The 124,655-nt window shown below is 46.3% G+C and overlaps 2 protein-coding genes and 1 long non-coding RNA gene across 3 annotated transcripts; 1 reads left to right on the top strand and 2 right to left on the bottom strand.

Annotated features, from left to right (window-relative positions):
* Window positions 1–12,926: 12,926 nt before the first annotated feature.
* LOC144114015 (uncharacterized) lies at window positions 12,927–25,668 on the top strand. The gene is made up of 4 exons (XR_013310938.1): window positions 12,927–13,009; window positions 21,168–21,218; window positions 23,365–23,480; window positions 25,429–25,668. It is a non-coding gene; the product is annotated as an uncharacterized LOC144114015 (long non-coding RNA).
* Window positions 25,669–39,811: 14,143 nt separating this feature from the next.
* LOC144114014 (luciferin 4-monooxygenase-like) lies at window positions 39,812–65,445 on the bottom strand. The gene is made up of 10 exons (XM_077647450.1): window positions 64,887–65,445; window positions 60,292–60,499; window positions 50,560–50,666; window positions 49,567–49,760; window positions 48,912–49,083; window positions 46,125–46,296; window positions 43,522–43,622; window positions 43,081–43,225; window positions 41,866–42,123; window positions 39,812–40,139 (listed from the first exon to the last, which is right to left on the bottom strand). The coding sequence occupies exons 1-10, from the start codon at window positions 65,025–65,027 to the stop codon at window positions 40,003–40,005; spliced, it is 1,635 nt and encodes a 544-aa protein (XP_077503576.1). The 5' UTR covers window positions 65,028–65,445; the 3' UTR covers window positions 39,812–40,002.
* A 25,767-nt stretch (window positions 65,446–91,212) lies between these two features.
* LOC144114398 (uncharacterized) lies at window positions 91,213–92,049 on the bottom strand. Its single transcript, XM_077648126.1, has one exon. The coding sequence runs from the start codon at window positions 92,047–92,049 to the stop codon at window positions 91,213–91,215; it is 837 nt and encodes a 278-aa protein (XP_077504252.1).
* Window positions 92,050–124,655: the final 32,606 nt, after the last annotated feature.

The raw sequence follows: 124,655 nt of genomic DNA, 5'->3' as shown, positions 1-124,655 counted from the left end.
GAGGGAGTACGCAGTAAGAAGTCCGTATCTTAACTCGATGTCCATCATGTTACATGAACAGCAAAATTTCCGTTTGTTGTTGATGACGGCAAAGAACAATACAGCGCCACGTCTCTTCAGATAAAAAGGGCGAGAAAAACGTTGAGCCATGACTTCACAGATGAGGCATAAAAGCAGTGTTCGCTGATTCTGTCTGAACAAGTGCTTTTAAATATAGTTAAAAACGTTGCTATGAGCCTTGCCGCGTCGCCCAAACTCAAGTGCTATGAATGAGCATTGTAACCGATAGATTCAAATGGATTCTATCACGGCACTGAACCCTGTATCCCCGGCTGACCGATTGTGGTAGCATGCTGCACGGTGTTGGATTGGGCCCACTGATAATGTGTTAGCATTACACCCAGAAGTAGCCGTCGAAGAAAACTGCGGCGGGCAGTAATCAAAATTCGTGCCAAATAATTGAAAAGTGCTCGCAACATTGAGAACATGCTCAGATTAACAATCAGCCTTCATCAGTAACCGGCCATCCACCTTTTCGGTGACAACTGTATACTGTACCGCCACGACCCATGCATATTCGCTTTAAAATTGCCTGGTTCACATGCAGCGGTGATGCGCTTTGTGGATTATTTGTCTGAATACTATTAAGAATGTGCGAATTTATTTAAACGTCGCCGGAACAATAAACCCGCTACTTACGAAATAAGCCATAGTACTATTGTTTCCATCAACTCGTTTAAGTACCTCGGTATTCACCTCAGTAATGATTTATCATTATCTCGCCCAATAAACTATATAAATACATTAAAGATGACACAGGCTGGAGAATTCCGCACTTATATCGAAGTTCTGGATTTGAATAAAGTAGGCAAAGTCTAGATCATTAGGCTTAAAAGGCGAAACAGTCGTGTCAAGACGACCAGAAAACAAAAAAAAGTCGAGTATTTATAGGCACCATGCCGGTGAGGTGGAGCATACACGGAATCCATAACATATGTCTTCGTTCTTGAGAGTTTGTAGACGAGGCGATGTTCAGCCTCAAGCAGAGGGTCGCACAACCAGTGTCGCTGGACGCATGAGTCGATCGCATGTTCGTTTCACATAGTTCGCATGTCGGCATGCTTGATACTCCGTCCACTCGTTCACCCGGTTGAATGAGAGCATTAGGCAAGCGCTGGCGTCCGACCTCCTCCTCCTTGTGGGCGTCGTTTTTGCTGCCTCTAAGGGGCACCGAAGTCATACTGGCCTCGAGCTGCGCCGGCCGTCACGTGCTAAACAGCGCCAGCCTGATGCGCCCGATCTTCACCGATGACATGAACACCGGGCAGCACAAGCGCAGCATGCGCCCCGTCAACAGGGTCTATGGCGACATGAAGGGGTTGATTGCTTTTCTGGTCGAAAACATGGGACGGGGTGCCAAGGTCTCCCGCTTTACCGATAACCTGGTGGGAAGATGAAGTAAGTGCAATGTGTTCATCAACAGAGGAGTCGGTTGCAAGACTGGAGACCCGAGCGGCAGTGTCGCCGAAAATCAGGAGCACAATTCCTTTGCCGAGTGACTGTGCACACCGCGCGGACGACGACAATGGCCAAGCTGCGGCAGGCGTCTACTCCCGCAACGACCAAATTTGTGTTCATGTTGTCCAGCATGCTCTTCTCGGACCTCAGGTGCACACACGTCAAACCGATGGAGTGTGGAGAGGTGGTGAGAGTCTGCAAAAAAGCGCAGGTGCTTCGCGAACTAGACGATTTACTTCGCGTGATCAGGAACGCGGCACCCCTAGCACGGGGAGAGTGCACTTACCTGCACCGACAAGAAGGAACTCGCTTCTGAGCAGCCACGCATTGCACGCTAAGAACAGGTTCCACGGTAGCTGTGCGTGTTGCAGCATAAGCTTGCAGGGCCGGTGCGACGTCACCGGAGCAGGCTCCAGAACAGCAGCCCCTGCTTGAACAACGGTAGCCCCTTGCACCCGGGCTCCAAACGGAGGATAGTAGTAGAAGTAGTAGTAGTAGTAGTAGTAGTAGTAGTAGTAGTAGTAGTAGTAGTAGTAGTAGTCATAACAGTTGCAGTCGTAGTAGTAATAACAACACCAGTAGTAAGTAGTAGTGTTGGAATTAGTAATTAGTAGCATTTGCAATTATAGTAGTTGTGGTGGTTGTTGTAGTAGTAACAGCAGCATTAGTAGTAGCAGTAGTGGCGGTGGTACTAGCGGTTGTTGTAGCAGTAGTAGTAGTAGTGTTAACACCATATTGTAGTGGTGGTATTGGTAGCAGAAACATTAGCAATTGTAGTAGTGGTGGTAGTAATAGTAGCCAGTAGTAGTGGTACTGGCGGTGGCAGTAGTAGTAGTATAATTATTACTGGTGATGGTAGTAGTGGCAGTAGCTAGTGGTTGTGGCAGTGGCGGTGATAGTAGCAGTGGTAATAGTAGTAGGGGTGGTGGTAGTAATAGGGGCGGTGGTAGTAGTAGTGGTTCATGAAGGAGTTGTAGTAGTATTGATTGCAGTAGCGGTTGTGGTAGTCGTATTAGCAGGGATGTAACACCGGCGTTAAGTATTAGTGGTTGTAGTACTATGGGCAGTAGTATCAGTACTAGTGGCAGTAGCGGTGGCAGTAGTAGCAGTAGCATTATCATTACCAATTGTAGTAGGGTTGTGATAGTAGTAGTGGTTATTGCAGCATTGCAGCAGTACTAGTTTGGTTTATACAATATAACGCACCAAACGGACTCTGGCTATGTGGGACGCCGTAGTGGAGAAATCCGGATAATTTCGACCAACTGGGGTTCTTTAACGGGCACTGACAACGGACAGTACACGAGAATCTAGCATTTCACCTCTACCAATAGTAGCAGCTGTAGCAGTTATTGTAGTTGTATTGGTGGTAGTCGTCGGAGTAATGGTTGCAGTAGCAACAGAATTAGCACTTGTAGTAGTGGCGGTGGTAGTTGTGGCTGTAGGAGTAGTAGTAGTGGTAACACCAGTAGTACTAGTAGTAATAGCAGCGATTGCAGTAGTAGGGGTGGTGCTAGTACTCGTGGTAGTATCACTAATAGTGGGACAACGGCACAGCGGAAACTCCACCCATAATTAGCTAAACGCAAGGCCATATGGGTTAGCAATTGCATTGCCATTAGACTAAAATATACCAGGTGTTCAGGCATGGCCCTCGACTAATTTTTAACAATGGTATATTTTGTTTTTTGTTTTCTGAAAACAAAAACCGGCGGCTGAGGGCAAAGACTGAAAAACATGAGGAGGCCTTTGTACCCTAACAAAATTTTACAGAACATTCAATTAACATGATAACCGACCAAAAAACATATACATCTCAACGCAGTTCAAAGCCCTCAAATGTTACAGCGATTCTCGAGCACGCAAAAGCTACAAGAACACACAAACAAATCATTATATTTTTACATATGAGCATCATCATTGCACACACAAATAGTTATCAATTGCTACGTGGACAATTGCTATCCAACCCTCATTCGCAAGCAAATTCAACCCTTTAGGGAGAAAATAATTCTATATTGTTCTCAATTAGGTATTGTTTAAGGTTTCGTTTGAACACTATTTTGCTAACGCAGTATACAAACGTTCAGATTGATCCTGTTAAGAGCAGAGGAGACCTGGTAAATTTGCGTTTGTATGTCATAATTTGTACGCACTCTGGCACTTTTCCACGTTTCAGGTAGAGAAGCTCTTTCCCGTATAGTAGTACCAACGTTGGCAGACGTCACAAAACTTGGCGAATCATGTTAACTAGTAAAGTGAAAAACTAAATTAGAATAGTTAGTTCTTTAATTATTACATCCATTTCTCCCGCCTTAAAAAAGCAGTGCGCCAGCGGAGAGCGTACAGCGACATCCATCAAATCATCTCACATCGTGGCGGGCGTGCCACGTGACATGTTGCCCGTCCGCGCTGCGGTGCTCCCCCTTACTTCCTCGCTACTCTGATGCTCCAGCAAGGGCGGAGCAGAGAAAGTCCTGTGGCACGTGCGTCATGGAGTCACGCGATTTGATAGAGTAGTCTGATATGTAAGATGTAATTTGTCTGAAATGTAATAAATGTGACGAAAGAACGTTCTTAATCAAATTAAAAGTTTGAGTATACGGCACAAGCGTGTCATCAGGATGTACAAATTCCGAGATACATTTCCTGTAAGCAAAGGTTATCCTACAAAGTTAGAGTTGAGTTATATCACGTTCTGTTGCAATGTACTGAAAGAGAATAAATTTTTGCTGCTTTGGCGTAGTCGGCCTGCAATGCGCATGCTGGTGCCTCAGGGATGCTAACTTGATAAGTGCAGTGTTCTTGAAGCGTGAAACGAAACGAAGGCGCCTGGATTGTAAAAATAAATTACATTGCCCCGCACTGCTGCTTTCTTCCTCCCTTTCAAAGAATCAACTATAACTGGTTGCTTCAGAAATGTGACTTGCTTCGCACAGTGTTCAATCACAAGAGATTACCAAGTGTCTTGCAACAGCCACCGCTTCACATTCCGAGCTATTTATGGTGCTACCTCCTTGCTGTTTACGCGATCGCATTAAATTCCGTTTAAAGTACAGAGTCGTCCGTGTTGGCATTGTAATTGAAAGAATTGATGGGTGGTTTAGCATGGTTAAGCCGAGTGAATTAGGCGCTCCCGAGCGTCGGCTTCGGTTTCGGTTCGAGCCTCGATTTTCAAGGTTGTCTACATTCACAGATCGCTGGGAGTCCTCTCAACGCTTCAGGTGCAATGCTTCAGCGGTTAAGCGCTGCGCCATTGCCCTTCCGCGGCAAGTGTTGGCCCAGGTGGGGCTTCTGAAACGAAGGTTGCTCTTCCGGCACAACTTCTCCCGAGCAACTATATTATTTGATCTGCCACCTGCCACGGTGGTCAGTTTGCTCAAAATCCGCTGATCAGGGTGTGATTACGTCACAAGGTTGCGCGACGGTTACCTACGCTGCTTCAAGTTCAAGCAGGCTTCACACAAACATCACCGAAATGGCTCTAAGTGCTAAGGCACTTTGGATAGTTGGCTATAATGTCTGCCGGCAGGTTGGTCGCCCACGACCAGGTGGGCAGGTGACAAGGCAGGTTGTCACCTGCCCACGCTTCTGAGAGACAACGGTGAAATCGGTGAGTGCGGGCTACAGTACCAACGCACTTGAAGCAACTGGTTCAACTGCTACCTAGCTCATACTTTGTGACGTGTAGCACAACCTGCCCACCGGATTGTGAGCAAACTGCTTAGCTGGCAGGAGAGAGTCAAACTAATTATTGGTCGCGAAAGGTTGTTGGGACTCCCAAGCGCCACCGATGGCTTCGTTTGGAACGGCCAACTGCCGGGGCAGTGGCGTATCGCTTAACCGCTGCGCCACAACGCCAGGAGTGGTGTGAGGACTTCTAGCGATCTATGAATGTCAAGTAGAGAATGACCAATTCCGCATATATCGACACTTACATGTTAATGCTTGCGCGTCATACCCTTAGGGTGAGCTTAAACGTCCCTTCAATTTTCCTTTTGTCTCTAAAAAGGCGCTGAGGTTCTACGGCAGCATTGAAGATTGAGGCCCCGAAAGTGCGCCATTTGTGTCCTTACATTAGTAAAAACATTTTCCAGGAATGATTGCATCACTAATTGCTTCGTTCAAAAAGCAGAGTGATCATATAATAAAATATTATGCCTTCCTCTACAGCTACATTTCACCGCGTGGGGACGATTAGTCGCTGCATGTTCACAGATCTCCTTGAGCCATTCCTTCCGCAGGGACCACGGCTGTGTCTAAAGGTGGATGTCAAAGCTTTATTCGCGTGTTCATGGCGCGGTAATTCAGGATTATTGGTTTAGGTTTATAGTTTATGGGATTTAACGTCCCAAAGCAACTCAAGCTATGAATGATGCCGCAGTGCAGGGCTCCGGATAATCCCCCCCCCCCCCCCCGGGGTTCCTTTACGTACACTGGAATCCCAGAGTTAACAGATCTCCAGAATTTTGCCTCAATCAAAATGCGACCGTCGTTACCTGTATTGAACTCGCGTCTTTCGGGTCAGCAGCCGACACCATACGCATTGAGCCACCGCGCCGACACAAGTTTGGACCCATCACTATTCCTTCCGGTGTTTTAGCGAATAAAATTTTCTGCGTACAAACAAGAATAGCCTTAGAGTTTCTTCAAAGTGTGGAACTTTGACACCTCTGCAGTGCGAGGGTTCATTTCCCTCAGGATTGAAATCTCTTTATAACATTTCCGATTTTACTATTACTCAGAATTCCCGTTATAATTAGCTCTTTTTTTAGAACCACAACGCCTGTTCTAGAAAAGAAAATGAGTAAGAAATATCACCAACTCAAAGCTCCTTCTACTTAAAAAAAGACAACACTTGGTTAAAGTCACTGGATGTAGCATTTTGCCATTCTAGGGGAAGTACGCATCTGGAAGACACTGACATGTTTAGCCTTAAATAGTGAAGAGTCGACTGCACAGAACTGAAAGAAATGTCCCATCTATATCAACAGCCGCCGCGATGCCTCAGTGCTTATGGCACTCGGCTGCTGGCCCGAAAGACGCGGGTTCGATCCCTGCCTCGGCGGTCGAATTTCCGTTAAGGCGAAATTCTAGAGGTCCGTGTACTTTGCGGTGTTAGTGCGCGTTAAAGAACTCCAGGCGGTCGAAATTTTGGGAGCCCTGCACCACGCCGTAGCTTATAGCATGAGTCACCTTGGATGTTAAACCCCTGTAAACCAAACCATTTATATCAACTACCTCGTGTCACCCAGATCTTGTAGGCGTGAAATTAATCACACGTTTAAGCATCTTTTTTGCGCTAAGCGAGCGTTTGGCCCAAACAATCGTCGGCTTCAGCTACATTCTTGCACAGACGATGCGGCTGGACGCCAAACCAGCAGCTGCACCTTGACTTAATTTAGTTGCCCTCACGCAAGCTTTTGCTTCACCTTCGTTCTTGCCGCGTGTCATTCCAGGCAACAGGCTCTATTCGTGGTTCCCCGTGACGACAGCGAAAATGAGGCGAGCGCTGATGTTCGGTCTCCGTCACATGCAGCGCGTCCGTTGCAACCACGACGTCGTACAGTCCGTCAGCTGCGCCGACCTTCGCGTGCTCTGATCTTGCGGCGCAACATCGACTTTCTCCCGTACCGAGAGGGAGGCAAGCTTGCACTTGCGGAGAAGCTGCAGCAGCCAGGTCTACTGCGACAGGAGGGGTCGCGCGCCAGCCTGGGCGGGAACCAGCGACAGGACGGCGAGATCTCCTGCTCTGCCGATGAGGTGGTGGCCAGATGGAGCAGACGCATAGAGGCTCATAAGGAGAGCGGTCTGCCGCATGTGAAAAGAACCGAGCGGCAGCGTGCTCGATAGCCAGGAGCACGAGACATGGGTCGCCTCAGTGACAGCGCGTTCCGTGCGACTGCGGACGACGACCACGGGGGCTGTGCCCGACGTCGGCTCCAGCCGCCTGGTCGTGCTGGCCAGCATGCTATTCTCTGTCGTCAGATGTAAAGAAAAAAATTATTGTGGATTACCTCAGTTCATCAAGGATATACAAAGCGAAAGCGAGACTGGGGTCTCCACTGACGCACGGAGCCGGTTGTGCGCCTTTCATTTCGTGAAAATGAACGGCCTTTGCAAAGTTGTACACGCCAATGAACTCTATGAACGCCGTCGGCTCACTTTTTTGTTTGTTTTTTGAGGAAAGGAAATCGCACACTAACTGTATCACATATCTGGGTTGACACCCGAACGGCGCTATAAAAGATGGGATAAAGAAGGGAGGTAAAGAAGAAAGAGAAAACTGAAAGTTGGATTTTAGATGAAAGGCGCCCCGCTGAGAAGCGGGGGAACATCACTACCTAGGGGCTACTAGCGGCGGATGCGCAGTAGTGACTAGGGAGCGAGAGAGAGAGAAATGAAAGGTCAGGCGGCGGAGTTGCAGGCACCCACCTTCGCCATGCGTGACGTCACTCGGGATCCGACATACGGCGGCTCGCGCGAAGCGCGGAGTTGACTAGCGTAGTGAAGCTTTTGGCTTCAGAACGCAAAGACAGAGCATGGCAAGAAGGCAGGCCTGTGAAAAATCGCCGCGATGCTTTAACGACTGAACCTAGTGGAGGACGTTCTCCGGGTGAAAATATTCGCTGCTGCCGAAAGGAGAGCGCATGTATTTACCTCCAATTACAAGTTTATAATCGGTAGCTAGCACTCACTTATGCGGTGCCAAAGAAAGCTTCCGAGGCAGATGCAGCTGCTGCAGATCCACATTGAAGTTGCATGTGGCGTCATCGAAGCAGAGCTAGAGAATACAGCTCCCAGCAGCCCAAGATCCTTAGTGCTATGGTGCCACCATGGACTTGTCCGCCGGGTCTGGCTTCGAGCAGAGGGGCCCCGAAACTGTGCCATCCGTCGTCGTTGCTTTCTGAGAGGGCTTCCGGCTCCGTCGAAAGTACTTCCTTCAGCACAGCGCTGCAACGCGGTCGCTCTGCGCGTGGCCGTGGTAGAAAAGGGCCGTTGTCTTCGAAGAGCATACTGGAGGAAGCGTGATCCGGAACCTTCGAAAAGCGGTTCGCGGCCACCTCGGCATGTTCGTCGCTTCGAACGTAATGCGATTATGCGTGTGCTTGTTGTAGTACTAAGAGAGACATTGGTGCGTAGGCACTACATGAGATTGCAAGGAGGGTTCAAATAAAGATGAAATAATAATAGTAAAGGAATGCAGATTGGGAGGTCGAAATTAAATGCAAATCGATTGCCGTGAAACGGATGTCTGCAGAGATACATGCAGGGATTTCGATAATATTATTACAGATGAATTTGAAAATGAGTAGTCAGACGAAGAAATTCAGGAAGATTTTAGGATGGGAGCCGTTTCGTGTCTAAAAGGAGGCTTTGAAAGACGGAGAGCCCATTTCTGTTGAGCCAAAGGGTAGAAGCACAAAGATAAAAAGCAACCCCAGAAGGCAAACTCAGACGGAGCTGCAGAAAGGGGGTTCTAGGAGGCGCCTCCATAAAGACAAGTTCCTCCAGGACAACAAGAAATGATGTCCCGTTTAGGGTTCAGCACAGAACGTGAACAAAGGGGTGACTGACACACCTGATCAATGGAGGTAAAAGTTTAACGGAGATACGAGACAATCCAGACGCGTGAAAGAAACCTCAAGCTTGCTCGATCGGCATTCTGTACTGCACCGGGGGAGCAGAAGTTGCTGGTAATCGAGGGAGGAAGCAAGTGCCGAGGCTGCTAATGCTTTCAATAGCGTATATATACCTGCGAAATTTTGTTGCTTTAATATATGCGCAGGGCGGCAAGAGCGGAATAACTGGGCTTCGAAAAGATACCTTCGCTAGAGAAGGCATCTGCAACCTTATTTAAATGGATTTCTTGTGCACAGCCACTCAAACTATACGTAATGAACACACTTAGTAGTATAAAAAATTTGATTATGCGGAGTGCCTGTGATTCCGCTGAAGTGGTTAGAGACGAACACAGGGATATTGAATTCATCATAATTATCGCAGAATAAAAAGAGATGCCCAACTTGACAGCGCACTGCTAAAATTTTGACCAAATAAATGGCGGTGTAATCGGGAAGGGGGAGTGAGAACGACCAATCTAGGGACAGAGAGAAAATACCAACACCAGCTTTTTGTTCACAATGTGATGCGTCTGTCACGATAAAAAGAGAGTGAAATGCCATCAGATAATCTTGTATTAAACTGTTGAGCATGCGGAAAGGAAAAATTTTGCACGGTTTACAAAGACGTTGTCAAAGACAATCTGAAAAGATATAGAGTTGGCGGACACCGGAAGCTTATGCGAAACGCGGATGCTTAAGGTGTCGGGGAGATGTTTAGCAAAACAGATATGTAGGGTATGAAAACGGACCAACCTTCATTAAAAAAATGTCTCAGGCTGAAGAAGGAATAACTTTTAGGCATGAAGCGACGAATAACGCCATTTTACAAACGATTAGACACTTAAGAGCCTAAATCTGGCGGGCAATTATGGAATCAGCGCCTGTGAGTAGAAAACACAATTAGCCGAAAATATTGGAATGCCCAGGCAGAGTCGCCACTCTTCCCGCACAACAGGGTGATGAAGGGGACGAAGTTTATACGAAGGTGCTCCAAAGAACAATGCACAGCCGAACTCTAATACTGGACGGACATAAATTCTATAAATCATCAGAAGCGAGTACCTTCTCATGCCGGAACGGATGTTGCTCAGTCTGCGCAGCATGCCGACGGCTCGGACTCTTCGCGATGACCTACTATGTATGGGCCCGCCAGGAAAGTGAAGCGTCATAAATTACTCCGATGTATTTGATGATCTGCGCTGGAGGAAATACATAGTGTCAATAGACAATACAGATATCAACTGGGCGAGAGAGCAGCAAAAGCAACAAAGCGCAGTTATTTACTTTGTGAGAGAGCTTAATTCAGCCTCAGCATTGTTCCAAGGCATTTAGGTAAGACTGTTATGACTGGCACAGCGAGTATATGTCATTCTAGGAAGCAAAAAAGGCGATGTCATCTGCATAGACATACGGTCTAATTATGATGCTGCTGGGAATAGAGCTAAACAAGTTGTTGGAAAGGAAAGGGGAGAGGACAGCATCTGAGACCCTCCTCTCGAATCTTGAAACCTGCCAGAGAAAACGCTGTTCTGGAAAGAATCGAATTCTCTGTCAGCCAGAACCCCAAAAATCTATGTCACAATGTGGCTTGGAAGTCCTACATCCTGTAACCTTTGCAAAAGAGATCAGTGCTCAACGCTGTCTTAAGCTTTAGGTACATCTAAAGTAACAAGTGCGGTGTATTGCCCTCGGAGACCAGGATGCGGGTCTCGAGGTCAGTATGAGCGCACCATTCAGAAAACTTTGGTTCGAAACGTATTTGGCATGTATTCAACAACCCATTCTCTGAAATGACTGACATTATTCGCCCATGCAACACACTATAATTTAAATTTACGAGATTCGAATTGAGTGAAATCGGCTTTATATTGTCTAAAACGGAACCTTAACCCAGTTTTTTAAGCGAAGGCACAACCTTCGCTAGACGCCACTCATTTTGAATCCATGAATATTTAAGTGAGTAGTTAACAAGCGCCAATAAGTCGTCTGGAGACTCCTTCAAAAAAATTCCAACCATAATAGAAATGACATCATCAGGGCCAGGGGCCGCAAAGGGGAATGCTGAAGACAATTCAAGAGAGCCCAGGGCGGGTGACCTCCTCGAAGCCGTCTATTGTGCTGACCATTGCCGGACGAGAAGGGAGAAGAGCCGTAAAATGACGATCTAGACCTCTAGTTTTCTCTGCTAAAGACTAAGAAATTTCGGCAGGAGTGTGAACAAGGGAGACTGTGTTCATTGCGGTTGGGATAATTTTCTTCGTCTTCAGATAACTGATTAAAGATCGCCGATTCCCTTATTTAGAGAGATATTCGTGGTGTCGAGTATCGTACTGTCTTTTGCACGAGATATAATGTGTTTAAATGTAACCGCCATAAACTTATAATCCATCCAGTTTTGGGGCACTAACTGTGTAGAAGTTTCTTCCACGCTGCTTTCCGGCGACCGTTATCCCGTGTGCACTCCGCATTCCACCAAAGTCATGGCGATGCTCCTTTATTTACCTGAACCAAAAAATTTATTTCGACCTCCGTTCAAAATTGAGCAAATGTGTATGTTGCCCACTGTGCCCACTGTCTCAATTAGACAAAGCTCCAAGATCTGATTGAGGGTGCCTTTGGAGCTTTTGTAATTTATGACGGTGCCCCGATGGCCGTTGGGCACGGTCAACTGGCACGCAACCTGGGGAATGATCGGGAGATGATCGCTGATCATGGAACAGTCAACAGGTGCCCTATAGGAAATAGTCACTCCACGGGAAGAAAATGTGAGGTGCAATTCAGAGCTAGACGGGCCTCAGTCAAAGGTGAGGAGATGTGAATTTAGACAGTGTGTATTATTGTCACAGGCCCAGTCCCACAAGTGTGAGTGACAGCGATCTGTTCTACACCTCACGAAACAGGATATGATCCAACTGAAAATTCCCTGAAATTAAAACTCAAGTCCTGACACCAGACAACAGTGAGTCTCTTCGTCCAATGTTTGCGCTGTTCCCTTTTAAACAATGTTAAACAAACTAGCCGGCAACAACGCCCCCCTGAAGGAGGACTTTTCATCAAAGTCATTCGAGCAATATGGGAAACAATGAGGAGCTTTGATTGGGAAACTTTGCAATGATAGACATGAATCCACCAAAAAAAAAGGCCGTCACTTCCCCATTCGCACTTTTCCACTGCATTCCTCTGGTGTCCTGCTTCCAAAAAGCAGAGATTGAAACACTTCGTTGGGCAGTAGAGATTTTATTCTCATTGCCGTCTATATTAACGAGACGAAAATGCATTGGCACTATTGGACTCTGTCTATTTTCCCCCTGTGCTTTGCCCGGGCAGTGAGTCTTTACAATAACGAGGCTTAAATATGTTCATAAACTTCAGTCCCCAGACAAGCTGCCCATATAATTCGAGCGGCTCATTTTAACGGAGGTTGTATTAACTATGCAAGACTGTATATTGAAATGATACACTTAACCTGCTGCAAAATGTGGAGGATACGAACAATAGCAACCCACCACGCCTTGAGGAACGGTCCAGCCTGAAAGAGCGATAATTTCTTAGATTATGCCTTGAATCTTTAGTGAGAAACTTTTCCTGAAGTGCAATAACTTCAGGGGTTTGTTGATTACATGGAAAAATTCAATCAGTTGGAGCACAAAGAATTCACCGGCAGTTCTACTGCAATACCTTAAGCGACCACATTATGCCGATAGTGCGGCAGCGGTGACCGCGTTTTCCAGAATACTGCCTTTATGTTCTCAATTAGGGTCATTTTTTGTTTTTCAGAGCGCAAGGCGGACCAGCAACATGTAATGAAGAACCGCTTCGCTTTTGAGCTCGCATCTCAGAGTCAATGTCAGCGCACTCTACTGAAGGTATTTCCGCCGCATTCTGTTTTGCATATCCCAGAGAGAGGCTCTGATTCCATTTGACGTAGTGGATTGGTATACGTGAGCACAGAGGTGCAACCAAAGCTAATGAAGACGCAAGAGGAGCAGCGCAGGCTTGCAGAAAATAGGAAATCTAAGACGGCATGGCTTGCGAAATGTACGCGGTTTGATACTCTACTAGCCCGTCCATGGCACTCGCCGCTGAGCTTTCAACCGCGGCAGCTATCAATTGCGACAAGGAGGAACACACAACAGTTGCATGTAGCGCTGCCACACTAGAATAGCCTGATGCTTTGTCCTTTACCACTGCAAGTGCATCTCGTCTTGTACACCTGCGGTTATCTCCAGCACATGAACTTCTTCAGCCCGCGCTTTGCAGTCAGAATCGCTGGCAGGGCGGCCACCGCCACACAAGAACGCTCCTCGTGCCCACCTTAACACTCAGCTCGGTCGTGGCACTCTCAGGACGCACAGCAACGAGGACGCGACTTTTATGACTCAGCACTAGGGCCAACCTTCAGCCATCTCGGCATTGTAGAGGCCAAGTTACAAATTCATATGCACGTAGGATCAAAGGGAACACATTTACTTCAAGTAGGAATTATATCCCTGCAAACGTGGCCATCATCAAATCAAATCGTTTTTATTCACCAGATATTCACTGGTCTCAGTGGGTCTCAGAGTAAATGGGTCTCAGTGTAAATGGGTCTCACTCTCAGTGGGTACTGTAGAGGGCGCTGCTCCGCTCTATAAATAAGGATGCTGAATGAAATAAAGGTTATTTTGGTTCCGGTGTTGACCGCGTGTTTTTTACTGCGATTTTGTCCGCTAGCCTCAGTCCGGGCTAGGCCTAGCAGCCGTCCCGACTCTCTCACACGGCCATCTCCACAGGTACTTCCACCATATCCACTATACTCGACAGCAGCTGCGAATGGAGGCCACGCCAGTAAAGGGAAGCTTATCTAGCATCTATGACGCACTCAGTCGATAGCCTAAACCTGAGACTAACCTTTTTAACCACATAAAATCAGGTGAATAGCGAAGGAGGTGCGCCTGAGGATGTCTCCACACATGCCTGCTCTTGCGATCTGCAAACGATACCTCCAAGACCGGTGACATAGGTGAACTTCATGAAGTGCTGAATCGTGGCTTGTAGCGCGCCTGGACAGGCTCAGGGTTATTTACTCGGATGGCCCCACATCCGCGGGCACAAAAGTAACCAGGATGCTGCTTACTCCACCTCGGGCGGATCACTCTAGCTAAAACTCCCAGGGGAAACTACTTGGGGCAGAGACAGGACGACCGAGAGGAGTTCGCCCAGCCATGACAGCTTGGGGACATCAGGCCATGCTCCCGCGGTCAGTCACCCTGGAAAACAAAAACGAAGGAAACAAAGCAGTAATAGTAAAGGTAACGCAGCACCGCCCAGTACTTAGCAGCAACCCCCAGCGGGCCAGCGGTCAGCCCAAGCGACGGCCCTGTAGATATCGAGGAGTATTGACCTAGCTCACCTCAGGCTGTAGCTACTAGTCAGGCAGTGTCCCATTGTTGTGGTTGTTGTTGTTGTCCTCTGCTGGAGTGTTCTGTTGTTTGAAGAACTCGATAATGATATGAGGTCGCTTCTTCCTTCTCTTTGTCAAGATGAGTCGGAATGGTGTTGTATGCGGGCTGATTTTTTTATTTTTTTTATTTCGCACACTAGCCATAAAGGCATAATTTGGGTCTGCTAACACTATAGGTAATCCTTTTTAAACCAGCCAGAAGACGCGACACAAAGGAAGAAGCAAACAAGACGAGGCTGGACTAACAACTGAAGTTTTATTGAAAGGAAGAAAACAACGAAGACTCGCACTGAGATGCGCGCGCACATAAGCCGTATCAGTGAAAGGGCACACAAAAAAATTTTTCAATTTCAGGGTCTTACTAACAAGTTATCTAAAAAGGCAAATTCCTTTGCGTGAAGGTTTACCGACGGATTAGCCACACACGTGTCCTTAGCCTTAGCAATGTAGAAGGCTTCAACTATCTCGCGACAGATTTGTTTTTCATTTCTATAAACTAGAGTAGTGTCGCTGAAGTCAGGCGTGCAAAGAGACAGATCATCGTCCGATTTGCATTCCCGAGATTGCACGTGCAACGCCAGATTAGAGTTCGCCTTCCCACCCAGAGAGTTAGAATGCTCCGTCAGGCGCACATTTAGACATCTGCCCGTCTGCCCGTTGTAGCATCGACCACAAGGCAGCTGAACGCGATACACCACATTCTTTCTGCAAGGGGTGAGCCGTGTCTTATGTGACACTGTGCATCGGGAACGATCACTTGATGTTTTATCAAGCCTCCTTTTTTATCAAGCTGTCTTTTACGTCTGAATTTCCTAAAGATAACCATTTGCAGTTTCTTGATTTAGACCTGTGTTTTGGGGACGATCACGTATGTTGGGGCTACAGCCCCAGGTCAGGGAAGCCTCTGCTTAGCTATCAGTCTGACCACTCGAGGTTGGTAAAGGATGGCTTGGCAGTCGCATGCATCAAGTCCGCTTTACGTAAGTCTTGCCATCACCGCGTTGAGGACTCATTCTCGCAGCAGGTTTCAAAGTTAATGGCAGCTGGGTTTCCAACTGCCCACCTTGCCCGCTTGTCTGAACGTGTTTTGACTCGCTTGAGGAAGAGCAACGCGGGGCCGGAAGATGCTGACGTGGAGGTGCGGCGAAAAAAGGTGGCCGCCTTTCCCTACCTCCATGGTGTTTCACACCGACTCAAGAAACTTGCGGCGAAGTATGACGTTGGCGTTGTCTTCACAGCTAAAAACAAGATAGGCGGCTTGTGCGCCAGCGTAAAAAGGAGGCTTGATAAAACATCAAGTGATCGTTCCCGATGCACAGTGTCACATAAGACACGGCTCACCCCTTGCAGAAAGAATGTGGTGTATCGCGTTCCGCTGCCTTGTGGTCGATGCTACTACGGGCAGACGGGCAGATGTCTAAATGTGCGCCTGACAGAGCATTCTAACTCTCTGGGTGGGAAGGCGAACTCTAATCTGGCGTTGCACGTGCAATCTCGAGAATGCAAATCGGACGATGATCTGTCTCTTTGCACGCCTGACTTCAGCGACACTACTGTAGTTTATAGAAATGAAAAACAAATCTGTCGCGAGATAGTTGAAGCCTTCTACATTGCTAAGGCTAAGGACACGTGTGTGGCTAATCCGTCGGTAAACCTTCACGCTAAGGAATTTGCCTTTTTAGATAACTTGTTAGTAAGACCCTGAAATTGAAAAATTTTTTTGTGTGCCCTTTCACTGATACGGCTTATGTGCGCGCGCATCTCAGTGCGTGTCTTCGTTGTTTTCTTCCTTTCAATAAAACTTCAGTTGTTAGTCCAGCCTCGTCTTGTTTGCTTCTTCCTTTGTGTCGCGTGTTCTGGCTGGTTTAAAATGAATACTTACCAACTCGCCCAGTCCTCAACCTTGTTGACTATAGGTAATGATGTAAAGTATTTTTGCGGGGATACCGGAGAAGTCTCCTTCTCTTATTGTTATCAGTCAGCAACTTGGATAAATCCCCCTCCCATGTTTCCGTTAGCCCCTCTGGGCTATGTTTGTGCTCTTTTAGTTTTTGCTGCCTCTGTTTTGCTCTTTGTTAGCTGAAGCTTTTCTTCTTTTTCTGCAGAATTTGTTTTTTCCTCGAAATGCAATCTTTCATCTGCACGAAACCCTGGCCAATTCCACACCGTGGGTATGCCTCATCGCAAGGAGAGAAAGTTCGGCCATTAAGAAGAGACGGTTATTCAGGAAAAGCCAGCGAACAAGCGCAAAAAGAAAGCGAAGATGTAATGACGTCCTGTCGGCTTTTTCTTGTTCTGTACACATATCTTCACCTCTTTTCTTCGTGCTTTTGTGGTCCAGCACATATACCAGCCTCAGCCGAGCAATGGAACTGTCTTCCGCTTGAAGATCTATTTAGCAAAGCAGTCTCCTTTGGGAAATACTTTTCAACGCTCCTCATTGTTCAATCTTCGGATCGATACCCGATCCTCGTTCGAGCGAGGGCCGGCTCTAAAAACTCCGTGCAACAGGAACGCAGCTCATGCATAGGAGCGTCCTGGAGTGTTTTCAAATCTTCGCCGCTCTGGAATATGCGATGATCGGCGAAGGCATGGAAGAGAGTGCGGCGAGTCTGAAGAGGCAACTGAACATATTATGCTGGAATGTCTCAGTATACATCTCGAAGTCGATGCCACCCAGATAAGCATCTGTGGGGCTAATCTGTTCAGGGAAAACGAAGGTAACGCGCTTGCGTCCAGGACAGAAAACGGTTGGAAAATTTGTATTTTAAAAGCATGGAAAGAATCTAGGAACCCGGTTTTCAGGAGTCGCAATAGATATAGTCGAAAGTTAATTGAAATCGTACTTTAAGGAAGAGTTAACAGCAAGGATAATGATTGCCAAATTTAAGAAAACAGGTTAAAAAGGAAATAAATTCTTAGTCTGGTGGCAGCTGTCCATCGCCCGTTTCAAATTAGACGCTCACGCCATATATCCTTCGATGCCCTGCTAAAGACGATGGTAAAAGGAAAGCCTGCTTCTCCCGCATGCCAGCTATCATGGTGTGCGCTGCCAGCCAACGGCAGTGCTTTGTGTTTTGCAATAGGCTTGATACAATAAGCTTTTAATGTTATCGGCTACCAGCGCGGTGGCTCAGTGTATATGGCGCTCGACTGCTTACCCGAAAGACGCGGGGTCGATCCCACCCGCGGGGGTCGAATTCCAAGTGAGGTGATATTCTAGAGGCTCCTGTACTGTGCGATGTCAGAGCATGTGAAATTAGCTCTGAAAGTATCCTAATAAAGTTGCGGAATGCCTGCGATGGTCAAGCACGCTGCTTCTCAAATGTTGTCCAGCAAGGATCTCTTTTAATGCACTTTGTAGAATCTGCGGTATCTGTTGTCAGAATTCGAATGTCAGGGCCTTCGCGCCTTCCCTTCCCCTCTCGTCTTTTTTTGCACGATGGAAGGTCAGCGCTCCTCCGCCGGCGCATGCTTTAAAGCCTGGTATTCGCCTACGAATAATGATTGGTAAATAATTTATAATTGAATTTCTTCTGAGTGCTCTTTCGGTTTTATCAACCGAACGATGTCTGTGACGCATTAGGAGTGTTTACGTCACGTAAGGCATGAAAAAAACTGCAATACATAACCGCTGATGCTGCGTTTCTTGTCATTCCATTACTTGAAGAAAGCTGGCCTAAGCGTTGTCGTGAAATAAACTACCTATCAGCAATTATGTTACAGCTTATTTCCGTGCGTCACGTGGCCTAAACACGTCTTGCACGCGGCAGCCATCATTCGGTTGATGAAACAGAAACAGCAGCCGGAAGAATTCCTGTTATAAATTATTTAGTGATCGCACGTGCAGACCACGTGGTAAGCCATATATCCAAATGCCTGACACCGCATTTGAAAGAAGAAAACACACACCTAAAATGAGGTGTCTCGTGCCCTTTAGGAGTCCTTTTCACCGAGTCTACGCCTAGGAATTTGTTAGTCATCTGCACGATGGACTGACTTTGTTGCTTAACTAGTTGTATGGTGTTGGCTGCCTTCGCATGTTTGTATACGTGAAAGCCAAATACTCAGATTCTCTCTTTGGCCTTCACATACAAAGAGATGCGAAGGTAGCCACCACTATGCAACTAGATAAGCAATAAACCCAGTCTATTGCGCAGATGATTATTTGGCGATATTATTGTGTACCGAGGTGTTTCTACTCGGTTTCTTCACTGCGAGCAGTTCTATAATTTCGGTGGAGCCGCCTAAACCCTTTCCTCGAACACTGGCTGTAGTCGCAACTGAAGCCCTCCGTAGGATTTGCTAGATTTTTTCATTCGAGTTCTTAATTGACCGGATGTCAATCGTCAACTTATGTCGCATGTTTAACGCTAAAGATTGCATCAAGAATTGTGGTTAGTTCTGCCTTGCCCGTGTTGAAAACACTGGATAAAGTACCTAACGTTGTGAGGTGCCATTAAGTGGGATGCTGTCGTAATGTCATGCTTATCAGCCTAATAGCGGCAATGCAATTTATAGCGTCTGTCGTTGTACATTCCGGCTCCGCAATTTGTGTATGCGATGTTTTCAAGTATGAGATCATGAGATGTACGTTATGAAAAGTACTTTTATGTCGGCCGAAAGTACGAATTTTGCTTAGGCTGTGCTGGGATTCTCTGCGGCCTTTTCCTTGACCTGTCCTGTTCTCTCCGCCTTTCTTTCATTAAAATTCCCTCTCTTCTCTCTCTCTCTGTGAGGAGAGGCAATGCGCACTCTGCACTTCAGGACGCTTGGATATCGAAAGTGGCTCCCGTGAAGGAAGAGCTTAAGTCGTTTGAGTATGATGTGTTCCATTTTGTTTTCTGCCCAAGAGGTTAGCGATTTTGGTCTAAGATTTTCTAAGGTGAAGACTATTCCTGGCTTGTCTATAAGGGGATCTTTTCTGTGGTTTCAATCCCCTGGTGGCGAGGCGAGCCCACAGTCCATATCTTGTTGAAGCAACGCGCGAATTTCTGTAAATATTGGTCTTCACGGTTGTGCAGTAGTATGTATTGCTCATTATCTGAACCTGGTGTAGTCTTTCGCTGACAGCAGCCTAACTTCTCCAAACGTGATCTGCGACTGGAGATATTTTAGGTGTAACCTTCTATATCTGTGTAACCTTCTATATCTCCGTGTAACCTTCTATATCTGCGCTACACGGTGTGGAAGGAAATCTGTGTTGCAGTTTCACTACGGGCATTTCTAGGCCGGACATGCACAACTTCTCCATTTCCTTCTTTTTGGCTTCTTTGCTATAGTTGTATTGTGGCGACAAATGAAGTGAAGCCGAAGATTAGGCCGAAATGCACGTTCCGTGTTGTCTTTTACAAGCGTCCTACCAGTTTGCGCAAGTGATCGCGATCTTTTGTAGGCACACCATGGGCTCATCATAGTGCTTCTAGCTCATTTATTTTCTATATGTGTTCACGTCAGGTTCTTATTGTATAGCCTTGGGCCTTCTGGAGTCTTTTGTAAGCCGACTTTGTACACGCGATGTCCAGGCACTGAGATGTGGCTGATTTGCATAGTTCAGAAAAGAGTGCCAGTCGGTGTTGTGCAACGCGCGTCCAGGCATCCTGCAAGGGGTTTTTGTGTTTTCTGTTCGTAACATGCAGATGTCCCTTCCCAGTGCATCCTGCATTTTGCTGTAGACACAGGGAAGCGGCTCCTGAGAATCGCGACGGCAGGCGGAGTGTCTCTTGTTGCGGTGTTCCCTATCCTGGTAGTCTGAGCTGCACAGTGAGCAGAGAGAGTTGTGCTCCTGCTGTCTTCCATGATCTTTCTGCTTATGGAAGTGGTATAAAGGTCACATTAGTGTGGATGGCGAGCATTGAAGTCTATCGTTACTGTGGCGAGCATCCCTTTCATTTAGGCTTCAGAGAACAGGTCTGCAAAACGTCCATGTGTCTGCGACGGGTTGCTGTACATGTAGAGCAGCTATTGTTTGCGTATCTTCAGTTCTCGGTAGTATTTACAATAGGAACAGTGACTTGCCCTGACCTGTGAGTATTAGTTCTGTTGCATTTCGATCTTTTCAGACCAGTGCAGCGGTTAATACCTGTTCATGATGGACACGTTCGCTGGTATAGGTTGTGTAACCCAAGAGAGTGATTGAGATGGCGCCTGAATTGCTATGATGCCGGAAGGCTTTCTAAAGCTGCTGTGCTCTGGGTAGCACTACCCTATTTTTGTTTATAACCTCGATAGTTCAAATGCCAGATTTTCAGTCCAGACGTGGCCTCCGTTAATTCCATAGTTTTCATTATTTCAGTAGTCGGTGCAATCACTATGCGCCGAAAGTGGGGAGGTTGATACCGTTCCTGGGGAGCCACTGTCGGGTGAGTGGGGTCTATGTTGGCGTCTGCAGCAAGCGTTTATCTTGGTTAGCTTAATATATTCGTTTTTATTCTTGAGTGTGCCGACGTTAACTCTGGAGCTGGTCTAGCCGAGTCATGAAGAATAAAACGTTTTAGTTTTTGTCGGTTAATTTCCACAAAATGATTTGCAGTTAGATACAGCAGTCTAGTTTAATGTTTACTTCTGGTTTCTCCCATTAGGTTTGCTATGAGCGCCCCGGACACGCCTCGTCTTGTGTGATCATTTCCTGGGTGAGCGGTGTGGACCCACATGGTTGATTACATTTTTTGGCACGTTTTTTGCTTGATGTTCTGTGGTTTACTTGCTAGTTAACGTGTTTCGGTAGGGGGCGTTGCTGTGAAGGGCTGTTGTGCTGGTTGAGCTGTTTTCTGCCTCTCGGGACCATTATGAAAATGGTCTATAGACTGTCTATAGACTTTTTATAGACTCTATAGACGCCCTTTAGACTTTGATTTATTTCAATAGACAGTCTATAGAGAATCTACAGACTAAAGTCTATAACCGTCCTAATTTCCTTTTGTCTATAGATGGTCTATAGACTACCTACAGACTAAAGTCTATAACAGCCTTAATTTTCTTCCGTCTATAGGTGGTCCATAGACTATCTATAGACTAAAGTCTATAACCGCCTTAATTTTGTTCTGTCTATAGATGGTCCATAGAATATCTGTAGACTAGTCTGTAACAGACAAGTTTTCTTTGTCTATAGACGGTCAATAGATTATCTATAGACTGAAGTCTATAACTGCCTCATTTCCTTCTGTGCATAGAAAGTCTATAGACCATCTATAGGCCATCTATAGACCAAAGTCTATAGCAAACATAATCTTCCTTTGGCTATAGGCGGTCAATAGATTTTCTATAGACTAAAGTCTATACCTGCCTTATTTCCTTTTGTTCATAGACAATCTATAGACCATCTATAGACTAAAGCCTATAACCGCCATAACTTCCTTTTGTCTATAGACAATCAATAAACCATCTATAGACTAGTCTATAACCGGCTTAGCAGCCATTTGTCTATAGACGACCTATAGACAATTTATAGACCAAAATCTCTAACCGCCTTAATTTCCTATCGTCTATAGACAATCTTTAGACCTATTGTCTATTGTTTATAACAATCATATATTTATCTAACAATGTATACACTGCCTTTCGACTAAGTCCATAAAATATCTATTTCTTTTCGTGCTGCATGCTGAGTAGAACTGCACCGGGCCGCCGCGGTGGTTAAGTGGTTATGGCGCTCGATCGGCTGCTGACACGAAAGACGCGGGTTCGTTGCCAGCCGCGGCGGTCGAATTTCGATGGAGGCGAAATTCTTGAGGCCCGTGTAGTGTGCGATGTCAGTGCACGTTAAAGAACCCCAGGCGGTCGAAATTTCCGGAGCCCTTCACTACGGCATCCCTCATTCCCTGAGTTGGCTTGGGACGTTAAACCCCCATGAACCAAACTGCATCGGGTGACCGCAACTATTGTCAGAGTCCTCTGCTTCCTTTGCTATTTCAGGGATAAAAAATATTGTCCAACGGCAATGCAATACCTTCCTGTGTATTGTTTTTAGAAGCTTTAAAGAGCTCATTTTCCTTAAACCGCGACGCATATTGAGAATATAATTCAATAATCTTTAATGCTGACAGGTAGAGCGAGGAAAGGCACCTATTTCTGAAGGGCGCTGCAAACTGTACTACATCAAACGAACACACTCTCCCTTAAAGGAATCGCTCGAGAATATACCATTACATCGTTCTATCGTTACTGTCCAACGCGCATAAATTAAGAAGCATTTCATCAGTGACTGTACATTTATTTCTCCTTAAAATCTCCTGTAAAATAAGGGGGAATAACGGGGGTGATAATTCAAGGATGTGCCCATCTCTCAGAAACGTGATTGGAAGAGTCTCAAAGATCATGGTTCTCTGCGGAATTAAGATATGCCATTTATACCTTTGCAGTTAGCATTCACGTGAAAAAGTGCTGCAACTCAACAATCAGAAACCCAGTATATTTTCGTTCTTCGCCGTACACCTGCTGCATCGGAGGCGATATCATGCTGTTGTCCATACCGGTTTTCCAAACACGAGCACACGCCAAAAAGACGTTATGCTATGCAGCATTATAATTATTTGAAAAGGGCGCCACATACTATTCGATGGGAGATGCGGCGCGCATGGACAAAGTAGTAAGGTTTCGGTTTTGGTTTTCGAGAAAGCAATAAGGTTTTTAAAACGCGAGTGGAAAATCTATGCTTTAAACCAATGGCCCTTTGTGTTCTTGGATGCTAGAGCAAGCTACACTTGGCAAGAGTGCATCCAATATAGGCATGACCGTGAAATTGGTTTCTGTTTCACTTTTTACCCATTTTGCCCGGAGGCGGCGGAAAATCAACCCGGCAGCAAACGACTGTGGGCGCCGGTGTGGCGGCGTCTGCGGCGTTTTCTCTCGTGGATTACGTTTCGATTGAAATTCAACTTAATCGTCCACTTACGGTAAGTCTACACGATTATTTTTATTCATTTGGTCTCCTTAGCCACTCTAAGCAGTGCTGTGTGTGCAGAGCAGATTATGTGCGCAGCGACAAACTTCCTATCCACGTTTGTAAGCGGCGTTTGTAAGCACGTTTATGTGAGCAGCGGCAGCCGCCATGTTCTCGAATAATGTGCTTACGTCTGTGCCGCTATGTCTTTCCTGACGCGCGGAAAGGCACTCGGTGCGAAACCCGGGACGGTAAGCCCTCCTCGCGAGCTCTCTACTGGCTTTTCCGTGTTGAAAGGTAGGTGCACAGCCAGAAATATCGCTTAGCCCGTGAGTGAAGGCCGAAATGAAACTATGCGTTAGAGGCGTTTGTCAAAGATTTAGTGAAGCGGCGGTGGAGGAATGCTAATGGAGTGATGGTTGAAAAAAATGTGGTTGCCGGTGCAAATGGAAGCCCTCCTCGCGAGCTCTCTACTGGCTTTTCCGTGTTGAAAGGTAGGTGCACAGCCAGAAATATCGCTTAGCCCGTGAGTGAAGGCCGAAATGAAAGTATGCGTTAGAGGCGTTTGTCAAAGTTTTAGTGAAGCGGCGGTGGAGGAATGCTAATGGAGTGATGGTTGAAAAAAATGTCGTTGCCGGTGCAAATGGCGAGCATGTACAAACACCGCGAAGAACCTACGAGCTGCATCCCGTCTTCCCTTTCGTTGCAGACGTATGGATTCGTCCATCCCTGTTATCCGAGCGGTTGGCCGCCCCCGCTTGCCTGCGGGCAATTCATTTCGAAAGCTGAGTAAAGGTCGCCTCGACAAGAGATGGCTTACATTTCGTTCCGAGAGGCTCGTTCATGAACCCCGCTTACGCGTGCACAAATTTATCCAGTACCAATTAATTGTGCGAGAGGCAGAGTATGCGTTTCTGATTTCAGACTGCTACATTACAAAAACGCCAATGTAACTTGGCGCTTATTTGCGCCACGAATGCAATTCTGCTCGCGCTATTTTTTTATGGCTGCGCCTTTTGATGAACACGTTAATATTTTCAATGAAATAATTCTTACTTTGAGCGTGTTCGTTGCTTTCGTTGATTTTTCTATCAGCGTTAGGTTAGGGTACCTGCATGCAAGTGTCTCCTTTTTACTGCTCTGTCCGGGCTGCGCTTGAAGTAAAAACTTGACTGAATTTGGGATGTTATTTCATCTTTATAATAATGAGCTTGTCTGAAGTTCACGTATGGTTCTGAAATGGCGCTGCTGCAGCCACTATGTGCTGTTTGAGTTTTTATGGATAATGGGCACGGCATGAAAGCGCTGTAACCCGCTTGTTCCAAAGAGCGCACTCTAGTGTATGAGTATGCTGTTTCGTCTTAGTGTTTCAAGTTGTGGGCGCAAAACCGTGGCGAACTGGTTCGCAGTCTGCCTGGTAGGTTTTTCATGGCTTGTGCCCGTTTCAGTATCGGCGTACGTACCAGGCTTCATGCAGGGTATTTTGGTATTTTGGAGCACTTGTTCAATAGCGTGTATAAGAATAAATGCTTGAATATTCTCCAGTTGGGATTCGTTTGCAAGGAGCAGTGAATGTACGTTTTATGGAGCAGCATTCTCAACAGCTCGTAGCGAGTCAGTGATAAGTGGCACACGTTTTCTAAGTATTCTATTCCAATTAATGTAAACGAAATGCATACAGAGGTCAATATTCGCAGTAGGTATTTAGTGTAGAGGTAGAGTGTTGCACGGAATGTGGATATTAGTTACAATGTTTTATGACAGCCACATAGAATTTGTGATGCATATTTACTGAAATGATGATTCCGGCGCAATGGCTCAGTGGTTATTGTGTTCTTCAGGTGCTCAAGTTATGCCAAGTCGCCAGTTATGTTATGAAAAGCTACGTCAAGTTATCTTCACCACTGCAAAGTAGCGACGATAACGGCGAGCATCACATAACCGTCTCTGCCTTTTTGCAGATTACCCACTGTGCAGCCGTACATCTGACTGGTCATCGCACGTGCCCTGAAGACGGATGGTAGTCTCGAGCAGCGGAGCAGGAAGGCGTGGTCGTCGGTGTCACACCGAAATCCGGCACAGCATCAACGGTTCACTGTGGGCTATAAAAGAAGATTCCTTCCACTGGGACCTCACTTGGCAGTGGTGACCGTAACTGCGAGCATCATGTAACCGTCTCTGCTTTTGTGCAGGTTTGGGCATAATTATGCCTCACTGAATGTGATTTTGTTTTCCTTTTATGTCGGCGCTGCTCCTAAGTGGATGGGTTCTTTGTAAAAGATCTGAGCGTACTATAGCTCGTTGTTGTGCTTGCCGTCTTCCACTCACTGATAGCATCTTTGCAACAGGCTCAGAGTGCAAATTTAATTTTCATCGTGGTGCATGTGCGGGAATAACAGAAGAATCTTTCAGTGCTAAGCGCGAAGCCAGAAAGAAAGCATGGAAATGTGACTTGTCGAGGCAACCACAAGGGCACAAGCACCACAGAAAATCTGCAGCATGATTCCGACGTGATACTCAGATTACTGCAGACTGAAACGAAGCTTGATGCTCTTTTGCCTTTGTCAAAAAAGTTTGATGCATTTGAGACGCAAATGCAGTTGCTCTTTGATAAGTTTGACGACTTTCAGAACCACCTGACTGTTCAAGAAAAAAAACTACAAAACAACTAACGAAATGAGTTGAAGGGCTGGAATCTAACAATGTAGGTAGTGATATAACTCAGCTGAAGCAGGACCTAGATGATTTGGAGTGGCGTAGTCGCTTTCTAACCCTAGAGCTTCATATATTGACTGAAACCCAGGATGTGGACTTGTTAAGCAAAGTAAATGAGATTGTAGAAAAGCTGCAAGTTAAGGCTATTACACAAGACGACATTACCGCTGTGCATTACCTACACAAGGCTGAACTGACGACAACATTGCAAACCTTTTCAACATGCACTTTGTGGAAGTTGGTGCCTGAAATGATATTCATGGTACATTATCATGTGAACAGTACATGAATGTTCATTGTCCTCAAGCTGTATTTCTCACTCCAACTTGCGCCGGAGAAGTCCTCAACATAATCATGACGCTGAAGGACAACTGTGCATCAGCCTACGATGATGTGAAAGTTTCCCCCATGAAAGCTGTAGCCGCACTGATAACTCCAGTCCTTACGCATATATGCAACTGCATACTTCAAGTAGGGATATTTCCCAACCAAATGTAGCTTGCTCGTGTTCCAGCTATTCATAAAGGTGGTGCTTTTGAAGACTTGAACAACTATAGACTAATGTCAGTGCTTTCAGTCTTTTCAAAAGTTGCTGAATACATAATGAACAAAAGAATTGTCGATTTCCTCACTCTGCATAACATGATAGTAAACAAGCAGTTTGGATTCAGAAAGAATAAGGCAACTGAAACTGCTTTACTTTATATTAAACAGAAAATTCTTGACAACATTAAGAAATGAAAGCTTACTTTGGGTTTATTTCTAGATTTCAGGAAAGCCTTTGATTCTGTCCATCGTGATATATTATTAATAAAGCTACCGTTCTATGGAATCCAAGGTACAGCACATTCTCTGATGGAAAGCTGTTTAATTTGCAGGGAGCAATACACCACAATAAAGAGCACCGAATCTGATTGAGGCACTATCAAATACGGAGTTCCTTAGGGATCCATTCTAGGCCCCATATTATTCTTGATATATATGAGTGATATTGTAAACACCCCAGGCTGCTCTGAAATGGTATTACATGCAGATGACACTAATGTATTTTTTTTTCAGGTTGCAATAAAAGCTTCGTTTACAGGGAAGCAAATGAATGGCTTCACTATTTAGACTTTTGGTTAACCTTTAATAAACTAGACGTAAAGATAAACAAGATGGAATACCTGATTTTCAAGCCTAAAGGTAGCAAAAAAGATAGTGAGTTCGAATTAAAGTTCAGGAATAACATTATCAACCAGTGTAAGAGGATTTGCTTTCTAGGTGTTATCTTTCATGAAACGCTTCTCTGGAATTCGCACACAGAAGCTCTCCGAATTGAACTTAACGTGTTTTTGGCATATTAAACAGGTTGCCAGTGAAGCAACAAACTTGCTATGCTCTCTTTCATTCACGTTTAACATACTGCTCCCTGGTATCGTCAGACACAACACAAAGAAACCTTGATTAGCTGCACCCTCTGCAAAAGCGCTCAATGTGTGGTATTCGAAAATTCCAAAAATAGAACATTGCTTGCCATACTTTAAGATCTATGACATAGGACCTATCTACTTTCAGTAGACATTTGTCTATGGACTGTCTATAGACAAAAGTCTACTAAAAGTGTATGGTCATAAATCTATAGATTGTCTATAGACTGGTCTAAAGGATTTGTCTATAGACAGTCTATAGACTTCTTAGACTAAAGTCTATAGACAGTCTATGAACTGTCTAAAGAAATTTTTATAAGGGGAGGAACAAAAGGCCAACTCACTTTTGCTGACGCTCTCCCTTGCCGGCTCGATGCAAGTAATGGACCTGTCCTTGTCGCTGTATCGGGTTGGTTCCCTGTCGCTGGCATCCACAGTTTTCTGCAGGGGGTGACCCACTTCCACCCCCGTTGAGTGCAGCACGATGTTCACTGAATTCGCAAAATTAGCTGAAAATTCTGAAGACGATGAGCAAGCATTGCTGTTATTGCTGCTGCTTTGCCCACGAAGAATGGCGCGTTCGCAAGCAGAGACTCACCATACAGGGAAGAATTCTAAGCTCAACAATCGCTCACTGCAATGCCCTGCAGGGATTTTACTAAGACGGAAATTCATTCTAAAGAATACATTTCAAGGGAGGGGGATCAATGAAAACAACGGCATGTTTCAACAGTGCTATCAAGAAAGAAAAGCGCAATAAAACTTGTCCTGACAAAAACCTAATGCAAACCTTCAGATGACATTTAAACAATTTCAAGGATGACTGAAGAACTTCTGCCCAGAGAGTCGCTGACCTCTCACTGTGTTGAAGCTTACATAGTAAGCTTGTTTGTCAGAAGATTAGGTGATATTTTTTGTATTTTTCCTGCGTACCCGCCCAACTGAGATACGCCTTCTTTCTTGTGGTCAGAATACGGCTGCGTAATATTATACAGTGGCTGGCTGGGAATTTCGCATTGTGGTGTCTCTTTTCGTACGGCTCACCTTCTTCCTTCTTGCTCCGTTCGTTCAGAATCGAAATTGTGCGCAGCCTTTATTCCTTGGAAAACGTAACTATGCTTTAGAGACAATGCAATTGCAAGGAGCTACTCAATGTAATTCTAAACGTCACCTTTCATTTTATTTATGGCGCTTATTAGGGCACAATAAGAGCTGGTTTTCCCAGCACTCCTTAAAAAAAAGATACTGTGCTTCATTTCCTGTATAGCTGACGATTGGTGCTACGATATCAGCGTATAGTTCGTTGGTTACACTCAAGGTGACACAGCAGATCATCATGTTGCTTGTGGTGTTCCTCAGGGAGGAGTGCTCAGTCCAACGTTGTTCAATCTCGTGCTCATTGGCCTTTTCAAACAACTACCGAAGACTGTTTCAATATCCGCCTACGCAGACGATATTTGCATCTGGACATCAAGTGTCACGCGTCCCCAAGTGCAAGCAAGATTGCAGCGTTCGGTGTCCATTACGTCTGCGTACTTGCGCCGTCAGGGGCTTGAACTTTCGCCAACTAAAAGCGTAACATTGGCTTTCACACGCAAGATAATGGCGTGGTATCCGGTCACAATCGACGGGCAAATTGTTCCATACGTAACACATCACAAATTCTTAGGTGTTACGATAGACCGTGAACTGTCCTGGACGAAGCACATTTCTGTGCTCAAGAAAAAGCTCGACAGCTTTGCAAGCATTGTGCGGTGTATGGCAGGAAAATGTTGGGGTCCCTCTGAGCGATCTTTACTACACGTGTACCAGGCGCTGGTAGTCGGCCTTCTCAGATACAGTGCACCCGTTCTCTCGGGGGTCAGACTATCAGGCCTGCGTGTGCTTGAAAGCGCGCAGGCTCGTGCTTTAAGAGTATGCTTGGGTTTGCCATGTAAAACTTCTACATGGGGCACATTTTATGAGGCCCGCGCCTGCCCAGCACGAATTTATTTTCAACAGGAGCCACTTCGTGTGCATTTGCGGCATCTGACCAGGCATCGTCATCACCCCCTGACTAACATTAGTGCGGTGCGTCCAGATGCAGCCTTTTCCAGAGCCCTTTGGATGCAGCGCAATGCGCTGCCTTCGAACTACGCGCCACACCAGATTGCGGAGGTGCCACTTTGGGCAGTACCAAAACCATCTATACGGACAACAATCCCAGGGATAACAAAGAAAACGCACATTCCAACAGTCGGACTGAAACAGCTGGCGCTGTCATACATTACATCTATGTATAATAACACCCAGCATGTTTTCGTGGACGGATCCGTTACGACCACTTCTTCAGCTGCAGCGGTGATAGTGCCAGGAAATGCCTCATGCCACCGTTTCAGGCTCATGCACAAAACGTCCACTACGGCAACCGAATTGGCAGCCATACGAGAAGCCGTCCTTTATATTGGTCACCAGCCAGCGCAGCAATGGACTATATTCTCGACTCGAGATCGGCATTACAGGTCGTACAAACTTATCTAAAACCAAGAGCATGCGAGCAGCTGGTTCAACAGATTGTGCTTTTGTTAGCCGAGGCTTTCCAACGCGGCCATATCATAAAGTTTCAATGGATACCGAGCCATTGCGGCATAGCGGGAAACGAGCGTGCTGATGCCGAGGCTCGGATGGCACATAGTGATGGTGCTTTCATTGAGATAGCCTTTTCAAGATCAGACATTGGAGCCTTGTTGGCGCATTTAATGCAGGCGGCAATGCAGTCGCACTGGCATGATCCGAGTCATCAACAGGACCGCGTGTGTAAGCTTGACGCTGGCTCACGATTACATTTCCCATCTGTGGTGGTGCGACGTCATGGGACTGGCTTGGCGTTGCCTACACCAAACACTATCTTCACAAGATCGGCATCGAAAGTAACCCAAATTGCGCACAGTGCAACACACCAGAGACTATTGGACACCTTCTTTGCGCGTGCCCGAAGTATACTTCTGAAAGAACAACATTGGAGGCGACCGTGAAAAACCTGGACTCTCGCCCTCTCTCTGAGGAAACTCTTCTGGGCGCAAGGACGAGACGTTCTGATTGGTGGCGTGTGACAAAAGCCCTGCTCAACTTTTTGTGTGAAACAGGCCTGGATACTCGTTTGTGACCGCCTGTGCACAACCTACATGGTTAATGACATGTGTCGGTGTTGTGTTGCAGACACGAGTTTTGAGTTTTATGTGTGTCCAGTAACCGCGATGCGAGCGCCAGCCAGTGTTGTGTGTGTGTGTGTGTGTGTGTGTGTGTGTGTGTGTGTGTGTGTGTGTGTGTGTGTGTGTGTGTGTGTGTGTGTGTGTGTGTGTGTGTGTGTGTGTGTGTGTGTGTGTGTGTGTGTGTGTGTGTGTGTGTGTGTGTGTGTGTGTGTGTGTGTGTGTGTGTGTGTGTGTGTGTGTGTGTGTGTGTGTGTGTGTGTGTGTGTGTGTGTGTGTGTGTGTGTGTGTGTGTGTGTGTGTGTGTGTGTGTGTGTGTGTGTGTGTGTGTGTGCATAGACATCACCCGTGAAACTCATTGTATTATGCCATCATCAGCCTTCATTCACACTTTCCTTTTCCTCCTCTTCCCTTTCCCCTGTGTGGAGTAGCAGGCCAGGGCCCTGTTACCACCGGCCGACCTCTCCGCCTTTCTTTCATTAAAATTCCCTTTCTTCTCTTCTTCTTCAGTATTGCGATTTTCATTTTCGGAAGCAATTTTATAATTAACTGCTTCCTGTAAAATGCAGTTTGTTCATATAGCGCAAAATAAGCGGCCAGTGCAATTTGATTTCAGTTCTAAGGGCAGCTATTTATGGCAGCAACACAGATCTCGAAATAGTGTTCCTTGCAAAGAAATAGTGACTGTTCCGCAACATGAGGTTCAGATAGCTTTTTTTTAACAGAGGATCGTGTTCAATATTTCAATAGCGATTTCTCTATCATTACATCTTGTACTCTTTTTAGAGTCGATCGATTCAGTAAAATTAGTCACCAGGAACACTAGCCCTAAATTTGAGGAAGGTGACACACTTAAACAGAGGCAGTAAGACGACTAGCAGTGGTTTATTTTCTGCAGCACAGATATCAATTTTCCACTCCGTCAATATATTAGCACGAAGCATTGTCAAATCTTGAATTTAGAAAGAAAACGTAACTGCAGTTTTCAAGCAGGAAATTCATTAAAATCTCAGCAGTGCATAACATAAAACATAAACATGCGGTTACAAAAACTGGCTCGAAAGTTCTCAACCTCTATTTGCCTCAAGAATTTGAAGAATTTTACAATATTTATAACAACAGGTCTTAAAAGGTGAAAAACACACTGCTAGAGAAACATAAAGAGCGTCGAATACTTATCAAGAACACCTAGCCGACTAGTTCACACATGTATCGAGTTCACAAGCCATCTTGAAGCCCTCTATGTCCTTAAAGATCTCGCCGCCACGACCATCTCCACCTTCAAGTACACGATCGCGCAAGTAGTGTTGCTGGACGTATATCCGATTGAGCATTAGTTTCACTCAGCTCGAACTCCAACACTTGCCTCACCTTCGTCGTCGCCAGTTGTCCTCCAGCATGGGATCGGTCCCAATCGTTCACCCAGGCGACAACGAAGATGAGGCAAGCACTGTCGTTCGACGTCCTGGTACCGCAGTGCGTCGTATGTCCACCGCGCATGGACTCCGACGCCGTACCGGCCGTAAGCTGAACCGGCCGCGTACTCACCAGCACCAACAGGCTGCGCACGAATCACCTGGGTAGACGCGGAGGCCGGGCAACATTGGCAAAGCAGACGCACCATCAGCAGGGTCTAAGGCGATGAGGAAGTGTTGATCGCTCGCCTGGTCGAACAGCGACTGGCCGGCGAGGTCTGCAACTCCTACGATGGCATGCAGGGCAAACGAAGCAACTGAACCAGATTGTTTAACAGCTGGGTCGGTAGCAAGACGGGGGTGTCCAGCGACCGCGTTCCTGAAAGCCAGGAGCCCAGTATCTTCGCGAAGGCGACGGGATGGGCCATTCCCGTTACGGCGACTACGACCACCGGGCTCTGTATGGCGCTGATTGCAGTCACAACCAACCCCGCTTTCATGTTGAGCATACTCTTCTGTGTCCTGAGGTTCAGGCACATCCAAGTGATGCAACAAGGCGACGGTGTGGGCGTCTGCAAAATAAATAAAGCGACAATCTTCGGATCAGAAACGCGACTACCACCGTATAAAGAAGGCGCTTACCACCATGTATACAAGAGGGAAGTCGCTTGTTAGTATCCACATAGTATGTGCGAAGGAGGAATTCTGCAGCCGCTGCGCCTCTTGTACCTTGCCGGAGAGGCAGCTCCCAGTTGAACCAGGGCGTCTTGCGCTCGGCTACCACCATGAGCTCGTGCGTAGCGCCGGGCCGGAATCCGAAGGGCTCCGTACCTATGCCACAGGGCGACGCTGCAGCATGTGGGCACGCCGACACCGCCAGTGGTGGTTCAGAAGAGCGCTGGAGAATCTTCGTTTTGCGAGAGAGAGAGAACAACTTTATTGAAAATGCCTGCGGAATCGGTTAGGCTCCCTCCACGCAGAGAGGACAAGCTTTTACCGCGACGCGGCCACTACGTCAGTCTCGTGCGTTGTGCTCCTCGAGGTGTTGGTCTCTCGCTAGTTCCGCAGGACCGAAAGGGCCGCCGCCCCCTTCCTGGGGGTGCTGCCCCCTTATCCTCGGTTTCGTTCGGTAGCTGAATTTCTAGAGCTTCCGAGACCTCCTGGACGGCCTTGAGTTGTGTCTCTTGATCATAGTTCCACGTTGCAGCCTCTAGCTGCGGCGGGATCGTCGTCTTTTTGCTGGCTTCTCGCGGATTTACACTAGAGTCCCAAAGGATGTGAGCCGCGGTGGCTCTCTCCTTCGCGCACAGTCTACACACGTCACTCGCGTACACACTCGGAAACACGTGCTTAGCTAGCACCGGGGTGAGCAGGGACCCCGTCTGTAACTGTCTGTATAACACTGCCTCCTTCCGGGTAAGCCCCGAGTGAGGTGGCGGCATAGTCTGTCTGTTCAGTCTGTACCATTTCACAATTTCGTTGAAGGTGGTCATCTTGTCCTTGGCACTGCACCGCGACCAACACTCCGAGTCGGCCGTGCTTACAGCCGCGTGGTTGGTTATTCCTCGAGCGGCCGAGTTGGCTGTCTCGCTGTGGTTCACGTTCCCGCGTTCCGACACGTCACTGCCCATATGGGCCGGAAACCACTTGATCACCACAGCACTTTTGCCTCCGATGTCTTCGGCCTTGGCACTATGGGCGCGGCCTCACTACATACCCTACCCTTGGCGTAGTTCTTCACTGCCGTTCTAGAGTCAGACAACACTGTAGTGCATCCGGGGTCGGAAAACAGCCAAGGCGATGGCCCGACAGGCTACCGGCTGCAGTGACCATCAATGTCTTCTAAGAGCACAGGAGTCAAAACGCGACCGTTGAAATCCCAAAATCGTTTTCATGCACGTGCGCCGCGTGGAAAACGCCAATGAAACAAGCTTCTGGCAACTTGTTATTTGTTGCGGCTAGTTCAAATGGCGTCGAAACGCCAGCGAAACTTTTCTTTTTTGAAATTAAGTGTGTTTCTTTCTCTCTCTCTCTCTCTCTCTCTCGCTCGCTCGCTAGCATTTCATTTCAAGCACAAAATTCTGCAAGTGCGGATCATGATGGTGTCAAGGAAAGTGAACTCGGTTGTTTGGAGCATGTTTAAACTGGTAAAGACAGAGAAGAAGAGCAGATAGAAGAGGAAGTAGCCGGATTCTGTCAACTCCTTCACTTAACCCAACACCTTTGGGAGTTTGCACGTGAGGCATGAATTGACCTCCCAGTGCCATCTTTCTGTCCCTACTGCCATATCGCGCGAATGGGCCTTCGAGCCAGAGCCAGACATCAGGGAGAAAGAAGAGATGCCAAAGCTCAACACAGAAAACAAATAGAATAATAACAGGAACACACCATACACAGACGCTATGGGGTCGGTTGGAAGACGATGGCAGTCACGGACTCGGATGGCAACCTCATAAATAACGCATCAATCCGGTGCACAAACCAAACACAAGCAGAGGGAGGAGCCATTACGACACAGAAAAATACGAATATAATGACGAACTCGCATGAAGCTTGCATCAACCTCATCAGGGGCAGGATAGGCCAGGTAGCCATTAGGATTCTGGGAGGCATCAATGAAGCGCAAAAGTAAGCAAAGCTGGTGTGAAAACCAGATCATCAGTCCGCAGAGAGGAGCGAAGGCGCACACGCCGCAGTCAGAGCACACCTAAACCCGGGTACCCTAACATACGGACGAGAGCAACCACTTAAATGTGCTGAACACACACTCAACCATCTTACAACAGTAGAGACTATAGGAAGAAGAGAACACGCGCCACCGGACGAAGGACTAGGCAATGAACAAGAAATAACACTGAGAACGCCAGCAAACACGTATTCAAGCCACAAAATACTTCACGCAACTTACCCAGCAGACTATGAGCCGCAATGCGTACACTCTGGCATATAGGCGTACCTATGACACATGCCATGGGCCTGCCGGGACAACATGCAGACTGAAAAACCTAAATTAATCAACGATTGAGCACTGGTAGGATACTACGTCGAGTTTAGATACGAAAGCTCAGCAGTATTTGAACGAAAGGGCAAGAGCAGCTGCAAAATCCAACGGACTCCCAGAAAAGTGGGACCGACCTCCCATTTAAGGTCCAATTAAAATGTTTTCATTATCATTCTCAGGTCTTATTAGTCCGTAGTTTTATCTCGTGCTGTTGCAGCCTAGCAAGAATAGCACCTGCAGTGATGCTGTACAACTGTGTTGCACTTCCCGCATCCCTCAGGAAATTAGCGCAACGTGGCGAATATCTTACTCCCTTAACGCTACCCGTAATGGGGTCTTCAATACCTGTCGCCCCGAAGGTTAAACCTAAAGACTTCGAAAAAAATGGTGCTCAATAAGTGGAAACCGCTTAAGCATAGTGCAAACTCCAGTGGTCTTGGCGACGACTCCTTGATGCCAACGCCACCTCCGTCAAAGGAGACGGCTGTGTTTGTCCCGAAGCAATAATTTTTTTTACAGAAGTGGGTGAAGTTGTCTCCCCGAATTAGAGCATACTGAGAAACCCGCGTCACGGGTGTACTTCTGCAGTAATAATTACACTAAAGGGCCGCATTCAGTTACCACTCTTAGTGCTCGACTCAAGAGAAATGCTTATGCGCCTGAAGACAAGGAAATCTACATTATGTAAGCAGTATGTAACACCGCGCACCATCCGCCTAGCGGCGGCGAGTCCCGTTCTCTCAACGGTATCCCAGCTTTCCGTTTCTCCTCCCGGCTCCTATCACAGCTTATTAAGCGGCGATTTTGGATCACAATAATCTCCAAACAGAACCTGAAAGGTAAGACGAACCTAGAGGAGAGAGTAAACGATTTTCGTGCTGACAATTCCTAATGTGAAAGAAAGCATAAAAAACTGATTTCATGATAGGAGATTTCAACTGCTGCTGCTGGCTAACGGGCTCAAAACCCTAGCGCTCGTCGTAGTGCTCGTCTAAGGCAAAGACCGAACAACAGCCAAAGCAGATATCAATCTTAAATTCCTATTACAGCTTCTCGCTGAATTAACGGCGTCAAACCGGTCTTTATTTGCCGGCCTTTATTTTTCTTTTTTTCTGTTTGGCCTATTTCTCGTTTCCACCCTAAGTCACAACCTTTGATTTCTACCAATCGGCCTTTGGCAAAGGCGGAAAATGCGGCCTTTTGGTGATTAAATTTTTGAACAGGCCGCACCTAAGGAGACGCACCAAAATACGACGAAGAAACAACGGCTTCCTATACGCTTTTTTTTCTTTCTGTCGGCTTATATTTCATTGATTTGCCATCGTGCTGACCACGGTCACAATGAGAGAGTTCTCTAATGTGGGTGGAGATGAAATTTTGCTAGATTCCTCAATTTCGCCTTCGCCAAACTGCAACCATGCACACTTAGCACAGAGTCCAGCATCGCGGTAGATATAAACATTCGCCTCCAATGCTGCTAAATAGCATTCAAATGTATTATATCACAGTTTCTGAAGCAAACATAGCGATACATAGCTCGCAGAACCCCGAGTGTTCCTAGCAATAATGAATTTTAAAATATGTTGTCGGTCCCTTTAGTAGCTCAAATTACTTTAAAAATTCAATTTTCGCAAAATGTACCAGATTGCATGACATATTTTCACGCCTTGACGTAAAAACGGAGCATGAACAGAGTATAGAAACTTAGTAGAGACAAGACGTGGCAGCACTGACGCTCCCCGCGTGACAAAGCCGGGCATGCTTCATTGGTCTCTGTGTTGCCCTGTTCCGTGGCACACGTAAGCAACGGAAAATGGCCCGATAGCCATTCGTTGCACGGAAGAAAGAACATCCGCTCGGCAGATTTCGCGGCGCGCGTTTTTACAGCGAAAGCATAATAGTTTTGTTTGTATGCCATTTATGGGGCTCAACGGCAGCCGTAACGCGTTACGCGTAACATTACGCTGACTGCTTTAGCAATATCTCACTGCGCGGTTCAAGCATCCACCTACTATATGAGGAAAGCGCCTTTCCTTTCCTCAAAACCAAGCGAGTGTTTAGACCGCGAATGAGATTCCCAGTCAAGCCTTACTCGCAGTCTATACACTCCGCTGGATTTGAGGGAAGGAAAGACGCATAACTGGTTCATTTTGCCGGTTGGCACCTCAATCGCGCCTTGAGAAACACGAACGCAGACTAAACACTTGTTTCTAGCTAGCGTTCGTCCTTTCTCTCACGGCACGGTTGAGGCGTCCATTGCCAAAGTGAACCAGTTATGCGCCTTTCCTGTCAGGGTCTAGACCACTTGTAGCAACGTGGTCAGAAATGCGAATAAGGCGGGACTGGGAACTTGACTGTCTAATTTGCTTCAAGCAAGCGGGCCCTGAACTGCGCTGGGAAGGATTGATTAGGGCAGGTCATGATGCAGAACAACGCTCTGAATTAGCCATGTGTCCCTGGTCGTGCACAACCCTTTCTATCTAGTCCCGTCCTGCACTCCGCCCGCAAGCAACGCTATTAGAGTTCTGAACACGGCAGCCGCGTTGCAACCTTCCCATTTTCTTTTTTATTTTTCACTGCGCGGTTCAGGTGTCCACCGACAAAATGAGCCAGCTATGCGCCTTTCCTTTACTTAAATCCAGGGGAGGGTCTCTATTGCGAATAAAGTTAGACTGGGAACTGGACAGCCTTATTTGCTTCGTGCAAGCGGGCCCTCGAATCTGTCAAGTGTACAGGGAGCGCTGTCGAACCGCAAGCGGAAGAAGGCGCTTTATGCACGTGAGCGTAGAGAGGCCCAACCGGACAGTAGCCTGTGAAACGCAAACATGGGCCTGCAGCTCTACACCTTTCGGCCGCTAATGCCAGTCAGTTTTTGCTGATTAATGTGCTAAGCCGGTAAGCTTAGGATCACTAGCCTATTTTTGGCTAGTGTGTCCGTACCTTTAGCTGCCCTTAACGCAGGATACGTTTCCTTCTTTTACAGCGAAAGCTTTGGCTATGAAAGAGGAAACCTGAACCAGTCAATCAGTTGAAGGGATTAGGTATGTCATCCCTGCTACCGGCCTCAGCCGCGTAGACCCGTGGTGCGCCGGTGGTGGAAGAGATGTGGCTAGAAAAAGTGGAGGTTGCACCGACGGCGGGGACCGGTCCGACTCGGCGCCGAGGAGGCAAGTGGCATGCGCATACGCAGACCACGCAGAACCCGTCGGGAATTTCCACGTGGTTTCCCTGCAGCCGCCGGTCCGCCGGTGTTCAGCAATCGGTTTGCCATGGATTCTGTACGGGATAGTGAATGTGCGCCGTGGCAGTGACGGCGGCTCCTGCATTGTAAGCTCAACGAGCGTGTACGCTTTGTTTGTGGGGGAAGGTTACATGAATTTTTTGTTGTAGTTTTAGTAAGCGAACTTTTTTGTTGGATGAAGGTCAAGGTGACATCCAGAATGAATTTATTATGTACATTATTTGATAGCCACTCCCTCGGGCTCTAGAAATTAAATCTATTATCTTTGTTTCTTGTTTCACCCGCTATGAAATTCTTAGCCTATGTGCCGACACTACGCCAGGCACTCTGGCCGGTCGGTCGGTTCGTCCGCCCGTTCATTCGCCCATCCGTCCGTTACAAGAAAATTTCCCGCGGTGGCAGACCTTAACGTCCATTAGTGCGCTTTCTTAATTGTCGCAATGACAAAGGATTTTGCCATTGGAGTGCGCTTAAAGAGAATTGCCGCTGCATTATTGTGATAACTCTAAACACACAAAGAGGCTGAAATAACTCCAAAGTATTATTTATATGTCACCCGGAGTTCATACTAAACTGAAATATTTCACTAGAATTCACGCAGACACATTTCACGTGCGTCCAGAAAGGCTACTTGGTTTTTCATTCATTGTCTCACAGTCAACACTTGGAGACGTCTTTCTCACAGGTAACGAAAAAATAAAAACACCGGCTGCTGCTTAAGATACCGCAGATGTTCAAAGCTGCGGAAGGGGACCCTGAAAGAGACATGTCATTCAAAAGCCAGCAAACCTTACCGCTGACAAGAACATCAGGCAGCATGTTTATGAGACGTTGCTTCGACGAAACTCTTCCGCTCTTGTGCCAAAGTCTTAGACTTGGCTCTCATTTTTCTCGAAAACTGAAAAGAGAGCGCGTGCTTGCAGAAGGAAAGAACTCCTTGCCACCGGCTACAAGAACAACAACGGTGGCTGAGGCGAGCACACAGTGCATCAGCGACATGGATGCCTATGTTCTGCAACCTGGACTCGTGGAGGTCATTCCAATGGTGTAGTTTAAGGCAATTCAAGCGATCCCATAGTTATAATTTCACTTCAGGAATAGCTGCGCTGTTCTACATTACGCGTTGCTGATGCTGTTCAAAAATAATCGATGTTGGCCACTTCGTTACTGTACAGCAAAAAATAACACTGCATGCTACTGGCAGTATTAGTTGTGTGGTATTCTTGCAAAATGTAGCGCTGTCTTGTTTTAACCGCATAATGACCGCTCAAGGCGCACAGTCACTGCCAAGTTAATGCCAATTCTGTATGCCCGGAACACTCATTACGAGTTAAAGCAAGCAATCAGTCAATCCAAGTGAATCAGTTTGTATTTAACTGCAGCTGAGCAGGACTCGTTTATTCTCAGTAGAATCAAATACATTTCAATGTGCATAGTATAGCGACAAGTGAAACTTGTCAATCTTCAGCCCACAAACCCGAGCTTGAAAAAAAGTTATTTGCAGGGAAGCGCCTTCGCATTTGCTTCCTCTGCAAACAAGCCCGCACAGTTGGGGACACAGAGCACTCAGAGACCCCGGACGGCCTGGCGTTGCAGGTAGGCGTCCCGAAGGTCTCTGCGCAGGCTCTTGCCGGTGTCAGACTTCGGGATGCTGGACACGAATTCCACTCCTCCGTGAAGGTGCTTGTGCCGGGCGACTTTGGCTGCAGCGCGAAGCATGCAAGCAAAATTTCACAATTTTTTTAATGATAAAGAAAAGCAAAAAACAAGAACTACGAGCTTGAGCTACAATTCCATCTCCACTCGCGAAGCGTCGTAAGAAATACAAAAGCACACATTGCGAGTTAGGTAAGCGTGGAATTTTGCACTAAATGCAATATTGTGTTGCGAGAATAACCCAGACCCTTCAGACGTTGTATGCAGACTTGTGTACATACCGAACTCTCAGATTTTTTTTGGAAGTGTGGTAAAGTCGGATTTAACTTAAGCCTGTAGCGAGGCTACGCCTACATTCAGGACCACCGCACAGAATTCATCTATGTCAAAAAAATTTGTCCGTTGTTGCAATTTTTCTTGTTGCCTAAAGGAGAAGCTAACAGCTAGGCGAAAATATATGGTCAAGAATTTTGATGCCTCTGGTCTATTTGATATATTCAAACATCGACTAAGTGATTTCGTTTACTGTTGTGGTTTATCAGCGAAATAGTACAGAACGACGCAGACGATATAGTCAATTGTTGCCAACTGTTTTTTTTTCAGTTGTATGCTGCTATAGCAGTGCCCTTTTCACTTCAGCCGAATTTAATTCCTTTCATACCGCAACCGTGGGTGATTTTATGTTTACTTGCAAAGACAGTAATTGATTTTTTCAATTTTTTTTCGTGCAGACAACTCGTGTCACACGCGATATATTGTCACGGAGTGGAGACAAGGAGGCAATGACGCAAGCAAGTACACTGAAAAACTGACAAAAAAATATGTGCTATTTACTTATGAGCAATTATGAGCAACAGCTATTTGCTTCAAGTTATAAAGCCCATGAAACACTTCTTAGCCCATCACTGCGCATTCTTACATCTCGCCATATTTTTGTCGCCTTTGAATAAGAGTGTCGTACGTTACGTCAATGAAAAAAAAAATTGGTAGGTGCTTAACGTAGTTGAATGAACAGTTGATTTCGTTCGTCTACTCAGTTTTTCAATTGGAGGGGGCATTTAAGCTCCGCCTTAAGGGTATGACGCGAGAGCGTAGTGAGTTAATTGCCATATGTGCAGAAGGTCATTCTCTACTTCGCATTCATAAGTCCCTGGCAGTCCTCAAAGCACTATCTGTGCAGTGGTGGAGCGCCTAAGCGATGCGGCACTGCACTGCGATGGCAGGTGGCTGTTTGTATCAGACACCGGTAGGGAATGTGTGACCCATGTTTCTCATTTCGAGCAACCTCTCGCGATCAATCATTAATTTAACTGCCACCTGCATCCTATTGGCTGCAGCTGGCGCGACGCTCCTCCGAACTTACCTGAGCCAACTCGGTAAGCTCGGTTTAGTTCGGAGCAGAAGACAATACAAGATGGCAATATTAGTTTTCGGTGTTGGCGCGGCTGGAGTAGTGCTTTCGCTCTAAAATACCACTGCTGGCCATTACGCGGAGAAAACAGCACTCACAAGTATTCTTCAAGAATAAACAAAAAGACGAAAAATACTGGCACATGATTTGAAGGTGACTGCTCATTTGTGTCACCGCCTACTGCGCTGGTGCTCCTGCTTCTATGGCTTTCCAGGGCTCCGGCAGTGCCGAGAGAAAAATCCTCAAAGAAACTGCACGATCAGCGATGGGAGCTTCAGGGCCCCGGCAACTGCCAGCACCGTTCTCTATCGAGAGGAAATGGGCGCTCCTGTTTGTTGCCGACCAAGGGACCCTCATCTCACCAGAGACTAGTGCACGCAGTTCAGCGGCGGTCCCCTCGCTGGCCGCGTAGCCCTTGCGCAGCACGACGAATGCCCTGGGCGCGTCGCCGAACTCAGGGTGTGGCACACCAGCCACGGCCGCATCCTTGACGGCCTCGTGCTGCAGCAGCATGTCCTCGATCTCGGAGGGCGCCACTTGCTGGTCCATGCACTTGAACATCTCCTTGATGCGATCCACCACGTAGAACTCGCCGCGTTCGTTGTAGTAGCCGATGTCCCCTGCGCACACGGAGCGCATCACGTGACAGAAGCCCTCGATGAACTGAGACCTACTCTCGCACGCCTACTACGAAATTTCTGCACTAACCATTTCAGCACCATCTGAAGAAAAAAATGCGTGCCATAAAGCAGCTAAATAACAGACTCGGCACGAAGACAGAACGGATCGTGCCGTATTACAGCTGTTCACGTGCTCAGGCTTATCTTTCAGGCGTTCCATGTTAATGTCATAGCGAATTCAGTTCACCACCTCTTCATTCACAATTAATGTGGCAGTTGCAGAAAAAAGGGCCCCAGGTCAGGCATCAATAATCGGACTTTTACGCTGCTTCACTGCATTATATACGTCTTTTACCTCAGTGCGCTTAAAAAGTGCGCACTGAATGTGACGACCACTTGATGCACTGCACGACGCGAGCGGGCTGCCTTTTATCTCTCGTTTTATTGCACATTTACAATCGGCAGCTCCTAAACCTTGTAGACAGTCGGTCACACTTGTCTAGAGCACTTGTGCCGTCCGGTGGTAAAAAATCGGAATTCTAAAGTAAGCATTGACTTTATCTGATACTTACTCAGCAATCATCATAATCGTAATCATAATAATATTCATGTAAACCGCACAGGCACCATGCGCTTTGACCTAAGCAAAGCAGCTGCAATAAGATTTAACTTAACTTGCTCCGCAGCACACCGCTCGCGCTCTCTAGACAAGTGTGATCGACTCTGTACGCACACACATAAATACAACTAAACGTGGTCTTGTTTATTTCGGTACTCTAGCGTCGTTTTTCTCGCCCTCTTTTTCCTTAAAAAATTTCAAATTTCTACTCTTGTTGTGCATACTCACAGTTGAATGTAAAAATTCACGCCAAACAAGGGAGTAAAGCGCAATAACACGGGAAAATAGACAGCCGCAGCTACTCTTCTTGAAAGTGGTCTCATGTAGCCCGAACTCACCGGAGCGGAGAAACCCGTCCTCGTCGTAGAGACTGGCCGTTGCTTCGGGGTTGTTGAGGTAGCCCCGGACGCACGATTGACTCCTAATACGTATTTCTCCAGTTTGTCGGGGACCCAGCTTCGCGCCAGTATTGACGTCCACAATCTGCGTGTAACATTTGCATATGCTCCTCAGTGCAAGTAGAAAAAATAAAGACGCAGTAAAGGAGGACCAAGAAAAATTCTGCGCTTTAATTCCATTCACGTCAAGCTGCCATGTGTGTTCTGGTTCAGTTCTCGTTGTTTAGTTCTTTTCAGTGGGGCTCTTTCCCCATTTCCCCCCCATTTCCTACAGGCAAAACAGAACTGCAGTCTGGCTTTAAAGATAAAATTGCGCTACTGTCTCTTCTCCAAAATATGCGTTATTTTTTCACTATGCAATATAAGAGAAAAAGCACTCGCCTTTATCTCTGTCAGGGTGGTCGCTGTGCCCACAGACTCATAATCTTTGCAGTCGCGTCGCGAAATCATCCCGGAACCAAAACTTTCTGACATGCTGTATGCTGTAAACACAAAAAATAAATCATATGCATACCTGTATTCACAAAATATGATATTTTAAGCGATCCTTCATTCTTTATTACTTCATGTGAGTATGATGAAACCGCGAGTGCAGCGAGTGGACTTCCTTGGACAGACGCTTCCGCAGATTACCTGCACTGCTTTCATGGGTGTTGCGCCTAATGAGAAGTGAGCTTATGGGACCAACTTTCTCACTGCAGACTACTTATCAATATATCTAGGACTTAGAAATATGGGAAGGAACAATGTTTAGAGGGGTATTTTAGATGCTTACTTTACTAAAAGGAATAATCGTATTTGTGTTAAGGCCTTCTTTACAACCTGATGGAAGGATTTAGCTGCGACTTGTGCTCTGACTGTGACGCACTACTTGTTTAACAAGAATAATGCACTTTATAACGGATTTCTTCAACCTCTAGCAACCTCAAACGTTTGGTTTCGTTTATGGGACTCATGCTATGAGAGACGCCGTAGTGAAGGGCTCCGGGAATTTCGACCACCTGGGGCTCTTTAACGTGCACTGACATCGCACAGTACACAGGCCTCTAGAATTTCGCCTCCATTGAAATTCAACCGCCGCGGCCGGGATCGAACCCGCGTCTATCGGGCCCGCGCGCCATAACCACTCAGCCACCGCGGCGGTCTCAAACAACCTCAAAGAACTGTGTAAAATGCTGAATGACGAAGGAAGCCAGAAAACTGACTACTGCTCTGCGCGAAACATGTGCAAATTCGTGCTAATGTCACAAACAAGTCGTCTACAGAATTCCGCTCTCATAAAGCCTATACTTCATCGGATACCAGAGTACGAAACTATAAACTCCAGTGAGAATTTGAAAACCCACTGCACAAGTTCTGATTGGAGGTCCTGCTTAGTTAAACTGACACTCGTTGAGAGACCTAAAGTCAGATTGTCAAGATAGAATGAAAAATACAATGAAAAATACTACAATGAAAAATACTTTGAACCTTCCTAGCCTTTCCCTTCGTAGAAAACTCGCGCGAATACTAACTTTTCACAAGATTTACTACCACAATCATCAGCTAAAACGGGATCTTCTATTTGAACCATCGTTCATATCACCTCGCACGGATCATCGCCACAAGGTACGCATTCCATACTGCCGAAGCAATGCATATTTTAACTCGTTTATACCCAAGTCGGCGAGCGATTGGAACCACCTGCCCACCTTGGTTGCCGACATTTCTGACACCTGTTTATTCAAAAATGCCGCGGAAAACTATGTGTTTGACTAGGCTGTTTTCTTACGTAATCTGATTTGTATTTTGTTCAAGCTTACGTTTTTTCATTCCTTGCTGTATTACATTACATTCTCCATTTACTTTTTGTTTTTATTTTGCTGCATTGTTTTTACTTTTTTATCCACTCCCTTCTGTATCGCCCCACTGGGGCCCTGAAGGTATTGTAATAAATAAATAAATAGAAGAGAAGGCCACAAGGTCACTGTAGAACAAGGCGCCGAGACTGAGTACCCCTTCCATAATGTTTATAAAGAGAGATATTTGTTTTTAAGGGTTAGTATGTATTTATGCCTGTGTGCCTACGCAACATGAAATGCGGCTCTTTATTGGGTTGCTTCCACTTAAAAAACGTCACCCTTCTCTTGAAGTAGTTCGTGCATTGCGCTTTTCTCCGGCGAGCCCCTTCACGCTGTGCTGTTTTTTTGTGGTTGTTTCTTTTTCTTCTTTTGGGGGGGGGGGGGGGGGGGTTATCGCAACAGAAAGTTCAACAACGAGAGTTACGTTGCACTTTGCTCCTCCAATTAAGGAGTACTTCTTTCATGTAGGTGGCCCCAGAATAAAATTAAATGAAATTATATGAGACAAAAGTGCAAAGTTTTGGAAGCTGTGCTGCGCAGCTGCAGTTTCGTACTAGCTCTCGTATATCTCGGGAATGAATTCACTTCGCATATTCTGTGTCGCGCACTAATACCGTATTCCGCCGACATTTTACTACATATGTTGCTACACTGATGCGTGGATACGCTGACACGTTGATACTGTGAGGCTACAGTGAGTATCTCCAAACGTCGTACGCTCGCGTCTTTGCTCACCGCAGGCTACGCGCCACTACTTGGACCGTTGCGTTTGCCGCCGTTTGGCATTGAGCGGCTGCTGTTGTGGGCTGTGAGGATGAGATTTGATGCTGCCTTGGACCACTGTCTGTTGCATGCTGCAACTACCACGCGCAGCGTGTGCCCTCAGCCACGCAGTTAATACGTGGTTAAAGTGTCACCTAAGCCACGCTGATGCCCATGTGCCTGCATTTTCAATGCACCACGGATCCGAAAGGCACCACTTACTTCGATTCATTAGAATTAATGTCAATAGGAGAGGGCTAAGCTTCGAGAGTTCACTACGTGTCTGCACTTTGCGGAGCGCCGTAATAAATAACCGTCCCTAAACTCGAAGCGCTGCTCGTTACGGGGAGGTTGAGCGAAGGCGGGAAGCATCGCTCCTACCTTGTCCAAAGTGCTCCAGGTTGAATTTTCGCAGCGTCTCTTCGACGATCACGGATGGCGTAGCACTTCCTCCCGCGTATATTTTCTTGACGCTGCTTATGTCGTATTTTTCGAGCAGTGGACTTCGAACCAGCTTCTTAAGAAACGTTGGAAACTGGAACATGATGGTCCCCTGAAATGGCAGCAATGCAGGGCGCAAAATTATCGAAATAAAAAGAAAGGCAACGCGCATCAACGACTTTCGGTACAACAGAAAAGACCACAGTTCACCTCGGAATAAAACGAAGATATTTGAAACAGACCTTTTCACGTTTCTAGCTAAGTGAATATGAAGCCAAGGAGCTTCAAAATTTTAGTGCTCAGAGCTACTTCGCCTAAGACGGTTCTCAATACAGGCAGCTGTATTCACTAAGAATATTCTAGCGATGCTCATTTATGAAGGGAATTTGTACACGCGCGTAATAGGAAGGTCCATTATTGCTTTTCTTCCTTTTTTTGGGGGGGGGGGGGGAGGGGGCGGGGGGTTCGAGACGCTTCGATCTTAGCGCTTCAAGGTAAAACAATAGCCCGTAAATTAAGCTCGTCCGGGCGAAAAGGAGAAAATGTTTCGTGCCTGCTGCCTGTTACGAAGCGCTAACGACTAGAAGTACGTTTTTGATTCTTGTGTGCTAGCATAAAACAATAAAATTCAGTCAGCCCATCACGAGCTACGTCTGGTTAGCATGTAGGACTTTTTTTTTCTGCAGTAATACCTGACTGCTTCGTATTTTTCCATCGTGAGTAACTTCCAAAAAAGCTGCTTTTCATAAAACCTAACCAAATGCTGTAGTTTTCTTGCGGGCATGAAAAGTAGCAGCTATCCTGGACGTACCTTAAGAAAGGTGCATCCAGAATTAATCTGACAATCATAAGCCTATTTCAAAACCCCGTGTCTCAAAACGAGGCTGTTGTTCAGGACAGGTCTGATCTGCACGTGCCAGAGCCGAAAGCTGCACAAATTCGCAACGTCCTACGCGATGATTATGCTTGACAACGAGAGTTTTAAGTGTGACAACTCTTTTGAAGACCCGTTCTTCCACACGATTTCGGCGTCGGTTTTAGCAGACCGACATATTACAGTTTACAAGGCAAAGGAAATACAGCCAACACCACAGGGCCATTGTTTGCGCCTTCATGTTCTGCCCGAATACTCGTACTTCGCTCTCTGGTTGCTTTGACCTTCCACTGCTTCATCTCGCGATCAGCATCGCATCGTTCTCGTTTGGTAGCAGCGATGGCAGCGCGATGGGCAGCGCGTTCGGAGCGCTTTAGCCAGGCTCGATTCTGTTCTGCACGCAGCTCCGGGTCGCTGGGGCCATTCACGCCGCCATTTTGTATTTCGACTGTTGTAATGTTCCTATAGAATCGGCCCTTGCAATGGAGTTTGCACCGCAAAGGACGTCAACATGGCAGCGTGGCCAGAAGCTGCGCAGCTCGAGCATCAAAGGCGCAACTGCGCAATCCGGCACTTGTTGGTGGCCTCTTCTGACATGGCACATAACCACGAAGAGTGATTGGCTAGGCTATGGTGACGAGTGTCAAGGAAATTGGTTGCACTTGTTTGAAGCTCAATGGATGATTTCAGCGCACAAAAAAAAATAGAACAAAACTGCCAAAGAACTGAAGCAGCAAGAAGAAATCACAGAAGTCTTCGAGAATAACGGGAACAAATAAAATCATGACAAAATTTGTAACAGTTTTGAGCACGGATAATCTGCCGGTTGCAAGCATGCATGAAGTTGTGAATAAAATTACGAGAGAGAACAGGAATTAAAATAGCTCTTTTCGAGAGGTAAGTCCACTGGTAAACTGAGAACCACCTGCAGGAGAATGTGTAATGCTCAACTGATTCAACTTCCCCGCACGATTCGCAAAGCCTTGTCAATTGCCATTGTTGTTCCTTTTCTTCAACGCTTAGTGAAGGCACCTTTGCGGGGCGCTGTGGTATAGACCCTAACTCCTCCTTGATCGCACCTTCACCATCCTTTTTCGCAAAACCGCAGCACCCTCCTGACTGTGTCGTTCTCTGGTCCATGCCAGACATAGCTCGGGAATATTACCTAAAGAAAAAAGGCACCACCGCCTATGCGAGTTTCTTTAAGTGCGCTTCTTCCACTGCGGGAACTGCGCGAAGTGGACAGTTCGTACTTGACTTGGCTAATGTTGAGCTAAACACGTGGAGCCAAACACCCATTGCCAAACCAAATACGAAGACTTTTTACATGCCGTACACTTTCCTGAATTCCTGCGGCTATTGACGTTGGATGAAAGACAGCAGTGCCTCTTTTTTTCCTTCAGGAAGTTTTGAAAACTCTATAATCTTAACACACGCTGCCTCAAGTTCCTGAGCATTCTGCGCGGAATCTAACGTCAGCAGAACACTCGCCCGGGTAAAGTGAAAGGAAAAATCGTGAAAGATTAATGAAAACTCCTAAAAACTAAATAAGGAAAACGACAGAAACATGGAAATTGAAAATGTTTTCTTAGGCCCATGTCCAGACCTTCTTGGTGAAAAAAGTATTTCATGTCCCCAGGAGGTCAACACGTTCCGTTAATTCCTTGCATTAATTAGAATTAGCCAAAAACTTCTTAAAACTTGAATTCTGATATTAATTCTAGAAAGCCTTATTCCTCCCCATTATCAGCAAACAGCGCCGCATTCTTAGCCTTTGCAGTCGTGGATTATATAAGGATGTAAACAGAGGCCTCTATCTCTGCGTTTCTGGAAAGGCTACCGCATACCGGTACCTTATATTTTTCGATGGCCGGCAACATGTCACTCGGCTCGAGACTTGCGATGATCACCAGGCAGGCCCCATGCGCGAATATGGCGTTGTTGAAAAGCAGCCCGGACACGTGCGTAAACGGCGCTGATCCCAGCAGCACATCATCCTGTTCGACCGCCTTTGTCCTGTCGTTTCTGCCGGAGAAGGAACCGCGCATGTGCGTTGGTGAAATTTGATCAGAATCTCCATTGCGCTTGTGTGAATCTGTCATATCTTAGTTGATCGCATTACATAGTCTGCAAGAGGATTCAACGCACGACAGCAGTACATCGTGGGGACTAACGCATAGCGTGCTCCATGACGAGGCTAAGCCAATTGCCGCGACAATTCATAAGGTAGGCAGTGGAGCAGCAATTACAGTCTCAGCAATTCCTCTATTATACAAGGAAGTCAACAGTACATCGATGTGCAGCGCAGTCAAATTGAGCCACACTGTCTATCACCAAGCTTCTCCCCTCTCTCTTGAGGGCCTTCTCCAAACAGTCGCTAACGCCAACCCCGGATAATTTTTTCCCGAAATGGGGGTACTAACGCTCTCGCCTTAAAATGACTAAATGCAGGATAAGCAGCTCTACGCATTGAGGCATACCAAGCATACAGAAAGCCAGTGCGCCCACCTCGAGGAGAATAAACTGGCGACAGCATTTCGATTGGATAGCAGCGTGCCCTTTGGAAGACCCGTGGTGCCGCTTGAGTAGAGGATGGCCAATAAGCTGTCCGGGTCCACGCTGGGAAGTGCCGCTGGGGGGCAGCTCTGTCGCAGTGTCGAGAAGGGCATCATGCCCTCGTTCTGGCCGAAGATCACCAGCGTCTGCAACATCACCCGCCGGAGTTTAGTTGGTGGTAAAAGCTGTCGGCGAAGCGTTGTGGGGCTGACTTTTAATGGGCATCACGGCGCTTGTGGCCGCACGCAAGAACTGAGCACGCATATTAGCGGAATTCGGTGAAACTGCTCTAGTAGGCACTCACCCCTTTGCCTGTGGCTTTTTAGATCGAAAGTTCCTCGTGTTTTTGAAATGGTTTGAGGGTACCTGGTTAGTTCATTAGGCGCAAAACAAAAAAAAAAACAGTTACCGAACTTGAGTGAGACGAAATTCAGCAACATATTCATTTGCCCGTTTAATTTTATTGGACTCCCTTGTCCGCTGAGCGCCATCATGTCACTAATTGCTTGGGCTGAAGATCAGTATTTCATTGCATGACCACAGAAGAGCGCAGGTCGGTATATATATAGACTGGAACAAGCGCTGTCAAGTTAACATCTACAAGATCTGGGCGACTGGCGGCAAGACACTGCCAAATTTTAATTTGTCGATACATGTACTGTAATACACGATAGAGCTTCGCCATCAGCGTTGTTGCACACTTTTTAAAATACATACTGCACAAACCATTACACAATACGATCGCGGGTGGAATTCGCAAATAATTTGTTCTTACGTTTCTCCTCTCCTAGGTTGTTCTTAGATTGTTCCGATAGGATTAAAGCGCTTCTAGGTTTTGATTCATTTCATTTCAGTTATTAGCAACTACACGCGCACGTACATACAAACACACTACAGGAGTGTGGAATGTGTCTGCAAGACTGTTCTACAAGAGGATGTCCTCACCTTAACGCTGGGTATGGTCTTGCAAGCTTCCGCAGCCTTTGCAGCGTTCTCTTCGTCGCAAAACACGATGCAGGGTTTTGTGTCTTTGAATTGGTAGTTGACCTCCCCTGCACACAAAAAGAATGAAATACGATTTAGAAAATAAGAGAAATTTACGCTGTTTTATTTTCGCCGTTTGGCACGAATGTCAGCTATGCGTAGGTTTATTCAAGAAAGGAGCCAACATTTGTCCACTACTGATGCGGGAATTAAGTGCTAACCGCATGTAGCGACAAATCGTGACGACGCGCCGCGCGTTGGAATCGTGCAATAAGCTAAGGGCTGCTGAACGGCTGTTGCTCAGATTCTGGTTTTGCGGAAAAATTTCGCCCACCGCCCGGAAGTGGTTCGCGAGACTTACTAATAGGAGGAATTGTTGCGGGTACTAATGCGATATAATTCCGATCTAGTTTGCGAGCGAAGTTACTTTCTCTAGCGCGATACCAGCAAATAAGTCGCAGACGCCCACTTCGGCAAAAGAAACGCATTTACATAAACAGTTCGCTGAAAGCTTGGCAGGAGCTGTGGAACAGAAAAGGTGTTGTATACGGCATCCCTTTATCTTGCTTCGTGCTGTTTAAAGCCTTACAAACGGGGTGCTCGCGCAAGTCTACTCCTCCGATAACTAGAGGGGACTGAACGCCGAAACTGCTGCAACCGAGTAACACTGCTGAAACATGCCGCTCTACCGCCAAGTCCCGTCGCACGTCGCGTCGCGAAGAACATCGATTAAAAAAAAAATAATAAAGCAGGGTGTGCGAGGTCTATGGATTTCGGCGCATATGTGCAACTGCGGAGATAACAGCCCAGTCGTGGTCACATTGTATCGATTTGTCTGTTGGTATAAATGCCACTATACCTTCTTATACAACTGACAGCAAATTGGGAAATAGTTCTACAAAGCATCCTTGGCCTAGATGTATAGGATATCCTTGAAAAAAAAAACAATTTGACAAATTCTACTTCCAACTGTTCTACGTTACCTGAACACTTCGCATTTTTCGACGCAAATGCTACGGTAAGGCCTGCGACAAAGCAGAAGAAAAATCTTAAACAAAAAATGCAAAATTTAGCCAGCTTCTATTCTTTTCGTATATCCAGCGCAGTCACACGTGTTCTCAGCAAATCTGTTTAACGTACATTATTTCTGTATGTGCGGAGTTATTGTTCGTGTTGCAAACAATTGTCCCATACATGGTCCTCTGATTATGAAATGAACTTTCATCAAGGTTAAATGTAGCTGACCAACGCTATAAAAGCTGTAATCTCAAGGGAATTCCTTTCGCCGCGGTCGCGCTCACTGCCCGCGTATACTTCGAGTGCATGGCCTTCGGATGTGGCAAGCTATATTAAACTTAGATTCTGCAGTAATGCTTCACACATATTAATATGACTACCACATACTGTTCGTTCGTGACAAGTAAATAGTCCTTTGTTAAATTTTCACTTCGCATAAATTTGCAGCAATAGCTAATCATTAGACGAAATTGTAAGAGGCAGGATTTTGATGCCACTGACTTAATATAGTGAAGCATTGAAATGATAATTTCTTTTACTTTTGGGATCGCTTAATGGAGTAATACAGCATCCTGCGGTCCATGAGCTGTTTCTGCCAAGTGCCGTTCCTTTAAGTTGCATCTTAATGTAGCCTGCCCGAAATGCAGTTCACCACGCCTCTCAATGGTGCGCGTTAAAACCTGCAATGCCCAGGCAATATAGTTGTCGGATACAAATTCGGAACCTCCATAATTTCGACGTAACCAGCCACTGAATTGAAGAAATGCCCAAAGTACACTATATACAATCAGTGCGAAACATGTTAATACTGAAAAATTAAACATGTTAAATGAAACTCAGTTCTCAACGCCTCAAAATAACAAAATTGCGTACACATGCTTCGGTACACAATAAATCAAAAATAAAACTCAAAATCGCATCATCACCTCCTGATGTAGAGGCATGCATATATCCGTCAAAATTTGTTTCGTAGAGAGGTTTGGCTGACTCGGTTGCCGACTTGAGAGCGCGCCTTGAGTACATCCAGGTATTGAAACTGGCGTTCACTTTGAGTAATATGCTAGAAAATTCGGCTTCAGAAACATTCTAAGGATTTAGTATCTTGCAAGCTGGAACGAAATCTGTTGACGTATTTGTGGAGTGTCCATCCTGCGTAATGCACAGGGCGTTTGCAGCGCTAAACTAGCGCTTTCAGCACAGTTTCCACAGCCTGGCCTCGACGATGCAACCTGCGGTTTCTAAACGCTCGCGCTCGAGGCCTCAGAAAGGCTATAAACAGAAGCTGGGAGAGATAAGGTTTCTAAGCGGTAGTAAAGACAAACCACAACGAGACGGCCCATTCGGCGGCGCGAGCGCTTACCCTCCGCGCCCCCGAGAGTGACCGTTCCGTGTGGTGGTTCGAAACCAAGGACCGCGTAACCAGTTATAGCGAAGTTACCATATGTTACCGCCTAGCTCGACGGACAATGCCGCCTCCCCACCCGGCACTCAGTCCGGAGGAGGCCGTCATCCTAAGACAGATACAGACCGGGTCACTCCTCGCCCCGGCAGTGCTACACGTACTTCACCCAGAACTCTATCCGAGCGATGTGTGCAATGTTTGTGCAGCTGGTCCGGCGGACCAATGGCACATCATGTGGGACTGTGCCAGGTTCCCGACCGAGGCTACCTCCAGGATATACCCGCCCGAACTTCAAAGTGCAGTGCAGTCTGCAGACAAGGACATTCAACTATGGGCCGTCCAGCAGGCCCGGGGTGCGCTCGAAAAGCACAAGCCTCACGACCCACCACAAACGGGCCGAACGGGGGTAGTGCAGAGGAGGGCATAACCCCGGGTCGACGCTTGGCCAACGTCACGACGCGTCAAACCGTTGGTTGCCGGCATTTTCAATAAAGTTTTTCCTACCTACCTACAAACCATGTCAAGCCAGCAACGTGCAGCCTTCCCCTTTAGACTTACTCCGATGTAGACTTCCGCGTTTGCATCCATGCCTCGTCGTTTGCATGTCTTCTGCTCTCGGCGTACTCAGATGTGTTTAGAAAAATAAGGAGCAATAGGTACTACGCACTTAAGCGTATGCACTCTTACCGGTGGGGCTAGTGAGACTCTGCAGCTGCTCTTCCCGAGCAACGTCTCGCGACCAATCATTAATTTAAATGCCACCTATTACGGTGCGCACGTAGCGATGACGTCACAAGGTCGCGTGACCTAGGTGACCCACCCAGGTAGCTTCTCACAAGATTTTTCGCTCACGCTTCCACCGACGACGACGACGACACCGGGTTTTCCGCTGAACGGGAGTCTTAAAACTATCGCGTTAAAACATCTAAACTATCATTGATAAATAAGCGCGAAAGTATCGTCCAACATGCCCCAGTCGACAATATTGACGTCACCGTGCAGCCCTGCATCTTCGAGCACTCGCACCATGATAAACACTGCGAGCTCTTGCGTGATAGGCCCTACTTTCCAGGCCCTGCTTTTATTTCACTGTTACCAAAATATTAGGACCATGGCCGAGCTCCGCAAACGAAAGGCGCGCACTCTCCTCTGCACATAACAATTTTATTCTGCGCCGTCACTTCATCAATACGCTGTGACGATTGCTAGCGACCAGCGCTTTAAATTTCATTCTGTAGTATATTTAAGTTCTTATAAACTGTTGATAGCGTTCAGTTCGTTATGCTTCATTTCCTATTTCCTTTTTATCTTTAATTTCTCTTCCGTGGGATAGCTAGCTGTTTAGCTGAATTTTCTGAAACTCACTCTTTGTTTTATTGAGCGATTAAGCTAAGCAGTTCACATTAAGGCTGAAGAGCCGACTTAAAAGTGGACGTGCAGTTTTCCTACATAATGCAATTGAGGTGCAGAAAAAAAAATTGGAGTTAGCACGCCTTCGCGAATCAAAAAGAAAACTCCCGTTCTGGTCCACTCCTGGTCTTTCACTGAATACGTCTGAGCCACGATTACTTTCGCAAAGAGAGAGAGAAAAAAGAAAGGAATGTATTTGCTTGTGCGCGCGCGTTTGGCCTGGCACAAACTTAAATCGGTCGGTACGCAGCTGGCTTCGCATGGGTGATGCCACAGAGAAAGACGACAAAACGCCTGCGATTTTGTTTGGCTGGTAAGTCATGTTGGATCAGAATGCACTAACTTTGACAGAAGGGAACGAAAGAGAGACATCTCCAGAAAATTGCCCGAGCCGAAAGTTGGCGCCAGGTACGAGTGTACCAAGAACACACGAGATTATATCTGCAACAATTTTGAACGAGCATTCTTCCCCACTGATGACAAGGCATTTCTTTCAGCTAGCAGAGTTAAGGAAGAGACATTTCGTATCCCTTGCGCTATAGGAGAAAACGAGAAGGCCACGAATTCAAGTGATGATTTACCTATCAGAACAATGTTTACCGGAAAAAATTGTTAAAACCATGGGTCAAGGTGTAAAATTTTCCGTGTTACCTAGCCTCAACCCGCAGAAAGTCTGGGAATATAATGTCGAATTGAAGACAGACTGCCTGAAATAAAAATATATGCATGCATTTCGGAGGCGGTATACGCGGCCAATCGTTATTCGGAGCTGAGGCGAAGACAGGGCAGCAACCGGAGCGAGAGTTCAGTTATTGGCGAAGAATGTCCTGAACCTGCTTATCCTTAACCTGCTCATGTCGGACAAAACAGATGTTCGTGGTTCTAAACAGGAACCGGCACAGGTTCAAAGCGTTAGAAGCCCTCGAGAAAACCACTGAATCAATTAGGGCGGACAAAAAGATGACAAACTGAAAACTCAAACTGAGAATGTGTGCAAGGACACGGGCCATGAGAAGGTGGAGAAAGCTCTGACAGATTGCAAGGAACTTACTCTTACATTCTCTCAAAGAGCATCGTTGAATACCTCACGACCACGCAACACGTGACATCCCTTTCAATAGACGTGAAAGACATGTGTTTCTGTATCGCTCACTGTACCGCACTGAAATGTGTCGAAGACAGCATCGTGCAGTTCGGTAACATTAGTTTTTAGAGCCTTTGCGGCATGAGCGTCAATAGTTTTCTGGATCTACGTTAGACCTGATGTCCTTTTACACAGAATACGAAGGCAAAATGTATGTCCAAAAATACGCTATCAGCATTGGGTCTTGAATTGCCCCGGCTCGTTCAGATTGGTTCATAGCTATGAGAAATCGAGAACTCGACCACCTGCTAGGCGGCCTTAATATCGAGGCTTGCTTCAGATACGTCAGTGACTGTCTCCTTCTGCCTCTAGAATATGCAGGAACCTTAAATATATACGTGATCTTTTAAGAATGGCGTAATGCTAGCGAATGCCTAAAATTAACCTGTGAGCTCTTTATCAGCTACTCCCTGTAACTTCTCGACATCCAGATTGAGCTAAATGATTCACACACACGCTGAGCCTACAAGACAAGGGGAGCAAAAGGCGTCATGAAGTTGCACTCCGGGCGCTGCCGGATCTTGGAAAGAGCAGTCGCAATGTCGTGCTTGAAATGGTCCGTGCGGCCCACGATTTAGCTGGTTAAGCTAAATACCGCTTAGCAGAGGAGGGGAGGGAAATGATGGCCTTGTTATGACATACATATTGTCATGTGTGACGGCAGTCAGGAAGACAGCGGAAAGGCTTCCAAAAGAAATGTTATTGGGGCTGACTTGCGTCTACACAAAGAACTGGATGAGTCGGCGGGGGCGGTAGCAACAAGCGTACACGGCGTTCGTCGAATAGAATGCCCGCCGCTTTCGCCCGTGTTCAATTTAAAGCTGACAACGAACTTTCAAAATACGCCGTGCAAAGTAAGAACAGCCACCTCTATTAGAGTAGATGCGGTTCCGCATGGATGCGACCATTCGAGGTAAATGTGGTAGTATGTCGCGGCACAAAGTGACAAAGCCACGTGCCGGCGGTCTTGAGCATGAGAAAATATTGCAAAACTTTGCGGCAATATGAATGAAGCCAACAGTCACTGAAACCGAGGGGCATAGAGGAACGTTTCAATCATTAATTGAATTGTTTGAGGTGGTGATCAGTGATAACAGAGTAATTATTTTATAGCTGAAACATGTGATTAAGAAGTGGAAGAAATAACCACATGCAGCCGGTGGGATCCAACCGCCGACCTGTCCGATCCGAACTCACAACCTCCAAATTTCGCATCCGGTGCTACGCCAACTGAGCACAGCTCCCACGCGTTCGGTCACGCTCAACGTCACACCCGCGGTATTACAGGACGTGCTACGTCCACCGCTATGAACGAGGGTGGCGCTGGTGAACACTCAAGGTTACACGCAACAGAAATACTCCCGAAAGCAGACTGGACAGTCACCGTTGTAGCTCAATTGGCAGAGCGCCGGACGCGAAAAGTCGGAGGTTGTGGGTTCGGATCCCACTGGCGCAATGTGGTTTCTTGTAATTTTTTACCAATTATCTTTCACCGATGAAACAGTTGCGCTATTATTTACCCATGGATCAACACCATTAAAAAAATTCCCTCATGCTCCTTGGTTTTGGCGACCGTTGGCTTCCTTCATATGTAAATGCGACTTAGATGCGCTAGCATGTTTGCCCTTGTTTAGTAGTGGAACAACTTTATAGGGGCGATCAGTTGGATTGATACGGAGGAAATGCGATAGAATTCGCTTCAGCGTCTACTGCAGCATGTCACTGCTTCTCTTCAGCAATTTCAAACGCACGTTTCAGACGGATTTGTTGACTCATTCGTAGTCCGCCCTCTCTGTCCTCTCACCTAGAATTGGAGAGGGGGATTCCCTCTCTCTACCTTGGCAGGTGAAAGGTGGATAGAGGTAATTCCGCATAAACACCGCGTGGCACGGTTGGTAGGTGGAAGATGCACCTGGACATAGTCTATATCGATAGTGGCCCATCCGCGCACTAAAAAATCTCGCCCGTATATTGACGGCCAGAGCCTCGAAATTCAAGTGCGAAGTTGGAAACAACTGGATTCTCAAAGAAGTTTATCTCAGGGACTGCAGAAAGCTTTCCCAGAGAAATCGTGACTCAAAAACGAGCAAAAACAAAAGGGAAAGAGAAATAAAGATATGGGACGCCCAGCTGTCGTGCTCTGCGAGCACAATCGTTCACGTCGTCTGAAAAATATTGGCGAATATGCGATATCCTTGGTGGTAATAATAATATTAATAATAATAATAATAATAATAATATTAATAATAATAATAATAATAATAATAATAATAATTTTTATTCATGCCGGCAGGTAAGAAAAAGAGTCGAGGGAAAAAGCCACGGAGCTTGACAGGCCCTCGACCACATCCTAGTATCCGTCAAGATGAGAGGGATCTGCAAAAAGAAATTCACGGAAACTCCCAAAAAGAAACGCAAGAAAGAAAGCGGGTGAGGCGTCCGTTACAAGAATCCGTTAGACGACTGTGTGCAAGGCGTGCAGAGAAGTAATGCATAGTCCAGACGGGCATATCCCTCAATGAGCGGCTGCGTGAGCACAAGCGTGCATGCGGAGATATAGCGTACCCCAGCACCATGGCGACGCATACTGCAAAGTGCCCGTTGAAAAGTGCAAGGACCCCATGACCTCATGTTCGGAAAAATAAATACAGTCAAAAAATCGAAAAATGAAAAGTCATCATCATGGTCACCTATCTCTGATGACCATGACCTGCTCCACGATGACAATAAGGGTATAGCGGATGTTTATTAGTGTAGACATACCAATACCAGTTTACTAGACGCCTGCACAGAGCAAAGCCATGGGTGTGGCTAATGCAGGTGCACAACCGGTGTCCCGTAAATCGATGTGCGTCTATGCTAGTACTACTCCACTATGCCAAAAGCCCGTAGTGAAAGACGATGAAAAGGTGAACAGCCCGACTATCGCAGTGGCCAAGAAAGAATTCTATTATCTGAAATCAAACATCCAAGAACACATTAGCAACTTTCCGCCCACGTGATTGCTGGAAGAAAATATCAGTGTTCATGTACTCCCCCTTTCTTATTTAAAGCTCTTACTTGCTCCAAAAGTAAATAGTTGCACGTAAGCGCTCGTCCTGTTTGCAGCCTGTATTTCGCTCAATTTTGTAAAAGTTAGCGGATTCCGATTCAACTATTAACAGCAGAAGACGGCTGCATTTTGTGTTGGGGTGCGATGGTGTTTGTTCAGCTGACAATGACCCCTAATTTTTTCCCCCTTTCGCCATGTTCTTACATTTTATATGCTACAGCAACCATATGTAGCCCCTCTACAGATGCTGTGAGAGGCCAGAAAGTGGGGCGCGAATCCTATGGCGCATTCCAATCGTCTATCCAGAGTAAGTTTTCGTGCTCCGCGAAACCAAAGAGCGTGTTTAAATGGGCTATTTGGATTCAGATCCTGAGTTCTGATTGGGCCATGAGGGATATCGTGCTCTCAAGCAGAATCGGTGAGGTGCTCCGAATCGCCGAGTGGAATACGCCGCGCTGTTTGTTCCCATTAGCTGCTTTTTTCTTTGTTCCCAAAAGCAATAGAAGTACAAGTATCCCATGCCCCGCCTCAAAACCCCAGAGCATTGAATGGGAAGCAAGAGGTGATACCAGTGAATCAGGTTACGACCTCTCGAATGTTTTCGCTCGAGAGAATGGTTCGTGATTAGAGTAAATAGCCGGCGAAACGCCCCCCCCCCCCCCCCCCGCCACACACGTGACGCTGCCCGAATACGGACGCAGACTGGGAATGGAAACATTAATGACGAAAACGTAAGCGTAAGGTAGACGGGGACATGAGAGAGACGTAGGACACATCCTAAGAGAAACATGAGTAGTCATTTTTTCTTCAAGTGCGATGGTGGCGCTGTGCGGCGGCCAGTCGTGAAACGAGATTCGTTTCTTTGTACATCATCATCATCATCATCATCAGCCTTACTACACCCACTGCAGGGCAAAGGCCTCTCCCATGTCTCTCCATTTAACCCTATCCTTTGCCAGCTGCATCCATCCTTTGCCCGCAAACTTCTTAATCTCATCCGCCCACCTAACCTTCTGCCGCACCCTGCTCCGCTTACTTTCTCTTGGAATCCACTCCGTTACCCTTAAGGACCAGCGGTTATCTTACCTTCGCATTACATGCCCTGCCCAAGCCCATTTCTTTCTCTTGATTTCTACTAGGATGTCATTAACCCGTGTTTGCTCCCTCACCCACTCTGCCCGCATCCGATCTCTTAACGTTACACCTATCATTTTTCTTTCCATGGCTCGCTGCGTTGTCCTTAACTTAAGCTGAACTCTTTTCGTTAGCCTCCACGTTTCTGCCCCGTAGGTGAGTACCGGAGGAGGCTCTCTTCTGTCTGTTTTACCCTTAGCCTACGTTATTTCTGTTGGCCTTCGGGTGGAGAGTTCGGTATAGAAAAGGTAAAAAAGTTTAGCTGACGTGCAAGATCACAGAGGAGTAGAATGATTTCGAAGAAACCTCTTTAGCTTTTGAAACAAACTAGAGGTTTTATACAGCGAAACGTATACGATTAAAATATGTGGCAGAAAGAAAACAGCCCGTAACTGTGTTCTTCAGCAGAAAGTTGAGGGCGAATGAAATGGAATGACCTCTTTTACAATACAGTCCACTGACTTCCAATTCTATTTCATAACAATTTTTTCCGTTTACAGACCACTTTTTTAGGGTAACAGAAATATAACTCACGTGCTGTGAGGCTGCCCTTGGCAAAAACCATCGAACCACCGGCAAATGCGGTGCCGTAGAAGGCAACCATGGCCTCTAGGCTGGTGTCGCAGTGAATGCCAGCCATGTCGCCCGGTTGAAAGCCAAGACTGGCCAGTCCTCCGGCAACGCGGCTGCAGGCATCCTCGAGCTCGTGGTAGGTGTATCGCTCTCCCGTGTCTGCTTTGATCTGGCGGCCAGCGGCAAGACGACGAAACGTGTCTAATTCACCACAATGGTCAAGGAAAGGCGCCAAGAAAGATGTCATCCCATGCCTTATTTTACATATAACCAGGAATCGCTCATCAACTTTTTCTGCATCAACGTTTGAGCACATATTTTAGTTCGCGTCATGTCATGCTATCTTATTTCTCATTAATCGCTAGTCAGCGCCATACTAGTTTTTTCTTTCGCTGCCCCCTCTAAAGCATACACGGTAAAATTATTATTGAAAAGTAATTAAAATGCATTACTAATTGCTGTCCAAATAATCATGCGATTGTAATTAAATTACATTTCCGATTACTGCTTGCAAAAATTATTTGCTTTACATTGCAATTACTTCCAAAATCTAATGCAATTACTCTTAAATTACTTTTTTAATTTCATGCATACAAAAACCAAAGTAAACAGAGTGAAACAAAGCAATCTAAATTGGTCCGAGCATATCATTAAACTGGTCGCTGAGTGCTTCAAAACACTGGGCTTTATTCGAAGAACATTATCGTTGTCGCCCCCGGCCATCCGTAAACTCGCATATGAAACCTTCCTACGATCCAAACTCGAATACGCATGCGCAAATCTGGTGTCCACATCAGACATATCATCAAATCTTTAAAATCTGTCCAGAACCGCGCCGCTGGCTTTATATCTTCAAAATAAGACTACTAAATCAGTATCAGCAGTATAAAATCATCACTGGATCTGCCCTCATTGGTCTTTCGCCGCAAGATATCACGACTATGCCTTTTTCACAAGATATTGTATCATTTCACGCCAATCTTTTCTTCACCCACCAGCACGTTCATCTCGACGCTTATTCAATAGCTTAAGTATACAGCGCCTGCATGGATCAACATCTGCTTTTAATAAGTCATTTCTACCAATTGCAATACAGGAATGGAATGAATTGCCGGATTCTATTGTTATGGAAAGTGATCCTGTCAAATTCAAAGACCGGTTGTACTGTCTGTGTTTGAACATTAAATTTGTCTATATTTCTTTTCTCGCCCTTAGTTTGATGTGCTTGAGCAACTCGTTCGTAAATCCCCTTCTCTACTCGATTGATTTTTTTGTAACTGTTTTAATTGTGTTCTCATTTGATGTTACTGATTGTATTCGTTGTCCTAATTGCCCTCATTGTATATATATATATATATATATATATATATATATATATATATATATATATATATATATATATATATATATATATATAAAATCTTTGGCTTTGTTCTTGTATTGTCGTACGTACGTCGCCCTGCCCCCCTTATGTAATACCCTGTGAAGGGTCCTTAAGGGATCATTAAATGATTATGATTGTGACCAACCTCTCTCTAGCTGCATTGTACATATTCTTTGGTGTTCCCACCAAATTCCGTTCCAGCCAACTATTCTCCGGTCCCTTTTCTCTCCCCTATCACGGGCCATCACAAAGATATGACAATGCCAACAACAAAAAAAAAAGAGAGCTACAGCCGTACACTAGTCACTTTCACTGCGCTCAAGTCACAAAAAAGCAGCGATCTAAACGTATTCCTGCCCGGAGCTGTCTATCGTTTGAAGCCTCTGAAGCAGCTTAATTGTTTCTTCGATGATTCCAGGAATGGACCTCGGCAGTCTGCGCTCAGAAATTTTCGCGCCATACGTATTTTCACTTGTTACGGTCATTACATTACAAATTATCGAAAAGATAATTAAATTACCGCCATTTAATTACAGTACTTCAATTATTGCCATGTCTGCTTTGAATCCATTGTTTCATGCCAGGGTTGTAAAGTGGGCAAACATTTATGAAATAGCTTCAGCTTTATATTCAGGATAACAACACCAACGTAATGGGCTGCATTTCCGAGCGGACACACACACTGACATACACAAAAGAAAATACTTCCTCGGCACATCATGCAAAACATAACTGCGCACCAACAAACACATGGCAGGGTTCCCAGCGGAACGATGCCTTGTGGTTAGCGCAAATATGTTTATCGCATTAATAATGCGCTACAACACTGCTTTTTTTTTTGTCAAAATTAAAGCAGAAATAAGGCAGCTAGTAGCTCTGTGTGAAGCCTCCCGATGGCTTAACACACTTAACGTTGCGATGTAGAATGACATGCGCAAGGCTACTGCTACGTGCTTGTTGGTTTGACATAACGGAAAGGAACAGCTCGTAAGACGGTGCGATAAAGGAGACAACGACAAAGTCTTTGACCAGCAGCTGAAGTTTATTCTGAAGATGTACACACCACATGTAGCCCACGTCGGTTATGGTGTCAAGGGCTAATAAAAGGGATAAGATTCAATGCATACGCGAGGGTATAAAAATATTGAGTAACAGGTGTAAAGGAAAATAACAAAGACCGAAGCAAAAATGGACGGTGAATTTTAAAGATTTAAAAAATCAGATTAAAAAAACGCCTAAAAGGAAAAGGTGGCCTCCGTAATTTTTTAACCCTCGCATCTCCTTTCAGCTTGATTGCTTTTATCGACCCTTTACACCGTGCCTGACGTTGACTCAGCAGGTGAGTTCGCTCATATGAATACATATTTTGTGTACACCACCTTCAGAATAAGCTTCAGCTGCGAAAATCAGTCCTTCTGTTGTCTCCTTTATCGTCCCGTCTTCGCGCTGTTCCTTTCCTATACCTATATGCACTCAGCCGCCAATCCCCGACCACGCTTACCAACTTTCCTTTATTTTCATATAAACGTGTTAAAGATTTTGGCGCTTCCTGAAGCCGCAGCACTTCTACAAAGATATTAAAAGGTATCTGAGATGTAAAGTGCATGCTGCGATAGTAGACACAGAGCTCGCATTCGTACACAGTGCGGAAGCGAAATGCTGAAACGCACTTCACAAGTGCTTAACTACCGTCACACAAAGGTCACTGAAACCCTTCCACATCACCGCACGCACAGTGAACAAGATAATAAATAATGTAATGAATAAAGCAGGAATATAATATACAAAACGCAAGATTGCTGATAATACATTTTTTCTTCATGAACCGCTTATAATTGAACAAAGCTACAAAGTATGCAACACAAGAAACGCCAAGTGGAGGCATTTTAATGCATAAATAACAACATACCGTTGCTAAACAGTTCGAAAGGTACCACCTGCTAAACACCCTTCATTTTAATAATATTGTTCTAATAAGCACTTCGTACAAGAAACGGAGTATTTTCTACTGGCTGACGCTCCACTGCGTTCAAAAGCAAATTAACTCCGTTTGTCTCTTGCATGATGGGTTTAAATCACTATGCTTTTCTTGCCGCAAGTGCCTGCCATGAGCCTGCGTTGTACAGCATGCAACATATGCGCCGAAATTTTCAAGTGCGACCCACAGTTATGCTGGCGGGTGGCTGTCGATGGCCGAGTCAAGCTTCGAAGAGGCAGCTTTTACTATGGGCACCCTGCTGCCACGTACATTATGTTCGTCAAATAAACTAATTATTGTTATCATTAAAAGTGCAATACCGCGAGTAAGGGCTACTTAGTATTTGGTTCCTTCCGTAAAGCATATGTATTGTTCCCCGGCCCAGAAAACGAGGAAATGACAAGCCACACAGTAGTGTAAACACTGCGTGCACGCACACACACGTGTGTGGACATGCAGGCACGATCACGCACAGAGAAAACTCCAGGCATGTAGTACAATGCTGACAAGACAAAACGAACGATCTACAAACCCGTATTAGTCATCTGATAGATTTTTGGAGAGATTGCGCAGCATCTATGTTGCAATCATAAAAACTGTGTTAGCGATGGTGGTTGTATAGGCGACCTCTAGTTTTATCATAATGGGATACAAACAAAGAAAGTGGCCATAGGGAACCTGCGCTGCCGAGGTGACACTGCAATTGTTCCATTCGGCGATTGAAAACTGCTGCCGTCAGCGACTGGGCAGCTACAAACACGACAGCACATTCTGAAGTATTAGAGGCCCGTGCTTGGCTGATAGCATTCATTGCCTAGCTTCTCTCGGCGTAGCCCAGATAGCTGACGCACGACAGTTTTGGCTTAGAGCGCGCAAGCCCATGCCAATAAGCGCATGAAGGTGACGTTGTGGTAAAGTTGTGGCGAATGAGCAATTACTCCTTAATTAACACACAGTGCACTTCGCACAAGTGAGTGTACAAGCGTTTACTTATGCACTGACGCATGCGTTTTGTTGCCAGCGCTCACGCAAAATCATTACCATATCAGCCGATTGAGATTATGTAACTTATCAAATGCAAACTCCGCGAGTCGAGCGGTCTCGAAATGCACCAAACGCACCAATGGCTCATACCTTTCTCGGTTTTTGGCTTAGACTCGAGCAGCTTAGCTTAGAGAGCGCATATTCGCTTACCAACGCTGTCCGGTCCTTGAATTGGCCCCAAAGAGTTCTCAAGTAGGCCGCGTAGTCCACATCTGGTATAGGCTGGCCTGGTGAATACCCCTTCACTATCCGATCTTCGATGACGGGTGCATCATCCACGACGCGGTCCATGCTTCTCGGCAGCTCCGAGAGGTCCGGGCGACCTGACGCAATCCCAGCTGTCAAAGATTCAACTGCAAGGCAGGCGGTCTCTTTGTTTCTGGAGTTCTTGCGAGGTTGCTTCGTGAGTCGCAGACGCACGCAGCGTTGCTTCCTCCTTGCGCTTAATAATCCTTAGGTTTTTTTCTGTTGTCCAGAAGGTCACCGTCGGCACATGAAACACCCTTCCACGCCAAGGTCGTCGGTGGCCTCTCTCGCCGAGCTGTCTGCGACAAACTGCCAGCGCGCAGCGGGCTCTTTGTTCCTCTTGCTCGATGCGCCCTCGCCCGGTCCGACTGGCCGACTGCGACAACAGTTGCCCAGCGCAGCCGGGATGATTGCTTGGCGCTTGCAGAGAGCGGAAAAAAGCGAACTTGCGAAAGGTGCAGCAGACGAAGAGTAAAGATGGCAGCGGAAGAAAGAGGCGCGGTGTTCTTAACTGCTCGAAAGATAAGGGTCGAGATAACGCCTGGTGACAGGGCCCGGTATCTATTAAGAACCTTGCCGCCTGACCTACCAGTTCAGAAGCTAGGCAAACTTTGCGCACTGCCACAAAGAAAGAAACCACACGAGTACAGCACATGCCACCTAGCTGACATAATACTTTATGCCAGCAGGCACAATGTTACAATAATAATAAGAAGAAGAAGAATCAGTCGGAAAGCACTGATTTGTGCTACGTATCAAGACGACAATGAGCGGGCAGTGCCGCGGGACGGTCCACTCGAGCTAGGCCAGATGCGGACACGCAAGAGGCGATTTCGCTCCGGTCAGAACCACCGGCTTAGTGCCACGTAAACAACGAAGAGAGGGCAGTGCAGCGAGACGGAGCGCTGATGCTAGGCGAACAGACAACGGTCGATTTTGCTCGGGATTGGTACCCATTGGTATAGGGCTTACGCAATAAAACTTGGCAAGGGATGGGGCACGTAAAACAGCGGGGAGGACGATTATAAGAAGCTCCTTCATAGCCCAAAAAGGAACAGTGATATTTCGAACTTTGTCGTTCATTCTCGATAAAGTAGCGTTTTATCTTAAAACGCTAATTTAAATGTGTGCCTGTGGCACGCATAATTTACGTGCCACTGTGTGCGGCCTGGCAAATATCCGCTCGTTACTGTATTTCCAGGTCGTGTTAACTGCACATTTCGTACGCAACTGTGGCAAACTGTATTTACGTCTTCAGCTCACGTATATCGCGATGTCTTCTTCTGCAGTTTCTATATCGTACACCGTGATGACGCCGCGAGAAATAAGTAAAAAAATTGAGTGGAATCAAAGCAGCATTTTTTTATTGCAAAGAAACTAAATCAAACTTATTTTGTGGCAGCTGCTACCTTCATTGAAGGAGTTTATTGCCAATTGAGTTTACATTTTGACTTGTATGAAATGCGGATAGTTTCATAGAAAAGCAAATCGACAATATCACTGCTACGAAAAAACTGTCGAAGTAGTTTGGGTCGAGAAAAAACTCCCCGCTCCCTTCTAGAGTCATCTATAGGACCCGTCTGGCACAGCTAGAAGCCCAGTCCAGACCTTATCTTCGACCTCTTATGTCAAGACGCGAAGTCCAGAGGAGTGTCTGACGACACCGGTTACGTTCCGATATTTCCTATCTTTTCTGCTTGCTTTTAAAGCTGCTAGCGAAACGCGGTGCTGGTAGTGTAGGGCTTTGCAAAGTTTTCAAAATAGCATACAAATGCTTCTGCAACAGTTTCGGATGTGAATTACCGAGCTTTTTTTTCCGCGTTGCTAATATTCATGCCCTGATGCGCATTTGGAATACTGAAGTTCAGGTTCCTAAAAGAAACCAGAGACATTGATTCGATTCCAACCCACTCTAATATAGAGAAGAGTGAAAAAATGGGAGAATACAAGAATAGAAAGAGGTGCTTTAAAATAAATGAGCAAAACTCTTGTCATAGCGCTGAGATCATTAGACATTAGGTACTGCCGGTTGTGACGTTGGCAAAGATTGTACAATTAATAATATCTAGTCGAAGCTTTTCGTCACTACTTCGATTGCAGCAGCCTGCTTAGGATAAGTTATTCCTTTCGAAAATTGCTCACTCTTAAACTAACCATGAATTGTACGTTTTAGTGAAAGTGCTGGCATTTTCTCTCACCTTTTTTTTGTTTTCGCTCATTTTGAAGAAGGAAAGGAGGTGATCTAAATCTAACATGGGCAAGTCGCCGCGGGGTATTTTGGAATAAACAGGGCGCTAAGGAACGCAGAAAAAGAGAAAACACACAAGGCAAGTGCTGAAAAAAAAATTGTTCTTTTTGCTACATGTGCGATGTGCTGCATCGCACTGCTTGCTCTGTTTTGTTTTTGTTTCAATCAAGTGCTCTTTAATGGTTTTTGAAATTTCATATTCTTTTTAACGCATGATTCATTGTTTTTCATAAAAATATTCAGTTCGTAGTTGAGGAGACTGAACTATTAGCGGTTGATGGCTTGCAAAGCGTTGTTGCCATTGCACTGTTTGATACATCGCCTTTTTCGTTGAATACAGCTTGTAACTTACACTACACACCTTCTAAATTTCCAACGCCTGCAAAATCAAGCAAGCTTATTACCTTTATTCATTTTAGTACACGTGCGGTGCCTACTTACTCGTTTAAGTGTACTATCATTACAATCTCTCTTCCTGCATGAGCTGCATTGTTCGTTTTTAGGATGTTTAGAAGCGAAATCGCTGTATACTTCACCAGAGCTACTTCTTTAATTAATCATAATAACACATGGGTCGCTGCTAACATAACATTCTATTATCTAATGTCAAAATAAATTACTTGAAATTTCCAGCCAAATTCATTGCATAACATTCTGGAACTAATTATTCAATGAAATTAATTTTTTTAATATCTCTGGCTTTAAAAAGAAATTAAAAGAATATTTTCTGATTGTGCTAACACTTAAAATGACAGTATATTCTAAATATCTGCCCCGGGGTTTTTCTTATTCCTGTTCTGTGGCCATATATGGGGGCAGTATTCCGGCCCGCACTGCCACTCCGCGGAAGCAGCGTCTTCGCTCGCTAACCTCGGAGGGGTTCGTGCTCGATGGGGACAAAGGGAGGGAGGGAAAATCATGCATGAACATGCACTCAACTGCTGTTCATTATAGTTACAAATAATACAGAGAGCGGAGTAGCAAGGCATTCCTCGGAAGCAGATTGTATATTAAATTTTGATGCAGATTCTGTATAGGAGGCCCCCTTTCGGTTTTTAAACCTGGAACCTCCTGCTGTATCATTATGCAAATTATAAAAATAAACAGAAGACATCGCGCCGGTGCTGTCAGCCTTCTTTTCCCGTTTATTTTTTCTTGACTCGCCTTGTTTCGTGCTGTTCACTCCGAAGCTATACTGAAGAATACTGAAACTGCTCGCACAATAACACTATTAGAACCTTCCTCCTCATGCTAACTAGTAACGAAATGGCTTCATCCCTCAATTCGAGAGCGCACGCCATGAAGGTTAACAGCGCCAGGCTGTCAATACGCAGCAATATCACCGCACGGCGGACATGCGCAAAGTATCCCAAACAACACCCTTAATTTATTGGCTGTTTCGTATCGGTCGTATCGCTGTAGGCACCTTTTTCTGTCTACGGGCAATACGACCGATAGGAATGTAGTTCATCTTTGTAAAAGCGTGAAATCGCGTGTGATGCGCTCTCAGTTTACGTGACCATATCTTTTTATTAATTTTTCTGTCATTGTTATGTTGATTATCAACTGCCGAACTACGATAAGTGCCAACATTTTATTTTTGAAGTTTTGTATCTTTCGGCTCTAAACGCTACTCATTTACAAGGTTGTGTAGGGTAGTGAACTTTATTTTTCCTTCAGCTTCATTTCGTCATGCGTCGTGGTCAGATTTATTGTCGAGGGCTATCGCCATTAAAAGCAGCTGACCATGGCGTGGAGTGTCAATAAGAACGAGAATGGCTTGGAAAGAGCCTCCCTAGAATGACCAACTCTCACACAAAAAGAAAAAGGTATCAGAAAAGGCGTAAGCAATAAACACACGCAGTGGCTCACCCGGCCAGCGTAACTATGTGAGGACTAAGCACGCAGGGCCCTCACAGAAACGCGATTTGCCTTCCCGACTATATAGTATAGCTGCTGCTGCGCCGTTTGGTAGACAGAGCTTTCACTCACGCCGGGGTTTGGGGTCACTCCCTCCTCACGTGTTCCCGGCAGCACGCTTGGACTCTAGTTCTTATCAGCTCTTGCTGCCGGCAGTTCTGATGAAAGAAAGAGGAAAAGAAAACCCTTGGCTTCAGTGGCAGCGGTGTTCGTCTCAAGAGCGACGGGTGCCGACGTGGTGCCAGTTGAAATCTGGCGGTCTCTGCCCAGGAATGTCTTTGCCTTCGAGTAAAGGACGCGCGTCATCACCAGTCACAAGTCCTCGTCGCAGCAAAAGCAACTTGTGCAACAATGCATATTAGGTTTACCGTATTTGAAACGGAAGGAAAATGATAAAAAAAGAAAGTCGCGAACGCTAGCTCAACCACGCGTCGGGCACAATGATCCACCAGCGACACCAAAGACGCAGAAGCCAAATAGGAGAACAGGGCCAAATAAGTGCATTTGCACACGGTTGCACTACGGTTATAGGAAAACATTAGGAGCTCTTGCGCTTGCATCTTTTTTTTTCACTGCCTCGCGTGTTTCTGTAATTAAAAGCTTGAGTTATTGCAAGGAAGCCGTGGTTCACTGCCTGCTAATGAAAGTATCCGATTGACACATGGCTGAGGTACCATGAAATATCCAAAACATGATTCTCATCAGATTCAGTCCTCGTTACAGTCTCTCATGTTGCATTTCTTGCTTACAGGGCTCCTATAGCAACGACATGCTATTTACAGACCTTACTTTCAATGTAAATTCGTATTTCAGTTATCTCAGAGGAATTACAAAGCAAGTGCCTTCGGACCCAATCGAAGTGCATATGCCGTTGCTGTTTCCGTAATAAAGAGCTGAGACCCAACTTCGGATTTGGGTGCATTCTTGCGGTCTTAAATACACACCGTCTGGGGTTCATAGCTGTGTGATAAAGCTCCAGTCTGTAAACCGGGGATCCTCCATTGCTCACGGGTCCACAAACATCAGTGGTAGCCGGCAATTTTCTGGTATTTTTTTCTTTGCGCTCAACGTTTCTAGCATATGCTGCATCTGAGATTGGACGCGGAAAATCTGATTTTCTTTTAACAAATGTTGATAGCTGACATCAGCGGCAGGTCTGTTGTATTTCAAACCGGGCAGCGATAACCGCGTAAGCCGTGAACATGACGCTCTGAACAGACTGAAATTTCCTTGGGCGCGTGATGCATCACGTGGTTCTGTCACTTGTTTGCTACCTGTCCTTGCAGTTTCCGTCGCGCATTATATGCGCGCGAAAAGCACTGTATCACTCCTGTATATTCAGCCATAGTTGAAGGCGCGAACTCGCTGCTGATGGGGACGTAACCATTGGAGGGCTAAAAGCTGTGCGAGTCGGTTAGAATTTATACTGTAACAGCGCGAAAGACGGAGGCAAAGAACTCGGCAAGACAAACATGGCGCTGACTAAGAAATGAAGGCTTTATTCAAAATGAACAGTATCTATAGGCTGCAGAAAAACGAGAACAATCAATTAACACTCCCGGAAGTTAAACATGACAGTAAAAGGTTTCAACTGATACCAGCGTGACAACTTTTCACGTGCCCCACACAACGGGAACATGGCACAATGCACAGTCATAGCCAATCATGCCTTGCAAGCACAGATTACAGGAGCCGCCGCGGTGGCTCAGTGTTTATGGCACTCGGCTGCTCACTCGAAAGACGCGGGTTCGATCCCAGCCCACACATTCGAATTTCGGTTCACGCGAAATTCTAGAGGCGCGTGCACTGTGCGATGTCAGTGCATGTTAAAGAACCCAAAGTGGTCGAATTTTCCGGAGCCCTTCACTGCGGCGTCCCCAAAGCCTGAGTCGCTTTGGGACGTTAAACCCCCATAAACCATAAAGAGATTGCAGGAACACTATCACATTTTTATGCAGGTTCACTGAAGCCTCTGCCACACACGCATCGCCATTTTCAAGGATAGAAAATGCTTCTACTAACTGACGTGAAACTTTGTTCCGATTTCTGTATAGTGTCCGCGTGTCTTTGAAACCTGGTAGGCAAGCTCTGCATTCTCAGCAGTGCAGAACAAGATTAAAGCTAGGTGGTATTCCCATCAAATACAGGTGCCCTTTAAGGCGTGTATTCACACACCTCCAAGTTTGCCCAATGTATGTCTTACCACAGGAAAGAGGAATTTTTCACACTACCTCTTTCCTGCAGGACAAAAAAAGCCACTTCATAGTGAACACTGCAACGGCTCCTGGTGTCGATTTCTATATTACTCAAACGCTTGCAGAACGCTGGGCACATCCTTTTCGCCTTATCTTCAGCTTTGAAAACTACTCTCACCCAATACCCATCACCAATCTTAAAACGCTGTGATACCCCGTGAACCTATGGGATGGCCGCAGTTCATGGCTAAAATCTCACTGGCTAAATCGTACCCTCAGAGGATGGAGGCTCCCTTGAAAATACAAGTCGATCGCCTAAAGGAAGTTGGTTTTCCGGAATGGACCTTGGGGCAAATCTGCGACAGAATCGCTAAGATAATGAAAAAAGAGGCCCCTTCAGTGCACTGTGATCATTCGCAGAAAAGGACATCGCCCATTTCATACATTCACGGGCGTCACACCGTCAGCGGGGTCAGTAAGACGCCACTCGTCCTGACCGCCTGCTCCTAAGTGTCAAGTATACCTCGGCGAGATTGCTTTCAGCCTTAGGTACTCCCGAAAAGATGGTAGGCCATATCTTAAAATTTTTATCGCGAACCAAAAGTCAAAATCAGTCAAACCTATCACGTAGACTGATGGGAGGCACGTTCCCCGTAGGTTTGTTCATGGCACTACTACTGATGATGGTCGCCGCCTGGGACGTGCAGGCATACATATTCTCTGTATAATTCGCCTGTCAATCTTTACCTCTCTGCAAACACCGGTGGAAGCCAACAGTACTAATGGATTCCGTGGTCTGCGGAAGTCTTGCAACCTCGCTTTTATAAAAAAATCAAGTGAACAGAAGGGTTAAAAGCGGTTTCTGGCGTTCCTGTAAATGGGGCAGCATTCCTTGCTTCGGAAACGAGCAAAAGGAAAATTAGACAGTAAAACGCGCCGTTATTCCGCGCCCTTGGAAGCCAGCGATAACGTTGCACGAGGCGCCGGTAACAGGTCAAGTCGATGGGAAGCAAAGCATGCATGCCTCCGAAACTGCGAGGCCAGGTGGCAGCGATGGCGCCTCCCGAGCGTATGGTAATAGAAATCGCGATAGGCACCAATGCACGAGAGTAAGCAAACGATGACAGCGCGCTGCCCGATCAGCAGAGCAAACACCACCACCGCATTTTGAGGACATGCTTGTGAGCAGAAGCTACCGCATGAGGCGCCAAAGTTGTAAGTCAGAGATTTGTTTGTGCGTGTCTTCCTTTGTCCCGTGTAAGCGCACTGTTTTTCGGTGAGATCATGTACCAACTAGCCCCGCAACTATCCTTAACACGGGACTAGTTTCGCTCGTGCAACTCCGTTGTTTTAATTTTTAATGCCAAGCGTATTGGTGAACCCGCACTGGCGTTTGTAGCGTAAGCTACACTGGCCGAGGTTGAGCAGTTTCGCGTGGCTGCTGGAGAGCCGTGCTGCGCATGCGCGAGGAGCAGAGACGTCTGCGCATTCTCTGGAAACCGCACCACGTTACCAACCACGTGACTGGTCACGTGACCAAGCGCGTGACCAACCACGGCACCGCCGGCAGTTGCTCCGCACCACGTGACCGACCACGGGGCCAACCACCGTCCATGGCACAAGCATCTCCTTAGCATGAAGCCATGCCTTCACAGGCAGCGTTGACGTGTGCAGCTTAAAGAAGAATGCTTTCGTGGCAGAAGAAATGCACATTCGCCTACCACGTTTTAAAACAGTGGTGTCAAGGAACTCCAGAAAATGTTGCCGATACAACAGTACAGGGAACAAATACTCTGTAAGTGTCTGAGTCATCTGCCTTCTGGAGAGGCTATACAGTTAGTCTAACGAAAAGTGCATGGTGAGGAAATTGAAGGTGTCAGCAACTTCCTTAAGGAATCCTCATAAAGGCCCCTGAAAAGTGTGTCCCATCGGTGCGAATAGGAAAGGCAAATGAGCACTGAGACGCCTAATAAGCACGGCTACTAAAAAAGGGGTGGTTTGAAGATTTGAAAAAGAAAAAACGCAAGACAAGCTGATGCACGAATATGTGAACAAGGACGATTCCACCAGACTCTAGAGAAAGAAATGGGTTATCGCGACGCATGGGTTCCCATTGGGAACGCCATACGAATGTAGCAAATATTATCTACATTACCTGCACTTTCTTCCTCGCACAGTGAGAACCTGCAGCGCATAGGCAAGTTTTGCAAATAAAAAAATGTTGCAGACTTGAGCCCGAGCAAACAATGATAGTTCCTTACCCATGCAAGCCTGGGTTTGTCGCCTCATGGAGACTACCTGAGAATCCCAGTAGGCGCCACTGTTGATAATTTGGTGAAGAGGAACCTCTAGGTATTGAAGGGGCCTGCAGTCCCAGCTTATACCACCATAATGACTTGGCGTTGAACGCCAATGGCCCAACCAAAACCCCTTGGATTTATCTAAATTAAGAGCCGCACCTGATACCTCGCAAAACTCTTCAGTCAAATGCAATGTCTCAAGCACACTTTTTATCGCAGAACAAAAGAGGGAGACATCATCTGCATAGGCTAAAATCTTAAATTCACACTCTGCCAGGGAGAAACCACGGATAGATGTGCAGTTAATAATATTGAGGCAAAGAGGTTCAAGATATCGGGCAAACAACAAAGGCGAACAAGGGCAAACAACCAATGCACAGCCTTGGCGAGCAGATAATTTCAATGGAATAGGTTTCGTTAGCTCTTGTTAACAATCAGCTTTGTATAGGACTCCTTATAGCACAGTCTTTTTCCCCTACGCAGAACATCTCCAATATTTGCATGCACTAAGACCGCAAACAAGAAATCGCGACGAACTTTATCAAAGGCCTTGGCAAGGTCAATCTGAAATAGAGCTACTTGTCCGATCTCATCTGATACTGCCTCAACTACTGAACGTGCAATATGAATAGGGGTTTGGATGCTGCGGCCTCTGATACCGCAGACCTGATGCGTGCCTATTAAGTGAGCGACAGCCAGCTGCAGACGATTGCAAATAACCTTTGCAAAAAATTTGTAATCTACATTACAGAGGGAAATTGGACAATATCCCTCAACTGTTTTGAACCGATTGGAATCTGCACTTTTTGGAATTAATATAGTATGCCCAGAATAGAAAGTGGGGGCAAAAACCAACATCGTAAGAAGCCTGGAAAACCTCCATGAAGACAGGCGCTAGGCGAATAGAAAATGTTTTATAGAACTCGCTAGTAATGCCATCCAGCCCAGGAGATTTCTGAGTCATCAGGTCAGAAATGGCAGATTTAATTTCGTCCAAAGCGATAGGCCCCTCCACTACAGCACGCTGCTCATATGCAAGTCAGGGCAAGGCTTCGAATAAGTGACTGCAATCTTATGTCACATTTTGCCCGCACAACCACCAAACAGCTAGCGATAATAGTCAAAGAAAGCCTCGATAATACCAGGACCATCGCTGTATGTGCAACCACCATACTGAATTTCCAGTATTTCTTTAGCTAGAGCAGTGTGCCTTTCATCACTCAGGGAACGACGAGATGGTTGCTCATCCAGATACCGACGGGTCCTAGATCTTATCAAGGCCCCCTTGTATCTCTCAGTTTCAAACTGCTGAAGCTCTGCTTTTACCGCAGTGATATCTTCTACATAGGCACCTGGGCTAATCCTCTCTAACTTATGTAGCTCAACCAAAGTACGGCCGAGCTCTCGAAGGTGATGTCTCTTCAAACACGCGATTCTTGCTGAGTCTTCAATAGCAATGTTTTTGTTTCTTGTTTAAATAGGTCCCATTTTTGCAAAACTGCGAGATCACCGCGTGCCCATGTGTCCTTCAAGCAAGTATGTACAGCACGTTTGAAGATTTCACCTGAGAGCAGGCAGCTATTGAGCTTCCACAGCTCCCATCGAGGATGGAGTATGCGCCGACGGTACCTAACTATCTGAAGAGACACCATGCAGTGATCACTGAAGAATATGAGCTGCACCCAGTAACCAAAAACGCTGCATAACATGTCTGCTGAAACGGAAATCCTGTCAAGCCGAGCACTAGAGGAGCGCTGAAAATGAGTGAAATAAATGTTATGTCCCTTATCTTGCCCAACATCCACCAGGTTGTATTCGCATGCCAAATGAGTAAGTAAAGCAGCCATAGGGTCACATCGCCTACTTAACACTGCTCGGTCTTCATCCGTACAAACACAATTTCAATCACCCAACCGCATAATTTTACTATCCGTGGACAAATGGTCGACTAGTGACAGGAAAAATAGCCTTCTATCACGCTGCTTTACAGGGGCATAAACACAAGCAATTCGCCACTGTACACCCGAAATTGCGAGGACACAGCCGATAAGTCGCCCGTCATCATCTGTGCTCTAAGGCATGGAAGTAATCCCCAGTGTGTTGGCTAGGAATATCATGCACCCACCTGAGAAGCATCTCGAATGACTAACGATAACATTAAATTCAGACAAAAAAGGCTCGACAGCAGCTTCAGTCTCCTCATCAGAGGACAGCTTGGTTTCCTGGATGGCTGCGACACTCACACCCCATTTGCTAAAAAGATGCCGTAACTGATGTTGTCTTCGACGATTACGCAAACCCCTGATGTTAAGGGTAGCGCCCTGAAATGCCGTGACGCCCGCCATTTTTGGTGGTTGTCTTATTGAAGGCCATCCCCTGTACTGTGGTGGCCGGCCTGCAAATCGGCGGCCTGTAGGGCAGACATCGCCCTTCGTTTCGAGGTGACCCTTCCCAATGCCACCACACCAGGTGCCTTCTGCACATCGCCACTGACGCACACCTCATCATCTGCAGGACGCTTCAAAGGTGCGCTGTTGTCCATCGCCTCTTCTAAGATAGCCAAGGCTTCGGCCGATGAAGCCGAGTAGACCACGTCGCTCGCAACCACGCTGACAGCCGACGGGGCACCGAAGACTCTAGAAGCTTACATTTCAGGCGACACACTGCTGCACTCCGGCGACGAAGGGGCATCGGCGGCGCCGAAGGCATGTCGCACATTCACTGGGTGTAGCGCCTGCACTCACTTTGCAGCAGGGGTGTTCTGCTCGCGTGATCTTTGGGTGACCGGTGGCGCCTGAGCAGCAAGCACAGGACTCAAAGTAGGAGACCCGGGCAGACACGGGTCCGGTGGCTTTGGGTCTGGAGAAGGGGAATCCTGTTTGTCCGTATTTCCAGGCAGACCGTTGCCGTTATTTGGTGCAGAATCATTTGGTCCATCTTCTGTTCGGAGCTCATGACTCAGCTCACCCGACGCTTCCACAACATCCGACACATCCATAATGTGCTCTGATACCACTTCATCCTCATGTCCCCCGTTGCCTTGGCGTAACCTGTCAGCATAACTCATAACACAGTTGTCTACGGTGTGCCCGAAGCGTCGGCACTGGGTGCATCGAGGCGTACGACACTGACGCCGTACATGGCCCACACGGTTACAACGAAGACACAGCGGAGGCCTGCCTGGGATCACAACTAAAGCATGTACCCCGAAAACGTTGAGCGCGTGAGGTATTGTACTTGCTGACTCTCCGTCCTTAATCGTGAGCGATATTTCACGGTTCGTTGTTTCCAAGTGTTCGATTCCGGGGTACCGCCACTTCTCACGCTCGATAGTTTGCACAGTTCCAAAAGGCTCCAAAGCTTCCACAATCCTCCGGTGCTCTATATAGCGCGGGAGCCAAAGAAGCTTAAGCTTCTCGTTTTTGATGCCCGGGTCAAACACGATACACTTTAGATCTTTGACGTGGAACTCTGCTTTGTCAATAAGCTTCAGTTTTGAGGAACTGCTCTCACAGGTAATCATCCAAGCGTGGCTCATTTGGTACTGGCCAATACACAGAATCTCACGCAGGTCCACAATCTGCGTGAGCGCGTCTCGGAAGTCGGGAGCACAGTATGGACGACCCTTGATGTCAGCAAGCAGAAAGACGGTGTTGAGGACAACATTACCGGTAGGTTGTCGAGGGAGGACAACTTTGTACGAGTCCGTGGCAACTTTATGTGTCGGAAGACCTCGGCCAGTGGCCGATGCGCTATTTCCAGCTAGAAGCATTTTAACACACAGCCATTCAGAACAGCTTCCTCTTCCTCTCCCGCCTAAATTCTCATGCGCCTTTCATATATTAACTCTTCCGAACCAGATGCTGCCGCGCTTTCGCTACGTATATCCTGGCCTAAGAGAGCTAGGCCATCATAAGTTTTTGTCTGCTCATTGTTTTACGTGTGCAGGTGTTTGGTTCAGTTCGGATTAAACCAGATGGTAGTGAGCGCTTCTAATTTCCTCTGTGTGTCTTTCTGCTGTAACAGTCCTTCCTAGAGTTGCTTTCGTACCGTTTCGACATGATCAACCACCTAGCCCTAAACGAAGTTATTGTGTATTCGCCTTCGCTGATGCGCCGAAGAAAAGGATAAGAACACCCACCTTACGGTTAAGCATCCATCATTCCTTCAACACAAGCCCTTTCCAGAGCCACCCGATAACCAAGCCCACATTGTTGGAACAGACGACGCTGGCCATTCTTCAGTTCACTACAATAAACCAATAAAGTTTTTTCGAGGGATATCCTGCTACACTATAAACCATTTTAACACCGTGTTTTACAGATCAACTTCTAGCCGCCGCGGTGGATCAGTGGTTATGGTAGCCGGCTGCTAACCCGAAAAACGCGGGTTCGACCCCGGCCGCGGCGGTCGAACTTCCCCCCTCCGGACAAAAGCCTGACTAAAGAACAAGAGGTTACGTGGCGCTGTCTACAGACGAAATCGATATGCAAACCATCACTGCTCGCGCATATTTATCGTGATCAATACAACCTGAATTGTAAACGCTGCGGCCAACAGGCCAGCTACGATCACATCCTATGGGACTGCAACATAGAGCCACCTCCGGGTGACCTAGTTACCGATCCTTCTCTCGAACGGTGGAAGACCGTGCTGGCTAGCTCTGACCCCAGAACCCAAGTTCTGGCGGTGGAATGGGCTGACAAAGCCGTCGAGGGCTGCGTACTCACAACCACTTAACGCGATCTCTTAGCACCAAGCTCTTTCCGACGAATAAATTGTTTTAGAGGTAATAGAGCAGTGATGATGTCGCTACACAATTCCTTTTTGGTCTACAGGGTCGTAACATCATTCCACCACCACTACGTAGAACATGGTAAAAGAATGCAGCGCGAAAAATACAAGGACGAACAGAAGTGGACAGGACAGGGCGCTGGACAGGGCTGGACAGGGCACTTCTGTTACAGCGCCCTGTCCTGTCCACTTCTGTTCGTCCTTGTATTTTTCGCGCTGCATGCTTTTACCATGTTCACTGACCAACAAGCCCAAACAGCCGCTTTAGACCACTACGTAGTACCGCTGAAAAAGAAAAGCAAATGCACTGAAAAGAAAAAGAGTCGACCGGAACTCGAATCGCTGCCCCTTGAGTGAAGAGCCGGGCGCACTGCCCCTCGGCCACTGAGGAGTGTTCTTTCGCTTGGGTAAATAAAAATCTAGTGCGTCGCGTGGCTCAAAAAAAGAAAATATTCAAAAAAATTAAAAAAGGCATTTTTAAAAGAAAAGAGCAGTGCCAATGTCTGAGAATTGCTATGCAAAGAGTATCTCAGGCCGCTTAAGGTACCCATAAACGCTATCGTGCCTTACCCTCAATTGTGAGCTTAAGTGTTCCCCTTTTATCCAGAACACTCCCCCTTTCCATTCCCGAAAGGCGCGCAGGTGAAGAGCAGCTGTACAGCTGTTGAACCCAGCATTTAGGCGTGGCCGCTGCCGCTTGCAGTTAAACTCGGATATATCATTGTCAGGTACTGAAATTTCGCAATGTACAGCTAAAGACAGCCGGAAGGGGCATTTTTATTGGCGCCACAATACCGCACAGCAGAATTTTTTGTCATCAAACCTTTTTCCTCCAAATTTTGATTTTCCCGCCAAGTCACAAATATGTGTTCCGCACAAATTCCTTGCGCATAACCTCATTCGGAAGACGCTATATCAACAGTCACAGGTGTACTGTAAACGGGCATGCTTTTCTGCTGCGATGCGCGCCATAGAGAGCCAGCACCAGCGCCACTGTGATGCTCTATGATAAAGTCACAAGAAAAGTTTTTAGAGTACCGCGATCCTCCTCTTCTTGTCACCTGATTTGGAAGCTTCACGGCTTCTCCTGCCTGACGTCCCCAGCACTGCAATAATATCCATCGTTGGATGCATACAACCTTCGCATCGTCATTATTGCAAGTGTTAAAATAAACGTCTGCGTAGTTAGCACAGCTAACGTCCGAGATGTTGTAAACGGACTCTGAAAAAGCGGGATACAGTAATTTCCGTAACACGTAGAAGCAGCACATTGCGCATGTGTGCGGGTCCTATAGGAAAGTCCATACGCTTTGCAAGCCCGGTGCTGTATGGGAAGTCCCTGCAAACGTTAATGTTGTTGTCGTTGTCAGCCTATCAAAATATGGCACATACCCACACTAGGGGATCGGCCAAGAATGGGGTGACTATTCACTTGTATTCAGGTAATTAAATTATAAAGCACGCGGGAAAGCAACACCGGATGATTCTTCCTCATGAACAGAAAAGGAATGAAAGTTTTGATTTCAAAATTAGTAATAATAATAATAATAATAATAATAATAATAATAATAATAATAATAATAATAATAATAATAATAATAATAATAATAATAATAATAATAATAATAATAATAATAATAATAATAAAGAGAGGGATTGAAACAGATTTATTAAGCCAAAATGTACTAATTGAGAGGAAAGCAAAGTTTGTAACCCTTAGCATGGCAGTCGGTGAGATTCTAGCAGGAAATTTAGAACAGCGGTACAAACAGATCTGTGGCTGAACCCAAAGATGGTGGCACCAAAAGAGAGCAAGAGCGGGCTGATTAAACTAAGACCAAGCAGCCGCAAGGGCTCCTCCAGCAACCTTCTTCTCAAAGAGGTGTAGCGGCGACAGTAGAGCAAAAAATGCTCAATGGATTCGGGCTCACGGCAAAATGCACAAAGGGGAGATAATAATAATAATAATAATTGGTTTTTGGTGGAAAGGAAATGGCGCAGTATCTGTCTCATAAATCGTTGGACACCTGAACCGCACCGAAAGGGAAGGGATAAAGGAGGGAGTGAAAGAAGAAACAGAGAAATAGGTGCCGTAGTGGAGGGCTCCGGAATAATTTCGACCACCTGGGGATCTTTAACGTGCGCTGACATCGCACAGCACACGGGCGCCTTAGCGTTTTTTCTCCATAAAAACGCAGCCGCCGCGGTCGGGTTCGAACCCGGGAACTCCGGATCAGTAGTCGAGCGCCCTAACCACTGAGCCACCGCGGCGGGGTAGGGGAGAGAGCGCCAAACCCTACCTGTGTAAATAGAAATTTAGAGGAGGTATACGGCACCGCAGCCTCGTCAGAGATACTTCGAGCTGTCGAGATCGACAAATTTTACTGTTCCAAGAATATCTGAGGTACTGATAATCCGCCGATGTTACAAGTGTTGTGTCTTGCGGGCTTGAAAACGCACGTCGCCGAAACCTAGATCCTGTAATATAGGCTGTAGCCGGGACGATAGGCAACACGGGGCCGCTTCGGGAAGCGTTTGCGAGCGTATCAGCAATCTCATTAACTGTCACACTGCTGTGACCGGGAACCCATACAAAATTAACAAGACTCAAATGCGGAGAAAGCAGGGACAAGAATGTACTGAAAATGGGACCGTCAACATGCGCGGCGAGGGACGAAAACAAAGATAAAGAATTGGTAATTACTGCCGCAGCGGTAATAGAGGGGGGTAGCTCGCGCAGGGAAAGTACTACTGGCTGAAACTCTGCTTGAAAAATAGGGGCGAAATCTGGAAGCCGCAGTGAAAAGGACCAGTCTAAATGTGAACAGAATATTCCCACACCTGCCTTTTCATTTCACTGCGATACGTCGGTTGCTATTGCAATATTTGTAGGTAGGGTCTTTAGATGATCGTCTAGTAGACCATTTAGAATACAGGGTGGCAAAAGTTTTGCATTTTGGGGGTAAATATCGTCGAAAACAATGTGAACAGCGGGCCCTCTGCATAGCGCAGGACGGGTGTCAAAAATTTTCACATCTAAAGGCTCAAGTAATCTTTGCACAAACACTACCTGTGTGATATGAAAACGAGACCAGAGTGCACTAAAATAGGAGGTCGGCTGGCAACAGGAAATGCTTTGTGAACGGTGGAAATGAGATTCGTAGATTCTTAGGTAAGTCTGAACAGTTAAAAATTGAAGTCGAGAAATGAGAGGGGGAATACGGGCTTCAAGGTACAGCACATTGGTAGCCACAAATTTTGGGAGGCCGAGGCACATTCGAAGTGCTTCCCTCTTCAAAAGAATGAGATGACGAAATTTGTATGTAGGCGAGAATGAAAACAACACAGATCCGCATACCAAAATTGGCCTGACATACATTTTGTAAATCATTAATAGCGTATCTCTTCTCATGCCGTACCGGTGACTACACAGTCTACGCAACATGCCAACGGCACGAGCCCCCTTCACCGCTACATGGTCAATGTGGGCTCGCCAGGTGAGTTTCTCGTCATAAATGACCCCAAAGTATTTTAGAGATTGAACTTGCGGTATTGGTTGTAAGCGGCAGGTGAGAGGGACCACTACAGGATTCTGTAGAGAGAAAACAAGGATGGCACACTTGCTAACACTTAGCTTCAGCTGTAAGCTAATCAGCCAGTGCTCAAGTATACTCAGATATGACTGCAACAGACCATGCAGTGAATGTATATCCGGCGCAGCCGCAAAAAACGCAATGTCGTCCGCATAGACGTAAATGCGTACATGCCGCTGGAGAGGGATTGAGCTCAACAGAATATTAAAGAGCACAGGAGAAAGAACAGCTCCTTGCGGTTCACCTCTAGTTTGTTTGTACCACTCTGAATGAACACCATTACGAACGTAAAAGAATTCTCTAATATAAAGAAATGCAGATATCCAAGCAACTATACAATCTAGAAACTGAAGAGACTGTAGCCTATGTATTAGGATGGAGTGTTCTATACTGTCGTAAGCTTTGGCGACGTCTAGCGTAACCAAAGCCGCGACCTGGCGTTGACGACGAGCAAAGAGAATTCTGCTCTCAAGATCAGCATGTGCATTCCATATCGAAAACCGTGGCCGAAATCCGAGTAGACAGGGGCTGAGTATATTTTTACTGGCCACGAAGGCTGTCGCCCGAATTAGTAACACCCTTTCTATTAATTTCACCACGTGTGATGTTAAAGAAATTGGCCTAATATTATCCAATTCATAGCCTCCACCCAGATTTTTCAGTAAAGGAATCACCTTAGCCAGCTTCCACTCAGGAGGTATCCAAGCGTGTTTGATAACGCAGTTTAGGAGGTGCAATAAGTCGGGAGACTCCTCATAGAGAATCTTGAGCATCTTTGTAGTGACACCATCAGCGCCACGAGCACCCGCTGCTTATCTCTGTACAACTTGGTAAACAACATTGGTCGCCAAGGCAGTAGAGACGAAAGCCGCTTTTGCAGGCTCGTGGCATTTAATTCAACCGCCTGTATAGCTTCTTTAGGTTACATAACTAACGACTGTAAATTACTAGAGGACGTGAGCAGTTTTCTTGACCATAGAAAGCCGAATAGTGGACGTCGGTTGCCCGACTTTGAAAGATAATCGAAGTGTTCTGAGTCATATTTTTCCTTCGCACGAGAACCTGTTCGTTTAAAGGTGGCTGCAATAAATTTATAATCACTCAAGATATTTGGGCATTGGTTATGAAGAAGCTTTTTCCATGCTGCCTTCCTCCACCGGTAATCTCTTGTACAGTCCGCATTCCACCAGGTAGAATAATTCCCTTTTGTTGGCCGCACCAAAAACTCCGACTTAATACGGCGTTCTTCTTAGCCAGACATATGCTTGTTGACTGGTGGGCCTCGGCGATGTTAGACACTGAAGCAAGGGCAGAGCGCAACGCCGTCGGAAATCTGTCATATTTACATGTGACCGCAACTGAGAAGACGCCGGAGTTGCACGACATATGATATCAAAATGAATAGGTATATGGTCACTTGAGGTGCCGCTATCAACAGTCGACCAATTCGTTACGCCAATTACAGGACTAATGAACGTGAGATCTAAAACAGATTGAGTGTGAGCGAAGATAAGTGGCCGATCCTGAATTTAAGCACTTCAGGTTGTGATCAGAAACCCAGTCCCAAAGGCGCTTGCCGCATGTATTAGTCCTAAAACCCCACGACACATGGTGAGAATTGAAGTCCCCAGCCACGAGAACTGGGTTTTTACAGTTAGCGAGTAACAAGTACAGAGGTCTAACATCCTGGACTCTATTGGGGAAATAACAATTTGCTATTGGAAAAGGAGAGCACCCAGGAAGTACTAAGTCTAGAGCCAAAATCTCACAGTCAGGATACATTTGTTGAAAAGATACCATAGCCCTGTGGCAAAATTTTGAAGAGACTAAAGTTAGTAAACCCTCTCCTCTAGACTGGCGCTCTAGGCGAAATGAACGGTAATTTTTGATATGAAAATGTTTTTCGGTTGAAAGCCACATTTCTTGCAGAATTATGACATCCGGATTAAGCTGGGTAAAAATGCAGTGTAAATCTATGGAAGCTGAAAGAATAGAGCGACAATTCCACTGCAGAACTCGCAACGACGCTATGGTTGCGAAAGCCTAGCAGCAGCAACTGCCTGCTCCAAAATGGTAGCCTTGGGTTTAGTGCCAAGCTGCTGCTTATTTGATTTGGGCTGGGTGCACAGAGAAGACAACGAATGAGACATGGGGGACCCGCTGCGCTTAAGCCGCGCATCAGGCTCCACCATCTCGGAACCATAGATTATACCAACATCCCTCGAAGTACCCGAGGTAAGTACCGGGGAAGGGGCTGTAGTACGTTCTTGGGGTTGAGATGCTTCAGGAATTGTAGCCCTGACAAAAGTAGAGGATTTGCTGTCGAAATAGGTGCCAAAGCGGCCTGTACGGCATGTGCATGCTGAGTCGCTAGAACGTTTGTAAATCACTCCGACACATTTGCGACAATCTTTTCCACCATTTTAGACATGGAAGCCTCCACAGCAGCCGCAATTGCCTGGGACAGTTGAGTCTAATATGACACATTGCCGAGCGGTCACACCGGCATAACCGTGGACACGTTCTTTGACCTCTGAAATAGCGTCACGGCGCGAACAGCGTTTTCTGCCAATTATCTCCAGAATTTGGATTTCCTGAGCTCGAGAGGGACAATTTGAGTAGTTTGCAGAGTGGGCACCACCGCAAAGGCAACACTTCTCATTCTTCTCAGTGCAGGTGCTTGTAGAATGACCATCCCCACAGTTGCAACACCTCAAGTTGGATTTGCAACCGCCGGCGCTATGTCAAAAGCGCCAGCAGTTGTTACACTGCAGAGGCCGAGATGATAACGGGTTTGCCCGAAAAATTAGAGGCCATGCCTTGATTTCAGAGGGGCAGGAAGTTCCGACAAAGGTGGAAATCACAGATTCTGTAGGCACCCGCATGTTGTTTACATCCCGGCTACAGCGGTGCACAGCAACGACACCTGTAGCAGACAGAAGCTCAAGAGTCTCTGCTGGAGACAGGGAAGAGTCCACGCCTCGAACGATACCTTTCGTGCAAGCCAGATGTGAAGGGATAAATGAACTTACCCGAAGCGAGGCAAAGGATGAGGCCTCTAGTAAAGCTCTGGCACAGTCGAGGTCTGGCGATCTACACAGAATCCCGCCTAGTCCAAACTGGCGTACCTATGAGATTGACTCATAATGAGAAGTGTCTGACTGGAGAGCAGCCCGAACAGCTCCAGGGTTGGTCATCTTGATTGCACCACCATCGCGACACACAAGCGCAACAGAGATACTGCCGACGCCGCTGCGCAAAAAAGCTTCCACAGCCATGACATCAGGGGATAGAGAAGCCGACAAGGGGGAGCTCCCCTGGCCGTGAGACTGGGTAGACATAGCCCGGGATTACTGCCTTACCGCGTGCTTAAAGCCCGCAAAACGAGAACCCACCCGAAACTTAGCCGATCGTTCCGAGCAAAGCAGAGCATACAGAGCAGAGCAGAGCGATTTGTTTTTCCCTGTTAATGTCAATGTTAATGTTTTCTGTCAGATAACTACGGAGATTGCAACTTCCACTGCTTCGTCCGCGTGCTGAACACGTCGCGAGGACCAGAATCGCCTCCATAGTACAGCGGGCTGAAAGGGGGCAGTTAAATGGTTAGTAAGAATTTACATAGTTTGCGACCACCATTGTAACCGATCATCTTTTACGGGAGTTCAAGCCAGCAGGTCGATTCTTAAGCTCGTAGAAGGAAAAAATGTAAACGCGGGGCCCAGATTTCAGGCTGCTACGATTCTTGCTTCCTTCCAGTAGAAAAGGAGGTGTTCTGCAGCTTCGTTACCTTATTGTCGGCCCTGTACAGCATTTCAGAAACCCAATTTAGCGAGGTTTTCATTGAATATGTGTTTTGCTGCTGTCGTCTCGTTAAAAATTTCAACCACCCTTTGCCATAGCGGCACGCCTTTTTTATTTTTCTAGAATATTTCCTCATTCGTAATTTGAAAACTTCGGAAGAGAAGCTCTTTGAAATGTCAATGAGCACTTGAGAGCGCCTGCACGGGTGATAGCAGTGCCTGCCGCTTGCGGGAGAACAATAGGAACAACTGTGCTATCCCAACTTAGGGCCTGTACCGGCGCAATTACGCCTCCATCCTGTCAGAAGAGGCTGGGTCGCTCCTTTTGTTATCCTGGGGGTGTTGTGTCTGGGTCAACCGTGCCGAACATTCCTCAGACGAGCACGAAAAAGAGCGTCGACCGCAGCTACTGGTTCGTGGTGAGGGGAAGTTACCCGGCGCTCCCGATAGGGCTAGCGTTGAGTGGTGCGATACTTATCTGCGTTTACGTACAGCCACACCTGAGTACCTCGGTCCTCTCCATGCTCTAGTGGCCAACGTAGTGCATTGTGTAAGCCCAGCGACTTGAACTTTGTCGGACGTTTATCGTTGATATCGTTTCTGCGTGGTCTATCATCGAACTGTAGCAATTTCGTGACGACTGTCCTCATTTTTTTTCTTTTCGGCACACCACTTGTCGAGTTGCCGCTAAGACAACGATGGTGCAACGGTGTGCGGACTAATCGCTACGAGAAAAAAAAGTTAGCTATGTCAGTACCTTCAAAACAGGAATCTTCGGCTACTTTCATTAGCATAAGCAGTAGGAGGTAACTGGACGTTGGTGCAGTTTTTCGCTACATTTATTAAGATTACACATTATAGAAATACTGTGCTGTGCTGTGCAAACGTCCTCTTGTCGTCTCGTTCGGTTGTCAGGAGGCACATATGCGTCCAAATGTCGCATAGTCGAAACCCTTGGTTTCCAGCTTTCATTTTCACCGAGATTACATCGGAGCAGGGAGCTCTCAGTACTGACATGTAATTCTGAGATTAATGTTCTCGAAGACGTTGCACCATTCTGTGGGGGTTCAAAACGTTCCGCGTAGCCTCGTTGCTGCGCCTTCAGAAATGTCGGTACAGAGCTTTTTGTTCCGCGGTAAATACCACGGTGCACAATGCAGACATTGGCACTATCACGAGGACAAGACCTCGCGTACGTGCAAACACGTGTGCCACGAGGATCGGGTCCGCTACCTACGGTGGAGCGAACCAGTCACATTGGAGAAACGGAAGAGGTGAGGGGGGGGGGGGAGGTAACGGAAGTGGGACACTGGGCAAGTGTGCTATGGTGCGATGACCCGCTGGCCGCCACTTTATGTGCGGAGGTGAGAAGTAAGTGGGCCTGCTTCTGACTGATGATCTCTCGAATAGTTTGGCGTCTGAGAAGGCGGGCCTGTCGCGCTGGGGTTGGAGGGTGTAAAGACCCCAGACGTCTGCCCCGGTACATTATATACTTGATACAGCTTTATAATTAGACGAACAATTAACTGAATTTAACTACATTAGGGACCAAGAATATATAGCGAAATTGAAGGCTGGCAAGATCGGAGGTGAGCACAGTTCTTAAATTTTCTCAATCGGCAATGTGGTTCGAAATATTCAACGTCAAAAATACGCATTCCACAGCTCGTTGAGCTGGTTTTCACGCATTACATATTTATAAAATGGTGTCGCTGTGCGTAGTCTTGTCGCGGAAATCACTTTAACTGCTTTTGTTTCATAAAATACACAAACGGCTTCTTTATTTGCTTCATTAAAAATGCGAGCGACATTTTATAACTAAGTAATGAGTCAAAGCCAACTCAATGAGCTTTAAAATGTGTATTTTTAAGTTTAATATTTCGAACAACATTGCCAATTAAGGAGATTTGTAAACTGAGCTCAACTTCGATCCTTCAATTTCGCCTTCAAAGGCCTTCAATTTCGCCTTATATTCTTGGTCCTTAATAAAAAAATTGAGTAGTAAAATTCAGTTAATTGTTCGTCTAATTATAAAGCTGTATCAGGTATGTAATGTCCGCCTTGCTGTGGAATCCACCTGCACAAACCGCAATGTCGTATCTATCGCGCCTTTTCAAGGAAAAATCTGTATCGAATAAGTTGAAGCACATGACATATACATGTTGTTTCAGGCAACTAGAACCAAGGATTTCAATAAAGCGGCGCACCGGAGGTAGGTGAAACAGATGCATATTGTTTCTCGTCGTGTAGCGCTCCTCAGACTATTTTTGAAATGCCACTAACTTAGTGAATTATTTTATTTATTTGAAATACTTCCAGTCTCTAATTGAGACATAAGCAGGTGGGCATAACACGTATCACAGCAGAGGATAACATTTCTACGAAAGACAGCTATAAATTAGACAGTTCATATCACAGAAAAAAAACTCAAAAGAAGTTGACAGATTTGCTCAAGTAACTGAAGAAAAACATGCTCGTTCGAAAATATGAACATTAACATGGGCACAACACGTCATGTACTCCTTAAAATAGACAAAAATGCAGAAAAATCTTTCTAACCACTCCTCTAGTTTTAAAACACGGCTTCTAGTTCGGTACAAAAATTTGAAAATGAATCGGCGTTAGTTATGGATTCGTCTAGACGGTTCTATTCTCTTGTTACTAGCGGGAAGAAAGAATTTTTGAAGGTGTCACTGTGATAAGGATATTCGGTTAGGGTATGCGCGTGCTGGTTCCTTAATGCACGTTTTAGTGACAGTGAAATGTACTTTGATGAATCGATCTTAAAAGTGTTATTAAGGAGCTGATAAAGAACTTTTTGTCGCGCGCGCTTTGCCCTTGCTGACAGCGTTTCAAGCCTGGAGATTTCAGCTAGTTGTGTTGGTGAGTCGTTTTTTTTGTATCTGTTGTGAATAAACCTCACTGCTTTACGTTGAATTATTTCAAGTCGCGAAATATTGGTTACAGTCTGAGGAAACCAAACAGTGTTAGCATATTCTAGTACAGGCCTAACAAACCTTTTATAAGCTAAAAGTTTAGTTTGTGTTGGCACAAGACGAAGACACCTTTTAAGAAAGAACAGTTTTCGTAATGCAGTAGAAGTAATGTTGTCAAAGTGTTTGCCCCATCTAAGATCGTTAGTTAATGTAACTCCTAAGTATTTGTGTTCATTGACGAAGGCCAGTGGAGTACCATTGATTTTGTACAAGAAATTTGATGGTTGCTTTTTTCTAGTTACTGCAATTGCTACAGATTTCACTTTGTTAATTGACATTTGCCAATCACTACCCCAGTCCGAAAGTTTTTGCAGTGATCTGCTAAGTATGGCATGATCTTGATGGCTTCTGATTTCTCTGTAAATTATGCAATCGTCTGCAAAGAGTTTGATGTTACAAGTAATGTCGGTGGTAATGTCATTAATAAATATAAGAAACAGCAGTGGCCCAAGGACAGACCCTTGAGGAACTCCGGATGTGACTGGTATCGTTTCAGATTGAATGTTATTATACAAAACGAGTTGGGAACGTTGCCACAAGAAATCTTCAATCCAAGCCAAAAGTTCCCCATCTCCGATGTAACCCCGTAGTTTTACGATTAGTTTGGAATGACATACGCAGTCGAAGGCTTTAGCAAAGTCGAGTAATATGATGTCAGTTTGGCTGTTTTTGTCAATACTTAAAGCTAGGTCATGCACAACTTCTGTTAATTGAGTAACTGTTGATAAGCCGCGGCGAAATCCATGCTGATGAGGCGATAATAAGTTATTGCACTCTAGAAACTCTGTTAGGTGCTTTGAAATTATATGTTCTAGTATTTTACATGCGGTACTAGTGAGTGATATCGGCTTGAAGTTGGAAACCAAAGAAGTATTGCCTGATTTATGGATCGGCAATACCTTGGCGATTTTCCAGTCGTCTGGTAGTCTGCAAGTGGCAAGGGATTTGCGGTAGATTAGACCTAGGTACCTGCAGCAGGGTTCGGCATATCGTTTTAAAAAGGCGTTTGGAATTTCATCTGGGCCACTTGCTTTTTTACTGTCCAGACCGAGCAGAAGATTGAAAACACCAGCGTCGGTAATGCTAAGGGGACCAATTTCCGAAGCACTGCATAATTCTGCTCTGGTTATAACACAGTTATCTACAGTAAAAACTGAACGAAAGTAATCATTATAAGCATTTGCTTTTTTAATCTTTTCTTCAACTGGCAAGTGTGAAGTATTATTTCTGTTGGTGCTAAAATGTTTCCAGAACCATCGCGGATTATTCGTGAGGAAATTAGGAAGTGCAACCGGAAAGTAGCGTTGTTTGGCCATTTTTGCTTTTTGCTTAAAGTCTGAAGTAGCATACGCCAGTTTGCTTGTTTCAAGTGCGGTTACTCCTTTGGATTTCATGTTCTGCCTGAGCCGTTTAACTCGTCATTTTGCATGAATAACCTCACGTGTAATCCAAGGATTTTTTGTTCGGGCGCGTTTTGTTAACAGCGGTACAAAATGAGATATACAGTGACCTACAGTGTTCTTAAACTTAAGCCAGAGAGCATTATTATCTGTATCTGTATTGCATGAAAGTGCGGAAAAGGAATGAAATGCATGTTCGAGATAAGTGAGTATGCTAGCATCGTCAGCTTTGTCAAAATTACGCACCGTTGTTAATTCAGTTCGAGGCGTGATTGTGATCCCCAGGGGTAGTAAGCATATGGGAATGTCATGGTCAGACATCCCTTTATGATGTCAGTCTGGGACTGGTCTAGCGGAAAATTATCGCTGAGAAATATAAGATTAAGTATTGTTTTCGTTGTATCTTGCGTGCGTGTTTCACATGATACAGTTTGGCGAAGGTTAAAGTTCAACATTAAATCGACGATCGCATAAGTTGCAGGGGATGAGAGGTGCATATTTGTCCAATCCATCTCAGGTAGATTAAAATCACCCATGAGTATAACTCGAGTACTGGGATTGCGAATGTGACGTTGCATGAACTCTTGAATGATTTTTATGCTCTCGTGCCCTGAAGAAGGGCTACGATAAACACAACCTATGACAATATGAGCCCCATGGGCTTCTAGCTTACAAAATATGGCCTCGGCTTCTTCTACATCTGGGAGGATGACAAAGGAAAAGTGTTGTTTTATTAGTAGCGCTACGCCTCCGCCACGTGACTGGCGATCTTTACGTATTACTGAATAGTTTGGAGGGGCGATTTCATCATTCGAAATGTTTGCCGTCAGCCACGTTTCGGTGATGCCTACTATATCGGGATCGTGCTCTAGTAGTAAGTACTCAAGGTGATCAGTTTTGTTGAGGATACTTCGGGCATTTATGTTTAGTATTGTTAAGTCCTTGATTGCACCCTGCGTCGGGTGTTCTGCGACGGCGGCCGGCTTAGATCGTAGTTTTTTTGAATGGAACTATGTCATTTATTTCGTCATCCCATACAAATATGCGGCTGTTGATGTAAAGTTTATCAAATGCCATTGAAACCTTCTCACGTTTGTCACGGTGTGGCTTAGCTTTTTCCCACAACTTCTTGCGCAGTTCTCGTATTTTTAGTGAAAAATCTTCGCCAATCGAGTATTCCGTTTCCTTTAGCTTGTGACAGTTTTTCAGTATTGCGGATTTCTGCCTTGTATCAAGAAGTTTAAAAATGACCGGCCGTGTTTTATCGGGTCCTGGTCTTCCGAAACGATGTATTCGTTCAATAGCAACCGGGTCTAGCTCTAGGGTGTCTTGTATTATTTCTTTGTTGACAGTGCTTTCAAGAGAATCATTGGTTTCACCATCATTTTCAGGTAAGCCGTATATGATCAGGTTTGATCGTCTACTGCGGTTATTCAGGTCATCAATTTTCTTTTCTAGTTTTTTTATTACACAGTCCATATTAGCTAGCTGCTGATGGAAGGAGGCAACAGAATTCTCAAGTCGGGTAAGTGCATCTAGTTTTTTTTCTATATCGTCCAGCTTGTTTTCCTTTATGTCCTTAATGTCTGAAGCTATTTCCTTAAGTTGCTTGGCTATTTGAGCCATATCCGGACCAGGGTTTGTTTCTATATCTCCTCCGAGCAGCAGTAGCTTTCGCAAACATGACGTCATGCAAAACACAAAGCTCAGTAGCCGCGGGCACGGCAGCACTATCAAACATGGGTCACTTGAACAAAAACATTCTCCGTACTGTTTCCTCACCTGCACGATGAAAGAAAACGGATTCTGAGCGAATCGCATCCCCGCAGTGCCGCCGTGCCCAATGCCAGCTGAGCGTTCGTCGGTGCTATATATTGGCCAGCCCAGCGGTGGCGTTATCGTCAGCTCAGGCGCAGTAGACACTGCGCAGCTTGTCTCCGATAGGTGGGCCAGGTGGTATGCCGTTGTAGCCGAGGGAAGTCGATGACGCGGCACATGGAAATCTGTGTCGAAAACCCATCGTGTCATCCGGTTTGCGTTGGTCTGTCCTGTGCTCCCAGCCGAGGCATGAAGCAGCAGGCCAACGAAGAACTGCACGATGAAAGAAAACGGATTCTGAGCGAACCGCATCAATATTGTTTTACAAAATTTTATTATTCCCTTTGCAGTCTCGTACGTTTCATTAAGTTTTAGAGGTTGTTAAGAAGCAACCGATTCACCTTTTTTTTACAACGTATCTCTTAAGTGGTATTTTTTTTCAGCATTTAAAGGAAGAAAGCGAAATATTATTTATATCATCAAAATACCACCAGCCCGCAAGGAAGGAAGCAGGAGTGGGTGGTACAATGAAGAAAATAAACAAGAAAAAAGACGCAACAGAAGAAGCACATTGTATGCAGACAAAAATAGGTCGCACTTAACAGAATGACTGAAGCAATGAAAGAGCAATACTTTTCATATTGCTTGCACAGAGATTAGCCTTGCGCATAGCGAGTGTGTACTAAAGCAAACATAGGGCAACAGAGAAAGGCAATTTTAACAAGATGACGGATCGCAAAGCCGTCTATGTGGGCAACACGACCATTCAAATTATGTTAGGCATCACGCACCGAAGCATAGTACGGGAAAAGTAGAGTATATACGAGCATGTAAAGACAAGCGTCACTATAAGTCGAAGACCAATGCGACTCGACTTCAAGTATACTTCAGAATGACTGTATGGTGGGTTTTTTGACAATGCATGCACTGAGCAGGTTGTTTTGCAACGGATATTCTTGCTGAAGACGAGGTGAACGAAGTGTCTCGGAGGTGCGCGAGTTCTGGGCTTGGGTTCTCTGTGCTTTTTGTGGGCCCTGTGCTCTCGGCCTGTGTGCTGTGCCCGGGGCGTTCTTGCGTCATTCCCGCCTTGGACCACGTGACCACGTGGAGGTGCGTATTTTACACGCTGAGCACACCACGCAGCTTCGTATTGGTCGTCAGGCCGGCTCTACCACCATGGCTCCACCCGGCGAGTCAAGGAGCTCCACTACCGCTCCTTTCGTGACCACGGCTCCTCCTCGCGACCCCGGCACCTTTTCCGGCACTGATGGCACGGATGTGGAAGACTGGCTTAGCCTCTACTAACGCGTCAGTACCTATAACAGGTGGGACCCTATGTTAATGCTCGCCAATATAATATTTTACCTCAATGGCACGGCACGGGTGTGGTACGAGACCCACGAGGAAGACCTAACAAGCTGAGACGCCTTCAAGGAGAAGTTGAGGACGCTATTCGGTAGGCCTGATGACCGGCAGCTCGCCGCCAAAAAACAGCTTGCGTCTCGAGCCCAATCTTCGACAGAAAGCTACGTGGACTACATTCAGGACATCTTGGCTCTTTGCCACAAGATCGACGCTGCCATGAGTGAGTCAGACAAGGTGGGTCACGTGCTCAAAGGCGTTTCAGGCGATATTTTCAACTTCCTTCTTTGTAAAGGCTGTCCCACTATTGACTCCATCATTAAAGAGTGCCGTAGATTTTAGCAAGTGAAAGGCTGCCGCATTCCGCAGCTGTTTTCCCGTCTTCCCAACACAGCCGCGACATCTTCCTGTGAGTACCAGCGATCTCCATCCCGCGTGTCCTCGGACGCTCCTTTTGTCAACGATTCTGTCACTGGAATCGTCCGACGTGAACTGGAGGCCCTCGCACCTGTCATATCCCCGCCATACGTCCCTGATACTACCCTGTCCATCGTGTCGCTTATTCAGGCTGTCGTCAATCAAGAACCGGCCAACCTGGATCTTTCCCCCCAGGTGTGTCCATTGGCCGCCCAGCCATACGCCAGCCTCCTTCCCCTGCTTTCCGCCCCACCTACTACTCCATGTCCCGTTACCGCAATCCGGCGGAATGGCGCGCGGCTGACGACAGACCCATCTGCTTTCTCTGCTTCCGCGTTGGACACATCTCTCGACATTGCCGCAGCCCTTGATCGTCGCCTCCCCGCGGTGGCTTCTCCAACTACCATCCTGACCCTCAGCGCATACATCAGCTGAAGCATACATCAGCTGACGTGTACATCAGCTGAAGTCCTTCAGAGGAGTCAGGTAGACGCTGTGTACTGTGATTTGAGCAAAGCTTTCGACGTTGTTACTCACTCATTACTTCTACAAAAGCTTCTGCTGTTTGAGATCGACGTTTCAATTGTAGCCCTCCTACGCAACTATCTTGATCGGTCCTGCTTTATCAGTGTAAATGGACAGACCTCATTTGTTTACACTCCAACCAGCGGAGTGCCTCAGAGCTCGGTATTAGGCCCGCTTCTATTCTTTGTTTTTATCAATGACGTTTCCTCCGTGGTCAAAAACTCCTCGTTTCTCATTTATGCGGATGATATAAAAATGTTCAAGGCAATACATACTCTTCATGATTGCTTGCCATTGCAATCGGACATATCCGCCTTCTCTGATTGATGCTTGAAGAATGGGCTCACTCTGAATTCATCTAAAACCAAGGTTGTCTCATTTACGCGTAAAACGCACAGTCTTCTCTACTCTTATTCTGTGAATGGTAGGCCGCTGCCTAGGGTTGATGAAATTAATGACCTCGGCGTACTTTTCGACCGTAGCCTCAGCTTCTCCTCTCATACAAAACGCATTGCTCTACAGGCTATGCGTACACTCGGCTTCATCTGCAGGCTTTCGAGAGAGTTTCGAGCCCCACTTCCTTTCTTAAAGCTCTACCTCTCCATGTGCTTGCCGCTTTTGGAATATGCGTCTGTTGTTTGGAGCGGTACTTGACAGTCGAACTGTGAAAAAATCGACAGAGTTCAGCTAAAGTTTTTACGCATATTTCAACATCGGTTTTCGTGCAAAACTTCCAGCTCTCGTCCCAGATGGAGTAACTCACAGCAGCTTCCTTCTCTTAGCTGCCCTCGTGTGAGGGCAGATATAATTTTCTTGTATAAACTTCTTCATGGTCACATTCTATGCCCTCAGCTCCTAGCGCGCATCCTTTTGCGTGTACCGCGATAGAGCATAAGGGAATTCAGACCATCCAAGTTTCGGCGCTCCTGCACTCCCTCTCCCCTCTGGACAGAATGCAAAAGTTGTTTAATTCTCTTTGTCCTCACCTTGATATATTCGAAAATTCTCTCCCTTCCTTTATATTGGATGTCCGTGACGTTCCACTTTGAGCACTATTTTTCTCATACATAACTTCCCTTTTCATGCATTTTGTCTTTACTACACTTGTGCATTTGCACTGGTATTATATTGTTTTTTTCTCTCCTTAATTGTTCATCACGTCTATTTGTTTTTATTAATATTATTTCTTTAATACTGTGTACTCATGCCTGATTGTCTGTAACGTGTTCACTAATTACATTTCTTATTGTGTATGATTGTATTTCTAGCTTCTGTTTCAGAGGTTTCATATTCGTTCATATTAGTATGGGCTTTATTCTTGTTTGCATTTTGCTATATGCTGTACTTGGCTGTTATCGGTCGTTGTTGTGTTCATTCTCTTTGCTTATTGTTTCATTAGTTATTGATATGTATGTGGCCTGTTCTAGCTGTTTTCATTTACCGCTGTTCTCGCTGTTTTCTTGTTTTCGCTTTTTTGCTTCATGCTTGCTGTCACGCCAAGTTTATATGTCTTTTTTTTTCTATCGCCTTGTCTGCTGCATTACCTCCCCTGAGTGTCTTCCTTTATGGTTGGTTGGTTGGTTGTGAAACTTTATTTCCAGCGGATATAGAGGAGCGACACGAAGTCGCCCCCCGCTTAAACGGCGGCCGCTATCCCTTGGGCAGCGGCGGCGTCTTCAGCCAGCTGGAGGAGCTTGATCTGTATCCCCGGGTCGGGGCTGAGCATTAGAGCCTCCCAATGAGAAGAGTCGGTAATGAAGTGACTCGCGGGTAGGGACTGCGGGCAGTTCCAGATCATATGATTTAGATCGGCTTTCGCATCACAATTTTTGCATTTGTTTGAGTAGAGTCCTTCCGAATAGAAGCTACACAATTGGGGATTTGGATAGGTGTTAGTTTGAAGTTTACGCCAGGCTTTGGCCTGCTGCTTGGAGAGCGTTTTATCTGCTGGGGGGAATCTAAGTCTTGCAAGCCTGTAGTGCTGCAGGATTTCTCTGTAAGAAAACAACCTGTCCTTGCCAGAGTATAGGGCGGGTGGGCTGCACGACGCAGCTCGGCGGGACAGTTCTCGAGCTAGGTTATGAGCCGCCTCATTACCAGCAAGGGAAGCATGAGCAGGCGTCTAGATTAGGCGAATGCGCCGCGTGGGCTGATAATTTAGCAGAATCCGTGCTGCTTGTGGGGAGATTCTTCCAAACGTGTAGTTACGTATAGCCAATTTTGAGTCGCTGACAATGGTTTCTGCCGAGGATCCCACAATGGCTAGAGCAATGGCTGTTTCTTCTCCAACATGTGTGTGCTGAGTGCGTATAGTGCCCCCTGTTATGAGTGTACCACGTTCCGTGGTGACCACAGCTACCATCTTGTCAGCCGAAGAATCTGCCGCATCTACATATACCACAGAGGTATCATTAAGAAAGCGTTTGCCTAATGATTTGGCTCTCTCTGTACGACGTTCAGCGTGGAAATCTGGGTGCATGTTCCGAGGTAGTGGAGGAATGACCAGAAGCTGGCGTATATGTTTGGGAAGGTCAGTTGTGGGTCCGCCTTGTCGTTCGTATGTTATGCCTAGTGTGGACAGAATGTGTCTGCCAGTTGGTGTGGCCGATAGTCGTTCGTACTGCGAGACGGTTACCGCTTCAATAATCTCGCTTAGGGTGTTATGAAGACCGAGACCTAACACTTTCTCAGTCGCTGTGTGCATGGGTAGCCCAACTGCCTGTTTGACGCATTTTCTGATTATGGCCTCCACTTTTTCTTTTTCAGCTGACTTCAGATGTAGGTAAGGGCATACGTAAGCTATGCGGCTTATCACAAAGGCTTGTACTAAACGGAGAGTATTGCTTTCCTTCAAGCCCGAGTGGCGGTTACTAATGCGGCGAATGAGTCGCATAATTTGCTGCGAGGTTCCCTGAAGCTTCCGAATTACGTCACCATTGAAGCCGTGTTCTTGTAGAATTAGGCCCAAGATTTTAATTTTGGGCACTCGAGGAATTGGGACTCCGCGAATACTGAGTTCGATGGCCGGTAGGGTTTGCGCAAGGGATCTGATGTTGCGGAATATGATAAATTCAGATTTGGCTGGAGAGCACCGCAGCCCCCTAGGGTCTACATAGTTCCCCACGATATCTATTGCATGCTGTAGTCTCTCCTCGATTTCGGCATCATTGCCCTCGGCGGTCCACAAGGTGATATCGTCAGCATAGAGGCTGTGGTGGAGTTGCGGAACCTGCGCTAATAGGTGTGGAAGTTTCAACATTGCAACGTTGAAGAGAAATGGTGATAGGACCGATCCCTGAGGGGTGCCCTTGTTGCCGAGGGGAAAGTCATGCGAGTGGAGACCTCCTACTTGAAAATGCGCCTTTCTACCTGAAAGAAAGTCGCGGATATAGTTGAAGGTGCGGGCTCCCACCCCGAGTTCATGAAGGTTCTCCAAGATCGCATCATGTCTGACATTGTCAAAGGCCTTTTCTAGGTCAAGTCCAAGAATTATTCTGGTGTCCCGCGTTTTTGCCTCAATAATCTGATGCTTGAGCTGAAGCATTACATCCTGCGTAGAAAGTTTTGGTCGAAATCCAATCATGGTTGGAGAGTACAGCTCGTTCTCCTCCATAAACCGGTTGAGGCGGGTATGAACTACGTGCTCCATGAGCTTACCTACACAAGACGTGAGCGAAATCGGCCTGAGGTTCTCAAGGCTGAGTGCCTTCCCTGGCTTTGGGATGAGAATGATCTCTGCCGTTTTCCATATTTGTGGGATGGAGCCCTCTGACTAACATTTCTGCATATACTCAGTTAGTGATTGTAGCGACACTTCATCCAGGTTGCGGAGGATCTTGTTGGATACTGCATCGGGGCCAGTGGCGGATTTGCAGTTTAGCCTGGCAATCTCTGCCCTAACCTCATCCACTGTAATGGGGGAGTCGAGCTGCGTGTTTTCCGGACCAGCATAATCTGGGAAGGCTTGGATAGGAGCATTGCCAATATATCTATCTTTAAGTTCAAGTAAAAGGTCCTCTGGTGGGCCTGCATACTCATGCACAAGCTTCTGCAGGTTCTGCCTCTGGGTGGTTCTGCTACCTGTAGGGTCAAGTAGATGACGGAGCAAGTGCCAAGTCTTAGAGACTCCCATATTGCGATCCATTTGGTTGCATATGTCATCCCAGTTTTGTTGAGTAAGTTTAGCTGCATGATCCTCGATCTCCTTGTTTAGCCTAGCTATTCTTCTGCGCAGATTGCGGTTCCACCGCTGTCGTTTGAGTCGGTTCTCGAGTCCTCTCTTTGCCTCCCATAGGTGAAGAAGCCGGCTGTCCGCAATCTCCTGGTGGTCAGCCTGGTCTAACGTATGGGTGACTGCTTTGGCATCTTGACAAAGATCCTGTGCCCAGATATCTATGTCTAGTATTTCGGGGGTATCAGCTTCTCGGGCGGCTCTTTTAGCGCGGAACGTGTCCCAATCGACAAGGGTGGGGGCTCGAGCGCTACGACGTTTGGGGCCAGTTGAGGTCACTATTTCCAATATGTAGTGATCGCTGCCGAAATTTTGTTGAGTGTTTATCCATGTTGGAGTGCCCGAATTTTTAGCAAAAGTCAGATCGGGAGACGTATCCCTGGAAACACTGTTACCGCAGCGGGTGGGGACTAGTGGATCTGTAAGAAGAGTCAACCCACACTGTTGTGCGGTGAGCCACAGTTTTCTACCTTTAATGTCCTCCTGTGCGTAACCCCAAGCCGGGTGTTGGGCATTAAAGTCTCCCGTGAAAATGACGGGGTGATTGCCTGCGAGCTTCAGGGTCGCCTGAAAAAGCGGGCCGAAGCTTGCTTTCCGTAACTTTGGGCTGCTATAGACATTCAGCACAATCAGACTGTGGTCGGGTTTCCTAGGCGGAATTAATTCGACTAGCACGTGTGTGACATTTGTGACTGGGGTATCGTGCTGTACTACCGCAATATTTCGTTTGACAAGAGTCGTGACTCCAAGCGTTCCACCCCCCGATGAAAAGGATTGATACCCAGCTAGCTTGCTATTAGTTTGTGTCTCTTGTAGTGCGATTAAGTCCGGTCCGTCCCTATTGTTGAGGAATTGTTGGAGTACAGCTCGTTTGCGGCTAAATCCTCGGCAGTTCCACTGCCGGATGGTGTAATTGGGTTGTGGCGCCATGTTGTTGCTAGTCGGATACCGCTTCAGAAGAAGCGGGTTTGCGAATTTTGTGAGGAAGGAGCCTGCTCTCTGCTTCCTGCTGCCAGCTGCCTAAGTTAATTAATTCCTGCCGGTGTCTGCATAATTCTTCCATGATGGAAGTCATTGTAAGCTGCATTTGAATGAGGGTGCTGTTAGTCTGCGTTTGCGCTTCTTCAATTTTGTGAATGGTGTCGGCTAGTGTTTGGCCTTCGGACAGGGAATCGCCTGCTTTTCGCTTAGGCGGGGGTGCCCGCGTTGATTCAGCATGCATGTCCGCTCCGGCGGAGGTAGAGGGGGTAGGTTTATTGGCGCCATCGGTCGTAGGCGGTGACCCAGCCTGCATTTGTTGCTGTTTTAGAGCGGCATTTTCTTTCTTTAGGTCCACGACCTCACGAAGTAATTTCCCTACCAGCACTTTCAGGTCTGCTAGCTCAGAGGGGTTGGAGTTAGATTTCTGGGAGGCTTTATCTGCCCAGCCTACCTTTTGCGTGCCGACGGCGTCCTGGTTCAAACCGGGGTTTCGTGGCTGGTGTGAAGGAGTCCTGGATTTGGAGGCGGACCGGCCTCTCGGTTCCAGTCGTGGAAAGGAGCTGGATCGATGTCTATAATTTGTTCGTCCCCTGCTTTTGGAGCGGCTGCGTCGCTCTTTAGACTGCGGTGACTCTTGGCTATGCTGGGTCAGATGTTGGCGTTCCTGTTCCCAGCGGCGTTTGCTGACAATGTATGGAGTGCGGTAGATTTCGCGGCATTTGTTGCTGCCCAGTTCATGGCCCTTACCGCACAAGGCACACTCAGGCTCGCAGCTATGTGTCTCAGGAGGATTGGCCACGCCGCATCCGCGGCAGCGAGCGTTTTTCGGGTCCGGGCAAACGTCTCTGCGATGTCCGAGTTGTCCGCACAAAGAACACACTTCGTATTTTTTTTTGTAGAGGCAGCAGCGAATCATGCCACCACCGAAGCTGATCCAACGGGGAACTCGCTCACCGTTGAAGAGAATGAGGACCGTCTGCGACTGCGCACCCATGCGCCGGACTCCACATATTGGAGGATTCCTTGGATGCTGAAGGTTCGCAAGGATGTCAGCGTCCGATAGATGTGTCGGAACGCCTTGGATCACTCCTTTACCACTGCCACCCGGCGTGGCGACATACGAGGTGATGGCGATCTTGTTCGCGCCGTAGATGAGCTCCTTGATGTTTAAGTAGCGTTCGACTCGTACCGCGGAATGGGTGGCCACCAGTATGGTGTGTTGCTTGAAGTTGAGTAGCATGCAGTCTTCAGATGATTCTGCCAAGGTGAGGCCCGCGGCGTCCCGGATGAGTTGAAAGATGCCGAGTTGGCCACAGCTCTCGAGTATACGGAGGCCGCCCGATGGCCGGAATATCACCTTGGTTAGGCCCTTGGGTAGGCGAGGTAGGTTCGACGCCACCGATTGTCGAGCAAGTCGTCGGCCAAGATTTTTCGCAGAGGAGTCGGCAGAGTGCCGCATGCTGCCCTGTCCCTGGGCGCGATCGGTTCCATTGTGTGCCGCGGGGTTATTCCTTTGGCGTTGATGACCGGAGCGTTTCGATTCACCGACGGTGAACCAACCATATTGGTGCGAAACTTCTTCGGGGCTAATGTCAGCCCCCTCCACGGTGACTTCCATGTCCAGTGTTGGAGGAATATCCCACTCAGATAATGCGGCACAGCCCCGTCAGAGCGGGGTCGCTAGGCCTGGCGTGGGCCTAGCGGGCCGTGCGTACCGGCGAGAGCCGAAACGCAGAAAAGTCCGCGGAAACAGGCAAAAAGGGACTTGCCGATGCTTCCGACGGCGTTATCCGAGCTTAGAAGACGAAATCCAGGCAAGAGCGGTGTTGACCGTCGCTGAATTCAGCGGTGGGCATGGGTGAAGCGAGGAGCGTTCGCGCGAGCGTCCGATCCACGCCACCAAAAAACTCCTTTATGGTGAAATAAATTTACATTTTGTGCGTGTGAATGGTGTACAAGCACCAAGGCCTTTGGGTTGTTCCTGGGCACCGAAAAATAAAGATTGATTTATTATTGATTCGATTATTATTATTATTAATAATAATAATAATAATAATAATATTATTATTATTATTATTATTATTATTATTATTATTATTATTATTATTATTATTATTATTATTATTATTATTATTATTATTATTATTATTATTATTATTATTATTATTATTATTATTATTATTATTATTATTATTATTATTATTATTATTATTCAAATAAAACCCGTTATCCCTTTTCTGTTCATGAGGAAGAATCCTCCGGTGTTGCTTTCCCGCTTGCTTTTATTTTTTTTACCTGAGTACAGGTGAAAAGGCACCCGAGTCTTGGCCGATTCCCCAGTGTGGGTATGTGTCTTCTTTTGTTAGGCTAACAACAACAACAACAGCTCTGTGCTCGGTGCGGGCCCTGTGTTCTCGGCCTGTGTGCTGGGCCCGGGGCGTTCTTGCGTCGTTCCCGCCTTGGACCACGTAACAGTATTCTGGTATAGACGGATGGAAAAATAAATTTTATGGCGCTCGGCTGCTGGCCTGAAAGACGCGGGTTCGATCCCGGCTGCGGCAGTTGAATTTCGATGCAGGCGAAATTCAGGAGGCGCGTGTACTGTGCGATATCAGTGCACGTTAAAGAACCCCAGGTGGTCGAAATTTCCGGAGCCCTTCACTACGGCGTCCCTCATAGCCGGAGTCGCTTTGGTATGTTAAACCCCATAAACCATAAGCCAAACCAAAAATGAATTACTGAAGCAGTCAGTTTTGCCGGCAAATTCTTAACTTTTTTTGACTGATTACCTTGCTTGGGACGTCGAGTTACCTGTTCAATGTACAAATCCTTCTTGATGCATGGACTGTCATGATATATTAAATACATATATTTCAGCCTATCACGATGACATCTTGAGTGCAAATGAGTCTAGTTAGCTTTTTCTGGGGGCTGGGTTGCAGTTGTGCGCCAACTGCATGCATGGAAGACGGAATCTTAGCGATTTCCTCTGGTCCAACTTTGCTTATATTAACTTCAGTAAATGGGTCCCACACGACAGAAGCATATTCTAGAATTGGTCTAATAAATGTTTTACTTGCTGGGAATTGTTTCTTCTGTTGTTTGTCGCAGGAATCGTTCAAGGTAGCGAAGCTTCCTCATAGCCTTCTTTTGAATTTAGGTGATATGCGTATTCCACCTGAGATCAGATGTGGTCATGACACCCAAATATTTACAACTTTCTACTGAAGAAAGGCAGCGACCATTTATGGAATATTGAAAAGACAAGGAAATCTGGTTTCTTGTAATCGTCATAGATACAGTTTTCTTCTCATTTACTTTCATCTGTCACGCAGAACACCAACATTCTATTTTAGATAGCGATGAACTTAAAAGATCCTGATCATTTGGGCGGCTAACTACGTGATATAAAATGCAATCATCAGCAAACAGCTTAATTTTTACTGGTATATCTTTAATAATGTCATTACTTAAAATTAAGAAAGTGGTCCGAGTACGTATCCCTGTGGTATTCCAGTTAAAACCGAAGCTGGGCTACAACTAATGCCGTCAATGGAGACACTCTGTTGTCTCAAAGAGAGCTATGCTTCTATCCAAGCTGTCAGTGAAGTGTTCTTGAATATTTATTTCATTTTAACAACCGTTTCGGATGGAACACGCGATCAAAGGTTTTTCAGAAGTCTACGTATGTCTACTTGGCTCTGCTTATCCAAAGCTGCTACAAAATCTTCGACAGTTTCGAGCAACTGCGTTACCCTTGGCAGGTTCTTGCGAAAACCGTGCTGCCTCAAATCAAAGGTGTTTATTTTCAAAAAATTCTGACATATATTTGAATATTACATGTTCAAGTGTCTTCACACATGTGTATAAAATAGAAATAGGCTGCTGTAGCACAACGTTTCATAGGTTTTCAGAATTAAGAATAAGAGAACCTTGCCGCACTTCCAATCACTCGGAAGTTCTGCTCTCCTCATGGATTCCTTAAATATTTTGAGCTCTATTCGGCATGCCTAATGAGGAAAGCATTTGATATGCCATCTATTCCAGGAGATTTTTTGCTGCCTGTCTTCAAAAGAAGTGACAAAACACTGTCTTCAGTCATTGGTACATCACTAATGGCGGGAAGATTATAAGGCAATGTGAAATGTGGTTGACTACTGTCATCATTTGTGAACACTGAACAGAAGAAGTTGCAAGAACTCGCAGTTTCCGACTGCTCCGTAATAGTGCTGCCATCAACACAAATGTTCGATATTAGCCTCTTTTCTTTTTGCGTCAAAACTTTCCCGGGGATGATAGAAGGAAGCTCTTCATAGTTACACTGCGATAATATTTCTTAGCGTGTCTAATACTGAGCTCTAACTACCTACGCCGCGTGTCGAAAAGCTTATGCACAGTATCCTCGGAGGGATTACGGCGATATTTCTTTCATTTCTTTTTTGTCTTTCGTCCAAAGCGTACCATGTCTTTATTCATCCATGGGTTCGTGCATCGCGCACACTTTACTCGAAATGGTACGATGTCTGCAATGCAGTTCAAGCCACGGTTTTTAAAGAACAGTCACAGATTATCAACAGAACATGCCTTTGATACAGAAGGACAACGAATTTTGAGATATCAAGTCTGTCCAGCATACCCACGACATCAGCGCGTGTAAAGATCGTCACCATAGATTCCTGTTTTTTGCTTAGTACAATTCAGACCTACACTTGACATTACCATGCTATGACCGGATATCCCTTAAAAAACATGTATTTCGGGACCGCGACGAAGGATGCTATTACTGACAAGGAAGAAGGTCAAGAATAGACATTATTCCACACTGTATTCGTGTCATGAGAACAGGATATCAACAAAAGGTTCAGCGGAGCTGCATATGAAGACGGGGAACTTATTGTTCCAGTTTATGGACAGAACGTTAAAATCGCCACCAAGCATTAAATTCCAGGAATGCCTTCTGCAAGCGCATAAAAATTCGTTAAGCTTTTCTAAAAAGGAATTGTCTGAGTCAGGCGGCCGGTAAAACCCTCCCTCAACGAGACCGAGCTCCTCAAGAAAAACGTTTACTATGACGCATTCGATACCAGGTACGTTCGATTGCCTCTCCAGGTGTAGCATCACTCGGAAAGATAATCGCGACAGAGCCGCCTCAAGAATTCCTATCTCCTCGGTGAATTTGGTAGCCGGTGGCGCTACTTCGTCGTCGGCGATTACAGCCAAGTCTCAGTTATTGCGTTGTACCGCCGTCAGCACGCTTAACACGAACGCTCGAGCGCGCATCTTCCACTGACATTGGCGCCGCTGGGCGTCGGCCGCTGGATCTGAGACAATACTAGGGTGGAAGCAGGGCACGAGCTTGCTCCAACCGCCGCAAACACACCGGGCAGCATGGTCTCGGGGTCAGCGCCCAGCGCTGAGGGGCTGCAATATCAGCGCAAGAAGCGCAATCGAGCGTGCGTGTTAAGCGTGCTGACGGTGGTGCATCAAAGTATTGCCCTCCAAGACATCCGATTTATTCACAATACTACGGGCAATAAAGTTCAGGCAAAAGCGCGTTTGTTTATAAGCTGCTTCAATTCACTGCATTAGACTATCATCACGCTTTCTGACAGGAACCCTTTTGTTCTCTGTAGCATCCCATTCGAAGAGTTCGCCATGAATTTTAATTTATTAATATGTCAACTGAACTTTACCGCCAGCGTTTCTCAATTCCAAGATGCTCAGACAGAGATACTGTCGTTTTATTCTGGCTGGGGCTAAAAAATCTTCTTAAATTGAAACAGTTTGGCCTTTTAGCTTGCGGCAGTTCATCAGTATGACCATCTTTTTCACGGTGGTCAGTCAGCTTAATTATTAGGGGTCGTTGTTTGTCCAGCTGTTTGCGGCCAATTCTACGAATCCGTTCAGCCGAGGAAATAGCTACACAAAGGGTGTTTCTAAAGAGATCAGCAACCACCGTCAAATTGTCTATCATTTCATCTTGCTTTTCCAGCATACCAAACACGATATTGTTTTTTCGTCTGGATTTGTCTTCTAGTTCAATTAGCTTATATTCCATCCTTCCAACAGTCTCTTCAATAGTAATAACTTCTGCTCTTACTTCTGTAATAGCTAATGCGGCTACCTCAACGTAAAGCTTGGATTCAGTTTCGTCGACTCCTTTTTGGATGCTTTTTTGCCCGTCAGGTAATTCGGTGAGCGGTTTTGTCGTGGACAAGGCTACGGCTCTACGTCCCCACAAAACTTCAGTAGTGACAAAGCAAATCCTCAGAACTCAAGCAGAGCATGCAAAGGCTATGTGGGCACGCCCGCTGGAAAAATCATGGGTGTTTAATTTCACAGTACAAGCTTCTTTACTAACCAGTATGAAGAAAGGACGGGAAAGTATTTGGCCTCATGCTGACAGGAAGACAGCCGATGTGCCCACAACTGTCGTGGCCAAGGTGGGCTCTTTATAACTGACGATGATGTCGATGATCCTCAGAGCGATGACACCCAGGGATCGTAGTAGTACTGCTGGTCATGTGCGCATTTTTGAGTGAGCTCGGGTGCTATGATAACCGAGCGCGCTGCATCTTGTGTTGCGCCGGCCATCATTATCGAGCCAAGCGGGAACTGCATATAGAACAGGAACGGATTTAGCCTCATGCCGACACGAGGCCAGCAGACTTGCCCAATAGGAAAAAAATAAAGGCGTGATTGCACTGATCCGCTGCCGTATTACAGCGCTCCCAATCGTGTTTTGAAGGAACGAAACGTGTGCTCTGGCCGTGCCAAAGTGAGCGGCCGCAGCTCAGTTCGACGGGCTGCACAATGATGCATATAAAGAAAATGGAGGCTACAGGGCTACCTTGAAATACGCGACTGCACCACTTTGCCTTCTTGTTTCTGTTTTGTCTATGTGATGGCTCAACAAGAGCTCCGCATGAATCGGCTGTTGGCGGCCTGCCTATCACTTATCCAGATCACGGCGCGTGCTTTCCATGTTCCGGAAGAATGTGCTTACACGCTATCGTGACTATGCGGCGAGCTGCGTAGGCCACTCTACTCGATACGGGGAGTGCGCACACTTTGTTCATACAGTACGTGTATGGCAGCGCTGCAATACGGGAGCGCAAGAGCACAATCACGTTTTTTTTTTTCATATTTGCCGGACTTCCTTTAAATGGTGAAAAAAAAAGAAGACGTAGGATATACGTTGCTACAGATAACTCTGTAGTTCTTTTTACTTCCTCTACAACTTAACGAAAGGCACTGCACATGACCCTTAAGTTAATAATAATTTTTAATAATTAATGTTGGCTAATGAACTAATTAAGTGCGATTAAGAAATAGTCTTAGGAGCGCCACATGGCGTTAAACAGTATGTGTTTGGTTCCACCTAGCTCAGGTGCACCGTTTTTTTTAAATTATTGGTTGAAGTTACAAGAAAAAAAGCTATATAGCACGCTTCATTTAGTGGTTGTCGTTTTCCGTTTCTATCCTCCCTGTGCCGTTTCCCTTGGGATATGAGCCTCTTCAGCGGCACTCGCCAGCCCGTTCTTAATCATTTAGGTCTTGTCGTGTCTGCTTTTAGAACCAGAGTCACCTTAAGCTTCAATCAACTAAAGGTGGAGGCTGATTTTCGGTAAGGGCATACTGAGCGATAGTTCATAACCATGCAGTTTGAATCAGGTTATAAAGAAATGCGCATATATGAACAACTCTTTATACATTGGTTCATAGTTTATGATAAGAATTACGTTTAGGACTAACAGAGCACTTGTGCAAACATTTGGAACCAGGTTGCTAGACGTAATGGGGACTACACGACTCTAGTCCTCCATAGTAAAAGCCATAAAATGCGAATATTAGAGGGCAACGGCGAGGTGACACAATCCACAGCTGCACGCGGCGTGTTTACAAGAAGTGAGAGGCATTCAGAGGGATAGATCGCAAAGAGCGGGGGATAAAAGTTTATGAAGAAGAAAACTTGAGTAACCTCCAATCTGCTGATGACATTGCCCTGCTATAGAGCTTACTCGCGTATAGGTCGACCTGTCTCTCAGTACCGTGGGGCCAGAATCTGGGGGTCGAATATGCGGATCAATGGGTGTAAGCAGGCTACAAATGCGGAGAAGAAAGGAAGATAAGAATACGCAATCGCATTACGGTTGCCTTCACGAAGTACGTCACTTACGGGCAGCGTTGCTTCACAAAGAATTCACGTGCTCCCTCTTTTTAACAGAGCCGAGCAAAAGATTTTCATGTCAAGCAAATGCTGCGATAAGCGCAAAGCCCAACCGCATCGAACACGCCTTTGCTTGCCGTATGATTCTTGCAGCACCTTTTGCCTCCACCTTGGCTACGCTTCGAGCAAAACAAGAAACTCTGCTTGGAAGCAGCCTCATTGACCTCGGGGTAAACGAAACTGCTCCCGCAAGGATGCTGTACTGGGCAAGTTGGAGAGGATGCATGTTTGGAAAAACCAGCGCGAAAGAAGAACGGGATGGAAGCGAGGGAACACGGAGCAGCGAAAGCGAGGGAACACGGGCAGCGCTCCCCGTGTTCCCTCGCTTCCGTCCCGTTCTTCTTTCGCGCTGGTTCTCCCGCAAGCTACGCTGGGTCAACCAATTAGGGAGGAATACCATGTGATGCGTCTGCGACCATCCTCAGCAGCTTTAAGCGAGCTGTCTTCTTATTTAATAGAAACCGAAGCATACACGCGCTTCGCGTACAGCTGCGCCGGCTCCTGAGAGGAGTTCCACCATACGCCGCAGCAGCAACGATGCGTAATACGAGCGGCAGGACGCCTTAAGCGCATGTTTTTTTTTTTTTGCTCGGAGCTTCCGTTGGTCGACCTCCTAAAAGAATTTTAAGAGTTAGCTCTTACTCATCACGTTTCGAAGTTTCGTGAGGCCTGCTAACACCCTTGATCACAGCGCCATCTGTGGCAGCAACTACTCATCATGTTTCGAGATTTCGTGAGGTCTCCTACCACCCAGAGATCAAAGCGCCAGCTGTAACTGGAACTAGAAAACAGCGCATCTCGCATTGAGACTTGTAGCGCCATCTACAATATCATTGCAGAAACAACCACCTGCCGCGTGCCAGTGATGACGTCATGGTCCAAAATGGCGGATAGAGGTGGAACTATGTGAGTATGATGTCAAGGGACGAAATGGCGGCATAGTTTCGGTTTCTCAAATCCAAGATGGCGGTCATTAAGATTTGTTCTTCCCCCTCATCCCTTCCACCCTCCTTTTAACACTTATATTTTATAACATACTTATGTGGGACATGCCAATTCAGGGTGAAATAAAAGTGTATGTTTATGCGGACGACATCGCCTTTTTTGCTTCTGCTAGACATTCATTCACTTTACCAGCTATTGCAGGCCTACCTCAATGCCCTGGAAGTATGGCTGGGCAAGTTACATTTAACTCTCAACGTGAACAAATCTTCCGGTCTTGTTTTTCCTCTAATGTATTGTTGGGCCCAAATCCCGCACGTTGAGTCCTTAAAGTACCTAGGTGTAATATACGACCCTCATCTAGACTGGCGACCTCATATCAGAAGTATAGTCCTCAAAGGTGAGCGAGCTCTCAGTCGCCTGATGCGAATCAGCAATAAGAAATTCGGTATGCGCAGAGACACTCTCTTATTTCTCTGTAAGACTTACGTAAGGCCAATTTTGCAGTTCGGTTGTGTTCTTTTATCCGGTTGCCCTAGATACAAGATTCAACCTCTGGTTCTTCTGGAGAGGCGCGCTGTACGGCTTTGCCTGAGTTTACCAAAATCAGTGGCAAATTGTGCCTTCTTTCTGCAAGCTCGCATACAGACTTGAACTCTCGCTTCCAGCTTCTCACAGTGCGCACACTCTAACAGGGGCTTGAGCCAATGTCTGGAGTGGCTTCTCCAATATTTTTGACTAACCCAGCTTTGTCTTTAGACAAACATTGGCCGCTTTACAAACTGCCTCAATTTGTCCTTACTGAGCACCTCTTGTTTAGAATTGCAGTCTCGCTTAGGTCCGTGCAATGCGCCAGCAATTTGCAAGCTGCACCAGCTGTTTGCTTCGACCATGCGCTGCCGCTATATGCAAAGCACTTATCTGCCAATGTGCTAAACGGTTTCCTGGAGGAATATCTGTTCCAGTATTCGAGCCATGCTGCAATTTTCACAGATAACTCTCAAAAAGGCTAAAAGGCAGCAGTAGATGGTTTTTCCCACACACTAGATTGTAGTTACTCTATCCGGGTCCCTCATTATACACCAATTTTCGCTGCTAAATTTCTCGCTATTGGTTTAGCCCTTGAAAAGGTTCTCCGCAATATTTATCAAGTTATCATTCTCTCGGACTGCCTCTCAGTCTTGGCAGCACTAGAAAGTTTGGCAACTAGTCTCTTGTACCGATACCTAATTTACTTCCTGCCACGTCATGTCCAAAAGGCGCGCTTTCAGTGGATCCCCAGGGCACTGTGGCATTACTTCAGATTCGATAGCCGATTTCTTAGCGAAATCAGCCATCAATGGCCCTGTTGCCCATGTCGTTCCGAGCCTCACCGTGCTGACCACGTCCCGTTATGAACGCTACCAAATACACCCTTCCCGGAGCCATGAGCCCATCCTTGGTACAGCGGATTTCGAACATTTAGAATTCTCATGGAACATACGTTCTTGCCCATCAAGACAATGTGAGGTTTCAACGACGATGTTGCGCTGCAGGATTCCTCGCCTTAATCTATATTTAAGCCGTTCTGGGTTCACGCCGTCGAATCTATATGCGTCAGGCAGGGACGTTGAAACGATTGATCATTTCTTCCTTTACTGCCCGCGGTTTTTACGGCTGAGAATTCAGTTTTTGCAAAATCCTCTCGCTCAATTAGGGCTGCCGTTTACTCTGCCCGTCCTCCTCTCCTTCGGCGCGACCGTGAAAGCGCATGCCATTAGGCAGGTGTGTCAGCTTCCTCACATGTATATTATTGAAACCGGGAGATTTTTGTGTTAACAGCTCGATGGCTTCACTTCCCTCTCAAAATTATTTTTTTTTCTGATTAATTCTTTAAACTTCGATGATTTCACCCACACTGCTTTGTTTCCTCCATTTTCATTTCGACTTCTAAGATCTCTCAAAATTCGTGGTTTTCTTTTGCTCTCAGATTCCTCTATATTTATGAGCCGCTTGAGATAAAGCTGGATGAGTTTTTTCCTGTTTGGATCTGCACCAAACCCTGGCCACTGTGGGTATGTGCCATCTTATTTGAGAAAACAACCACACGAGGCGTGATCGGCTGCGGCGATAGCCTGGTGCTCTCGTGCACGGGCCAGAGAAGCTGGCCTGTCAGCGCCGCCGCGGGCTGGAATCCCAGTCGCGGCAATATTTATTTTATTTATTATTTATTTATTCATGTTATGCTGTTACCACAAACCCACAAGCATCGCAAGATCTTGCTTAGGGTTTACCCATTAAATAGTGCTTTCGCATTAACAAGGCCGCGGCTCCAACAAATAGTCTCACGACACTGCTCTATTAACGACTGGGCCCTCATAAACATTCCACTTGCGAGCCGAACAAAGGAGCATGGTTACACAGAGCGCCACAACAAAGTTTTTGCGATTTTTCTGGTCAGAAAGTGCCGTAACAACCTGACACCGCTAAGGCCTCCATGAGAGTAGCACTCTTCATCAACGACGACGACTCTGTTAGCGACGCTGAACTTTGAGCTACGTTGGCACCGCCAGCGCCGCCAGACTGAGCAGGCTTGAAAACGGGCTTGCATGCTTGAAAACGCCACTGGCTCAGAGGCAGCCACTGCATTCGCGAAGTTCCTCCCAAGAAGATCTTTCAGGAGGCGGAGCACGGAGGCCAGAACGGCCAGAGCATAGAGAAAGGGATTCTTAAAGAGCGGACACTCGGCGAAATCTGCTCTCAGGAAACACGTAACAGGTTAGTTGTTATCCCGTCTTTTTAGTGGCCCCACCAGCGTTAGTGCGCGTGCGCATGCGGGCGGTGCGGGCGCGTGGGCGAGAGGCGATGGAGCAGACGGGCAGACGAGGCATAACGTAACCAGGAGACGGTCGCCTGGGCGGCTGCGCGCGTCTGCGTGCGGCGTCTTTCTCAGCGCGTAGACTCAGTGTTTTTGCCTCTGTCTTGGTTTTCGACTTGAAACTCACGCGGTTCCTGGCGACGGCAACGTGAGAAATGGTTTTTCCCGGCTACTCGGTATTTCAAGCAGTTTACGCCGGCCACGCTAGCCGCTGCCTTGAATTACGCAGTTCGTGAAGAGGCGCGCGCGCTTCGCGGCTTGCCGGCTGTTCTGGCGCGGTTCGTGTCACTCATGCTCTTTCTGACAGCGGCAAGGTGAGAAACGTCTAGTTTTCGCCAAACCACGCTGCATTTCAAGCAGTTTCGCTGAGCACGCCGGCCGCGCAATATGGCGGTTGTGAAAGGCATGCTTATCTCATCCTGCTCGCGCCATGGCGCCGGTTGCTGCGCAGTTAGCGAAGGGCGCGCCCATGCAATCTCTCTTGCGCGCTTTGCCTTGCACTTAGTTTCGCATCGTTGCACGTTGACCTTTACGGTACGCGAAGTTTTTTTATGACCCCCAACAATACATGACTTCTTTCAAGCCATATTTGTTGACGGTTGGGTAAAATGTGTGGTCAACTAGAAAAAAGAGAAAACACGTCGAAAACGAGAATTCTGACGTTGTTACTGCGGGCGCGTAATTTTCAAGACTGCCGAGAAAAAAAGGTAACGCGTGAAAAGCTCAAAAACTAGAAACTTTTGCGCATGAGACTCCGTCGCCTGCCCTAGTGAAAACGGGCAATTGCGCCCACAAAGTGAAAAGGTAGTGCACTGTTCAAAACGACCGGGCAAGAACGTAAACTCGTGGAACTTTCTAAAAGCTCAAAAACCTGGAGATGGAGCGCCGAAAATTATTCTGCGCTTATGAAGCAAATTGCACCTGCGCATTTGTTCTCAGTGAGAGCGACTGGTTGGGAGCCTTTGTTGTAGCTGTCACGGTGCCAAACGTTTGTCGAACAAAAGGCACAGTTGGCAGTAGAATGAGACTTACAGCTTTTGAGGGGCAGAGAATAACGTCGGGGGAACGGAGGAATGCTCATAAAACAATTGGGAGGTATTTCGTAGTACTGCATGTGGTGCATAAATGTTCCGCATGCGAGGTTCGTAAAAGCATGTTTTCATTGCTCGTGATTTCGCCACTCATTTCGCCTGTTAGCACAGTTTTTGTGTAAGGTTCACCAGAATGACACCTCCTCGTAATTTACGCGTTTCAGCTGACGGTGCTCGGTGGTGACGACAGCAGGTGCTGTGAGCCGTGTTGCAGTAACAACGGACGTACAAGAAGCGCGGAACGTGCTTAGCGATGCGCCAAATGGCTACTGCATCGGCTTTGTATGTTGCAAAATAAATAATAATATCCCGAAGCACCTGGTGTCGTTTCTGGATTGGTACTGTTTGACGAAGGCCGTGGTGCAGCTGCGTTGATGGCTGGTCAAGAGCGCCCGGAATGTAATTTTTCATCTTTCTGGACCTAAAGTGAATAGATAACAGTAGGAGACCCTGCTGAGCAGAAATAATGCGCCACGAGAGCGTGGCAGGCCGCAGCGCATGCTAGCATTCAAACTGCGCGCGCCTGAAACCGAAACCGGAAGTCCCCTCACCCAGCCGCTTGGTGCGCTATAGTCAATTGGGCCGCGAGGCTCTATGGGAGTGTCCGCTCTTTATGAATCCCTGTCTCTATGGTCATAGTGCCATGGCAAGTTGATGCTGTCAATTTGACGAAAACGGCTTTCATGAACTGCGTTTGTGTCACCACAGTCTGAAGACGGCGGACAGCCTCAAGACCAGGGGACAATGCCTACAGGCAAGTGCTGACTGCGTGAAAACGTAGCCCTTTCTCTCTAAAATCATCGCGAAATATAGTGGTATTTTCGTTTTACAAACAGAACAACGCGCGAACCAAACAACCTCTCACACATTCCTAATATGCTTTGGGTTGTTGGCCTGGGCTTGTCTGCAGATTTGTGGTCACTTTTGTTTGGGTATTGTTGGCCAACAACCTCAAAGAAGAGTTCTGGCAGTTTCTGGTGTTCGCAAAGAAGCAGCTGACCGCCTGTAGCATGAGCGGGGAGCTTTCCCCACATGGATACTGTGGGACTGTTAGTTCTGTCTTAAGTGAGCAAAAAAAGCGCCCCGTAATTTAGAGGAAAGGTCTGGCTTAATGACAAACAGCAGAAAAGAAATCCCCTTGTGTCTACTCTTGCTGTCTTCTTTTTTTTTCGCTCGAAGGTCGCGTGAAGGGATGTTTCAGCTGTCGCTAGTATGTAAGCGCTAGTGGTAGCTTCGCTGCAGTGTCTACGGCGTGGCTGGTGGCTCAGTTGACAAAAAGGCCCATAGCGGTGTTTACATGAACTCTACAAAGTCGGGTCAAGCCCGTCTATCGATTAGAGAATGATCGAGCTCATACAAAATACAGCGAGTCAGGAATAAATCAGTCGACAATGAAGGTGGAGTTCATTCGCTAGGAAGAGTAGATTGGCTTGCTGGGCATAGAGAGCAAATTCCACGTGCGCTGAAGATACTTACGCCGCCGCGCATGGCGAAGCTGTACAGACCGTCGTGACTGGATGCTATCAAGTTCGTGTACTAAACCAGGTAGTTTCAGACGCGCCGCCCTTCTTTCAAGTGCATCGCTGCGTCACCTAGTGTCCTCTTGTGACCCGAAAATCGCGAATACATTTCACACACCAAGAGGTCTGTAAGCATCTGCTCTGCCTCTTTTGGGCTTGGTTCGATAAACAGCCAACAGGGTGAGCCGACAAGCTGACGTGCTTTCCGGAGCATGGTGCCACTCTTATAAGGTGCAGGTAGCCTCTACTTCTCTTTGTATTTTACCAGCAACTCGTTGCTGCGGATTGCCGGAGTATTGCTTCGGGTATCAAGCCAATTGGAGCACCGTTGCAGGAACATTCCCAGATGGCCGCCCCTTCGGGGGTATGTTTTTGGGGGCCGGGTCAACGCACGATGACGTTGCAGCTGTATTCGGCAGCCGCGTGAACTGGTGGGTGATGCGGCGGCTCTTCGTTTGTTCGAAGCGGCGGCATTCCTGAATGATCCCATCAACCGTCGCACAGTTCTTATAAACGAGGAGATTAAAGGCGTCATCCGCAATGTCTTTAAGGACGTGACCCACCTTGTCACTCTCGGACATCGTGCCGTCGACTTTCAAGCACATCCTGGGTGTACGATACGTATCACATCCTGGATCCTAACACATCCTGAATGTACTATACGTAAGACTCCGTGTATATCTGCGCGCGGCAGGCGAGCTCCTTATTAGCAGCAAGCTGTCGGCCGATCGGCTTACCGAACAGGTCACGGAACTTCTGCTTGTAGGTCTCCCAACTGGTGAGGTCGTCCTCATGGGTCTCAAACCACACCCGTGCTGTACCCTTCAGGTAGAAGATCACGTTGGCCAGCTTAAGGGTAGGATCCCACCGGCTATGTGTGCTGACGCGCTCGTACATCGCGAGCCAGTCCTCCACGTCAACACCGCCTGTTCCGCAGAAGGTCCCGGGGCCGCGTGGGTGCGCAGTGATGACCGTGGGGGTGGCAGGTGCCGGTGCATCATCCACTTCGAGTGGCAGACTGGCACAACTTGAAAGAAAGAGTCCGCTGCGTAGTTCCGTCTTGGCTGTTGCGGTACCCAGCACCTCCACCAATAATTTAACGGGTAGAAATATATATTTAGAGAAGGGTATTAATATAAACAGAAAGAGACAGCAGAGAAGCCACAGAATAAGGGCCAGCGCCAGAATACACTTCGTCCTCCTCGTCCACCACGAACACAAGCACCATGCTTCGTCATCGTCTTTGTCCAAGCCTACGGCCGTAACAATAAGCTTCATACCTGCATTATAGACCACTGGATGCACCCATGTCAAACTCCATCACCAGCAAGGTCTTCACCTGTGGAATTCATTCCACTAATACCAGGATCCCACACATCCATGTCCGATCATGAAGGAAACATTGCAGGATGTTTTGGAAAACCATGGTCCTTGAGTGCCAACTCTGCCTGGCTCGTCGATCCCAGGACCACAGGTATCGCACACGTCTCAGCACGGTCATTTGTCATCTAGTTATTTCATTAGTTTTGCTGAGCACATGAAAGGCGTACTCTCCGTGATTAAACAGTATATTTGTTTCTCTTGTCATGTTAATTTCACAGCTGTTAGAAGATACAGACCCGTATTTGTCATAATTAAGATGAAAATATTTTGTAGTGCTATTGCTTAAATGTTTGCATCTGTTTGTATCTTCACGTCTGCATTTCTGCTTTGTTTCGCATCTGGGTCTTTCACTAGCCATGAGTATAGGTCACGCGGTTGTTCGTATTGGTTTCAAGAATAAATTGTGAAAAAAAAAATTAAAAAATAAGCTTGATAGCTGGAAATATGTTTTTGTAAAGAAGTGTATTTCCAGTTTTAAACAACCATAAGTTTGCACTTGGAGCCCTGACTTTAGACAGGTGTTGCGCGTAAAATAAGTGATTGAAAGCATGTTTTTTCAACTTGAGCCCACTTTTTCATTACTTACATTTTGCATAACACTTAGCAACAATACAATGGATATAATACTAATCATTTCATATCGTCATTCATGTAAATGACCCCTGTAGTGCGTCTCTCCTGTGTTGCTTCAACACCATAGGGGGAAATTTCTTGGCTTCCCAGCATAAATTGCAGATAACATTGTGCAATTGCGAGCAGTGTATGGTCATGTAAACACTGTAGCTTGCAAATATATTGGCCCAAGCAATGTCAGTTACAGAAATGTGCTCTTCCTGCATAGGGCTCTTGTGATATACTTCAATGGTGCCTGAACAGACACTGACATCATTGTCCATTGCTTTGAAAGCACCCAATATAAGAATTGTAAACCACCAGCAGAGTTGGGCTTCTTTAATGTGCAGCAAAGCCTAGCAGTGAAGTTGTCAAATAGATCGAGACTCGTGATTCGTGAGTTGTTTGCGTATAAGGAATCATATCGCGCGGAATATGGGCTGATCTGTGTTACAGACGCACGTATGTGCAACGTGTTGTCACCTAAGCTCTTTCCCATTTAAACTGAATTGCGTTACACATAATTCGTTAGTTTTTATCCCGAACCCAGTTCCGGTGGCTAACTGGAACATATGTGGAACCAGGTTAAGAGTATACCACAGTCTGATACGTGAAGACCGAGGCATCACTGACACAATGCCCGGCCTTTTTTGTGATCAAGAATGCTTCTTTCACTTCACGGACAAAGCGGCTTCTATCTAAAACAACCGTTTTCTCAAGAATACGCGTGCATGAGCGGTCTTCGCATTTTTTTACAGTGTAGCGGTAGATTTTATCCTGTTCCGTTCTCGACTGAGAGCTCACGGTCCCTCAAGCGCTCATTCAAACAGCGCCCCGTTTGACCTATATAAACTTTAGCACATCTGAAAGGAATCCTATAAATAACCCATTCTTTATTTATTTATTTATTTATTTATTTTTTTTATTTATTTATTTAGTTATTTATTTATTTATTTATTTATTTATTTATTTATTTATTTATTTATTTATTTATTTATTTATTTGGTTGTTTGTTTATTTATTTATTTATCCAAATACCCTAAAGGCCCCAACGGGCATTACATAGGGGGGAACAACAGTAAAAACAACGCAACACAAATTTGCAATAAGTACAAAATTCTTTGGCCGGGAACATATTGAAAAGCATCAAACACTCAAAATATCAAGGCACATGGCAACAAACATTCAACTTTTCTTAGGAAGTTGTGCTTCAACAGAAATGCAAAAAAAAAGAGGAATGGAAGGATGAAAGTTACAGCTCGAAGTGGCGTTTTATGGCGGTTACAAACGCTTCGTAATCTTTGGCAGCTGCAATGGCGCCAGGGAGAAGATTCCATTGACGGATGGCGAAGAGGAGAGGCGAATGAAAGAGATTAGTTCTTGCAAATAATGGTTCGACTTTTAGTTGGTGATCAATGCGTGGGAATATCCGATGAGCTGGCTTGATATGGTACAAAGCAATGGATGAATGACTGTGATATAATCTGTACAAAAATGATAGCCTGCAAAGCATTCTCCGTTTTTCGAGAAGAGGTAAATTCCGAGCTTTTTTATTTCAGTTACACTCGCTGATCGCGAGTAATTCTTACATATGAACCGGGCGGCTTTATTTTGCAGAGCCTCCAATTTTGTTACCAGGTATGCTTGATGGGGGTTCCAAATCAAAGAGGCGTAATCCAGTTTCGAGCGTACTAATGTAGTGTATGCTAATATATTTGTGTCTGGATTAGCTAAACGTAGGTTACGTCTGAGGAATCCGAGTGTTTTTGGAAACTTTGTTAATAACCGTATCGATGTGACTGTTTCATGAGAGGTCTGCTGCTAAATGCAACATTCCACATACTTTCGGGCGTGTTTGGTTTTTAAAGTTTTATTCTTTCTTCTTTCTGGGTCAATACCAGAGTCCTTCAATAGCTGTCTGGTCATGAAACTTCCGCGTAACGCTATGGGAGAGCTTTGTACGCTGCCAGGAGTGCCCGCCCCATGCGCTACCGGTCGTGGGGGGTGGGGTGCCTCGATACAGCTTCCTTTTGGCAGGGTGGAGGCACCCACTGTCCGATCGAGAGATGCCGTTTTGAATGACAGAGGTTGCGTTGACCCCTGCAATGAAGAGAAAGGTGTTAATATTTGTTTTGAAATAAGACTTCGATGAGTGGAAGCAGTATCGAACGCTCTTATGTGTCAAAGATGCGGAAATCCCGAGTTCTGGAGCACTATTTTGATGTGGCAAAATAAGCGCGTACTTGAAACTAGCGTAGAGGTCACCGCCCTACCAGAGGAAGATGTACTGAGGCACCCTACGTGGAGGCCAGCGCGGAAGGCGCCGGCATTGGCAGTGACGTGACGCGCTGGCATCGTGAAGAATTGGCATAATATTTCCTGAGTTAATTTTGTGTAGTGCGTGCGAAATCAAATCAAATCAAATCAATTTATTCAAACATCCTGAGATGCTTAGGGGCACGGATAAAAAGCCAAGGGTGGCTTGACGAGGTCCGTGCCCCTTACAAGGCATACAGTGGAATACGCGGAATGTTTAAAATACAGGCAGTAAAATCAGCAGAAAACGGAGAAAACGCAGAAAACACAGCTGCCCACAAGGCAGAAAGGCGTACAAAATAAAAAAAAGAAAAATGCAGATAACGAAAGGCAAACAGAAACTTGAGGTGTACGGATCATGAAAAATGTAGTGCACAAAACTGGCTAAGAATAAAAAGAATGCACGGCACGAAAGTAAAGTGAAGAAAAATAAACGAGAACAAAATAACACACATCTCTGTAACTTTGCTTATTTCACAAACAAAACAAAGAAACTCATAATATTGCCACGTACATTTCTTTGGTTAGAGAAACATGCTGCGCAGATCCCTGAACGACTTGTTGAAGACATCTCGGTTATCTTCACCGGACAGTTCGTTCAGGATAGCTGGCAGACGATATTTCAACATTTGTTTCCCGTAATTTTTTCGGCATACATAAACTTTCCATTTTTCCGGATTTCGTGTACAATACACAAGATAATTCGTAGCAAGTGCGGCTAGCACTGCTAAAGAATTGTGTTTAATTATTTCTGACTTGTAGTGACGGATTAGTCTGTAGGATAATAAAGATTCTATACCGATTATGTTAAATTTCTTAAATAATTCGGCTGTGTGTGAATAACGAGGGACTTTTGCAATAATGCGGATAGCACGTTTCTGTAAAGGCAGCAGTTTATTAGTATTATTAAGCGTTGTGGTTCCCCAGACAAGCACGCCATAATTCATTACCGAGGAAAAAAGGGAATTGTATAATAATACGTTAACTGATATAGGAAAAGATGAACCGTAGCGACGCAAACAGCCAGTCGTACGCGAGAGCTTCCCGGAGAGGTAGATAATTTGGTCGTCCCACGACATATTTTCTGAAAAAATGACCCCTAGTGTTTTAAAATGGCGAACCACTTCAATTGTAGTGTTGTTTATTGCAAGGGATGGAATACAAAGATCTTTTTGACGGGGATGAAAGATCACTGCTTTTGTCTTTGCAACGTTGATCTTTAAGTCATTCCCCGTTGCCCAAGTATTTATTTGTCCCAGTGTCCTGTTTGCTCGATCGGCTAAATTGATGCTCGATTGTCCAGAAAAAAACACACTTGTGTCATCGACGTATATAATATAGTCAGCATATTTGTCGATATTAACAATATCATTGACATAAATGAAAAACAGGAAGGGCCCTAAAATACTCCCCTGAGGGACACCCGAAACTACTGGTTTAATAGCTGAGCGTTGTCTTTGAATATCGACAAACTGTGTGCGATGCTGTAAGTAAGAAGATATTAAAGAGAGAACTTTGCCGCGAAAACCGTAGTATTCCATCTTCTTAAGCAGGATGCGGTGATTGATGAGATCAAAGGCTTTCGTGAAATCTAAAAAGAGGCCTAACACGATATTTTTATTTTCAGAATTCAGTAATATCAGCTCCTTTTGAGCAAGCAAAGCTAACTCGTTTGATTTAATTTTTCGGAAGCCGTACTGAGCCGGTGTTAAAATGTTATGTTTGTCAGAAAAAGCCATCAAGCGTTGTAGAATTAATTTTTCGAATCCTTTGGAAATGACAGGAAGAATAGAAATAGGACGATAATTTGATAATTCATCTCGGTTTCCTTTTTTATAAATCACGGTAACCCTTGCGGATTGCATGCCACGCGGGAACAGACCGAACGACAGGCAGGCGTTAAAAATGTGCATCAAATAGAGTGCTATTACATCAATAACATATTTAGCTGGTGTGATTTGAAGACCAAGAGCATCTTCTGACTTACTAATTCCTAAGCGATACAAACGCTGCAATAACTTCATGAATAGTGACGGGCTTCAAAAACATACTGTGGCCGGTACTTTGTTCCATGTAGCTGTAATTAGCAGTGGCGTTTCGTGCCTGTGCAACAGAGAGGAAGTAATCGTTGAAGGCATTGGCTAGGTCAACTCCGGTTAATTCTACATTATCTAACGTTACTTTCGAGACTGTTTCGGGTGACGCTCTGGTCAAAAGACTCAATATCCTCCATATGTCCTCTGATCGGCCAGTCGAGGAGTTGAAATGATTTTCGTGATAATTCCTTTTAGCTGCACGTAGTTCTTCGTTGACAAAATTTCGGTACTCTTTATAAAGTTTTAATGTGTCAAGGTTCCTGGCTTGCAGAAACTTAGCATACAGTCGATCTCGTTTTCTAATAAGCTTTAGCATGTCGGTGGTAACCCATGGCTTACGAGCCTTTTTAGGTCGTTTTAGCGTAACAAGTGGAAAGCAGTCGTAATAGGCATCAGTAATTTTTTCCATTAATTTATCGTAAGCTTCTTCAGGGTTGCGTGGGATCACGACGTCGTATACTCAAATGTGATATGCGTGTAGCATGCGCGCTGCCGGATCAGCTGTAGGAGAACGCACGAAAATGCGTCGTCGTCCGCCTCGCAGTGTGACTGCGATCGGCACGGATACGGAGGAGACAGAATGCCGTCTAGATCCGTCACCTGATCAGGACGCAGCGGAAAGTGGTGCCTATTTCGTGCACGTACGTCCCCAGCGCTGCTGATCTGAACGATGGCAGTTAGCAGCTGCGCGCTTCATTTCCTACTCGCTTATTTCATTATTAGGTTCGCTCTGTGGACATATATGAGCTGTATGTGCTTGAGCTTTGCTTTTTATTGTTGCGAAAGTGTGCACTTGAGTACAGAGATGTGGACGTGGCGTGAGTCAGCTTAGCATGAACAGATAATGCAGCTATTCTGCGTGAACAGCGATTTCACCTCTGCCAATTTTAGTGTTGTTCTCAAGAATAACTGTGCGAAAATGCGAACACTGGTAAACAGCACAACTGTAGCGGTCACTTCCTCGCCATGGCAGGAGGTCAGCGTATGTGTTTTGAAGAGCAAAGCTTCACTACGCCAGATTTTCGAGCCGTCAGCGGGGCCGCAAGTTTCACCTTGAATGTAGCTAGAGGTCAGTGGGGGCACAAGTTTCGCCTTGAATGCAGCTACAGGTCAAACCATGAGCATAACTGGTGGTAGTCAGGTTTGACACATGACTCCAGCTACAGCAGCGACACCAGGGGCTGTTGCACCAACTATCTCAACTTTGACCTTTACCATTGACCTTCGGTCAAGGGATAAAGCGTCTGCAGTTATCGCATGCTCAGGTAGTGAAAGTCGGTTATGCATAAAACGCCGGTGCACTTTGATGCGTTCATCGGAACGCTAGGTGTGATCGATGCGACGCCTGCCGTGAAGAGCGGCAGATGTGCGCTCCGTCACCGCCTTGCGGAGAGGAGGAAAGGAGGCATCCTAAGTATGCTGCCCACTCCCTCAGTGACGTCACACACCTTGACCGAACGGAGCGGGAAAACGTCTGTTGGAATGGCATGCGTAGGGCATAATAGTGGGTTCTGCATAAAATGCCGGTTCACTTTGATGCGTTCAGCCTAACGCTAGGTGTGCTCGATGCGGCTCCTGCCGAGGAGACCTCCAGTAGCTTGACCACAAACGTAGCCAGGGAGATGCAGCTTTTCACTTTCGGCCAGGGTTAACCAGAGCTAAGCCACCAGCAATTTATTTTATAACTTGTGAAGGAGGAGTAAGAGGAAAGGCAGGGAGGTTAACCGGAAGAATAACGGGTTGGCTACCCTGCACGGGGGGAGGGGTGAGGGGATAAACAAAGTGAAGGAGAAAAAAGGATAGCAGAAAATTGAAGTCGCCAAGCGCTCGGTAAAGTCGGAGCCTATCGTGCAGGCCAGGGGCACATTCTCGACAATTCGCCATTTTCTTCAAATTGTGACGTAGGCGTGACGTGACCATCAAGGCGGTGCCAGGTTACGTACCGACAGAATCTGATTACGTGAAAAAGAAAAAAGTAAAAAAATTGATCTAGAAATAATACCGTCGTCTGCTACTATTGGCGCCAAGTGCGGAACAGAACGCCGCTCCGGGAGCTTGCGCTGAGCCTCTGCGTAGCAATCTTCGGCGCATACGCGTTTAGGGGCAGTGCGAAGGAGTGAAATATGTTGCGGCCTCTTACGTATCATGTCGGATGTCCGGCAGCAGTTATGGACAGACCGAGTGGGGATACTCAGTGCGAAAGACTCGCACGTAGTTTGTCAAAGGATTCATCGTGTTCGATGCCTTTTCAGTCGAGGTGAAGTGATGGCGTTTCCGCGAGTCACGAGCGGCGTCACACGCGTGCGTACTGTTGCGCAGAGAAGCTGGCGAACATCAGGAACAGGGCCAGGATATTCGTAATGGCGTACGTGCCGAATGGGAGCGGAAAGTGAAAGCGTTGGCCGGCATGATGCATTTGTGGCATTGGTACTCATAACGATCGACGACAGCTTCGCACATTCGCTTACCAGCCACAGTTGAATGCAGGAACTGAGACGTTTAAGGCACTTTTCTTAAGGAAAGTCATCTCGTCCGGGACAAAAAAGGAAGCATCCAGAGCTAATTTTTGGAGTGGTGCCGCCACTGCTGAAAAGGCGCCCAAAGCGGCGCCTAAATTCGCGCAGGCCAGCAGCCCCTGCCCGAGGACAACGCTCGCATTCTTCTAGCGTTGTAAGCTCTGAAGAAACCCACTGTTTCCTAGGCGCCGCGTCCGCTACTGTCAAGTCAGCAAGAGTGCTAAAGCTTTTAATCGCTACGTATCGGCTTTAACGGAGAGCGGGGTGCAGCGGAGTTGTATCTGTGTGCGCTTCGAAGGCCTCCACGATCTGTTTAGTGCTGAAATGCATGCTTGGCAAGGTAAGCCGGTGTGTACAATTTAGGCAACATGTTGCATAAATTGACAAATTGACATAAAAATGCCAAATGCTGTCAACAATTTTGTTTGCTTTTTCCTTCCTAGAAAGGCAAATTTTTTCGACTTGTTCAATTGAATGCGTAGCACATACCACAACCACACAGAGGCAGCTACACTATATGTGCGATGCAAGTGCGCACAACATTTTCTGAGGTGAAGCAAAATTGTTTTCATGAGCACTCACAGGACGCCTCACCTCCCTTGCTGTCCACACAAGCAACACGAGTCAGGCAGCGTCTTGAAGTTTCTTCATTGTAGAATAACATTTATGCACCTACCATGAAATCAAGCAGCTCCTTTCGATGCCTGATCAAGTACAGTACAGCAAGCTTCCATGTAAGAGAGAAGGATATATTCCAGAAAAGGTGAAGAGGTCGGATAAAGAAAAGTTCCTTCACCTGTTATTCCACAAAGGGGCAAGGGACGAACATAGAAGTTGAGAGTGAAGGTCGGTGGTGACGCCATATTACAATGAGACACATGCACTGTGCAAGACACTTGCTTTATTTGCTTGGTTTTATAGGGTTTACGATCCCAAAGCGACTCAGGCTATAAGATATGCTGCACTAGAGCGCTCTCGATAATTTCGACCCCCTCGGGTTCTTTGCCGGGATTTAACCTGCGTCTTTCGGGTCAGCAGCCAACCACCATAACCACTGAGCCACCGCGGTAGCTTTATTTGTGTGATGCGAGAAACTGTTAATTTAATGTTCATGTCTGCACACACATTACCTAGTACACGTCACACAAAGCCTGAGCATGTGTTTGGAGGCCAAGTATTCCGGCTGGTCTTGCACGCAGTGTTTAAAGAGACAACTAAGTGGCACCATGAGCTGAAGAGTTGAAGGAGAACAAAAACATGACAGTAAACTCACGAGCACTGCAGACAAGGAGGAAATTAATTTATTTCCATACTCTGAAGGCCTGGAGGCATACAAAGAAGAGCGGGGGAACATAAAAATGGTAACCGCTTATTCTAATTTAATACAGCCAGATATCGCAGCAATGGAGGCAGGAACGTGGGAGGAAAAGCACAAGCATAAGATTAGACTGAAAATAGGCAGGACATTCAAGGTTGATGTGGCCCAAAGGACAACATATGGGAGGCACCAATACAGACAGCGGTTGCGTT

Source organism: Amblyomma americanum, chromosome 1 (assembly GCF_052857255.1).
Source record: "Amblyomma americanum isolate KBUSLIRL-KWMA chromosome 1, ASM5285725v1, whole genome shotgun sequence".
NCBI lineage: Eukaryota > Metazoa > Arthropoda > Arachnida > Ixodida > Ixodidae > Amblyomma > Amblyomma americanum.
The sequence above is the reverse complement of the archived record's forward strand: the minus strand, read 5'-3'. Positions and strand labels throughout refer to the sequence as shown.

What these genes read in the sequence shown, in the direction of transcription:
- LOC144114398 (XM_077648126.1), bottom strand. Translation starts at nt 92,049, where the DNA reads ATGCGATTCGCTCAGAATCCGTTTTCTTTCATCGTGCAGGTGAGGAAA.
- LOC144114014 (XM_077647450.1), bottom strand. Translation starts at nt 65,027, where the DNA reads ATGGACCGCGTCGTGGATGATGCACCCGTCATCGAAGATCGGATAGTG. An exon ending in AGACCATACCCAGCGTTAAG is followed by an intron (nt 49,761 to 50,559) that starts GTGAGGACATCC and finishes GTGATGTTGCAG; the next exon opens with ACGCTGGTGATCTTCGGCCA. An exon ending in GGACGGGTTTCTCCGCTCCG is followed by an intron (nt 42,124 to 43,080) that starts GTGAGTTCGGGC and finishes CCGTGTGCGCAG; the next exon opens with GGGACATCGGCTACTACAAC.